At 42.7% G+C, this 144,179-nt stretch overlaps 8 protein-coding genes, 1 long non-coding RNA gene and 2 other non-coding genes across 11 annotated transcripts; 5 read left to right on the forward strand and 6 right to left on the reverse strand.

Moving 5' to 3' along the window:
- Window positions 1-12,518: 12,518 nt before the first annotated feature.
- Window positions 12,519-13,070, reverse strand: LOC136357430 (protein MAIN-LIKE 1-like). Its single transcript, XM_066312685.1, has one exon. The coding sequence runs from the start codon at window positions 13,068-13,070 to the stop codon at window positions 12,519-12,521; it is 552 nt and encodes a 183-aa protein (XP_066168782.1).
- Window positions 13,071-14,565: 1,495 nt separating this feature from the next.
- LOC107281619 (uncharacterized) lies at window positions 14,566-15,304 on the reverse strand. The gene is made up of 3 exons (XR_010742728.1): window positions 15,169-15,304; window positions 14,968-15,060; window positions 14,566-14,879 (listed from the first exon to the last, which is right to left on the reverse strand). It is a non-coding gene; the product is annotated as an uncharacterized protein (transcript).
- A 5,903-nt stretch (window positions 15,305-21,207) lies between these two features.
- LOC136357431 (uncharacterized) lies at window positions 21,208-24,438 on the reverse strand. Its single transcript, XM_066312686.1, has 5 exons — window positions 24,318-24,438; window positions 23,738-24,189; window positions 23,144-23,347; window positions 22,031-22,931; window positions 21,208-21,833 (listed from the first exon to the last, which is right to left on the reverse strand). Exons 1-5 carry the CDS (start codon window positions 24,436-24,438, stop codon window positions 21,208-21,210), a joined length of 2,304 nt encoding a protein of 767 aa, XP_066168783.1.
- A 12,694-nt stretch (window positions 24,439-37,132) lies between these two features.
- On the reverse strand, window positions 37,133-37,504 carry LOC107281620 (uncharacterized mitochondrial protein AtMg00810-like). The gene has a single exon (XM_015790497.1). It carries the CDS (start codon window positions 37,502-37,504, stop codon window positions 37,133-37,135), a length of 372 nt encoding a protein of 123 aa, XP_015645983.1.
- An 8,232-nt stretch (window positions 37,505-45,736) lies between these two features.
- On the reverse strand, window positions 45,737-48,618 carry LOC136357169 (uncharacterized). Its single transcript, XR_010742334.1, has 3 exons — window positions 48,012-48,618; window positions 47,615-47,694; window positions 45,737-46,490 (listed from the first exon to the last, which is right to left on the reverse strand). It is a non-coding gene; the product is annotated as an uncharacterized lncRNA (long non-coding RNA).
- A 13,971-nt stretch (window positions 48,619-62,589) lies between these two features.
- On the forward strand, window positions 62,590-64,278 carry LOC4343208 (uncharacterized). The gene is made up of 3 exons (XM_015790748.3): window positions 62,590-62,658; window positions 62,768-62,927; window positions 63,269-64,278. The coding sequence occupies exons 2-3, from the start codon at window positions 62,807-62,809 to the stop codon at window positions 63,892-63,894; spliced, it is 747 nt and encodes a 248-aa protein (XP_015646234.3). The 5' UTR covers window positions 62,590-62,658; window positions 62,768-62,806; the 3' UTR covers window positions 63,895-64,278.
- A 6,899-nt stretch (window positions 64,279-71,177) lies between these two features.
- Window positions 71,178-93,638, forward strand: LOC4343210 (uncharacterized). The gene is made up of 20 exons (XM_015789427.3): window positions 71,178-71,543; window positions 86,172-86,401; window positions 86,506-86,611; window positions 87,003-87,104; window positions 87,531-87,590; window positions 87,799-87,877; window positions 88,004-88,154; window positions 88,688-88,811; window positions 89,022-89,410; window positions 89,605-89,707; window positions 89,863-89,958; window positions 90,108-90,166; window positions 90,287-90,410; window positions 90,551-90,613; window positions 90,715-90,774; window positions 90,902-91,063; window positions 91,391-91,464; window positions 91,555-91,785; window positions 93,007-93,087; window positions 93,266-93,638. Exons 1-20 carry the CDS (start codon window positions 71,349-71,351, stop codon window positions 93,447-93,449), a joined length of 2,673 nt encoding a protein of 890 aa, XP_015644913.1. The 5' UTR covers window positions 71,178-71,348; the 3' UTR covers window positions 93,450-93,638.
- Window positions 93,639-99,401: 5,763 nt separating this feature from the next.
- On the forward strand, window positions 99,402-103,053 carry LOC107278692 (uncharacterized). The gene is made up of 3 exons (XR_010742581.1): window positions 99,402-100,013; window positions 100,469-100,574; window positions 102,211-103,053. It is a non-coding gene; the product is annotated as an uncharacterized protein (transcript).
- A 1,156-nt stretch (window positions 103,054-104,209) lies between these two features.
- Window positions 104,210-105,838, forward strand: LOC136351101 (protein app1-like). The gene is made up of 3 exons (XM_066312735.1): window positions 104,210-105,030; window positions 105,390-105,452; window positions 105,578-105,838. The coding sequence occupies exons 1-3, from the start codon at window positions 104,220-104,222 to the stop codon at window positions 105,589-105,591; spliced, it is 888 nt and encodes a 295-aa protein (XP_066168832.1). The 5' UTR covers window positions 104,210-104,219; the 3' UTR covers window positions 105,592-105,838.
- A 3,462-nt stretch (window positions 105,839-109,300) lies between these two features.
- Window positions 109,301-117,832, forward strand: LOC4343212 (uncharacterized protein At4g14100). Its single transcript, XM_015790050.3, has 2 exons — window positions 109,301-109,892; window positions 117,477-117,832. The coding sequence occupies exons 1-2, from the start codon at window positions 109,376-109,378 to the stop codon at window positions 117,716-117,718; spliced, it is 759 nt and encodes a 252-aa protein (XP_015645536.1). The 5' UTR covers window positions 109,301-109,375; the 3' UTR covers window positions 117,719-117,832.
- A 17,392-nt stretch (window positions 117,833-135,224) lies between these two features.
- On the reverse strand, window positions 135,225-138,924 carry LOC4343213 (expansin-like A3). Its single transcript, NM_001422154.1, has 5 exons — window positions 138,618-138,924; window positions 138,373-138,494; window positions 137,365-137,543; window positions 136,228-136,360; window positions 135,225-136,094 (listed from the first exon to the last, which is right to left on the reverse strand). Exons 1-5 carry the CDS (start codon window positions 138,763-138,765, stop codon window positions 135,846-135,848), a joined length of 831 nt encoding a protein of 276 aa, NP_001409083.1. The 5' UTR covers window positions 138,766-138,924; the 3' UTR covers window positions 135,225-135,845.
- Window positions 138,925-144,179: the final 5,255 nt, after the last annotated feature.

Genomic DNA, 144,179 nt, shown 5'->3' on the forward strand with positions numbered 1-144,179 from the left:
TCCTCCGCGAAATAATTAACCCCAAAGGAATGTTTAGGCTTAAACTAAAATGATGAACAATGTTGAACTTCTATGTTTAGGCAATGATAAACACTTATTATGCAACTGTGATGATGTAACTGTGATGCTTATATTTATGTATATATTTCATATGTTTATGTTAAGACTTGCTAAATAAATATTTGATCCAATTAACTCGGTTTTGCAGGTGAAATATGATAAATATTTGAATGGATGTGAAATATGTGAATGGATGTGAAATATGAGATGGCTGTGAATGTGTGGTTGTGTGAAATATGTTGATGTCTGTGTATGTGAATGCATATGTATGAATGGGTGATGCTGGGGAGCTGGGGATATTGGATATCTGTGTTTGTTTCTGTCATTTTTGCAGCGGGCATGGCTAGCAAAGGCCTGAGGCTAGCCAAAAAACAAAATTTATTTTTTTGTGGATTATAGTCATATGCGACGGGCCATAACTAAATGCCCGATTGAGATGAGGTCATCTGTGACGGGCTCTAGCTTAGGCCCGATTGAGGTCACTAGTCATCTGTGATGGGCTCTAGTTTAGGCCCGATTGAGGTCAGCAGTCATCTGTGACGGGCTCTAGTTTAGGCCCGATTGAGGTCATCAGTCATCTATGACGGGCTATAGTTTAGGTCCGATTGAGATGAGTATCATCTGTGACGGGCTCTAGTTTAGGCCCGATAAAGGTTAGTAGTCATCTGTGACGGGCGCTAGTTGTGGCCCGATAGAGATAGGTCATCTGTGACGGGCTATAGTTTGACTGGTCGTCTGGGTCAAAGCTAACGGTGACGGGCTTTACTTAGGGCCCGATTGAGATATATTCATTCGTGACGGCCGTTTGCCCGATTGAGATAACTCTTCACATCAGTGACTTCTAGCCTGTGACAGACGCTGTGCCCGATTGAGATGGGGCTTACCGCCCGATTGAGATGAGGGTATCCGTTCTAGTGGCAGCAGCTTCTCCCAGAATCAGAAATTCTCCCCCCAAGCAGTTCAGCTTTTGATCCAGATTCTGGGAAGCTGTAGTTGTAAGATCCAGAAAATGAACTAGAAGCCAAAAGCTGAAAAACCTAGCTTTTCCAAATTCTCAAAAACTGGCTACTAACCAGCTGCTTTTTAGAATCTTGAACTCCCCAAACAGGCCCAGATGATTCCCTCGGCCAAATCCAATCTGGCCTGATCACCTACCTACTTTTCCTCGTTTTCTTCCTTCTTTCTTCTTTCTCAAGTGGAGCAGAGCAGATGCATTATGCATGCATATGCTGCTGATACTGCTGCTATACACTCTCTTACAGGAGGAACGGAAGATATCATCAGGTTAGAAATACTATTAGTGTTGACATTAGTTTGATATGTGTATGCATACGTCCAAGTTTGACATGTGATGCCTATATACCAGATCGCCGTCCATTGTACCTAAACCAATTCCAATAAAAACAATTGCCACGGCGGTCTTGTAGCTTAGCCATTGCCCTCTGATATGCACAGATGTCACCATGAGAAAAATGTAGCAGTTCTTAGATAAATTATGTGGAATCTTAGCTTCAGTCATACTTGGCAGATGCACTCCTACCTTAAATACACTAGAATTTGCAAATAGAGCACCAACAGGCATCAAAGATGCCAATGAAAGTTCATTCAATTCAAGTACGAACAAATAATATATTATAAACACTAAAACTTCTTTACAAGTTGCACAGAATACTTAAACGCGAGAAACGGTCAGCGAACCGATTCAACTCAGCGAGCACGGGGAATGGCAAGGAGGTATACATACGTGTTGGAAACGAGCTTAGATGGTGGCGGCGTCGCCAGGCTTGCAGACGGGGGCCAAGAGCCGGCTTTGCAGCGGCGTCTTCTTCGGCGAGGTCGACCTTGGTGGCAAGGCTGCGCCGGGGAGAAAGGTGTCAGGATCAGTGAGTAGAAATGGAAAACTCTGAAGAATATATAATTCCGGATGTTTAAGAAAGTTCAGAGAGTTTCAGGTGTTTCAGAATGTTCAGAGTTTCAGAGGACAACTCCGGTGAACCCCCGTGGTTAAATAGAAAAAATGATGAATGTACTCTCATCATCATACTTCTCTCATCATTTCCTGTACTCAATGGTTCGTGACCAGTGCGGTATGTCAACCACATCACTGGCTTTTGAATCAATGGTTCAGTATGTCAGTACAGCTTTCGAATCAATGGTTCAGTTTGGCTTATGCCTTATGGAGTTATGGTAATCAATGGTTCAGTATGTCAGTACGGCTTTCGAATCAATGGTTCAGTTTGGCTTATGCCTTAGAGCAGTCCCAACCCTCCACCTAGTATAGTGTCTATGGTATTAACTACATTGTTATGTAGGACTTTTAACTTATGTGGCACTATATTAATTAAGAGAGAGAGTGAAGAGAGGAAGAAACTGGGTCTCATGTAAAATACAGCTTCACCACGAGAACCTATGCACTAGACACTATCAAGTTTTGCTTTGGGAGAGAATAATGTCTTCATAATAGATGAAGAATAAATATGATTGGTAGAGAAGAGAGATAATGTATTTATTAATGGCCCACTTTAAGAAACCATGGGTTGTAGAGTGTAGTTTTTATTGTAATGTCTTATTGACATGACACCATAGACACTATTTATGGACATTATGGGTTGGGACTGCCTTTAGGCCATTCTCAACCCAATAACTAGGATGGTGTTCATAGCATTAAATAAGTTGCCACCTAGGATAAAAAAATGATGTGCAAATGAATAAATGAGGAAAGAGAAGAAAACCATGTCTTGCATGAGACATGGTGTCTACACAACATCCAAGACATCATGTGAGATAAGTAGCATTAAAGACATGGTGTCTACACAATATCCAAGACATCATGTGAGATAAGTAGCATTAAATTTAAGTATAGAATAGTGGTGTTTGCATTGGAAGAGTAGTGTTTAGTATTAGTTCTTGATGATGTGGAGTATATGGAAACTATGTCTAGTGTTTTGGGTTGGGAAGATATAATCTTTCTTTTCTTTTGAACATTTATCCCTAAACATAGAACTTGTTTTATTTGAATCCAATAGTTAATTGAGTATGATGCTCCTTTGAGGCGGGACAGTGATAATAACTGCATCGATCACAAGGCTCCGATGCGTTTAATTTGTGCATGTTCAGATTAATGGTTCTCTGTTCTGATATGCGTACCGTAAAAAGTTAAGTTTATAACATTCGAGTGTAATTACAGATAAACATAAAATGTGAGTGTAATTAATCAGATAGTAGTAGCAATACCGATAGTTAGCATTGAGGCAACCTTAGTGCTTACATAGATAGATAGCATGCAATAGATAGATTACTCCTAGGTTGTAACAACTAACAACTGACAAACGGCACGAATATCACGATACTTATAACTGTCCCAACTAGATTAAGAACTATGCAAGATATAACTATTCGATTAATGATAATTAAGTCCTCCGACCCATCGATCCCCAATAACGATGTCGACCGATCATTGATCGAGCATGTCGTCGGACGGTGGCGGCGGCGGCGGCGCGCTGTAGCTGTCGATGACATCGAACATGTCGTCCACCATCTGCAGGGCCGACCGGACGTCGGCGGCGCTGACGCGGGGCAGGTGGTCGTCGTCGTCGTCCATCACGACGTAGGCCTCGCCGGTCGCCTTGTACTGCGCGAGCATGTCGGTGAGCTCGGCGTGCACTTTCCTGAGCGCCTCGCCGCCGGCGGCGAGGCTGTCCTGCTTCTCGCCGGCGGGCATGACGTCGAGGCGGGGACCGACAAAGACGGGGTTCGGCGGATGCGCCACCAGGTAGTCCAGCACCGCCTGCGCACTAGTATAAATCCTTCTATCTGTGACGGGCTCTAATATGCTTAGAAATAGCGGGCCGTTACAAGGAAGTCATCTTAATCGGGCCGAAAAATACCCGATTGAGATATGGTCGCACAGACATGTTAGATGGGTATAAAACTTAAGCCCGTCATGGAGGACACCTATCAGTGATAGGCCACAACTTTAGGCCCGATTGAGATAACATTACATATCTCAAACGGGCCTAAAACATCTGTGACGGGCCACAACTTTAAGCCCGTTTGAGATAACATTCCATATCTCAAACGGGCCTCAAGTTGTGGCCCGTCACAAATGACCATCATCTGTGACGTGCTCCAACTTGAGGCCCGTTTGAGATAACAACTAGGCCCGTCACAGATGACTCATCAGTGACGGGCTATATACTTAATCTCTATCGGGCATTAACTAAAGCCCGTCACCGATGACTATTTTTCCATTTTTCATATGAAATGTTTATATTTGTAAGTTGACTATAGCAAAATAATTTTACGGGTAGTAAATGATTTCAAATGGAAAAAATGTCAACAACAAAGTTGTATAACTTATCAATATTTACAACTTTTAGTTTGGTCATTTTTCAATATAACATTTTTTTTTGAACAATTTGAATTTGAATTTAAAAATATGACAACTTCAAACAACATTTTCAAATACTAAATGATTTCAATTGAAAAAGTCATCAACAACAAAATTGAATAACTCATCAAGATCTAAAACTTTTATTTTTGTTATTTCTTCATCCGACAAAATATTAGTAATATTATTCACAAATTTTACATATATGTGTTATAGTTTATAAAACCAGATAAGAGATATTTCAATTTTGTGAACAATGTTACTATCACTTTGTCGTATGAAGAAATGACCAAAATAAAAGTTTTAGATCTTGATGAGTTATTCAACTTTGTTGTTGATAACTTTTTCAGTTGATATCATTTAGTATTTGAAAATATTGTTTGAAATTGTCATATTTTTAAATTCAAATTCAAACAGTTCAAAAAATGTTATATAGAAAAATGACCAAAATAAAAGTTATAGATTTTGATGAGTTATACAACTTTGTTGTTGATGACTTTTTCAGTTGAAGTCGTTCACTGATCTAAAAATCTATTTGAACTTTTCAAACTTTGAATTTCAAATTTCAAATTGTTTAAATAGAGTCAGATGGAGAAATGACCAAAATAAAAATTTTGCACCTCGATGAGTTCTACAACTTTGGTTTTGGTGACTTTTCCATTTGAAATCATTTAGTTATCCCAATTTGACATCCTGGCCTAGTGCATAATAGGATTAATAGAATACTCATACCAACATGTTATAATTACTTTTCCGGAAGCCAATCTCTAAAGAACTTTGACGTTAAGTGTGCTTGGTCTGCAGCAATTTCGGGATGGGTGACCGACCGGAAAGTTTGAACTTCTCGCGTGGGTGCACAGATAAGGGTCATCTGTGACGGGCGCTAGTTGTGGCCCAATTGAGATAGGTCATCTGTGACAGGCTATAGTTTGACTGGTCGTCTGGGTCAAAACTATCGGTGACGGGCTTTACTTAGGGCCCGATTGAGATAGAATCATCCGTGACGGCCGTTTGCCCGATTGAGATAACTCTTCACATCAGTGACTTCTAGCCTGTGACGGACGCCATACCCTATTGAGATGGGGCTTACCGCCCGACTGAGATGAGGGTATCCGTTCTAGTGGCGGGACCTTGTACTTGAGCGTCTTCTTCTTCTTCTTCGCATTGTCCTCCTCGTGGATCGTCGTCGCCGGCGCCGGCGTGTCGCTCATGGTCTTAGTTTCTTCGTCTCTTCGCTGTCGCTCGATCGCTCGATCTGATGAACTGGAAGACGTACGGCAATGGCGTACGTCGTCGGTACGGTGGACACAACAACCGGAGCTAGGGATGCAAATAAATACCCCATGGAAACAGAAACCTAGCCCGACTCCTATTCTATTAGAGCAAGTTTAATAGTATAGCCAACTACTAACTCCAAATCATCTATAGCTAATGTAATAACCATCCAAATTATCTATAGCCAATGTAATAACCAATTCATACAATGGTTGCTTATTATACTATTAATACTTTATACCTGATCCTACCTGCCATACACACAACGCCTTAGAGTCCGTGCTGCAGCTAGCTACAGATCTATAGCCTGCTGCTCTTCTCTCTTCATTTATCTCTTTAAAATATATTTATAGCTGGTTTATACTATGCTATTGTACATGGCCCAATCTTTCTCTATTCCGACTCAGCTTCCCCTTCCTAATAACACACGTACGCGTGCGTGCACCCCGCCGCTGTAAAATATATAATTCTCTGCAACGGTGCCGCGCACCACGCCACCTGTGCAACACCGTGTAGATAGTCGACGCGTGTCTGATCTCCTGCTGCAGCCAAGCTTTTTTTTTTTTTAGCCAAGCCGATGTCTCCCTCGAGCCTTAGCTTGTTGGAACATGCACCAAGCCGCAGCTACCGACTACAAATTGTAAATCTGCTGCTCCGTTTACGACACCGCTCACTAGAACATGCTAATGACCTTGGCTAATTAATGTCTTTCACTAATTCATCTAGCGGCATTTGGTCTGAATAATTTCATTTTTTTAATAGGTCTCTTTTGATGCTACAATTAGTGATAACTAGGAAGATAGCTCGCGCATTCGTGCGGACATGTAAAGTAGATTACGCTTGAGTAAGATGTAAGGTGGAATATTAATCGGATGATACCTGCTACGTTTGAAATTAAAGTACTATTTCTTTATAAATTTTCTTCATCGACATTGCTTAGATAATTTTTTTACAAGATATTTGTAAGGTTCGAACTATATAATATTTAATTCATTACTATAAGCAATTATCAATGATCTTCGTTATTTTCTTTGAGTCAATAAATACATAGTAGACATATATTGTACGCCTCGTTTCCCTATTATATATGTTATTTATGGTGTTCTTTTAAAAACAATACCTAGTCAATGTGAGTTCTAAATTTAAAGCTGATAGTAGCATATATATAACTTTTTTAACCAACTAAGTACTTCTATGTCATGCCGCCTTAGTATGTCTTATATATTCAATAATATATGAGAAACTCATAATACCACGATATAGGATAGACAGAAGGCCATTAATATCTAAGAACTTAAACATGATGGCAATGGAACATACAATTGTAGTTCCAAATCTTTTTTTACAAATTTATTAGATTCTAATTCAATCCCTATTGACATTATGGATCAGGAATTGTTGGTTTAATTATTTAATATAGCAACAATTAGATTAGAAATTTGATGTATATCTTAAAAATATGGTCTTTTCAGTATTATTCATAGTCTGGTTTGATAGCTAAAAAGTAGGAAGGGAGAGGAATGGAGAGCGGAGAGCGTGAACCAAGATTGAAGGGGACCGGCAGTATTGTGTGCATGTGCTGGGGAAGACGAGGTTTGGAGACTTTATTTTTCTTATTTTTTATAAATAATTTAAGTAAACCGATGATCATTTGTTTTTTTCTTATAATTTGTAAGGGCTTTTTTTTTAATTTTGATGACAGTTAAAATCAGATATGAATGTCCCCTTTAATGGGTGAAGCCGACCATATCCGTCGAGGTATCCACTGACTTTAAACATAGGTCCTAAGTCGACATAGTCATGCCCCGCAATGCCAGCATGAAGCATAATTTCAATGTCTAGTTCTCTATCAGCACCCTCATAGATAATAGCATCAGTAAGTAAGTTAAGCACTATTGTCAATAGTGGCCTCAGCTGGGGCGGCTTCAACTCAACCGTATGCATGACCCTTGCTATACTTGTGGTAGTATAGCATGCTTGGTGCCCTTTAAGAACAAAAAAGAGGGAATGTATGTGATGAAAATATTTTTCCAATGATTTTTAAAAGTTTTGTGTAGACAAAATTGTTTATGGTATTAATCAGTAATGCTTATTTTTTTACTGTGTAGATACAATACTATCTTTCGAAATGAGCGAGGTTGATAAAAAAATATATCTATACAGACATATGACCGTGACAATCTTGGAGTACCATATCATTCTTTATATTTTGACTAAGATATATTGTTTAGCGTCTGGTTTATTTTCATTCATGTATTGTTCATAGGTACATGTGACATCCTTACTAAGAATATATTTCCCAAAATTATTTAAAGTAACTAAGTTGTTGGAGTACACTTATAGTCACTTCAGTGGGGTGTATGACATACACTATCAATTATGTTTGATATATTAGAATTTATAAACTACAAAAAATTTATGATGAATAGTTTAATGCACATGATTGTTCATTTGTTACCAAACCAATTTCGCAAAGAAAAACCATATATGACCATAATTCTCGTGATGGATTAAGGGGTCGTATTATAGCAAGATCACTGCCTGGAAATTCCAATCAAATAGTTCTAATTTTTTTTAGAAAAAGAGAATCTTAATCTCATAAAAATTAAAATTAAATCAAATCTAATAGTAAACCACAATATTGTTTCACGTTTTCTTCATGTAGATTTGAATTAGTGTTATATATTTGTTAAGCGAATTTGACACCAAGTGAAATTATTTTAAAAATGATCATGACATTAATTATTATATGTTAGCTAAATTATTTGAAAAATAATTATAACATTACATATTATATGTCGGCACCATGTGTCATAATGAATTTAGCAGTTCCATATAACTATTATAAGTGATTAGTATTTTATTTAATTAAAAAATACAAAGGATTATAAGTTAGATATATATTTGAAAAATAATTTTAAAGATGAGCATTTAAAGACAGCTGATTTGGTACTTTATATTAATCTAGTTTAACCATGCATATTTGTAGAGTAATAAATTTTATTTTATAATATGGGAAATCCTATTTTAAAGACTATATTATTCTTACAGCGTACATATGTTTTTTTTTGCTTTTTATCTTGCTACGTAAGGATGTCTGTTTGGTTTTTTTAGAGAACATGTACGTTATTTTCTATGGTAAATAATTTCGATGAAGGTGAGACTTTTTTAAATAGATCTAATCTAATTGTCTAAAATAGCGGGTCACCAATTTAAGTGAAAATCGACAGTTAGATTTGAAAGTGCCACGTGGCGGTTTAGAAGCGTTTGTAGGAGTGTCATGTGACGGCTTAGGATAAAAAATATTATCAAAAGTTAATAGTGTAAAAATTGGAGGTAATATAAATATATTTTGGCGGTATATCAAGGAAAAAAAATTAAAAAGGGGTGAATGGGGAGGAAAAAGAGGAATCAAGTATGTACATACGTGCGAGATACACGTACACGTTAGGGAGGGATTAATTCTGTTTTTAATCAAATCTAATCTAATGGTCTAAAATAATGGACCCACAAATTTAAATGAAAATCAAGCGTTAGATGATTCTAATATATTAGAACGCCATGTGGCGGTTTAAGAGCATTTGTAGGAATCCCATGTGACGGCTTGAGAGTATTTGCAGAAAGTTTAATGGACTTTTAGTATATAATAGATAGATAGATATATACTCCTATTAGTCTTACTTGGACTTATCAAGATAACTCAGCTGCTCGGGAATTATATTTTGATGAAATTGCAAAGAACATTTAAGGAGTAATCATGTTTTGATAATTGTTTATTAACATTACACTGTAATTTGCCATTCCATTATTTTGGTGATTTATAATCAAATATACAGGTGTTGAGCTAGCTTTAGTCACATCAGAAATTCAGAAACACCATCTCCCGAGCAGTCAAAATACTAGTATTATCGATAGACCCTTTTGCCCCTTTTTTTTTTGACAAATTGGCCCTTTTGAAAAACTTATTTCGAAACTAGTCCCTACCAAAAACTATATCCAGAAATAGGCCGTCGGCTCAGGGCCAGCTATCCTGGCGCTGACCTTGTGCCAGCATGGCGCCCGAGCCGATCTCCTTTCCGACGTGGCAGGGACCTCAGCGCCAACAACACTGGCACTAACATGTTAAACATTCGCGCCAATGAACTTGGCGCTGATATTTGGCCCTTGCGTCTCCCCTGCGCTGGGCTGGGTCCTCAGCGCAAATGTGTTAGGCGCGGAGCCTCTGGACTTCAGCGCCAGTAGAGCTGGCGCTGAGATTCGACCTAGCCGCGACAGTCGAGTCCATCCCTCCAGCACAGCCACTGGAGTAGCTCAGCGCCAGCAAATATAGCGTTGAGCATCGATAGGTCAGCGCCATTTTCACTGGCGCTGAGTTTTGACAAGCCATCCTAAGAGGCCGACAACCAGCTCTCTTCCCAGAGAAACAAATTAGCAGTTTGCAGAATACATTCACAGACACTCCAGGCATTATTTACCATTCATCAATCAATTACATCCATAATCCATTCATCCACTAAACACACAAACACATAATCCATCCATCAATCAAGTCCTTCCATAATCCATCAATCCATCTAGCAAACACAGAAACACATAACCCATCCATCCATCCATCCATCCATCCATCCATCAAGTCGATATACACAAAACAGGAGTCGATTGGATTGCCATACAAGCCTGGAATATTTGGAGCTATTCACCCGGCTGTTGTATGTTACAATACTAGTCAACTGAGGATCCTCAAGTTATTTATTAACTAATTTAGTACTGTCTGTGATTTTCTTGTTCCAAAATACTGTTGTTAACTTATCACTTTGGCTTGCATCAGTACCTAGTTTACAGCATTCTTTCTGTGGTTTGGTTTAAGTGGATTTGCAGCAGCCAGACAGATAAATGAGAAAAAAAAGATGACCAGAAGGTCTCCACTATGTACAGACCACCATAGTGATTTGGTTCTGCCCAAAGAACCAGCTAGGCATAAAAGAAGATGTGAAACTGCACTTGTCCAGCTACACTCCTACACTTGTACATCAAGCCCATCCACCCGTCAAGACACATAAAACCGACTTACCTCTTCCTACCTCTAGTACGAGGACGAGGCACATCGGGAGTGAACCTCCAGTCCTGTGAAGGTGCCCGCCTGCGCCATGGTCGAGATGGCCCCGCCTGCGATGGCCCCGCCTGCGATGGCCCCGCCTGCGATGGCCCCGCCTGCGATGGCCCCGCCTGCGATGGCCCCGCCTGCGATGGCCCCGCTGGGAGGAACCGAGCTCAACTGCCTCTTCTTCCCCTGCCTCCTCGTCTTCCTCCGCCTCCTCACCGTCCACCTCTTGGTCTTCCTCCGCCTCCTCGCCGTCCACCTCTTGGTCTTCCTCTGGCTCCGCGTGTTCCTCCGCGTGTTGGTGGCCCTGAAGTTGATCGACGGCATCGTTGGACCTACATCCCAGCCGCGCTGCCAACTTCCGACATCGCTGTCTCAGTCCCTGCAACCAAAAGTTTTGAGTTAGCGCTGAGGTAATTGAAGGAGTTTTGAGTAAACACCTGCGTAGTTTCAGTGATTATTGAAGGAGTACCCGTAGTGCATTGCGTAGGGTGCTGCTCTCTCCTTCCGACCCAGGAGCCGTGCCAAGCGCTACTCCCGTGTCATTGACGGCCCTCAAGAGCTCTTGTGCCTGTAGGTTAGAAATGCAATAAGTCACAATGTTAAATAAAGCGGGAGAGTGCATATAACGTAACAGTGGTAGTACTCACCACTCTATCACGAACAGGTCCCATCTCGACCGTGGTACCTTCACGGGTCCGAGTGTCATACTCGTTCTGCTCCTTCACATCTTCGGGGTCATCCGCTATGTCAGCTAGCGTCCAAGCCAGACGTAGGACGAGACGATAGTTCCTGTGGAGCCACGCCACGTACGCATCGAACTCCGCCCCGTTGTGCTGACCTTGGTCCGGTACTCCGTTCTCATTGAATTTCTCCCATTGCGTAATATGATCTTGATGGTAGTAAGCCCAATCAGTTACCTTCTTGTTCTTCCGACGGTCGACCCTGCACATATGCAAAATATGCAAGTCAAGAATTTGAGGATGGCATTAAATCGAATTGGTTTGTTAACTCAAAGTACTTACTTGTGGAGGTCGATACTAGTGGAGAAACGGTGCGGGATTGTTTGAAGCCTCCCAAACTGCCGCATCGCGCAGTTGCACAGCTGGAACTCCACTGCATAGAAGTAAATCAGTGGGCACCGCAGGGTTTGCAACGCATCCTCTATGTGGCACATGGGGTTGATGTCTAGCTCGACCACTTCCTGTGCCTCATATGGTGTCCACACCACCTGCACCAACACAAGAAACATTTAGTTAAATTTTATATTATAGAGTAAGTCACCATTTTCATCTAGGATAAAAGGGTTTAGTACTCACATGTTCTGGCTGAAGGTAGTCCATCTCGTTTGTGTAGTGGTAGTAGGCCAAATTCCTACGGCCTACTACTGGAGATGGGACCGTTTCCTATAGGAATGCTACTGTGGGGCGTCGGTCCGGATCCTGATGGGACCATGCTGGATGGCTCCTCCATGTAGGGCGACCAACAGGAAGCCTCATCCACATCCAAACCTGCAACACACACGTTAGCATGCAATTTTTTTTTGCACGGAAGGAAAATGTTACGAACCTGTAGCAACCAAACACAGCCTGCTAGGTTGGCGTCTCCGCTTGTTCTTCGGCAAGCATCACACAGCTACCTGTAGAGCCAGGCTAGGGCAGCAGACCCCCAGCTGAACGTACCCACCTCGTCCTAGTCCGCCAGTAACGGCAACCACATCCAAGAAGCCATGTCTCCACCAGAGTCAGGGAACAGAATACTGCCAAATATGTATAACACATACGCCCTGCAGTATCGCTGCACCGTGTCCTCGTCCGCGTCGGTGAGACACTGGGAGAAGTTGGCACACAACCAACTCAGAGGCACACCGGAGGTCTTCGTCAGCCGCTGACCATCAGCTGCCACTGGAGGCTCCACACCGAGGTACTCCTCCACCCGCTGCCTCCAGTTCCCTGAGGCCGTGTCACCTGTGACTGCCTGACCTCGTATAGGAAGACCCTGGATCATGGCGACGTCCTCCAGTGTGACCGTCAACTCCCCGAAGGGTAGGTGAAAGGTGTGAGTCTCTGGGCGCCATATGTCGACAAGGGCCGTCAGAGCCGCAGCGTTGTACAGAGGCATCGGGCGTTGCGCCATGGTGACGAACACGAACAGCTTCGCCCGCCGTAGGTACGGAATGTACCAGACGTCGAACGGGATGTGTGATGTGTGACCTCTTACTCGAAGGGTCTTCAGCAGCTGCATCAAAAGACACAAATAATATGGTAGTGTTAGCAAGAACATAGGATATACATAAATTGTGGAAAGAATGAAATACTTTTTGGGGCTAACCTCTCCGCTGGCTATCTTGGGAGCCCGGTGCTTCTCCTCTTAGAAATCCTCCAACCCTGGAAAGTGCGCCATAGGTTTTTTGCTGGAACACAGGTGTTTTGCTGGAACACAGCAAGATGAAAATAGTTCAGTACACTACAATGGTTTTGAGAGGATAGGCATGGCTCAAGTATGTGCTACAACATAAGAGTAGTAGATAAATTATTCTTGTGCTACTCTGCAATGTGGGTACCAAACTCAAACAAGAATTGCATAATTCATGCTCTACATGTATTTATTTCCCTGTTGTAACCTAATAACATTCTTTGCCGAGTATATTGCAGAAGTTAGAACAATCCAGTCGCCTAGAAAAGGTGAGGAAAAAATACATTGCTGAACTTACGTCTATTTCAAATCTTAGAGCAAGAGAAAATATACATGGCAGGCACATGTGAAGCTTTATCCATAAATAAATACCAAATTGTACCAACTAAAATACTAAACATGCACATTGTTCATAAAACTAAAATTCCATACTCCTATAAATTGCCTAGCCATCACCCCACATCAACCCCATTCAAACCATAGCCATCACCACACATCCAAATATAGTTTCTAAAATTTACAAACCAACAACAACCAAATGGAGCAATATTAATATGTCACTTCCACACTACATCCCCACCCACATTATCCAACTAACAATTCATCACGAGCAAACTATTCTCAAACCACGATTTGAACCAAATCAATGCAAAATACACAATATAATGTCGGGAAAATTAGGGTTTTTGGAGAAGTTTACCTTTCCAAACGATTTTCAACTCACACTACTACGAAAACCATCTTTCGTGGCGGCCATTTTGGGTTTCTGCTGGCGGAAATCGCAGTCGCCAAAAAGCAAAGGCCAGTGAAAATGTCGATTTTCGCTAGCGGTTATTTACCGCCAGCCAAAATGCATCTTCGCTGGCGGTTGAGAAAGGAACACCCGCCAGCAAAGAGATGTCTTCTCTGGCGGTAGCCTTAGGACGGCCGCCAGCGAAGACATGTCTTTGCTGGCGGCGGACATAACGCAGCCGCCAGCAAAGAAGTATCTCCACTTGCGTTAGCCTTAGGTCGGCCGCCAACGAAGATAATTCTTTGCTGGCGGCTCACAATATTTTAGGCCACGTGGCACGCTAGGAAAAATGAAGTAAGGCTTCTGTGGATGGACACGTGGCCCGACAGCGAAGATATGGACCGTCCTAGTTCTGACACATGGCCCGCCAGTGAAGATGCAATTTTTTTAAAAAAATTAAAACATTATTATATATACTATTTTTTCTTTTCTTCGTGCGCGTCTTTCAGAGTCAGACGTGGTTGATATAACTAATCGAGCTATCGATAGAGTATGTTCTCTTTCGCGTATTTTAGAGCCACGCATTGAGTATATATGAAACAGAATAATATACATATATATAAATATTCGGAAGCACCTATATATATGTACATTGACAAATTAAATTCGACCAACGACATAACATTTACAAGTATTTTGAATGAATTACAAAACCCTAGCTATATTATACGCCTGGTCCAGTTAGACAGGGATTCGTTCTCCGGCAGGGCTAAGACTCCTTCCTTGTTGAAAAACTGCCCAAGCTGATGTGCGCACTCACGGTGGATGAAGTAGCACATGTCCGCCTGAATGTTCTGAATGGATGTATCATTGAGCTCTCTTTCAGACTTGAGGAATTTTGGAAGCTGCAACCAGATCATGACAGAATTAAGGAAATTAACTATTCACAATAATACAAGTTAGCGACTAATTTAACAAGTGTGTATTACTTACCTCGTCGTAATTCGCACAATATTTCCCATTAACCCTTAGGAACTCACAACAGTAATATCCGCATAGTACTGTTCCCACCAGTTGCTTGTGACACTTTCAACATCAAAATAATTATAAGGTATAATAGGTTATTACATGGAAACACACAAGCATTTATGAAAATTAAGTAGTACTATTTGGCATCCATATATATGTACTTACCGGCCACTTATTGCGGATGGATATGCGTTCTCTTGAGTTTTGCATAGTCCGCCTCGCTGGTAATACCTTTTAAATGCATTGTTTTGCGGATATAACTAATTTACATTCATCAGAGGTTAAAACACGTCATGCTAATATCTTACTTACAGATCGATAATTCTTAGAAATTCCTGATAGGTGTTGCTATCTTTGTCGAGAGAATCCAAGGCGATAACTTCATTGTACTTTGGATAGAGAAGAAAGACTATCCAATGGTCGCTGCAAACGAAATTGTTAGTCGAGCCATGATTATATGTATATACTCTTAGTGCATATATATTACAACTTACTCAAAGGAATATGGGGCATAAACACACTCCTTGTCCTGCGTAGATTCAAGCGCAATAGCTACGTACGTAGTGACATCGAGCACCTTTTCATGATGCCTTTGTGCTATGTAAGCTTTCCTTTCTTCGGGAGTCATAGACTTGATGTGTTCCGGTAGCTTCTTCTCGTCTAGCGTGTATGTGTGGTTCGGCTTACTTATCCTGCACGGGTTTAGGTAGGCGACAGGCTTTTTCATCGCTTCAGCTTCCAGGTAATTCCTCCTGCCAACAATGGATGACCAAATGAGCTACGCATACAGGTGTAGTGATCTATTAACACGTTCAAGTGTAGCAGTAACAGACACCAGATGGCAATCAAATTGGTGTAGAGGGAATGCATATCGGAGAAATGGACTTGGAGTAGACAAGGACCGCTCCAGAAGATGTTCTCCCCCACAGCAACTGTGAATGAATCGATGCCTTTCATGGTGCTTACCCTAATGTACCAATCGTGCCACCTTCTTAGTTGCCAGTCGTAAATGAATGGTTTGCCATTCTCAAACTCGTGTGGCACGTCTGGGGAATTGATATAGTTGAGATAGTCATCGAAGGTCTGTTTGAACCCTTTAATTTTCTTGGACGCACTTTTTGCTTTGTGCTTGTGCGTCCTTACCATCACTGGCACATCGGCACCCTTAGATTCCTCTAGCTGCGATTGCTCTGGTTGCGATTGCTCTGGTTGATCGGGCATTGGCTGATCAAGCACCGCTTCAATTTCACCCGCCGCTAGCTTTGTAGGCTTTGCTTGTACAGGCTCTGATGGTTGTGCGGAAGACATTTCCCGTATTGCTAGCTGTGATTGTTGCTTTGCAAGCACCGATTGTTCTTCTGCATCCTTTTCTGTCCGAGGTGATGCAACAGGAGGCTCTGGTCCTGGAGGTGATGCAACAGGTGGCTCTGGTCCTGGAGATGATGCAACTGGTGGCTCTGGTCTAGGGGGTGAAGCAATAGGACTATCCCTCGGACTGGCTACGACTGGTGGACGCGACGGTGACACCGGTATCCTTGGTGGACGATCAGTTCCATCCGTTGACCCTAGTTCAATATCATTCTTGTGCCATAGTATGAATTGGTCGACGACATTTCCAAGGTACACAATCTGCTCAGTAGTTGGAAAGTCGAGCTCGTGCATCTGTCCAGACCTCTACCTTGGCGTAGTCATCCGGAATGTCTTGGCAATGAAACCTGTGGCCTGGTATGAACCTCCCAGTTGCAACGAGTATTTTCTTTCCCGCCCTGCCGACCGGAATCAAGAGCTTGCACGGAGTATCCTCCGTTACATCATCAAAAGGATAGCTCGGCTCAGGCTCTAAAACAGCAGCACCGTGCATCATTTTCTGACTCCAGTATATATTGCATTCATCATGAGCTGCTGCCCTAGCCTGAGAGTCAATCTCTTCCTTGTAGCGATCACGCTTCTTGTAGGTATGAGCATCCTGTTTGAATCCATCCTTCCAGTTAGTCTTTGAGGAAACTCCCCATACACGGCCAGATTGCTCTGATTTTCCCAAGGCATAGGTCAGCTCGTCCCGGTCTCTATCTGGCACGAACGTCCCGGCCTGTTGCTGCGTGACAATGTTCTTCATATTGACAGCTACCTCCTGGAGCTTCTGATGAAGGCCGGTGTTCTTGCACGCACCCAGTTCCTGCTTCGTGGGTTGTAATTTTTCATAGGAACCGGTTTCCCAGCCTTCTCCATCTCTTCATCTTGTTTTGCCCATTTCTTCACCGCTTGCCGGTAACCGGTCGATCCCAAATGATGTGGATATTCATTCCTTCTTGCTAGCTCAGCCATCTTCTGGCAACGAACTCATCCCACTGGGCCCGTGTTATCCTTCCGTAGTCCTTAAATGGCGTGAGTCCCTTCTAGACATATTTCTTATTCAGGTCCGTTTTCCAGTTTCGCCACAGCTTCCCCATTGTTTTCAATGCATAATCCTTGGCTTTATCGTCGTCTGTCCCCTCTGGATATTCAAACTTGCTTTGCAGCGACGTCCAACAGCTGCTCTTTCGACTCTCTGGAACTTTCTTCCAATCCTTCCATGTGATCTCCACGATATCCCTGACCACCGCCCCACATTGGTTGCTATACTTTGAACATGAGTCTTCCGGTGACAGGGGTTCCCCTGTCTCACTCAACCGCGTCAGCACGCTTACTTCCTTCAACAACATGTTCTTCCCTCGCTCGCCCCTCCTTTTCTTGGGTTTGCTTAAAGCTGTTGTGCGCACGACAGTTGTAGCTTCAGCTTCAGGTTCAGTTGCGGCTTGGGCTTTCCTTTTGGAGCGACGTGGAGCATTCAACTATTGTTTGCAATTAACGTGACTTTAATTAAAATCCATAGAACGCAGTTAATATGATTGGAACTAAACATATATTATAATTATAGGGACAATTTGAACCATGCCACACAAATTTTGCAAAATTTGTGATATGCCACCCTGACCCACATGTCATTGACTCATGTGGGTCCTACATGTCATTGAGATACGGGTGTCATATCTCAAATTTTGCAAATATAGGGTGGCATGGTTCCAACAAACCCATTATTATATGCTACGTACCACCTGTTCGGGGGGAACGTAGTCGGAGTCAACTTCATTGTTGCTACCGCCCTTTCTCTTCTTTCCAAGAGAAGGATGGGGGTCACTCGGCGAGTGATACGATCCACTGCCTGGTTCACTTGAGCTAGACAACGAAGATTCCTCCACGACTACTTGCGTGCAAATATCTTCCTCCATGACTAGCTGAGTTTCCTTGCCCTTGTCACCCGTGGGTTGCTCTTGGGTGGGTTTGTCTATTGATATCGCTTGAAGGTGAATTTATGTTAGTTGCGAAATGGAATCATTTTCTTATTGTAAATCCGAAAAGAAGGCAAAATTTATATACTAATTTTGTACTACAACTATAAATATTGTTATCGCCAGCAAACTCCTTGATCGCTTAAAGCAATCAATGAGATTGGTAACGACATCAATATTACAATCCACCAACACTGACCATTTCAAACTACCTAATTAAGTTCCTTAATTATCAAAGAATGATAGAATACAAAATGCATGGAGAATTATAGTGTCTAGGTCGGTTCTATCCATGGACTACACTGACCAATCCACCATAATTTCCCATGCATTTTGTATTCTGTGATGGTTTGATAACCTAGGAACTACATTAAATCTGCGGCCAATCTATCAATTCTTCCATTTGAACTAAATTTCAAACCCTAAACCTAATTAAGTTCCTTAATTATCAAAGAATGACAGAATACAAAATGCATGGAGAATTTTGGTGTCTAGGTCGGTTCCATCCATGGATTACACTGACCAATCCACCAAAATTCCCCATGCATTTTGTATTCTGTGATGGTTTGATAACCTCGGAACTACATTAAATCTGCGGCCAAACTATCAATTCATCCATTTCAGCTAAATTTCAAACCCTAAACCTAATTAAGTTCTTTAATTATCAAAGAATGACATAATACAAAGTGCATGGAGAATTTTGGTGTCTAGGTTGGTTCCGTCCATGGACTACACTGACCAATCCACCAAAATTCCCCATGCACTTTGTATTCTGTGATGGTTTGATAACCTAGGAATTACATTAAATCTGCGGCCAATCTATCAATTCATCCATTTGAACTAAATTTCAAACCCTAAACCATATATATAGCCATACATCATGTCATTGCAAAACCATATATATAGCCATACATCATTGGATTTCAGAATTTAAATCACACTTGCAACAATCTGAATTTATATGGAAAAAGAGCACGATTATATATATGCAGTTTCAGTGCATCAGTCAAACAAAACAGCTAATAAAATCTATCCAAATTCATCCATCCATCAACCAAATCATATTGCACAATCTGAACTTATATGACAAAAAATAGCAACAATCATCAAGTTTCAAACTAGCTACAATCTGAAATTACAAGACAAAAAGTAGCAAAATTTCATATGCAGTGTCAGTTCATAATTCCATCCAAAATTCCTAAGTCCCAACTACATCTCACATATATATCATTTCATCAATCTATATCAATTACAGATTACGAAATGGGGTGAAACCATCTATACATTCATGTTTTTAAATCACATTTGCAACTATTGCAGTGCCATCTGCCACATTGCAAACCCCCCAACCAATTTGCATTCACCCAAATTGTGACAACTAAATCATATTCAGGTCAGCATACCTATACAAAGTGCAGCAGCAGAACAAATTCATCTCAGATTCATCAATCCCATCCCATCACATCCACAGATTCATCACAGATTCACATCACACATTCATCACAGATTCACTGCACAAAATTCATCTCAAAATTCATCTCAGAATCTCACATTCAACACAGCAGAGGAGGGGGTGTGTTTACCTGGAGGCTTGCGGCGACGGCGACGACGAGATTGAGGTGGTGCGGTGGGCCGGACGATGACGACGATGACGACCTGGCGTCTCGGCCTCTTAGCTTGTGGGCTTCTCGGCGTGGCGGTGCGGCAGCCCGGCGTCTCGGCGCGGCCGCCGAGAGGAGGAGGATGCGGCGGCGGCGACGACGAGACGAGTCCAGGCGCGGCGGCGGCGGCGTCCTGGCGGTGATGCGGCCGAGAAGGTCCCAGCACGACGACGAGTCCCGGCGACGGCAACGACGATGCCCCGCGGCTGAGGAGGAGAAGATGGGGTTAATCAGAGAGAAGACAGAAGAGGGGAGGCAAAGGGCGTGGGCTCACCATGGTGAAAGGAGCCGGCGACGAAAGAGTCCCTGCGCGGCGGCGGCGTCCTGGCGGTGGCGGGGGGGGGATGACGAGGACCCGGCGGCGGCGACTCCCGATGTGTAGGCGGCTGGCCGAGGTGGAGGCGGCGTGGACGACGAGGACCCGGCGGTGGCAGAGAGAATGACGGTGGGAGCTGGATCTGGCGGCGGCGGCAGCGAAGAGGAGGAGGAGGAGGCAGCGGCGGAGAGGAGGAGTAGGAGGCACGAATGGAGGAGCTGTGTCCGAATGGCACGAATGGAGGAGGAGGCGGCGGCGGTGGCGGGCGCTAGGGTTATCGCTGGCGGCGGTGCTCAAAATTTTGGCAGCTTGGCGACACAAAATTTAGGGTTCGCGCGCCTCCGGGACTTAGGAAATTTTCAACCGCGCGTGCTAGCTACTTATAGGCGAAGACATTTTCGCTGGCGGAGGAACGCGCCGACCGCTAGCGAAAACATTTTCCTCCGCTGACCGCTAGCGAAAAGGGTTTTCACTGGCGGCAAGCTTATGTGGGCCGCTAGCGAAAACAGTTTTTGCTGGCGGTAGCTTATCTGGGCCTCTAGCGAAAACAGTTTTCGCAAGCAGTGGGCAAAGCCGGCCGCCAGCGAAAACCCTTTGTTCCCGCATGTCATTCTCAACTGAAAAAATAATTTTATTTATTTCTACACATATATGATTAATTTATCAAAAAAATAAAATATGATTTTATTTCTTATCACTTTTTTTAATATTTGCGCCTGATATTTTTTTTAATGCATGCATACAAATAAATTTATACCAAACTATTTCTTGATCCAAGAATTATCATGTCACCATATTCCATATACAAAAATTCATCATCCATCATTGTCACGCATTATAATACATTAAAATTCATCAATACGTCCAACATGTGATATACATATATAATGAATTAGCATCAAACACTTTTCCCTACACCTTCATTTCTCATGTATGGCTTCGTCGATTCACCAATTGATTCTTCGACGCGTAATATCTTGTTTCGAAAATATGTGAATAGTGTCATGTTCTCATATTGATTGTATGCCTCGACATCTTCGACATCATCAACTCCCAAAATCCTTTGTTTTCCCGAAATAACTATGTCTTTCTTCAAATGAGATGGGTTTGTCACATAAAAAACTTGAGCGACCCGATCGGCAAGCACCCATGGGTCATCCTTGTGGCCTACGTTGTCAAAGTCGACAATTGTCAGCCCAAAGTTGTCCACAGACACGCCGGCTGGGTGTTTCACCCATTGGCACCGAAACAGTGGAATCTGCATATTTGGCCTGTAGTCTAGTTCGCAGATTTCTTCTATGAATCCATAGTATGTGCTCTTTTGCCCAGTTCTGTCGATTGCTTCTACTCGAACGCCACTGTATTGGCATGCACTCCTTTTGTCTTTCGCTTTTGTGTAAAACATGTATCCATTCAGATCATATGCTTGCCACAAGGTATACACACTTGATGGCCCATCCGCCAGCATTTTAATTGTTCTTTCTTCCATGGTATGGCCATCTGGTAGATCGAGGTTCTTGAACCCTTCAGTAAAGTGATGCTTGTGTTTCTTCATGATCCATGCATTAGATCGCCCCACATTTGTTGCTTGTAATTCATGCAGGTGTACGGCTCCACTATTGTGAGTTGCTGTAGCCCAGTGAAATGAGTATCTTTCACTTTTTTGTAGTCATTATCGTGGATTCTTTTCTTCCCTTTTGTTCCTTTCCCAGATAATCTACCTTCATGTCGGGGTACCGGTAAACCAATTGCTTTCCCATCTTTTAGGTAATCAATGCAACACTCAATGACCTCCTCGGTTGTGTATCCCTCTATCATGGATCCCTCTGGGTGGGCGCGGTTCCGTACGTAGCCTTTTAGAATGGACATGTATCGTTCGAAAGGCCACATCTGATGCAGGTACAGGGGCCCAAGTGCAATTATCTGAGGCACGATATGAACTATGAGGTGTTGCATCATATCGAAAAATGATGGAGGGAAACACATCTCAAGCTCGCACACTGTTTGTATAGTGAAAGCCCGAAGAGGACCTAACTCTTCAGGATCAATTACTTTCTGAGATATGTAATTGAAGAAATAACACAGCTTTGTGATGACCAGCTTTACGTGAACTGGTTCGACTGCTCTAATTGCAATGGTGAGGAATACTGTGAGCATTACATGACAGTCATGGGAATTGTAGCCTGAAAGCGACAGATCCTTCATCGACACTAGTCGCTTAATGTTTGAGAAGAAGCCAGTAGGCACTCTCACCCCATGTAGGGATTTGCACAATGCCATTTTCTCCTCTCTTGTCAAGGTGTAGCAAGCAGGCAGAAGGTACACTTTTCCATTATTACCTTCATCCACAGGATGAAGCTCTTTCCTTATTTGCATATCCACGAGGTCCTTACATGATTTCGGCCCATCCTTGGTCTTAGTTGGTATGTCCAGTATAGTCCCAATGGTGCTATCGAAGACATTTTTCTCTAGGTGCATGACATCGATAGAATGGCGTATGTCTAAATCTTTCCAGTACGGAAGGTACTTAAAGAAAATGGAGTGCTTCTTGAATGGCACGCTAAGGCTTGCTGGCACTTCGGCATCATTTCTCTTCCGCTTATTTGTTTCCTTCTTTTTTACCTTCCCAAAAACAACCTTCAGGTTTTGGTCATTCTGAACACTTTATCACCCTTCCATGGTTCCGGTGAATCACCTTCCTCAACAGTACCGTCGAAATATTCTGCTTGGGAGCGGTACGAGTGATTCTTTCTTAAGAAACGCCGGTGCCACATGTACACTAGCTTCTTCGATCCCTTAAGATACCTGTACATGGTACAATCCACACAAATAACGCAACCCTTCTTTTCCTTGATCTGTGCCAATAGGGAAAACAGTGTGGGCAAGTCGTTGACGGTGACAAAGATAATTGCATGTAGCGTGAAGTACTCCCGCAGGAATTCGTCCCAAACTCGGATCCCGTGTTCCCACAAATCGCGCATATCCTCCAGCAAAGGCTCCAGAAACACATCCATGTCATTGCCAAGTTGTCGTGGTCCCTGTACAAGGATGGTCAACAAGATATACTTCCTTTTCTGACACGGCCACGTTGGGAGGTTGTACATGGTTAGGAGTACTGGCCATGTCCTGTGTGAGTTGCTCAAGTCACCGAATGGATTCATTCCATCGGTGCTCAATGCAAACCTTACGTTTCTTGGGTCCTCTGCAAACTTATGATACTTTCTGTCAAATTCATTCCACTGTCTTGCATCTGCAGGATGTCGAATCATCCCATCCTTTTTTCGCTTTTCATGATGCTAGCGCATCAATTCGACATCCCTCGGGTTTGAGAACAAACACTTCAAACGATCTTTCACCGGAAGGTACCACATGACAAGCTAGGGAATCTTCTTTTTGTTACTGTCTTTGCATGGATCGAACTCTTCTACATCGTCAAGGGCAACATCCAGACCCTCGGACTGGCTACGGCTTGTATTGTATCGACTACTCTTGCATGTTGGGCATCTGCCCAAATCCTCGTACTCTTTACGGAATAGTATATAGTGGTTAACACACGCGTGTATTTTTTGCACACCTAGTGACAAAGGGCATATAAGCTTCTTCGCTTCATAGGTGCTTGTTGGGAGGGAGTTGGGTTGCGGAATAAGTTTCTTCAACAGAACTAACAAGTCGTTAAAACTACTGTCAGACCAACCATTTCTGGCCTTCAATCTCATAAGCTCAAGCACCGTCCGCAACAATGTGAAATCCTTCTCACAGCCCTTTGCCTCATCGTACAAAAGATCATTCGCTGCCTTTTTCAATGCATCAAAGTTATCCAACCCATGAGCGGACCCAGCAACAACCTCAGGTTCAGCATGATGCAACATCTCTTCCAAATCTGCAAAATTACCATCATCTACGCTGACAAGTTTGTGTAGCGTTCAACAAATCCATGCGTCACCAAGTGTTGCTCGATTACAGATGGATTGTTCCAACTTTTCTGATTTTTGCAGTGCACGCATGGACATCTAATATCTTTGGTCTTCTTAGATGCAGCATTCTTCTTAGCAGCTTTCATGAATATATCGACTCCTTCAATGTATGACGCACAATATCTCTCTTTATTCATCCATGCCCTGTCCGCCATCTATGCATTAATTAATTAATTGCGGAAAATATAATACAACTTTAGTTAGTTTAAATATTTTGAACAAGATAATTAAAGCTAGCCAAAAATCTACATATATAAAACATACATCCCTCGGACGAATTACCAAACTACCCTTCTTTCTCTTCTTCTCTTCCTAGCTAGCTCATTCTTTTGCAGTTAACTAATATATAAATCTGCTAAAAATAAACCTATCGAAAACTAGATATATATATATATATATATATATGGAACATCGATCATGCACAATATTTCTTGCAAAGTTTGCCATTTTGAGCTCCAAATAACAAATAAAAAATGTTTTTCTTCCTCCATGTCAAGTATTTTTTGCGATGAAAAATATCAACATACAACCAATAAAAATGAAAAAAAAAGTTGACAAAAAGAGTAGGACAAAGTATAACTAACCTCTGGTACAATAAATCTTTGAAAAGATTCGAGATCAAAACCTTCCCCCCTATGTATGTGTTCTTAAGAGAGAGAAAATCGTGCTCCTAATGGTGCTCGAGGTTACTGTAGCTGGTTCATATAGTTCAGCGCATTTTCCCTGGCGGTCGTCATATGTCGGTTCGTTTGAACCGCCATTGAAAATGATTTGAGGTGGCGGAGGGTTATGGACGCCGCCAGTGAAGATGTAGGTATCTTCGCTGGCGGTCCACGTCACCACACCGCCAGCGAAGATATGGTATCTTCGCTGGCGTTAAGTTAAGAGGGCCGCCAGCGAAGACACCTACATCTTCGCTGGCGGGCCGCATCCCTTTACCGCCAGCGAAGATACAATACCTTCACTGGCGTGAGCTTAAGAGAGCCACCAGAGAAGATATCCTATCTTCGTTGGCGGCCTTCTTAAGTAGACCGCTAGCAAAGATGTGTTTCCGCTGGCGGCCCTTGACCCCCCACCCCCACGATTTTTTGCGCTGGCGGTTTTTCCACGTGGCCGCCATGAAAAGTATTTTCCAAACGCCATGAAAAATCGATTTTCTAGTAGTGTCAATCCCCACGAAACCCCCTTTGATTTGAGGTGTATTTGAGGAGATTGGGTGAGGGGGGAGAGAGAACCCGGAACCCTAGCGTGGGTGGCGAACAGAGAAAGAGAAGAGAGGCTGGGATGGGGCGGCCCAGGCTAGCCACTAAGTACCCAAGGTCAGCACCAATCGCTTTGGCGCTAAGGTCGGGCATCTCAGCGCTGAAGCAGTTGGCGCTGAGGTCCCTGCCACGTCGGCACGAGGAGGCGCTCGGCTGCCACGCTGGCACGACGTCCGCGCCAGGCCCTTTGGCGTTGGTATGTATAACCTCAACGCCAATGGCCTTGGCACTAAGCCAACGGCGTATTTTTGATTTAAGTTTTTGACAGGGGCTAGTTTCGAAATAAGTTTTTTATAAAGGGTCAATTTGTAAAAAAACGTCCCTTTTGCAATGTATCTGTTTGTGCGAAGTGGTGGATCTTAATTCTCAGGGCAGAGCAATGATGGGCTGCAGCAGCCGCACGACAGGAAGAGGATGGATGTATGTACTGGCAGCAGCTCCCAAAATCCCAATCGACTTTCAAGAACACATCGGCTCGGCTCCAAAGGAAAGGCGTGGTGTGGCACACCGTTGTAGAGAATTTTTTTCCCAGCCAGCTCGTCGACTTGCGCAACGTGCGTGACTAGATCCTGCTCGCCGCGGTACGTTCCAACTCTAGTCGAACCCCGGGCCCAACCTTTCTACGTTCCAACTCGACTCGACTTCGATCTCTAGGAGACTACGGGGATTATATTATATATATGGTGGCGCTCTCGCCGGCCGCCGCTGCGATCGTACGATCTCTAAACTGAACATCGAGAGGCGCGTGATGATGAGCGACGACGTCCTCACGCCGGCGATCGATGACGAGGTGGCTGCGGCGCTGAAGGTGATCGATGGCTACGACGTCGACCCCGCGCTGAAGACTGTTTGCAAGCTGGCGTTGGAGGTGATGGCCGGTGTCGAGCCCGTGGCGGAGACTCTCCGCAAGGCAGAGGCGATCCTTCGCATGAAGAAGATGAAGCCTCCTCCGGCGAAGGAGAAGGTGAGTCAGGCCTACATTGACTCCCTGCTCTCGCGCCCGCCGCCGGTGCCCTACCCGGCCTCCCGGAAGGACATCTCCGACGACCTCCCTAACGACTACACAACGCTACAGCCTAGTGTCCCAGGCCGCCGACGCCATCAACAAGATCCGCGCCGAGGACGCAAGGATAATAGAGGAGTACAAGCGTACGGGTGAAGCCTACTACTATTAGCTTAGCTTATGATTATTTATATTTATTTAGGTTAACACAGAAGACGATGAGGACTAGTTCTACTAGTAGATCTTAGATAGCTTGGTTTATTATCCTACTAGATTTTGTGAAGCGTATTGGCACATTACTGCTGCGTATTGACGATGCGCCTCATCCGACTTGAGTTGGGCCTGGGATTGTTGAAATTATAAGCACATAATGATTTAATTTATTCCATAAATAAATCATGACATTGCAGATGTAAACTAGATTGAACACATCATTAGATCTACACATGTAAACTAGGCAGTAAAACATGAACAGATCAAATATGCGTAACATGTCGAACACGTACCTTAGCGTCGGTCATATACATATACACCTCGACCAGACGATCGCCAAGCACGCTAAGAATGCATCCCACAAAGAGAGTAGTGGCCACATCGAATTCTTTCTGCTGATCAGCATTAAGAACGCCCATAGGCTTGCCAGAACTCACCCAGAAGCATTTCATAGCTGTCAGCCACATAGTGACCCTGATCAGCCATCTCTTGAAGTGCACACCGGTAAATTTATCCGGCCTCAGTGCATCGGCAAAACCAGCCATAGTAAAATCACAGCGCCTATAATAAGGTTTTTGGATTGTTGAAATTATAAGCACATAATGATTTAATTTATTCCATAAATAAATCATGACATTGCAGATGTAAACTAGATTGAGCGCATCATTAGATCTACACATGTAAACCAGGCAGTAAAACATGAACAGATCAAATATGCGCAACATGTTGAACATGTACCGAGGTGGCGGAAAGACCGGTTGCTCGGCAAGAACTACTCGCAGTTGCGAGCGTCGACGAAGGCGCGAAGCACGCGAGCGGAGAGGAAGGCGAGCAGTCGCGTGAAGCGCTTCCCAAAAACCTCATTGCCGCCTTCTCCCGGCGCACGACGTCGAAGGCAGAGGTTCTAGAGACCTGCTCTCCTGATCGCCGGTGCAGGCCGGCGAGTGGGATGGAGTTGTCTACGAGTGACGGCGCAGCACAGAGTAGGAGGCAAACCCTAGATTGATTTCGCGTGTGTTGCGTGATGGCGGCGGCTCGGTTTATATAGAGATAGGTCGCTTGATCAGGGCGCCCGCACGATCTCCACTCCGCGTAACCGAACCAGATAATTCGCGTAATTCACGCGTAACTTATCCGGACTCCACGCCGTTTTCACGCACCAGATTTTTCGGAATGTTTTCAAAACAAAACAAATCCGAATTTCCCGCAGCAAAACAAAACTGCAAAAGGAGGCTGCATCTGCGCAAGGGTGAGGAGCCAATTTTGCGGACCATTCGACGCGTACGTCGTGCACGCGCGCCGCCTGCCCTGCCCTGCCCTGCCCTGCCAGGCGAGGCGAGGCGACCGAGCGTGCGCGTGTGTTCCCCCTCTTCTCTCCACCACACATGCTTCAAGTGGCTAGGAGGGCATCCTCCCTTTTAAGGAGGTCCCCATCTCCTAGAATAAGTAAGGTGGTACTAAACTCCACATGCATGTCATCCCATGAGGTGGGCTTTTGTGATTTTCCAAAGAATTAATCTTCAAATGGGCCTTAGCCCAACTAATAATTCCAACAATCCCCCACCAAATCTCAAAATCCCACTGAGATTTGCCTTTTTCAATGTACTGTTTATATACCAGCGGTTCGATGGAGACCGATTAAGGTTGAACATCCATCTAGAACTCCAAGCTACACTTACTCACAACTTGAACAATGGACTACGCCTTGAATTGCAAGTTGCAAGTCTTGTGCAAGCAAGTTTCACTTAGAGTCTTATCTAATACTAGACCGTCTGTAGACTACCCTTCAGGTGGAGCGTATAAGTCATACTCCTAGGTCTTTAGTAAGCTTCCTAGAAGATTCACCCAAAATCTCCATAGACTGCGACCAACAGTCAAAGCTTACAAAGGTGAGTTCTTTCAAGAATGCTCTGCAGGACAGCATCTTCGCTAATTAAAGCCAACAGAACTCATTAAGGCATAGCCAACCTGCCTTGCAGCTCACGAGAGTATATGCATCTTCACTTAGAGAGGGTATATATTGGTACTCTCCTCTAGTTTACTAATGGTTTGTTCTTCCCAGGTTCTAATTCACGGGATCTCCGATCACATACACTAGGTTACCACCATAGTATAACTCACATGGGTCTCAAACCCATCTCCTTCGCTGCATTGTCTATCACATTTCGTGATAGTCCCTTTGTGAAGGGATCTGCCAGGTTTCCAGCTGTTTGGATGTAATCCAACGTTATAACTCCGGAGTTTCTCAATTTCCTGACAGACTTCAATTGTCTTTTCACATGTCTAGACGATTTCATATTATCCTTAGAACTATTCACTTTGACAATTACCGTTTGATTGTCACAGTTCATAAGGATAGCCGGCACCGGTTTTTCAACAATAGGCAGATCCATTAATAGATAACGCAGCCATTCTGCCTTAACAGTAGCAGTATCTAGTGCCGTCAGCTCTGCTTCCATGGTTGACCTCATCAAAATGGTCTGTTTGCAAGACCTCCACGAAACAGCACCACCACCCAGTGTGAAGACATATCCACTAGTGGCTTTGATCTCATCCACATCAGAGATCCAGTTAGAATCACTATATCCCTCCAGTACCGTAGGATACCCAGAATAGTGAAGCCCCAATTCCATAGTACCTTTCAGATAGCGCATTACTCGCTCAAGCACACGCCAGTGATCATCTCCCGGATTAGAGGTAAACCAGCTCAACTTGCTCAGAGCAAAGGAGATATCAGGCCTAGTTGCACTAGCCAGGTACATCAGCGAGCCAATGATTTGGGAGTATTCCAATTGATTCCTAACAATTCTCTTGTTCTTGCGAAGCAACAAACTAGGATCATAAGGTATTGGAGAAGGCTTACTATCAATGTAGCCAAAGCGATTCAAGATCTTCTTCACATAATGGGACTGCAAGAGTGTAATCCCATTCTCACCTCTAATTAGCTTAATGTTTAAGATAACGTCAGCTACTCGCAAATCTTTCATATCAAAATTTTGAGACAAAAATGATTTAACCTCATTTATTACCTCAAGGTTTGTCCCAAATATCAGTATGTCATCAACATACAAGCACAGAATAACTCTCTCACCCCCACCATGGCGATAGTACACACATTTATCTGCCTCATTGACTGCAAAGCCTGCAGATGTCAATGTTTTGTCAAATTTCTCATGACATTGCTTAGGAGCTTGTTTTAGACCATACAAAGACTTCAATAATTTGCACACTTTGCCTTCTTGACCTTCAACTACAAACCCATCAGGTTGATCCATATAGATCTCCTCATCCAGCTCTCCATTAAGAAAAGCTGTCTTAACGTCCATTTGATGAACGAGAAGACCATGTGAGGCTGCTAGGGAAAGTAGCACACGAATTGTGGTCAATCTAGCAACAGGTGAGTAAGTGTCAAAGAAATCTTCGTCTTCTTTCTGAGTATAGCCCTTAGCAACAAGCCGAGCCTTGTACTTTTCAATAGTACCATCAGGCCTGAGCTTCTTCTTGAACACCCACTTGCACCCCACAGGTTTACACCCATAGGGTCGCTCTGTCACCTCCCAAGTCCCGTTAGCGATAATGGAATCCATTTCACTATGGACAACCTCCTTCCAGTAGTCTGCATCAGGAGATGCGTATGCTTCTGAAATTGACTTAGGAGTGTCATCCACGAGGTACACAGTGAAATCAGCACCAAAAGACTTAGCCATCCTTTGTCTTTTGCTCCTTCGAGGAGCTTCACTGTCATCCTCCTCAGTGACATGTTCATGTGTATGTTCAGTTTGTTCTGATGGTATGATTGAACTGGGAATTATTTCAGAGGGTTGGCTAGAACTACTATGTATATCCTTCATTGGGAAAAAGCTCTCAAAGAAGGTAGCATCACGAGACTCCATAATTGTACCAACATGCATGTCAGGTACCTCAGATTTAACTATTAACAATCTATAGGCAATGCTGTGGTGAGCATATCCCAGAAAAACACAGTCCACAGTCTTAGGTCCAAGTTTGCGCTTCTTCGTTATTGGTACGTAGAGGAGTTCTAGAGGTGCCAAGTTTCTCTCCTCAGCAGCCTTGTGAGGCTTGCGAGGTTGCTTTGATTACACACAACTATGGCACTTAGAACCTTTGACAATGGAAAACTTAGGAATTAAACACATGCTGAAAAGCCGAGACATCAAGCCAAAATTAATGTGACATAAACGTGAGTGTCATACATTAGCCTCATCATCCACACTGCCGCAAATATAGTTCACAGACTTATTGCAGAAATCAGAAAGAGAAAAGCGGAACAGGCCTTCGCACTCATAACCTTTACCAATAAAATATCCATGTTTAGACACGACTACTTTATTAGACTCAAAAACCAACTTAAATCTGTCTCTAGTCAGACGGGAGCCACTAACAAGATTCATGTCGATAGAAGGGACATGCTGCACGTTCTTCAGCTGCACGATCTTTCTCGAAGTAAACTTCAGATCTACCGTGCCAACACCATGAACAGAAGCATGTGATCCATTCCCCATTAGGACGGTGGAACCCCGTGCGACCTGATAGGAAGAAAACAATGAGATGTCAGCACAAACATGTACATTGGCCCCAGTATCAACCCACCAATTAGTAGACTGATTAACTGAAAAAACAGTAGATAAATTACCATACCCGCTTCCATCTCCAGTGTTGCCAATGGTCACATTAGCAGACTTAGAAGTCTGCCCTGCAGGTGCCTTCATCCCCTTGCATTGTTAACACTTTCTAGCCAGATGACCAGGTTGCCCACACACAAAGCATGTCCTCTCATCCTGGTTAGGATTGTTGTTGTTCTTCTTCTGCTTCTTGATGTTGGTGGTCTGTTGAGCTTTGTATTTTCCCTTGCTCTTGTTCTGGGCCTTGTGCACAACATTGGCACTAGACTGCCCACCATCGCCCTTAGACGCGTCATCTTTTTCCCGACCTTTCTCCTCAACATCAAGAGACGCTATCAACCCCTTAACAGAGTATTCCTATCTCTTGTGTTTGAGTGCAGTACCGAAACCTCTCCAAGATGGAGGTAGTTTCGCAATAATGCACCCGGCCACAAATTTGTCGGGTAAGACACACTTAAGGAGTTCGAGTTCCTTAGCCATGGTTTGTATCTCATGAGCCTGTTCGACTACAGAACAGTTGTCAGCCATCTTGTAGTCATGAAACTGCTCCATGATATACAGATCATTGCTAGCATTAGTAGCACCGAATTTAGTATTCAGTACATCCCACAACTCCTTAGCGTCGGTCATATGCATAAACACCTCGACCAGACGATCGCCAAGCACGCTAAGAATGCATCCCACAAAGAGAGTAGTGGCCTCATCGAATTCTTTCTGCTGATCAGCATTAAGAACGCCCATAGGCTTGCCAGTACTCACCCAGAAGCATTTCATAGCTGTCAGCCACATAGTGACCCTGATCTGCCATCTCTTGAAGTGCACACCGGTGAATTTATCCGGCCTCAGTGCATCGGCAAAACCAGCCATAGTAAAATCACAGCGCCTATAATAAGGTTTTTGGATTGTTGAAATTATAAGCACATAATGATTTAATTTATTCCATAAATAAATCATGACATTGCAGATATAAACTAGATTGAACGCATCATTAGATCTACACATGTAAACTAGGCAGTAAAACATGAACAAATCAAATATGCGCAACATATCGAACACATACCGAGGTGGCGGAAAGACCGGTTGCTCGGCAGGAAGGCGAGCCGTCGCGGACGAAGAGGGAGCAGTCGCTCAAAGCGCTTCCCAAAAACCTTATTGCCGCCTTCTTCCGGTGCAGGACGTCAAAGGCAGAGGTTGCGGAGACCTGCTCTCCCGATCGCCGGCAAGCGGGATGGAGTAGTCTACGAGCGACGGCGCAGCACAAAGCAGGAGGCAAACCCTAGATTGATTTCGCGTGTGTTGCGTGAAGGCGGCGGCTCGGTTTATATAGAGATAGGTCGCTTGATCAGGGCGCCCGCACGATCTCCACTCCGCGTAACCGAACCGGATAAGTCGCGCGTAACTTATCCGGACTCCACGCCGTTTTCATGCACCGGATTTTTCGGAATGTTTTCAAAACAACGGAACCGTGGACTCCACGCCGCCAATTTTGCGGACCGTACGCGCGCCGCCTGCCCTGCCAGGCGAGGCGAGAACACGCGTGTGTTCCCCCTCTTCTCTCCACCACACATGCTTCAAGTGGCTAGGAGGGCATCCTCCCTTTTAAGGAGGTCCCCTCTACTAGAATAAGTAAAGTGGTACTAAACTCCACATACATGCCATTTTATGAGGTGGGCTTTTGTGATTTTCCAAAGAATTAATATTCGAATGGGCCTTAGCCCATCTATTAATTTCAACATACGTACGTGGATTAGATTAGGTTTACAGTGACGGAATACGAGTGCAAATCGTTGCAGTTATAGTATGATACAGGTTATCATATGGAGCAACAATATGTTTCCTAGATTTCAGCAGGGGGGGTTGCAGCTGCTGACAAGGATTTGATAGCCGCCGATGGGCTGAAAGGAGAGCTCGGTCCGGTGGAGGAGGTACGGTGGGCGTCGAGGCGGTGCTGGGGACACTCACCACCCGACGAGAAGAAAGAGTATTCGCGACGAGGAAGACAACATGGAAGCTAGCTGTCTGATCGATATCCGACGGCTGAGATTGTCGACCGAAAATATTGAAAATAAATAAAATATAAAAGGAATCCTTCGTGGCGCGTGACCGCCGGGTTCGCTGCATTGGGCGCGTTCAGTGCCGCGGCAGCTCGCGAATGGTGCGGCGTGCGGGCGTGAACCAATTTTGCCTTCTTCTTTTCCAGGCTATGTTTCATCCTTCTTTTTTTTTTGTCATTATTTGTTCAACTTAACTTCTTGGGATGAGTCTACGGGTCGGACGTCCGATGCTTTAGAGGAAAAATCAGACGCTCACGTCAGCATGATGTTAGCGTCCGATTTACGTGCAAAACTATTTCAAACTGATTTTTCTCTTAAATTACTTATCCAAATCATGATCCGATTGCACTATTAAATTCGTTGCAATTAAATCTTCAAAACAAGACAACACATGGATATATTCCAATGAAAAAAATTAGCTTATTATTGAATTATTTTTAAATGTTGCATGATGTTCCACCAGGTATATCGGAATTGTTTCACTAAGTAGATCGAAAATATTTCACTCGTTTAAATCGGCTGTTGTTTCACCTTATATAAAAACAATATTTCAGCAAATAGCTAAAGATTGTTTCAGTTCACTGCAACATTTAATCCATACATAGTAAAACATTATAAGTACACTAGGTGAAACATTTTTCGGTGGAACAAAAAATGAAACGAATTCTCTTAATAGGGGGTTTCCAAAATATGTGGGTTTTTTTGTTGCAATGGAATATTTCAGTTCACTGCACCATTAGATCTATACATAGTGAAACATTGTAAATACAATGGGTGAAACATTTTTTGTGGAACAAAAAATAAAACGAATTCCCTTAATAAGGGGTTTCTAAAATATGTGGGTTTTTTTGCAATGGCAGGTGGGAGCAGAGAACGTGGTGAGGCATGAAAAATATTAATTAAGATTGTCACCAGCATGAAAAATATTTTGACAGATGGCCGAAACATGTTTCTACATGCGCCGCCCCCTAATATTTTGACGAGGACTTGTTCTACTAGTATATACTCGTATGTCTGTCTTGGGTTTTATCTAAGTACGTTCTAGGTATGGGGTATGGTTGGTTATGCTATTTCAAAGAATCAATATGTCGATGTCTTATGTATATACTTCCTAGTAGGAGTAGTAGTTATCAAAGCTGACGTCATACGAGCTGTTAAGGAATTTTTCTCCTCAGGGGAGATGCCGGAGGGTGTTAATGATACTGCTATTGTGCTTATTCCGAAAACCCAACAGCCGTTAGAGTTGAAAGAGTTTCGTCCTATAAGTCTGTGCAATGTGTTGTAAAAGATTGTTCAAAATGCCTAGTAAACAGACTCAGACCAATTCTGGATGTTCTTATTTCACCAAATCAGAGTGCTTTTGTTCCGGGGAGGTTGATTACAGATAATGCCCTCCTCGCTTTCGAGTACTTTCACTTTATTCAAAAGAACAAGAATCCGGGCAAGGCTGCTTGTGCTTACAAGCTTGACCTCTCGAAAGCATATGATCGGGTGGATTGGAGGTTCTTGGAGCAGGGTATGTACAAACTGGGTTTCGCTCATCGTTGGGTTAAGTGGATCATGTCTTGTGTAACCACGGTGAGATATGCAATTACATTTAATGGAACGCTGCTGAGTACATTTGCTCCAACTAGAGGATTTCGTCAAGGGGACCCTCTCTCCCCCTTTCTCTTTCTCTTCGTGGCTGATGGCCTATCCTGTTTGATGGACGAGAAAGTGCGAGAAGAATCCCTTTCACCGGTTCATATCTGCCGTAGAGCCCCTGGGATTTCGCACCTTATTTCGCACCTCCATGCTGTTCAGTACTGCCACCCCGGTAGAGGTTCAGAACTCTATCAGCAATACTCTGCAGTTAGTTAATGCATCGCTTGAAGACAAGTATCTTGGTTTCCCTACTCCCGATGGGAGGATGTGCAAGGGTAAATTTCTAAGTTTACAAGAAAGAATCTGGAAACGAATAATGCTTTGGGGCGAGAATTTTCTTTCGTCTGGAGGGAAGGAGATGATGTTTAAATCTGTGATTCAGGCCATTCCGGTATATGTAATGGGTGTGTTCAAGTTGCCAGACTCGGTGTGTGATGATCTCAATTGGCTGTCAAGGAATTTTTGGTGGGGTGCAGAGAAAGGCAAAAGGAAAACGAACTGGAAGGCATGGGATTGCCTGACGAAGCCGAAACAAAGAGGTGGGTTAGGTTTCAGAGATTTCAAAGTGTTCAATCAAGCGCTGCTTGCTAGGCAAGCGTGGCGCTTGATAGATAACCCTGGGAGTCTGTGTGCAAGAGTTCTCAAGGCAAAAAATTATCCTAACGGCTCCCTGGTTGACACATGCTTCAGTGGCTGTGCATCTCCGGGTTGGCGTTCAATAGAATATGGACTAGAACTCCTGAAGAAAGGTATCATTTGGCGAGTCGGCAATGGACGTTCAATCCGTATATGGCGTAATCCCTGAATTCCGATGGGCCATTCACGTCGGGTAATTTCGAGGAAGGGCAGCTGCAGATTGAAATGGGTTTCGGATTTAATTACACCAGAAGGCTCCTGGGATTCAGATCGTATTAGCCAAGTTTTCTTGCCCATTGATGCTGATCTCATTTTGGGTATTCGCTTGTCAGCTAGGCAGGAAGAGGATTTCCTTGCGTGGCATCCTGACAGACTCGGTCGGATTTCTGTCCGCAGTGCATATCATCTTGCAATATCCCTGGCAGAATCGGATAGTAGCTCCAGTTCCTCGGGAGTAATTCTCAGCAAAACGTGGGACTGTCTATGGAAGTGTAAAGTTCCGCAAAAAGTTAAAATCCATGCTTGGAAGGCAGCCTCCAATTGCCTCCCTACGATGGAGAATAAAAAGAAAAGGAATCTAGAGGCCTCTGAGGTTTGCAGACTGTGGCATAGAGAAGGAAGATACTATCCATGCGCTATATCGCTGTCCTCAAGCTAGACAACTCTGGTCACTGATGCGAGATGTCATTTATTTGGACCCTGCTGTTGTCGGACGATGTACATGACCGAACTGGGTGCTAGACTTGCTTATGCATCTGCCGGAGGACAATCGTATGTTCTTCCTGATGACTCTCTGGCGGGTCTGGTTTGTCCGGAATGAAATCATCCATGAGAAAGAACTGTAGAGAGAGAATAGGAGGGAACACCACACTCCCCAATGAGGGGGGGTGACCATGTATTATAGCCTTTCCAATATACAGGATCCTCAATTAGAAGAGTATACAAGGAAACTAAGGATACAAAAGAATCCTATACATATATGGCTATACATTCCTAATACCCGCCCGCAGTCGCAACGGGAGGATCACGAACGCAAAGACTGGACCTGAAATCAGTGAACAACTGCACAGGCAGCCCCTTGGTCATGATATCGGTGAACTGATGGGATGACGGTACATGGAGCACACGGACCTGTCCGAGAGCCACCTTCTCCCGAACGAAGTGAATGTCGATCTCGATGTGCTTCGTGCGACGGTGATGCACCGGATTGGCCGTCATGTAGACGGCGCTGACGTTGTCACAGTAAACAACGGTCGCAGAGGCGATGGGGGCATGAAGCTCCTGGAGAAGTTGGCGAAGCCAGCAGCATTCGGCGACGGCGTGGGCAACAGCGCGGTACTCAGCCTCCGCACTAGACCGGGAGACAGTCGTCTGACGCTTGGAAGACCAAGAGATCAGATTGTCGCCGAGGAAGAGCAGTAGCCGGAGGTGGAGCGTCGGGAGTCAGGACAGCCGGCCCAGTCAGCATCAGAGTAAGCCGTCAGAGACTTGACAGGCCCGGTGCCGATGTGGAGTCCGGCGGAGAGAGAGCCTTTGACGTAGCGCAGAATGCGCTTGACCAAGGCAAGGTGGGGCTCCCGTGGATCATGCATGAAGAGGCAGACTTGCTGGACAGCATAGGCGAGCTCCGGCCGAGTGAGAGTGAGGTACTGTAGAGCTCCTGCAAGGCTCCTGTACTCGGTCGGATCCTTGACGGGAGTGCCGTCGGAGGCGGAGAGCTTGGCCCGAGTGTCAACTGGGGTGGCGGTGGGGTGGCATTCAGACATGCCGGCTCGCTGAAGAAGATCAACGGCGTACTATCGCTAGGACAGGAAGAGGCCGTTGGAGGAGCGCCAGATGGAGATGCCGAGGAAGAAGTGCAAATCGCCGAGGTCCGTCATGGCAAACTCGGAGTGCAGCCGAGTGGTGATGAGGCGAAGTAGATCCGTGGAGGAGGCAGTGAGGATGATGTCGTCGACGTAGAGCAGGAGGTAGGCGATGCGGTCTCGATCCTTGTAGACAAAGAGGGACGTGTCGGAGGTCGAGGCGACAAATCCGAGCTGACGGATGTAGGTGGCGAACCGCTGGTACCATGCGCGAGGGGCCTGCTTTAAGCCATAGAGAGAATGCTGAAGAAGACAAACGGCGTCGGGCGCGGCCGGGTCGACAAAGCCGGAGGGCTGCTGGCAGTACACCGTCTCGTCCAACTTGCCATGAAGGAAGGCGTTCTTGACATCGAGCTGGTGGATGGGCCATGATCGTGAGGTCGCGATGCTGAGGACGACTCGGATCGTGGACGGCTTGACGACGGGGCTGAAGGTCTCGTCGTAGTCGATGCCGTGTTGTTGGGAGTAGCCGCGAACCACCCAACGAGCCTTGTACCGAGCGAGAGAGCCGTCGGAGTGAAACTTGTGCTTGAAGATCCACTTGCCCGTGACGATGTTAGCACCCGGGGGGCAGGGCACCAGGCGCCAAGTGCCGTTGTCGATCAAGGCCTTGTACTCATCCGCCATGGCAGCACGCCAATTGGGATCGGCGAGCGCGTTGCGGTAGTTGGTCGGAACCGGGGAGATAGCGGAGTGGGAAGCCGCTAGGATGAGGCGGTCGACAGGCCTAAGAGAGCCGGTCTGGGACTGCGTGACCATGCGGCTTGGCGGGGGCGGCACGACTGGGGAGGTGCCGGTGCAGCGTCGAGGCGCGGTGGTGGCGTGGCCTATCGTCGCCGGTAGACGTGCGGGAAGGGCTCGACCAGCCGTGCCGTAGTCGGAAGAAGAGGCCCGGCAGCCGTCCGGGTCGTGGGCACTGGGCCCCCAGGGGCCGGCCGAGCCAACCCAGCAGCCGGGACCACCGCCGTGTAGGGAAGAAGCGGCTGCTCAACCTCAGCCGAGGGAGCAGCCACCAAAGACGACCGCACCAGGTCATCCGTGGCGCGGGGCAGGGAGGGCCACGGTTGCTCGACACCCGTGACGGGTGGAGCGACCACGGTGGGAGTAGTCACTTCCTGTAGCAGAAAATCAAGCGAAGAGACATCTACTGGGTGACGAGCAAACGGAAAACAAGTCTCATCGAAGACGACATGGCGAGAAATGATGATGCGGCGAGTGGAGAGGTCGAAGCAGCGGTAACCTTTGTGTGAGGTGGGATAGCCTAAGAAAACGCACGCAGCAGAGCGAGGGGCGAGTTTGTGGCTGGCGGTGGCACTAAGGTTAGGGTAGCAAAGGCATCCAAACACACGCAATAGGGAGTAGTCCAGGATTTTATTGTGGAGGAGCTGGAATGGGATGGAGTTCTGTACGGATGAGGAAGGACGTCGGTTTAGGAGATATGTGGCTGTGGCTAAACCTTCGGCCCAATAGGCAGGAGGCATGGAGGCTTGCAGGAGAAGGGTGCGGACTGAGTTGTTAATGGTGCGAAGCACATGCTCGGCTTTGCCATTTTGCGGGGATGTGTATGGGCAGGAAAGGTGGAGCAGGCAGCCGCGGCTAGCAAGGAAGGAGGTGGTGCTGCGGTTGACGAACTCAGCGCCATTGTCAGCCTGTATGCATTTCAAATGGCGACCAAACTGGGTGTGTATATATGCAACAAAATCCACAATGTGCTGGTGAACATCAGACTTATGACGAAGAGGGAATGTCCAACAAAAATGACTGAAGTCATCGAGAATAACCAAATAAAATTTGTAGCCAGAGGTACTCAAAACAGGAGATGTCCATACATCGCAATGAACTAATTCAAAAGGAGAGGAAGTACTGGAGCTTGATCTAGTAAAGGGAAGACGGGTATGTTTGCCTAATTGACATGCATGACAAAGGGAACTATCTGGCTTTGACGAGGGTATGGCGGAGAGGCGCTGTAGGGCGAGGATGGCTGCAGATCCGGGATGGCCAAGGCGGCGATGCCAAATGGTGGTGGAGGTGGCGTGGAAGCAGTGGGCGGCGATAGGTGGTGCGGCTGCTGGTAGGGTGTAGAGATCACCGTGACTATTGCAGCGAAGAATCACGCGCCGGGTCCGGAGGTCCTTGACAGAAAAACCAAACTCATCAAATTCAATAGAACAATGGTTGTCACGAGTGAATTGGTGAACGGAAAGAAGATTGTGAACCAAGGAAGGAGCAACAAGGATGTGTTTGAGATCAAATTTGGTGGTGCCTATAGGTAGAAAGGAAGAGCCACGACATATAACCGGAATAGTGTGACCATTGCCGACAGTAATATAGGTGTGAGAATTGGGTAAGCGGGTAACGAGTATACCATCGGTGGATGACATGTGCGAGGTCGCGCCGGTGTCGAGGACCCAAGAATTGGGGCTGTGGACCGTCATCTGGTTGAGGGCAGCCACCAGTCCAGCCTGATCCCAGGCCGGTTGCGCTGCAGAGGTGGCCGGCGACGAGTACGGGCTGGCAAAGGCGGTGTGGGCTTGAGGAAAAGGCCCGAGGATGCCGGGGGCGCTCCACTACTGCTGCTGCTGCTGCTGGCCGGCCCATGGGGAGACACAGACCCATGGTCCAGTTGGGGGGCGCGGGACAGCAAAGGAGAAGGTGCTGCTGCCGCCGCCTTGACGACTTCCACCGCCGCTGCCACTGTTATTGCCGCTGTTGTTACCGCCGCCATTGCGGTTGTAGTTGCGGCCGCCATTCTTCTTCTTGTTTCCACCCTTGCCGCCACCACCAGTGGAGGAGCAGGAGCCCGAGGGGCAAGAGGTAGCAGCGCTGCTTGCCGCGACGAGGGCGGTCTCCGTCTGAACTTTGGCGTCGTTGGCCAGACGGAGTTCCTTGAGAACAAGGGTGTTCCGCGCAGAGGCGAAAGACGGGAGGACAGGAGCACTTGCGATGTTGTCCGCCATACTGGTGAAGTTGGAGTTGACACCGCGCAGAAGGTTGAGAACCAGCTGCGACTCCGTGACGGGGTGCCCGACGTCGCGAAGGGCATCGACTGCCGTCTTCATGCGCTGGCAGTAGGCAGTGATGGAGAGATCGCCTTGGATCATGGAGTGGAACTCATGATGAAGAAATATTGCACGTGGTTCCTTGTTCGCTTGAAAGAGGTCGGCGATGGCGAGCCAGAGGGCGCAAGCCGTCTGATCCGGTTCCATGGCGAGGTCGAGGACGTCGTCGGCGACCGAGCCGAACAGCCAGCTGCGGATGCAGAAGTCGGCTTGCTACCATGAGGCGTCAGGGGCTGCAGGAGGTGCGGAGTCGAGGTGGTCGAGGAGGCCGAACTTGCCGCACATCGAGCGAAAGAAGGTCTTCCACTTGTTGAAGTTGGGGTTGCGAAGCTCAAGGGAGATCAGGACATGAGTCTTGACGGAGATGGTCGCGTACGGGTTGACGAAGACGGTCGCGACGGAGTTGGTGGAGGCCGATGCCGTGGAGTTGTCGGTCACAGCAGAGGTGGCAGAAGACGTCGACATGGCGACGAGGAAGACGGCGACCAGCAGGGGACGTCGCCGGCGCAAGGCGCAACACAGAGGGGAGATCAGAGGTGCGGAAGGAAGGAGGAGAACCTGAAATCTGATACCATGTAGAGAGAGAATAGGAGGGAACACCACACTCCCCAATGAGGGGGGGTGACCATGTATTATAGCCTTTCCAATATACAGGATCCTCAATTAGAGGAGTATACAAGGAAACTAAGGATACAAAAGAATCCTATACATATATGGCTATACATTCCTAATAAGAACCTCCTCCAGCTACCGTTTCAAAGAGGTTTTTGCTGAGTTATGTCCAATCGCTGCTTGATTTATCGCAACATCCAGTTGGAAGCCTGTTAAAAGGGAAGCATGTAGCGCCGTTCCCCCCGCAATCTACTGGCATGGTTAAACCTGTCAAAGTGCAGGAATCTGCTCCCTGGACCAAACCGCTGCTGGGTTGGATGAAATTAAACATTGATGGCTCCTTGGATGCGTCTCTGAATCAAGGTGGCATCGGTGTAATCCTGAGGAACAGTACTGGTTCAGTCATTTTCTCGGCGTGTGGCTTCATTGATCGATGTAACTGTGCCCTGGAGGCAGAGCTCCTTGCGCTTAAGGAAGGAATCATTCTGGCGCTTCAATGGACATTGTTGCCGATCTGCATCGAGACAGATTGTCTAGAAGCTATGAACCTTGTTCAGTCTGCAAGCAGCGTGAGATCGGAGTTAGCACACCTGTTTCGGGATATAGGTGTGCTGATCTCAGGGAATAGGGAAGTGCAAATTAAGAAAGTGTTGCGTTGCCAAAATACCGTTAGTCACTTTCTAGCTAATAGGGGTCCGAGTGTGGCTTGCTCTGAATTCTGGCGGGACAATAGTTGTAACCTCATTGCACATCTTGTGTGTGAGGATCTTTCAGTTGCTTAATGAATTTCCCTTTCCCCCGCAAAAAAAATATATATATGACATAAAAATTAATGGGCTATATTTATGTCTGCTTTTTGCATTACTATTTCATTCATTCCTTAATGCTTGTTTGCTTTTTGCACTGGTTGCAATTCGAGCCGTGACAATACCCACCGCCTGTACTTCAGAACGGAGACTCCTGATACTCATCATTGCAAATTCAGTAACCTCTTTCAGCATTGCGTTGATTGTGAATGGTAAAAACCAGGAAATTTACCGGCGTTTATTTGAGACACGCAGTGACCAAAATGCAAAAGTACTGAGATTTTTTTTTGGGGAAAAGTACTGATCAGATTGGTATGGTCTTGACACTAGTACAAATCATCTCATGTGTGACGGCCCATCACATGTCTGGGCAACGTGGACTGTCAAAACAAAGTCATCTCAATCGGGCCTAAATTAATACCGTTGTAGATGTACTCGTCGGGGTGCATATACCTATAGCCCGTTACCGATGACACTCATCAGTGACGGGCGCACAGTTAGGCCCGATTGATTATCTCAATCGGACCCAACTACTAGGCCCGTCAGCGATGAGTGTCATCGGTGACGGGCACAAAAAAAAGGCCTGATTGAGATGGCCTTTAGGCCCGTCACCAATGACTCTTATCGGTGTCGGACTTCTATTTATGCCCGTTAGAGATTAGTGTGCGCCCGTTAGAGATGTCATTTTTTTTGGCCCGATTGAGATATATTTTGCATAGTATATATACTCCAGCAGTCTGTTGTCTGTAATTATCCCACTGTTCACTATTTTGGTGGGAGGTTAAAGGGGGCGAATTTTTGTAATTTTTTTCCAAACAAGAACAGGGAAATTATAAAAGTATGTAACAGGGTACTAATCATTTCCTATTAATTTAGTAGTACTTATGTTATTAGATGTTAAGTAATATTTTGTTCATTTTTCAGCAATGGATCGAAGTTGGATGTATACGACTGCCTTGAGGCGTCAGTATAAGGAGTATAGAGATGGTGTATTAAGTTTTATGAATGCCGCAGAGGAGGATAGAAGAAGAAGAAACGACAAGTACATGTGTTATGCATGTAGGGATTGCAAGAATGAGACTTTGTGGGAAGACAAAGGGAAAGTACACGCTCACTTGATACGCCGGGGATTCATAGAGAGTTACACATCTTGGGTGAAGCATGGAGAGTAAGATCCGGGTACTGATGGTGCAGCTGCATACGGAAGTGGTGCAGACAATCATGAATAAGTAGATGAAGAAGAGCATGACATGTTTGTCCCATCTCCATTGGGTGGTGAAATGGTTGATGTGGACCCTGATTTGCTGCAAGACATGTTACGTGACGTTGATAACCCAGCTATGAACGAGAGAGATTCCATGAAGTTCACCAGGTTGGTCAGTGACTCGGAGACTCCTCTATACGCCGGATGCAAGCCAAAACACACCAAATTGTCAGCAACATTAGACCTAATGAAGTTGAAGGATGGACAGACAAGAGTTTTACAGAACTTTTGGAAATACTAAAGGACATGCTTCCTGAGGAGAACACATTGCCTGAGACGACATAAGAAGCAAAACAGGTCCTGTGTCTCCTAGGGTTAGAGGTCCGGAGAATTCACGCATGTCCAAACGACTGCATATTATACCACAAGCAATACACGGACTTAGATGCTTGTCCTGTCTACAAGGCTTCTCGATACAAGCGAAAGAAGAGCGCGGGGGAGGGAAAGAAGTCAAAGCGGAGTGGTCCGGCGAAGGTTGTGTGGTATCTACCAATCGTTGATCGTTTCAAGAGAATATTTGCCAACCCCAACGAAGCAGAGTTAGTACGCTGGCATGCCACAGAGAGAAGGAATGACGGTTTGCTAAGACACCTTGTGGATTCGATTCAATGGAGGAATATCGATCAAAAGCACAAAGAGTTTGCGGCCGACCCCAGAAACATGAGGATATATTTGTGTACGGATGGCATGAATCCTTTCGGGGACATGAGCAATTCTCACAGCACTTGGCCAGTTCTTATTGCGAACTATAACCTCCCGCCATGGTTGTGCTTCAAAAGGAAATATATTATGTTGTGCTTGTTAATCCAAGGTCCGAGACAACCCGCCAATGATATCGATGTGTTCTTGGAGCCTGTTATCGATGACCTTGAGATTCTGTGGAAAGAGGGTGTGGAAACTTGGGATGCATATGGTCAGGAGAACTTCACGCTACAAGTTCTATTGTTCTGCACCATTAATGATTATCCCGCACTGGGTAATCTTTCTGTACAAACCGTGAAAGGAAAGAAGGCATGCTCTGACTATATGGAATATACACGTAGTAGGTGGCTGAAGAAATCAAGAAAGATGGTTTACATGAGTCATAGGAGATGGCTCCCCCTATGGCACGCCTTTAGAAGAAAGAAGAAAATTTTCAATGGTAAGAAAGAACTTGGGTCTGCCCCTGAGGATTTGTCCGGAGATCAAGTACACAACATGGTGAAGGACATTACTAATGAGTTTGGGAAGAAAAGAAAACGTAGCAAGGAGGATAAGAAGAGGATGTGGAAGAAAAGAAATACATATTTTGGCAGCTACCTTACTAGAAAGATCTTGAGGTCCGTCATTGCATTGATTTGATACACATAGAGAAGAATGTGTGTGATAGCTTGCTGGGGCTATTGCTGAATATGTCTGGCAAGATAAAGGCTTAACTCCAGTGCAGGTCCAAAATTCACCTTCGGGTATGCTAGCGTGCCAGTTGATTTGATCCTGCAATCAATAAGAAACAAAGACAAAGAAACCGCAGTTAAATCCATAAACGATAGCCGATCGGCAAGATGCCGATGACATATCATTTATCTTTGAGCCGATGTCATATATGCATCGATCGGCAATCATTAATAAGTAAGAAAGAACTAAATCTACTCGATCGGCTGTAGATATTAACAATATATAATCCCTGTATCGATATATACTTAAATCAAGTGATTAGGTTAGATCAGTCGCCATGCCGAGACAGTATAAATCACTTAGATCGAAATATATATTAATAACGAGATTATATATGTTCATAGCATAGCCGATCAGATAGATCTAGCATGTATCGGCTAATACTCTGATACTACTCTATATTGAGATATCACAGCAAGTAAAATATACCAAACGAATTCAAATGCAACAAGATCTTAATATAAAGGGCGGATTTAACATGTCAATAAAGCATATAAGAAAAAGATAGTTAAATCAAGTAAGATCGACTTAAACCCCGATACTACCCTAATCGGCAACCAAGAAGCAGGCTAGAGATTGAGATTCTAATTATGACTCATAAGATCAAACTCAACTGATGCAGCTATAAATATAAAAAGGACAATATCTAGACAATCAAGCCATTGGAAGTTTCATAGAGTGGTGGATATCATATATAATCTAAGCCAACATTGATATTTAACCTAATCGGCTGCCTTCTACCGACAGATGTTGGCCGATTGTAGGTTAGATGGCGATATTGCCAAAGATTATATAAGATATATGATAACTCGATGAATTACATAAACAAGATTAGAGTATCATAAAGATGGAAGCACTAATCCCGAGAACGCAAGCCGCCATAACAAGTTTTACCTCTTGTTGAAGATCGAAACCGATGCAGCTCAACCCGAATGCAAGAACTCATCGAAACAAAACGAAAGTAAAAGGGTAGCGATGCGCCGAGATTGTATTGAACGTGTGTTAGTTTTATCACATGGGGCTCGGGGTCTATTTATACCCGAGAATTACAAAATATGTCCATATCAGATACGACTCTTATCTCTAACAAACTCTAAAATATCATAAGTCTTTGCGGCAGACTTTTGCCCAAACATATCTCTAAGGAAATTACATAAAATATCCTAATTAATAGATACAATTGCCTTCTCAGGTCTATCCATGCGTGGCAATCATCATGAAGCACATCAACCTAAACCGACAATATATGTTGTGTCATATTGCCGGATTCGGCTCAATCGGCTAACCTCGTCCGACTCGAACTCTGCCGATCTTAGTCGTAGCCGATTCGGACTTCAGCCGATCCTCACTCTGTTTCTGGGACGATTTCCATCTCGGTTTCTTCTTCATCTCCGATCCTTGGATTACCAAATTTGGTCGTTAACAACGCCTCCATCCACATGACCGGTGCACGGGACGCTGTCACGCCCGGAAATTCACTAGTAATTTCCGAACTAATTTGTGCATAAAATCCTCGTCCAGGAATCAGCCGAGGTACACAAACTGACAATTTAATATACAAATCCATCTTAATAATGACGTTACATACTTACAAAAGAAAAGAAAACAGCAGCGGAATTAACGGTCTAGCGACGGCTTCAGCTCCACTCCCACAGGCAGCTCAACTTGGGTATAAGCCAAACGTCTTCTCCTTCTGGATCCTTTATCTTCAACTGAGGTTTGATGATTATTGCAAGAATGAGCATATGACATACTCAACAAGCCACACAGCAAATATGCAAGTGCACAAGGATACCAAAGGATGGCATAATATAGGCTCATTTGCGAAAGCAGCATTTAGCAAATAGTTAAGAGTAGTAAAACAGTAGAGTAATTAATTAAAAATTTTAATCAACACTGAACAGCACACCCATGCTGCACAGGCCCAACCATCCTGAACAACCATACCCGGCTGTACAGATCTAAATCCAAACCAGGAGCTAAGCAAATTATTACCAGGTATAACATCCATAATTATTGTGAGAGGTGTGAGACTAATCACGAAAAACATTGCTCAACCCGCCCATAACCGCGGGCACGGCTATTCGAATAGTTTTACTCTGGCCAGAGGTGTACCACTGTACCCACAAGACACAACCCCACATCATGTCACCATGTGCCTCAATACCACCACGGTATCTCGGAAAGGAGTTGTGACAATACCCCTTGCACAACATAACCCATTACAGCGCACCTTTCCTGGATCATAATCACCCCCTTATAAACAAGGCATGGACTCCCCAGTGACCCCCGTGGACTTCTCGCCACTTCTCAGTCTGGCGCACTATAATGAATCACGCTACACAAAAGATAAAGCCGTTGCCCACGCTGGCTTGTGGTTGGCACGATAAATGTTTCACAACAGTAGCTCGCGAACCGGTCCTTAATTGCCATGAGCACGACTCTCAAAACCATGTGCTCACAACCCACCATTATCAAGTTTTAGTTGGCAAGTAATTAATTAACCAATCACGATTAACCATCGTGAACTATCATTAAGCCATCCTTAAATAATAGTGAGTCATAAGTTATCCCAATAGTGTGCTAATGTTTCTAAGCATGGCTAAGCAATCATAACTAATATCTAGCTGAACCAATATATAAAGCCCAACTAGTCAAGTTATAATAACCTAAGGTATCAAGGAATAAAGTAATCGATGCAAATTGGCCATAACAAAGGAATAAGTTCACACCACCCGGTGACATTCGAAAATAAATGCACAGTTGAAATAAATAGAGAATTTAAATATAGGATCAACATGCTCAAAGGATTGTGTTTAGGATCTGTGTGACTTGCCTTGCAATAATCGGTCTTCAATTAATCTTCTGAACACTCCTGACGCACTCACGAACCTTCGCAACGACGGAAACGACAAGCTAACACGCAAAACGAAGAAAAAGACTAATAAAAACCAAATAAACAGTACATATAAAGTAAACAAACATGTAGATCATGATTTTAGATGAATTTAGCAACTTGAACCACTCAAAACCGAGTTACGATGATTTAGTTATGAATTTCCGAAGATTTAATCTATTAGAAAAACAGGAAAAAGAAAAACGATGATGACATCATGATGACCTCATCAATGGCCGGACCAAGATGGCGACCTCGCCGGAGATTGGATGGTCGGCTGCGACTTTGGAGGACATGTACACGTAGAGGACGACGAGACGAACCCAACGGTACTCACCCTCGAACCAAACGACGAACGACGACGGCCGGCGACGAGGTCTAGCGGCGGCACGGCTTCGGTCGACGGCGGCGACGGGGCTCCGGTGACCGGCGACAGCGGGGAGAGAGCGGCCGGGCTTCTCCACCCTCCCGCGCACCTTACGGCGGTGACGGCGACCGGCGGCGACGACGGAGGCGACGGCACGACGCGGATGGAGCTCGGCCGGCGACGACGGCGGGGTGGAGCACGTGGCGGCGGCGCTACGAGGCACGGGAGACCACGGGAGAGGGGGCAAACGAAAGAGGAGGACTAGGGGGTCCTATTTATAGCCTTGGATTGAAGAGATCGGACTCCTCCCGCAAGAAATCGATCCGGGAAATCAAAAACTCGGTTTTGGAGATAAACTCGAAAACGAGTTTGATTCGGATAAGATACTCAACGATTTGCTCCGATTTTTGGGGGTAAAGATAGAGGAGGATAAGAGGAATATTTCCCCTCAACTAATTTTAGAAAAACACAAGGGGAAAGGTCAGATTTGGAGGAGAAAAAACCGAGCCAAATCGGTCTCAGTTCGGCTGCTTGAGGTAGAAGATAAACAGTGTCGAGGGAGGCAAATTAGACTTTTTGTCTTGGGCTGGCTGAAAACAAAGCACAGAAAGAAAGAGAAGGGGGGGAGCTCGGCTGGGCTGACTTGGGCTGCACGGCCGTGCACACAAAAGAGGGAGATGGGCTGGAAAGGGCCCAAGACTAGGAAGAGGATTTTTATTACTTTTCCAATTAAATTAATCAATGAAATGATCTTTGAATTGTTAAAAATACTTCCAATGCTCAAATAATTTCAAGAAAAATCCTGAAAATACTTGGACACTCAAAGTACTTAACAAAATTACAATTAGACCATTTAATGATTAATTTAATATGTGGGTAATTACTGAAATGCTCTTTGTAAGATTAAAATTAGGAATTGAGCTCCGAAAAATCCGAGAAAATTCCAGAGAGTATAATTAACCATGGAGAATTTAATAAAAATTAAATCCATCCATGCTTTATATTTAGGAAATTTTATTTCCCACATTTAACTTCACTTGTAAATTAATGAACATTTAATATAAATTCTATTATTAATTTATTAAATAATTTATAAATCCTGAAACGAAAATCAGGATGTGACAGACGCCTTCTCCAAGCTCGACACCTCCGTGCACAGCACGGTCAATTTCAGCGGCTCCTCGCGCGTGCGCAATGAAGGGCACGACACACTGCTCTTCGCTTGCACCTTACCAGTGTCTACTACATCCCCAAACTTCACAGCAACATGGTGAGCTCGATAGGAAAAGTATTTTCTACACCTTAGGTGCCATGGCACCTAGGTGTATGCATGTAGTTCAAACAGTTATATGAAAAATTCATAAAATTTGATAAGATATATTATGATAATATTGGGTCAAAAAAAATATATACTATGATAATATAAGACACTATACAAACATGCAAGTCTAAATTAGATGTACACATGAAGAAACAAAAATGACAAATTTTATTTGCGCTCTACGGATACTATTCACTTCAAATTTTGTCTTGCATGTTTGTGTATAGACTTATATTATCACAATCGATGTTACTAAATTTTTCAAATTTTTTTCTATAACCATTTGAGTCATTGTCTGAACTGCATGGCATCTAGGTGTAGAAAATCATTGTCCGAACTCGATAAGGTATGTTGCAAGATGGTGATCAAGGATGCGGTCCTCAGTCCTCACCCTGCGCAACCCTCAGTGACGCTTGATGTGCCGAGTGCGCCGGGGAGCGGGGCGCCTATATGTGCTCTACGTCATGCCCACGCAGCCAGTGTCTCTCATGGCTAAGAGATCCTAAGATGCCTGGATTTGGCATGCCAGGTTCGAGCACCTCAACTTCGACTCCCTCCGTGCGAATGATGGAGTCGCGTGACAACTGACGGCGCCATATTGTCCCCAACAAAACAGCATCATCGAGCACCAGAACCAAACGGCTGTGGCCTTGGCAAGGTGTATGATAAAAGCCAAAAGCATGCCATGGGAGTTTTGGGGCAAGGTGGTGATGGCGGCCGTGTTCATCCTCAACCGATCGCTAACAAAAAGTGTTCGTGACAAGACACCCTACGAGGCATGGCACGGTTGAACACATGTTGTGCACTACTTCAAGACCTTTGGCTGCGTCGCCTATGTGCACGCACGGAATGCCTCACTAATTTTAGTGAAAATCAAAGGCGAGATATTTTTTTTCAGAATTTCTAAGATTTTGTTTAAGTTATTATAGCGTTACATGACTGTGTAGTTTATAGGAAGTTTGATGGACTTTTAATATATAATAGATTCACTGGTGGAGAAACCATCTTTTCGTCGGTCGGCTGAATTCCACAATAGTCCCGGATGCAATAAAAACCGGGGCTAAAGATGATATTTAGTCCCGGTTAAAAAGGGTAACGGGCATATTTGATCTTTAGTCCCGGTTGGTATTTGGTAACACCAACCGGGACTAAAGTCCCACCCCTGTATATATGTCTTCTTCCTCCTCCAGCTGCCCGAGCAAACTTCAAAATTTCTTCAAAAAAGAGGGGAGGTCATGCCAAAATTTCTAGTGAATTTCTTTTGGTGATTACATACAAATCGGAGGTGCCTAAAAGGTTTGCAACTTCATCCTCCAATGTTTTTGTTTGTCATATTGCATTTGCAGCTATGTTTTGCACACTTTTTTGTCTCCAAAATTTAGTTGTAAGTTGATGAGGGAGAAAATTTGTGTGGGGAAGAAAGAATATATAGAAATTTAGTTGATTTGCTAAAGAAGGTTTTATAAAATAGTTGAGAAGGAAAACTACAGTGAAAGTTAATCTTGAATACTAGAAAACAAACTAAAATGAAAATTAAAAGAAGTAAAACACATTAAAATTAGTTTAAAACTTTAGAAGTAGTAAATAAGAATTATTTGGTGTAATATTTTATGATTTTTGTATGAATAAAGATATGTCATTATTGTATGACTGTTGAAACAGTTTATAATTATCTTATAATTATTGTATGACTGTCATTATTGTAAGAATAATTATTTTTGTACGATTTTTTTTTACTCATGTAGATGGATCGGCAATGGATGTACGCTGACCGGCGGTCCAAAGAGTTTATTGACGGCGTGCACTATTTTTTGAGAGTGGCCGAAGCTAACAGGCAAAGGGGTTTTATTTGTTGTCCATGCAATAAGTGTAAGAATCAGAAGGAGTATTCTGCATCCAGGACTATTCATTTCCACTTGTTTGAGTCGGGGTTCATGCCAAGCTATAATTGTTGGACATCCCACGGAGAGCAAGGTGTTGAAATGGAAGAAGATGAAGTGGAAGACGACAATATTCCGGACTTTGCTCAGTACGTTGGATTTGAAGGAAATCAAACGGGCGAGGAGGAAAGGGATGCTGATGGTAACGACGTTGCAGATGATCTTGGTCAGATGTTGCAGGACACCAAGGAGGACTGCGAAAGTGAAAAGGGAGCCCATAAATTGGACAAGATGTTAGAGGACCACAGAACTTCGTTGTACCCAGGTTGCGAGCAGGGGCACAAAAAGTTGGATACCACTCTGGAGTTCTTGCAATGGAAGGCAAAAAATGGGGTTAGTGACAAGGCATTTGGCGATTTATTGAAACTCGTCAAGAACATTCTTCCGGAGGGAAACAAATTGCCCGAGACAACGTACGAGGCTAAGAAGATAGTCTGCCTGCTAGGACTGGAAGTTCAAAAGATTCACGCATGTCCGAATGATTGTATCCTATATCGCGGTGAGGAGTATGAGAACCTAGAAGCATGCCCTGTTTGCAAAGCACTACGATACAAGATTAGACGAGACGATCCAGGAGAAGTTGACGGGCAGCTAACAAAGAAGAGAATTCCTGCTAAGGTGATGTGGTATTTCCCTATAATACCACGGATAAGGCATTTGTTCAGGAACAAGGGGAATGCTAGAATGATGCGATGGCACGCTGAAGAGCGTCAATAGGACGGGATGCTGAGACACCCCGCCGATGGTTCGCAGTGGCGAAACATAGACAGAAAATTTAAAGAATTTGGAAAGGACGCACGAAACATACGGTTTGGTTTGAGTACATAATGATGCCGATTATTATTCAAGGCCCCAAGCAACCTGGTAACGACATCAATGTGTACCTAAGACCACTGGTCGAAGATATTAAGCTGTTGTGGAAGAAGGAAGGTGTCCCCGTGTGGGACGAGGACAAATAGGAGGAGTTTAACATACAAGCGCTGCTGTTCATAACCATCAACGATTGGCCTGCACTTAGCAACCTATCTGGACAGTCCAACAAGGGGTACAAGGCTTGCACTCACTGTATGGATGAAACAGAAAGTACGTATCTTAAGCACTGTAGGAAGGTTGTATACATGGGTCATCGTCGATTCCTTGCAGCAAACCACCCGGTATGGAAGAAAGGCATGCACTTCGAACATAAGGCTGACCACCGTACGAAGCCTAAACATCGCAACGGGAAAATAGTGTTTGCTATGGTTAAAGATCTTAAAGTAGTGTTCGAAAAGGGGCCTGGAAGCCAGCCTATAGAGAGCGAAGATGGTCACGCGGCGATGTGGAAAAAGAACTCTATATTTTGGGAGTTACCCTATTGGGAATTCTTAGACGTACGCCACGCAATCGACGTGATGCACCTCACTAAGAACCTTTGCGTTAACCTTCTTGGCTTCCTAGGTGTATACGGAAAGTCAAAAGATACACTGGAAGCACGTAATGATCTGAAGCATATGGAACAACGCGGCGACCTTCACCCGGAACCAAAGGAGAAAGGAAGCCATTACTTGAGTCCAGCCAGCTACACTCTTAGCAAGGCAGGGAAGGAAAGTATGTTTGAATGCTTGGAGAGTATAAAAGTACCGTCTGGATACTCCACGAATATCAAGCGAATAATAAGCACGAAGGAGAAGAAGTTCACAAACCTAAAGTCTCATGACTATTACGTGTTGATGACACAACTGCTACCAGTTGTAATAAGGGGTATCCTTCCAGACAATGTCCGGGCAACATTGTGAAACAGATCAGTATTCTCGGGCCTGTGTACCTACACAACATGTTTCCTTTCGAGAGGTACATGGGCGTTCTGAAGAAGTATGTTCGTGACCGTGCTCGTCCAGAGGCAAGCATCGCCAAGGGTTATGGAACAGAGGAGGTCATCGAATTTTACATAGAATTTATCGAAGATCTTCGCCCAATCGGGATACCTGAATCACGCCATGAAGGGAGACTATGGGGAAAGGGAACTCTCGGAAGGAAAGCAATAATGACGGTAGACAACAATTTATTCCGTAAAGCCCATTTCACGGTTCTGCAACAATCTTCATTGGTAGCTCCTTACATCGAGGAGCACTTGGCTCTAGTTCGCGCCAGGAACATCGGTAAGTCCGATGCATGGATTACACGGCATCACATTGATACTTTCCCCGCGTGGATACGACAACATCTCATGGGTAACGAGTCGAACAACCAACAATTTGCCTTCCTGGCGAGGGGACCGTCTGGGTCGATCGCGACATTCCAGGGATATGAGATCAATGGGTACACATTCTACACGAGAGTCCAAGACATGAAGAGCACGAACCAAAACAGCGATGTTCATGTCGATGCCATGGGACACGATGGAACAACTGGCACGTATTACGGTGCCATCGAGGACATATGGGAACTTGACTATGGTCCTCTCAAGGTCCCTCTGTTCCGATGCCAATGGGTTAGGTTGACTGGTAGAGGCGTAATGATTGATGACAGTGAGATGACAACGGTTGACCTTAACAAGGTTGGATACTCGGATGAACCTTTTGTCCTTACCAATGATGTAACGCAAGTCTTTTTCGTGAAGGACATGTCTAGCAAAGGAAAGAAGGGCAAAGGGCCTGACGAGCCTTAGCGTCACGTGGTTCTCCCAGGCAAAAGAAAAATCGTCAGAGTTGAGGACAAGACTGACGAGGATTACGATCAGTTGGATGGGCAACCCCCTTTCACGGTGACGATTGACCCTAACATCCTCCTATCAAATGAAGACACCCCTTACTCACGTAGCGATCACAAGGAGGGAACAATAGTGAGAAGAAAGTGCGTGCGGTCAACCGTCACCGCTGATGTATTGCCGTAATTATTGTGTACACGATGTAAACTATTTTGGATGTATTGATTATCCATATAAATCAATTGATGTATGGCATATGTTAATTACACACGATTATTAGAGGTTTTAACAAGTTTAAATCATGTATATGCTAGTTATATGCGATACTTACAATTTTTAAAAGTTTTAAATCACGCAGGAGGCAATTTCATATGTTAATTAGAGTTTTTAACATTTAATTTACTATCATTCATATGCTAATTATAATTGACTAGAGAATTTGTAAAAGTTTCAAATCATGCATGTGGCATTTACATATGTTAATTAGAGTTTTTCACAATTTAATTTACTATCATTCATATGCTAATTATATATGACTATTCGAATTTTTAAAATTTTTAAATCATGCATGTGGCATTTACATATGTTAATTAGAGTTTTTAACAATTAATTTAATATAATTCCTATGCTAAGTATATATGATGATTACAATTTTTATTAATTTTAAATCATGTCGTATGTATATACATATGTTAATTAGAGTTTTTACCAATTTAATAATATCATTCATATGCTAAGTATATATGATTATTAGAATTTTTATTAATTTTAAATCATATATTTGCTTTTTACGTTTTATCCACTTAATTTATTACAGACAACAATAATTTAATTGTCATTAATCTTTTTACTTTAAATAATTGTAATGCATTATCTTCTATTTTAGAAACACATATGTAATGGAAAATAATATTCAGTGCGCTTATCAGTAGTCCCGGTTCTTAACCCTAACCGGGTTTAAAAAGAATTTGGAAATAGCGGGAAAAGATCTTTAGTCCCGGTTGATGAGAACAACCGGGAGTAAAGATATCTTTACTCCCGGTTGTTCTCAGATATCTTTACTCCCGGTTGTTCTCATCAACCGGGACTAAAGATCTAGGGCTATATATATTCCCGATGCGCGCCCTCGTCTTCTCCACCAACACTTAGAAGTTTTTGCCCAATCGATCTCTCTCGGCTTCTCCTACGCCGCCACTGCCTAGGGCATCCCCGCGCCGACGCCTTCGCCGTATCTCGCCGTCGTCTCGCGCTCGTCGTCGTCACCGCCGCCTCCGCCTCCTCCGCCGCCGCCGCATCTCTGGGGTGAGAGCCGCCACCGCCTCCCTCTCGATCTCTCTCTCCGATCTCGATCTCTCTCTCCCTCTCGGTTGCCGTCGGCCGCCGAGTTTCAGACGCCGACGCCGACCTCGTCACGACACGACGCCGCGCCACGACGACGCCGCGCCACGAGACGCCACGACGCCACAGCGGCACTGCACCGGCGCCGCACCGCCACGCCGCCGCCGCGCCACGCGCCACCGACGGCCGGCGCGCCACGCCGCCGCCGCGCAACGCCGCCACCGGGCGTAGCGCCCCGATGGCACCGCGCCGCGCGCCGCACGCCGCCGCCGCGCCACGCCGATGCCGCGCCGCCCCGCCGCCGCTCCGATGCCGCCACACCGAGAACGTGAACGAGCGAACGAACGTGAACGAGAACAAGGTGAATGAACATGAACGAGAACGAGCGAACGAACGTGAACGAGCCAACGAACGTGAATGAGAACGAGCGAATGAACGTGAACGAGAACAAGGTGAATGAACGTGAACGAGAACGTTGTCGGACGAACGTGAACGAGCCAACGAACGTGAACGTGAAATGCAATTATAGGCAGGTTAATGAACGTGAACGAACAAACGTAGGTGAATGAAACGTGACCTTAACGAGAACGCGAACGTGAACGATATCGTGAACGAAACGTGAACGTCAAATGCAATATATGTTACTTCGCGTTTATCCTAATACATCTTTTTGTATCTTGCAGAAAAGACGTTGTCGGAGTCGTCCCTCAAGCCGGAGTGGTAGAGCTAGCCCTCGAAGGAATTCGCCCAAGCAAGTGACATAATTATATATATATATGATTGTTATATTTGTAATGCAATTAAGATTATTAGATTTGTAATTAGACTTAATTAGCATATAAGATTGTGTAGTGTTCTAATATACGACAATTACACTTAGAATACATGACTATTTGAGTTTTAGTATAAGATTATTGGAGTTTTAATATAAGATTATTATATTTGTAATTAGACTTAGTATATAATTATTGACTAGCTAGGGTCCTATAATATACGTCACCTAGACTTAGCATATATCACTATTTGAGTTTTAGTATAAGATTATTAGATTTGTAATTAGACTTAGCATGTAAGATTGTGTAGGGTTCTAATATACGACAGTTACACTTAGCATACATGACAATTTTAGTCTTAGCATATAAGATTATTGGAGTTTTAATATAAGATTATTATATTTGTGATTAGACTTAGTATATAATTATTGACTAGCTAGGGTCCTATAATATACGTCACCTAGACTTAGCATATATCACTATTTGAGTTTTAGTATAAGATTATTAGATTTGTAATTAGACTTAGCATGTAAGATTGTGTAGGGTTCTAATATACGACAGTTACACTTAGCATACATGACTATTTTAGTCTTAGCATATAAGATTATGTGAGTTTTAATATAAGATTATTATATTTGTAATTAAACTTAGTATATAATTATTGACTAGCTAGGGTCCTATAATATACGTCACCTAGTCTTAGCATATATCATTACTATTTGAGTTTTAGTATAAGATTATTAGATTTGTAATTAGACTTAGCTTCTAAGATTGTATAGGGTTCTAATATACGACAGTTACACTTAGCATATAAGATTATTTGAGTTTTAATATAAGATTGTTAAAACATAAATGTCTCATGATTTAGCAGATGTTTCCTGTATGAATAGATGGCTGATCGCGATGAGGAACAGATATTGTACGATACAATCGCGGAGGGAAGCAGCCAGTACTGGAACGAAGAAGAGGGGAACGAGGATCCAAACCAGTATATGAACGAGGAAGGGAACGTGGAGAGGGATGCGGAGGGGAACCAGGAGGGGCACGTGGAAAGGGATGTGGAGGGGAACCAGGAGGAGGAGGCTAGTGGAAGTCAACCCTCCGTTGGACAGAAGAGGGCACGCGGGCAACGAGGTGCCGCGAAGAAGCTTGAGGGTCGGCACATCATAACGGAAGTGGAAGAAAATGGACGACCTAGTGCCCCGGCAGAAGCCGCCAAGAACTATGTACGTCACAGCGGTTGGGCTGTGCGGGATAACGTGCCTGTCAGTACGGTGTACTGGCGAAGAACAAGGGCACGCGGAGATCATGAGAGCTTTGTCCCAGATTCGGAGAAAGAGATGTTGTGGACCACAATGCTCGAGACATTCACCCTTCCCGCGGGTACAGAGGACAAAGTGAAAAGGTGGACTCTGAAAAAAATGGCAGAACAGTTTCAGAGCTTCAAGGGAGATCTGTACCAGAAATATATCCTGAAGGGGCAGACACCGAACTTCGACACATTCCCAAAGCTAAGGGATCACTGGGACGAGTTCGTTGCATATAATACAGGTGAACAAGGGCAAGCGATGATGGAAAGAAACAAAGAAAATGCCGCCAAGAAGAAGTACCATCACCACTTGGGGTCAGGCGGCTATAGCGTCGCGATGCCGAAGTGGGAGGAGATGGAGGCTAGCTTGCTTGAGAGGGGTATCAAACCGGCCACCGCTAATTGGCCGGAACGATTGAAGTTCTGGTACTATGGTCACGGTGGAACGCTCAACCCAGCTGATGGCTCACTGGTCTTCGGTGATCAGATACGAGAGGCTGCGCGTCGACTAACAGACGCAGTGGAAGCCTCTTCTCAGGGCACGTTCCGACCGGACAGAGAGAGGGACGAGCTGTCACTCGCCCTGCAGACTCCAGAGCATCCAGGACGAACACGAGGGAAAGGGGTGATTCCTTGGAAGATTGGGTTCAAGGAGGACATCCACACGTACAGGAGTCGGATGAGGCGCAAGAGAGATACCGAGGCGAAGATTGCAGATCTAGAGTTCAGGGTATCGAGCTACGAGCTCAGCATGCAAGAGGAGGTGGCAAGGAAGGCTGATGAACGCATGGCCGCACATCGGTCCCATGATCCCCAGCCGACCATTCCTCCTGCAATGGTGAGCCCGTCAGGAAACCGTAGCAGCTGCGTCTCAACGGGGCAGGTAGGATCACAGAGCATGGACACCATGCAAACCCAGGACGAATCCACCTGCCCCGTTGATGACATCACTCAGCGGACACCATGTGAGCTGCATATTCCTTTCAAGAACTTATCAATAAAGGTAAGCTCATAGTTTATATATTTTAGATTTGCCCATTCCGCTAGTTGCTGCTTATATATGTTGATTACTAATAAATAACCTCTCACCACATGAAGGTGGCGTCGAGCATGGCCATCCCAACAGACCCTTCAGGTACTTACCACTGCAGGCCGATTCCAGCAGGATACTCCAAGGTCGAAGTTGAGTTGGTCGAAGGTGCGTACGAGGACCTTGAGCTGGATTACCCTAGAGGAGACAGTGAGACGCATCTACGAGACACAAGCCATGCCATTATTCTATGGCGCAGGCGCTACATCATCCTCCCTAGGCGACAAGCGGCGTCTCGTGCACCATCTCCTTCGGCTCCGCCATCTCCTCCTCAGGATCCTGCACCGTCTCCTCCTTATGCTCCAGCACCGTCTCCACCTCAGGCTCCTGCACCGACTCCTCCTCAGGCTCCTACACCGACTCCTCCGCAAGCTCCTCTTCCGGCACCTTCAAAGTCAAGGGCCCCCCAAGCTCCACCGCCTGCCCACACAAGGGCAACGAAGAAGGCGAAAGTTGACGCCGCCAAGAACAAGGACTCGGGGTATGATTGCACGCAAGAGGAGCTTGACGCTTACGTAGCATCAGAAGTCAAGAGACAATTCAAGCCTCGAAGTCCAGAAAAGAAGATTCCTATAGACCCGAGTGTCATGAACTTCTTCAGGGGTATGTCTGCACCTGCCAAGGAGGCCATTAAGCTATCGGACTATGAGCGAATGCTGAAGAAAGCATCTTCTGGAAAGTCCAAACCAGTCCCTCAGCTTGGAGAGCAACCAAACCAGGAGATCGAGCCGTTGGTGACCGGTAAAGAAATGATGATAGAAGAATTTATTACTGACACCGGTCTAACTACGGATCAATTGCTAGGAGTCGCACCAATCGAAAAGGCGGAAGTGAAATACATGTACGAACTCGGTAAACCGCTTGTCAAGCCTGAGCTGCTGCAGTCCCTACCCACACAAATGTACAAGTTCCATCAGCTGTACATGGAGATGAGCGCCACCGGTAGAGAGATGATCGGAGCGAGGATCAGGGACACGAACTTCTTGCAAGGAGATGACATTCTCTGGATCAATTTTAAGGGAATCTACGAACTATACCAGCTGGATGCCCTCGATGTCTCTATTATGAGTTGCTGGATTTTGTAAGTATATCGTTCAGTTAGATTTCTTACTACGTCTCCTTTAATTAATTAGGTCCTTGTATATAAGTAGACTATAGAAAATAATATACTCCCTTTTATCGTTGTAGAATGGAGATTCAAAGGGCCCGACGGTGGGGGGTTTTCGATACTGGATTCATCGACCCTCGGAAAGTAAACGTTGCAATGCTCGACCAATATCCGCAAGCCACAGAGGACAATCTCGTCCATCTCCTGAAGGCGCAGCATTACAAGACGTTCATACTGTTGCCGTACAACACAGAGTTAGTTTAATTTTACTGTCTTCCTATACCAAATTTCATTCCCGTACGAACTTGCTAAGTGTTTCATATGTAATGCATCTCACGCACATTGCAGATTCCACTGGGTGCTTTTACTCTTCGACCTGTCGACCTGCACCGTCAACGTATATGACTCAATGGATAAAAAAGAGTCTACGTTTGACAAGGTTTTCGAACTTATAGACAGGTACCGTCATAAGTTCCTCTGTTAATTAAGAAAATCTTGTTATGTTAATTGCTACTACGAATCATAGCTTTAAACTCCATGTAGGGCTTGGTATCGGTTCCGTCATTTGGTCCGCGGCAAATGGAGAGAAAGACTTAGGCGGAAGTTCAAATTTCCTGTGAGTACACATGCTCTACATTTATATTTCTCCGATTCAAATACATACAAGTGTATATTAATTAGATCTCTCGTTGTTTGTTATTTATTTGTAGTGCGCAAAGCAAAAGCAGGGAACTAACTTGTACGGCTATTACGTGTGCGAGTATTGCCACTGCCTTGCAGACCAAATCATCACCACAAGAGAGCTCGATGTACGTACAAATAAATTCAAAATTTCATTACATATCGATTTCTTGTTTAATTACTAATCAATTTCATACATTCATATAGTTTATTCGCATGAGGGATAACCTGACCACACACAAGGAATTTATCGCGGCGGTTCAAGAACAACTTATGGGATTCATCAACGAACAAATCCTTGATCCCAAGGGTGAATTCTACTACGACGGAAACACAATTCATAGGTCCTTAGCTTCTGAGCTAGCGACTACTACTACGTCGAAATCGTAGCTAGCTAGGACATATAATGGATTGTAATTAATACATGACTACATATGTTTCTATATGCATGTGTACACATTTTCTATAATGTAAATATATTTTGGTCATATATATATATATATACATATGCATTTGCATAACATATATATGTATAAATACATATATATTATGCATGTACATATGTATTGAAACATATATAAATATAATATATATATATATATATATATATATATATATATATATATATATATATATATATATATATATATATATATATATATATATATATATATATGCATATATATGTACTGAAACATATATATATATATATATATATATATATATATATATATATATATATATATATATATATATATATATATATATATATATATATATATATATATATATATATATGCATGGTTTATATATATATATAAACCATGCAGCAACAGGGCCATGAAAAAAAAAAGGTCAGCTCGATCTTTAGTCCCGGTTGGTGTTACCACCCGGGACAAAAGATCGATCTTTAGTTCTGAATTGGTAGTGCCGGTTTGGAAACCGGGACTAAAGGGGGTTACGAACCGGGACTACAAAGGGTTTCTCCACCAGTGATTATGGTTTTTTAGCATTTGAAAACCATTATTAATCTGGATAAGTTTATTTTATCGAAAGTGAAGGATGATTAGTGTCAATTTTAAAGTTTATGTTTGAATTTTAGACTTCGACTAAAGTTTAGTTATGTGTTATAAGTGGATTTTTTACTATTCATTTTGCCACATCTAAAATTCATTTTTTCCATGGTCCTATTCGCCGCAGTACATGCAACAAGGTGACATATATTCATCAATTACATTTTACCATACACTTTGATAGAATATGAAAAAAAATATAGTTATGCTTGGTTTGATGCCAAATTTCACCATTCCAATGATTTGACAACTTTAATAGTATATACTAGCCATTTGGATTGATGCCAATTTTACTAAAATCAATAGAGTTGATACTACTCTTTTATATATAAAAAAAAGTTTTGGCACTACTTTGGTACTGCTTCAAATCAAATATGCCTTATATCTTAATTGGACTTGACTTCGGGCCAGAAGTACAATGTGATGCGAATCGCCCGATGGTGTTTCATCACTAGTCAAAAAATGTCTCAGTGTCTCACCAAAATATTGTTTAACATATTTTATCACTCACTGAATAAGATATTCTGTTTCAATTAGATGTAGCATTTTAAAAAAGAGACCAATACGTAAAACGTATTAAAAAAAACTACCTACGGCGAGCACCAATAAACGTGGACGAGACGAGAGGTGGACCTATAGCAGTAAGCGCAACGAGAATGGGTCGTCAGGATTTTCACTCTTGATGGGTTCAAATTTTGTTTTTTTTACGATTAATATTTGGAGACAACTACACCGAGAATACTAGCTAAATAATGCTAAAGAGAAATATCATTCTTAAAAAAAAATACTATTACACTCAATATTTATTTAATATGGAGTAAATATAGCATACTAGTAATGACTAATACATCCTTCCCTATTGACTTCCGGTAAAATAGGCAAGCACTACTCCCTCCCTTTATTATCGACTCATTAAACATTTCCATCCATGATTGACGCCCTTCCTAAAACCAAGTTGGCTTCAAAACAGGCCACACCGCAATCCATTCATACCCATACCCTATCAACTTCCCACCCACATCCACCGAAGGCACAGCATCCAACCATATGCCGCCACGTGTCCGGGCCCCGCAAGTCAGCCAGCATCCAACGGTCGACGGGTCGAGTCGGGGTCGGACCGATCCAAACCCTCGACTGGGGCCCACATGTCAGCGACCACAAATCCGCGATCCGACCGTTGGAGCGTGTGCCTCTTCTCCTTAAAACCTCGCACCATCCCGACGAGGAGAGAGAAACCCTCCCCCGCCGACCAAAATCATCCTCGTCGCCGCCGCCGCCGCCACCGCCGCCGGAAGCAGGTTGACGAGGGGACTCTCCTCCCTCCTGTGCTACTACGTCTCGTCTCGTCGTGTTCTTGTTCTCGATCTGAGGTTTTTTGTTTTTATTTTTTTATTTTTGCTTTTTCAGTTCGTCTCCCCCGTTGGTGTTCGACCGGTGGTTAGATCCATGGACCGCCGCCCGCCGCTCGCCGTCTCCCCGCGCAGGCTCCGTCCGCGCCCGCACCGCGCTGCCGCCGCCGGCGCCGCCCCGCGCCCGCCCGTGGCTTGCTCCGTCCAGACCCCGCCAGGTACGTGGTGGTCTGGTCATCCCTCTCCCGGTTTCTGGATTTTTCTTTTTTCCCCTTGATTCGGCTGGGATGGATTTTGTTGGTCTCGTCCACGAGTTTGGTTGAGATGAGCAGATCCGCGGTTTGTTCTTGATTTCCTCTGATTTCACCATTCCCCTTTTCCCTTCCTAAAATCGGTTTGTTTCCTTGTACGAATCCCCACCCGAGTTCTTGATGCCAAACATCTGATTATTTCGCTTCGATTGGTTCCTCTGTGATTTCCGATTTGATGATTCCTGAATCCTAATCGCCGCCATTCGTTTCTGTTCTTGATGTGTTCTCTCCACCTGTGCTTTGTGCAGGATCGATCAAGAAAGCAACTACCCCGATGCGCTCCTCCTTCTGCGCGCTCCCGACGTCCCGCCTTGAGCCGACGCCGCGGGCGAAGCTGGACTTCGCCGCGGCGCCCTCGCCGGCGAGAGCGGCGGTGGCGGCGGGGAAGGAGAACCGCCACGTCGACGACGAGGTGTCCCTGGACCTCACCGCCATGGCCATGCCCACGCCCATGCCCACCTGGACGGCATCTCCGCTGCCGCCGCCGACCAGCCCGCTGTTCGAGAGGGGCAGGCTCTACGACCTCTACTCCGCGCGGCGCAACGAGCGGCTCAAGCGCAAGCACGGCTTCCCCGCCGGCGAGGAGGAAGCGGAGGCGATGGCCGCCGACCCCTGCGTCGCCGTCGAGCTCTCCAAGCGCCGCGGCGCCAAGAAGATGACCGGTGCCGAGTCCGTGAGGCGGTCCATGCCGGCGGCGGCGGACTTCTCCGCCGCCGGCCGTGCCGCCACATCTACTCTGGGTCTCAGGTCCTCCCTGCGCAGCAGCAAGGAGATGAAGAAAACCTCCGCCGCGTCCTCCTCCTTCGCCGGCGCCAAGTCGCCGGCGGCCAAGGAGAGGAGAGCCAGCACTCGCTCGTCGGCTCGGAGGTTCTGATCTCATCTGATGGAATTGATAGAAACAAAAAAAACAGTTTGATCTGGTTTGATAGGTGGAATGTTGATATTCTGAAACTATCTGCTTCAATGTCAGTATGAAAAATGGCTAGGTATTGGTAATATTGATACTGTTGGTACTGAGTTTGGAGGTTGGTTTTGGGGGAGGGAATATGGCTTCATATCTTGGATTCTTGATATAGAATTGCTGAATAAGTTGGACCATATTTGTAGCAATTTTTTGTTGCTTTGGGGTGTGCACATCCATTTTGTGATGCTATTTTTTTGAGGATTGTGATCATATTCATCCTGAGTGCTGATGAAACCGCAGTGCTTGATGTTTTCATTTTCCAGGCTAGTGGTGAGATATGATTGGTTTGTCCAACTAGTTGTTAGCTTTACAGTTGTTGCCTTCCTGTTTCAGAGCTTGATTCAAATTTGAGTTTGATCCAAATTTGCAGTCGATTTGGTGGGCAGGCTTATGTTGGATTCTTGGTATCGAATTTTGCTGAATATGTTGGATCATCCTTTACTGAAATCTGTATAACCATTGTTTTTCATTGCCTCCGATGTGCTATGATTTGTGAGCTTACTTGTGAATTGCAGTGCTTGCTCTTGTCATGTTCCAGGGCAGTGGTAACTGGGATATGTTTGATTGCTCCAATTTGTTAGTGTAGCTTTACATATGCGCATTCCATTTTCAGAGTAGTACACAGTTTACACAAAGGATCGTCACAACTACTGTAAACTGTTTACATACACTTTAGCTGCCTGACAAGTGACAATAAAATTTTCTCCTTTGAGGCCTTAAATCAAAAATTCTGACACAACAAATACAGCTAAATAGCATATTTAATTATGATTGGCATGACTACTTTTTATTTGTAGTCATTTTTTTACCCTCTACAGTATTTTTTTTTGAGATATTTATTAATTTGATTTTTTTTCTAAGTCAAATTGCCTACCATTTTTTTAGTTCATGAAAGTATTCGTTATTTCGATTTATGTTTTTTTAGTTCTAGCATACCCGAAAAACTACAGATAGCACGTTTGAATTTTACATTGCAATTTTTGAAACTTATAGTGGGTTCATATAAGATTTATTGTGCTATTTTGGGTTCATGGTACGTAGATTTTTCATTTGTGTGACAATTTCCTACTGTAATTGGAAAATGCTGCACGTACTTAATCCCTCCATTTCTAAATATTTGACGCCGTTGACTTTTTTAAATATGTTTGACTGTTCGTCTTCTTCAAAAAATTTAAGAAATTATTAATTCTTTCCTTATCATTTGATTCATTGTTAAATATACTTTTATGTATATATATAGTTTTACATATTTCACAAAAGTTTTTTAATAAGATGAACGGTCAAATATGTGCTAAAAAGTCAACGGTGTCAAATATTTAGAAACAGAGGGAGTATATTGCTCTTACTAAATTTTTACTAACATCGATGTGTCATGTTATGGGTACAATTAGATTTTCTATTACTTAAAACGAAACGGTTAACAATATTGTTTTGTAATAAGAGTACGGTAAAAAAGACAGTCGTATAGCAGTACGTGCTCACTGAAATTAGGCTCTTTTGTCACATGGATTGTAGCCCAGTGACCAACACAGGGGTTAAAACATTACACGTAGATATAAACCACCACAAAATGTATCGACAGATGCTTGGAATCTTAGATAGACCAAAAGGAAAAAGTAATCGTGATGGCGTATTTTGGTGACATTTAGATGCGTGTGATGTTTACCTTACGACGGGTGGAAAATTTAGGTATTCAGACTGACTTCTCAAAGCTATCGACTATGAGAAAATTGGGGCCATATAACCTCTTCCATATCCCGGTCAATCCACGTTACAGTGACCATCCAAACATGTCCTAAATGATATCATGGCCAGTCCATCAAAGTCCTAATCTGCTAAGTGTAAGTTGTACGGAAAATACTAAATTTGGGATTGTAACATCTCAATGCAGAAGTTGGACATTACATATTAATACTTTGGCTCACATGCATGGTTGGCTATCACGTTGCGGTCGCTTCATCCTGGTCAAGAAACTCACTTTACGCTAAATGATGAAAATAAGTCATACAATTATTTTAGATACTTTATTGATTATATATAGCATATTGCTGGTGGGTGGTAACATAATTTTTTTAAGAAAAAAAAACATTGTCAGTTATATATTTTCATTTTAAAGCTCCATTTTGCCGTCACCTCCTGCAAATCTAGTAGAGAAACCTAGTAGGTTAGATTAGATATAGGTAGAGATTACAGATAGAGAAGAGATACACCAATTTCATTGTTTAAAACGAATAACTGTTTACGCTTTACACAGAAAATATCTTGTACAAGAGATAAACCCAGATTATATTAGAGGCTAAACAGAATATCGAATAAACATAAACTAAAAAAAATCCTCAATGATCAAATTGCATCGCAAAAGGACTGGATGAATTTTCAGAAAAATGAATTTCAGTGATATGGCTAGCGTCTGTCATCAGATCCGTGATGGAATGAGCTCTTTTCAGCAATCAGGAGTTAATCTATGCGTTCTATAAAGTTAAAGCCCACTAAGTCTAAAGCTCAACATGCAACTATGACACATCATCACTCACTAACAATAATTACATATTTAATCTCATGCAAGGATACAACATGTTCTATAATTTATTTAATTCTACAAATCAAAATACAAGCATATTCAATCATCACCCCTCATATCATTTGCACAATATTTTAACAAATCTATATATTACTTTTATAATATTTAACATATACTTATAATTTTGTTCACACTAAATCACGTGTATCATTTGACTGATAAACCCTGATGTTTCCTTTTTTTTACTCTTAGCTTGATTGTCAAAAAAAATATACTGAGAATTGCTTAGTAATTCCCGCAGCAAAGCGCGGGAAATATCATCTAGTTAAACACATGAAGCAGGCTAATAAAAATAGCACCGCTCGATTGGATGATTGGAATTTAGAGGGATCTTCTCATATGATTAGACTCCGACTAGCCTTCCTGACTGGTGTGTGCTGCGTGCAAACTACTCCCTCTGTTTTCACAATATAAGTCATTTTAGTATTTCCCACATTCATATTGATGTTAATGAATCTAAATAGATATATATATGTCTAGATTCATTAACATAAATATGAATGTGGGAAATATTAGAATAACTTACATTGTGAAACGGAGGAAGTACCTGTGAGGCGTGAGGTGGAAGTGCGGAACGTGAGTGGGAATGGTATGCGGAGGTGGAAGCGGAGGCGAACACACGCAGGAAGCAACTATGCGAAGGGTTGAAGGGAACGACGTGCCAGAAGCACGGGCATGTGAAATGGGAATTGGAGTAGGAGTTGTATATTATGAAATAAATATGGAAAAAAATATGCTTCATTTTTTGAAATGGTTGGAGAATAACACTTCAAATGGCTAAGAAAGTGTAGACTCCGACGAGTCGTAGGGTGTTCGCTCAGAGACTTTCTAAGGGGCTTAGAATGTATGAGAACCATTAATTGGTCACCAGTAATCTAACGATCTAAGATGTAAGATACATATGAAAAGGTATTGAAAATGTGGGTCAGGTATTAATTTAAGTGGTTTTGTGAAAGGCTAGATTAGTAACTTTTCTTCTAAAGCCAATTCAAAAGAATAAGAGAAAATCATTACGTTTTTGTTTTCCGGTGGTTTCAAGACAAAAAGAAAAATCATTACGTCTCTCATTCACTTGTTTTTACCAACAGCCACACTGATATGGCGAAAGGGATGATGCATTCTTCATCTTCAGTAATCTGAGTGATTGATGTGAAGATTCCTATTTACATCCACGAGAACACGACTTCCCAATCTAACAGAATTTGATTCCCAGAACTGAGTAATCAGCACCACCCAATCACTACCTAGTATTTAATAATTGAAGATTTTGTAGATGAATATAATTCTCGTATTTATACATCCCTACACCGATACATGAGAGGAAAATATAGAGCTAATTATATATCAGTAATACAAATGAACAAACAGATGGAAAACATGGTGAACGTATACTCCCTTCGTAAAAAAAAAAGGTTGTAGCAATGTTGATGCCAAAACATAACATGATGCATGTGTGAAATTAAGACGCAGGAGAGTTACCATGACAAACAATTACTAAACTACCCATGATGTCATGATTAAGTTATTTTCTAAGTCTAATTTATCATTCAAAATATTGAACGGTGGATACTTGTTGACCTGAGGCTGAGAGGTACAAACTCCGTCCCATAAAAATTCAACTTCTGGAGATGAATCTGGACAAGCATGTGTCCAAGTATATTCTCATAAGTTGTCTTTTTTTTTAGAACGGAGGGAGTACCTGGGTACCTTCCAAGCACAGTAAAAGATCTTGTTGGGAGAATAAACCAAAGTACTTATGTTAATTTTTTCCTAATTTAAATCGAATGGTGGTTAATCGCTGGAAGACTTTGAATTAAATTTGTCAGTACATCAGTTTCAAAAAAAAAGTTCCTACTTTTCAAACACCACTATTTTCTTCGGTTACATAATTCTTGATATTTTGAATAAGGTTGAGATCAAACTTTTATAACTTTAACCATCAATAACTTTAAAACTATTTAGTTGGTATTAGAACAACATAAATAGATTTATCTTACAAAATTTTACAATAAAAATTAAAAAAATTAATTAATTGTATATTTTATAATGAAAAACATAGTAAAAGATATATTTCGGAGGCGAACAAACGCGGGAAGCGACTGTGTGAAGGGTTGAAGGGAATGACGTGCCAGAAGCACAGGCATGTGAAATCGGAATTGGAGTACGAGTTGGTATATTATGAAATAAATATGGGAAAAATTTGTGCTTTATTTTCATGAAATGGATAGAGAATAACACTTTAATCGGCTAAGAAAGTGTAGACTCCGACGAATCATAGGGTGTTACTTTCTAGAGTAAATTTCACAAAACTACAGTTATTTTGACCAAATTATCACAAAACTACATATTTAAAGCGTTGTATTACAAAACTACATATTTAACATTAAACTTATCATAAAACTACAGATTTATGGTTAAGTACCACAAAAATACATGTTTAATATTAAAGTTATAGCAAAACTATAACTTTTGGAGTTTAAATCCCCAGCACCATTGTTATGTTCGAGCTATAAACATTATTGCTTTATGACTAAATTGGTTCTAAACATATAGTTTTGTGACATTTCATCTTAAATATATAGTTTTGTGACAAATTTGGTGTTAAATGTGTAGTTTTGTGATACACCGAGCTACATATGTAGTTTTGTGATAATTTGATCATAGCATATGTAGTTTTGTGAAATTTACTCTACTTTCTAAGGTGCTTGGGATGTATGAGAACCATTGATCATCGGTAATCTAACGATCTAAGATGAAAGGTACAAATGAAAAGGTATTGAAAATGTGGGCCAGGTATTAACTTAAGTGGTTTCGTGGAAGGCTAGATTCAGTAGCGGATGTATGTATAAGCTGTGGGACCAGCTAACCCCACGGCTTTTTATAAAACACACCTATAGACCTTGATTTTAATGTGTAAATTTAAAAAATTTAGAGAAATGATGACTCAACTTAAATACAAAGCGGTAGTAATTGATCCTATATGGTTAAATTTTTAGCTCCGCCACTGGCTGGATTAGTAATTTTTACGTCTCTCATTTACTTGCTTTTACCAACAGCCACACTGAGATGGCGAAGGAATGCTGCATTATATTCATCTTCACTAATCTGAGTAATTGATATGAAGATTCCTATTTACATCCACGAGAACACGACTTCCCAATCTAACATAAATTGATTTCCAGAACTGAGTAACGAGCATCACCCAATCACTAGTTGTCAATAATTGAAGATTTTACAGATGAATATAATTCTCGTATTTATACATCACTACACCGATACATGCATGATTAGAGGAAAATATAGAGCTAATTATATAGAAGTAATACAAATGAACAAACAGATGGAACAGGGTGAACGTATAGGTGGTAGCAACGCTGACGCCAGGATATGCTGCATGTGTGAGAAATTAAGACGCAGGTAGAATTACCATGACAAACAGTTACTTCATCTGTTTTATATTATAAGACTTTCCAGTATTACCCACATTTATATATATATTAATAAATCTATATATATATATATATATATATATATATATATATATATATATATATATATATATATATATATATATATATATATATATATATATATATATATATATATATATATATATATATATATATATATATATATATATATATATATATATATATATATATATATATTTAGATTCATTAACATCTATATTAATATAGACAATGCTAGAAAATCTTATAACATGAAACGGAGGGTGTATTAAACTACCCATGATGCCATGATTAAGTTAATTATTTTCTAGTTTCTAAATTTATCATTCAAAATTGAAGGGTGGATACTTGTTGGCTTGAGAGGTACCTGGGGTGTCTTCCAAGCACCGTAAAAGATCTCATTGGGAGAATAAACCAAAGCATTCATGTTAATTTTCTCCTAACTCAAATCGAATGTGGTTAACAGCCAGAAGACTTTGAATTAAATTTTGTCGGTACATCAGTTTCAAAAAAAAAATCCTACTTTTCAAACACCGCTACTTTTGTTTGGTTACATAATTCTTGATATTTTAAATAAGATTGAGATCAAACTTTTATAACTTTTAACCATCAATAACTTTAAAACTATTTAGTTTAATAGTATTAAAACAACATAAATAGATTTATCTTACAAAATACTCGCTCCGCTTTTAGGTTATAAGATATTTTGATTTTGGTCAAAGTCAATTTGCTTTAAGTTTTATTAAGTTTATAAGTAATATTTACATTACTAAATTAGTTTTATTAAATTAATAATTAAATATATTTTTATAATAAATTTATCTTGGATCGAAAATATTACTATTTTTTCTATAAATTTGGTCAAACTTAAAAAAGTTTGACTACAACTAAATTCAAAACATCTTATAATTTAAAACAGAGAGAGTATTATAATAAAAATTAAAAAATATTAATTAATTGTATATTTTATAATGAAAAATATAGTAAAATATATATTTCGGAGACCGTATCATTCTAGAAAACTAATTATAGAGTATATATAAAGCTGTACACGAGACAGTAATTCCGATGAACAGTAGTATAGTAAAAAAGGGTGAAGAATTGGACGGTCCGGATGGCCACTCCTGCGCTTATAGCCTTATCCATCCCCGTTTCGTCCTCGACACCCCGCCCGCCCGCTCGCGCCTCCTCCCTCCCCGCACCACCGCTCCCGCCCGTCTCACCGGCGACGCAGCCGCAGCCGCCGCCGCCGCGCCACTTCGCCGGTGCCATCGCGCGGTGGTTCGCCGCCGTGCTCAACGCGCGCGACGACGATGACGAGGGTGGCAGTGGTGGGCGCCGGGGTGAGCGGGCTGGCTGCCGCGCACGAGGCGGCGAGGGGCGGCGGCGGCGTGCGCGTGACGCTGTACGAGAGGGAGGACAGCCTCGGCGGGCACGCCAGGACGGTGGCCGTCGACGGCGACGCCGGCCCCGTCGACCTCGACCTCGGATTCATGGTCTTCAACAGGGTACGTACTATACGTATACTACACATGTTCTAGCAAAAATATATATATACATGCAGCATTCCCCAGTATTTGTTTGCCCATGTTCATAATCATTTCCTTCCTAATCACCTACTGATTTCTTGCGTCAATCTACATGCCAATCTTGTTCGAACAATCATCTACTGCCATTTCATTCCCTAACGTACATACATTTTTCCTAGTTAGACCATTTTGAAACAAACGTATGAATTCCCACATTTTTACTGTGTAACTGTGTCAAACGACAGTTTTGAACCTTTCCTGTGTTCTCAAATTCTACAGGAAGATCCAAATGAACATGACATTCAAATCCTTTTTCCTATTTCCTTTTTTTTGACAATCCTGCATTCAAAAAGGCCCTTAATCTTCTCCATTTTGCCTCATTGATCATGCCATATATTTGGATATCACTAGCTAAGAAGCTGATCAATCAAAAGGAAAATAGGAATATCAATTAAGTTAGAAAGGAATCAAGGCGCAAGAAATCAGTGGGATTTATTGCTGCAGATATTTGGATGGTAATCTGACGAGGTTTTGAATTGTCGGCGGGTGAGGGGTGTTAAGGGGGCTACGTGGAGGCAGCGATCGCCTTACGGTGCACGCGGCCAAAACCATGGCGACGACCCGAGTTAGACAGGCAAGACAGTGATAGATTATTAACCAAACTGGCCTCTCTTTAGCATATCTCACCTACTAGTTACTACACTTGTCAAATTGGCGACTAGCAAGCCAGTAGTAGCTGAAAAATAAGCACGAGACACGTCGATCGATACATGCCTGCCTCAAGATTGTACTACTCTTACACCCGTAGCTGATTCGCCGGATTTTGTTTACGACCAAAGCCATTAATCACGTGTTTCTCGTTAACAGTACAAATACTGTACTAGTAGTAGCTTACTAAATCAAAACATTAAACATGATTTTCATAAACTCCACATCATCAAGAAACTAATACTAGACACTACTCTTTCAATGCAAACACTACTATTCCATACTTAAATTTAATGTTCCTTATCTCACATGATGTTTTGGATGTTGTGTAGGAATCATCTTATGCAAGACATGGTTTCCTTCTCTTTCCTCATTTATTCACTTGCCATATCATTTTTTATCCTAGGTGGTAGCTTATTTAATGCTATGACACAATTCTAGTCATTGGGTTGGGACTACCCTTAGGCCATTCCCAACCCATAGTGTTCATAAGCAGTGTCTATGGTGTCATGTCAATAAGACATCACAATAGAAACTACACTTCACAACCCATAATTTTTTAAAGTGGACCATTAATAAATACATCATCTCTCTTCTCTACCAATCATATTTATTCTTCATCTATTATGAAGATACTATTCTCTCCCAATGCAAAACTTGATAATGTCTAGTGCATAAGTGGTTTTTGTGTTGAAGCTGTGTCTTGCATGAGACCCAGTTTCTTCCTCTCTTCACTCTCTCTCTTAATTAATATAGTGGCAAATAAGCTAAAAGTCCTACATGGCAATGTAGTTAATGCCATAGACACTATCCTAGATGGAGGGTTGGGACTGCCCTAATACGTCCTGTCAAAAAAAATACCTGGCCCAATTAATCCTGAGATGAATCTGGACTCCCAACAAATTTCCTCTCTAGGATTGAGGTTTATTTTGAAGGTACAGATAGAGTACTAACTAAACAGTGTCAGTGTGGTAAGCTAGGGAGCTCTAATACTGTAGCTCCAAGTTAATTTGTGCTGTGTCCTCCGCGATTCTGTACTTTTTTTTTTCGGGCCTGTTCACTTTGATGAAAAAAAAACCTTACCAAAATTTAGCATTGCCAAAAATTTGGCATAGAGCAACTATGCCAAAATTTTGGCAACTTATCAAAATTTTAGCAGGATTTCTTATATAGTTATCAAAATTTGGTAGCAAACTAAATGTAGCCACTTTTTTTGACAATTTTACTAAAATTTGGTAAGGTTGAAAATGGCATCAAAGTGAACAGGCCCTTCGAGGTACAGCCAAAGCATGTGATGTGCTGCTGAGCCCATGACAACATGTGATCTGAATGCGCCATGGCCCATGGGCCACCGGCTGGGCCATCGGCACACTGTATTGTCCTTTTTTCTTTTTCCATCAGCTCGATCGCACCGCGACATTGCTGATAATAATGGAATAAAATGTTCTCTTTATTTTACTATCTGTGCAAAAAAAAGCATTAAATCTTGGTTTGCTTAGTGCAGCATGTTATATTTTAGGGACAAAATGGTTTTCTCATATCACGCAATTGCTAGAAAGAAATGGAAATAAAAAAAATGCTTATGTAACGTTACATTATAGACTGCACGTTCGTCAACTACAATTGCACTTCCTCCGTTTGTAAATATTTGACGTCGTTGATTTTTTTTAAACATATTTGACCGATCGTCTTATTAAAAAAATAAATAATTATTAATTCTTTTCCTACCATTTGATTCATTGTTAAATATACTTTTATGTATACATATAATTTTACATATTTCATAAAAGTTTTTGAATAAGACGAATGGTCAAATATGTTTAAAAAAAGTCAATGACGTCAAATATTTAGGGACGGATTGAGTATACAGTACTACTACTAAAAGAACTCAACATTTTAGCACTCTTTATAGTTATTAAATAATTTTATTTTATTTTATTGCTCAATTTTTTTCTTAAAAAATCAATATAACTATTAAATTCATTTCTGTGCTTGTCTGGGCTTCAAGTGGGGCCTCCTAATACAGACGGATGTGAAAAACCGATTTTCACATATAGACGTGTTTTATCTGTTGGGCATGAATCCCAATTATTACAAACGGATCTTTTAAGGCCGGCTTTTTTAAAAATAAAATTGTCGAAACATGAATTCGGCAATAATAAAAGGGGTAGCGCACGAGACCTAAAAGTGGATGGATGCGGAGACAAAGGATTTAGACAGGTTCAGGCCCTCTCAATGAGAGGTAATACCCTACTCCTGTTTGGGGATTTGAATCCACCGGGTGTAGTATAGATCTGACGATCATATTGTCTCATGCCCCTAGAGGGCCTCCTGCCCACCTTATATAGGGTGGGGGGCAGGATTACAAGATAGAAACCTTAACCAATACGGTATTGGTTTCCTAAATCTACTTTACAATAGGACTTTAGGTTGTTCCGTAATATATAAGGAAACGTAATACCCAAGTCATGATCTGTTACATATTCCATACATATAAGTTATCCCCTATAACTAGTCGGATAACCATGCCGTGTGGGTATGGGGTACCCATAATCTCCACAATAGCCCCTGAGACCTTCACAGTCGAAAAGAAAATCTTCTCTCGAACCAGATTACTCCAAGGCCGAGTACTTCAATCATCTTTGTCATGATCTCCCGAGTACTTTTACCAAATCTGAAGACTGTGGAGGGCTGAAAAATAAAGTCAGGTGCATCGACTAGATGCACCTAATAGGTGTAGCCCTCGACTATGCGGTTAAGTGAACAAACCAAGCATATAGTCAAGGAATAAATAATCCAACCAACCGAGTGGCTTCGATAATTATAGTTAACCAAGCAACTTGATATTAATATGTAGCATATGCGGTGTAAACCCCTGAATAACATGATCCGAGTGATATACCGACTGCTTTGTAAAATATGATGAGTGATATAGCAAAATAGCTATAAAGAAGCTTGTATATTGTGAATAAAGAAATTTCCAAAGTATTGGGCATACGCCATGCGCACACTGCTTTAACAGATGTGCTTAAGTCCCTAGAAGACACATGGTTTCACCACACCTGGAAATATACGGCATATGTGGTGTAAAATCCGAGTAAATAAACTCATAAAGGATTTACCAACCGCCTAGAAAATGACCACAATATATAATCAGCCTAAGCCATAATATTGGCCAATAAAAATGCACACTTACGTGGCGAAAAGCAACGATATTGTATCCAATCAATTGCTTAAAAACCCAAACAGCACCATGACTATATTAAAAAGTCAGCGGGGCAGCTATATAAAGCTTTACTGTTTGACACCTTTTAAGATGCATTGTACCAACTCCTAAAAAGTTGAGTAACTGCGGTATAAAAGGATTTTAAGGTATTGGGCACTTGATCACGCGCACTTTGGCCTAAGCAAAAAGTGCCTAAGTCCCTAAAAGAACGTGACAGGCCACACCTGAAAATATGGGCTGCAGACATATTAGGCCTAGGCCAAAACATATGCCCTCGACACCCTTTAAAGGATGACGCATGTAACATGCTCCCGAGTAATAAATCTTCCGGGTAATATAGACCAAGCGTAGCTCATATGAATAGCTTCTGATCTGAGTGATTATCCCTTATGGGATACTCCAAAATAGATATAAAAATTGAATCCCGACTGGCGCAAGTATTCGGTTGATAACCCTTACGGAGAATAATAAATAGTCCAGTCTTTGAGCATAGAAAATAGACCCATGATCATGAATTCATGTTGCATGTAACCGGAACAAGTCCAAATTGAAGGTATGATACTTGTGTTTGAACTAGTAAGCCCCTGAGCATATAGCTTGTCCTTCTGTCGTAGTCACAATTGTCCATTGATGGTAGCTGACGCAGTTGGCATAGAGACAAGACGACCAATATAGAGATAATATTGCCCACCAGAGGTGGCAAAAATATTGGTGGTAGTGAAGATAATGATACCAATCAAAAGTGATGAAGTTGCACAGCCGTGGAAGCGAAGAAACCAGTCGGCAGTAGTCAGGTCAGCCATTAATGAAGATGAAAGCGCCCAGCGATAAAGTTGTGTAGCCATGGCAGCGAAATAATCAGTCGGTGACAGACGAGGCAAATCAAAGGCGATGACGAAATCCACCAATCATGAAGATGAAGAAACATTATGGGTACAATCCACCAATCATGAAGATGAAGAAAATAGTCGGCGACGACAAACGCAACTGTTGTCCAACTCGTCTAAACCGAAATATTTGAAGTTGTTGAAGTAGAATGTCTGCTCCGAAGCAAAGATGAAGATAATGACTCCTGGAGTTGACTCGTTGGCTGATTAATTGATTTCTTCAGCTTGACATAAAATTTGTCAAATTTTGAGCCTTGTATTTGTGTAGCCCCCGACTCTTTGATTAGTTGGGAAACAACTGAACATAGAGTCGAGAACTGTAGCTTCTTGTCGTTGAATAGTTATTGCTTGATTGAAGATATGTGTTGAAGATGTCCAAGTAGAAATCATGAATGTTGGAGAGCCACTTGTTGTAGTAAAATAACACAGCATCGCATGCCGAGATGTCGAGATTCACAAAGACGTCATGGTTGGTGAAGTAGCAAAACTTGTGAAGTAGCAGCAATAGAGTTTGCTGGTACCGAAGATAATAAAGATGAAGTCGCTCCACCATGATGACAAAGTTGCGTTGCCGTGATGAAGTGAACACGAGTCGGCGGCAACAGAAGCAAACCGGTAGTGAAGACGCGCAGTTGTGAAGATAAAAGCACCAGTCGGCGGCGGCATAACCAGTCGGCGACGGAAGACGATGATTTCCATCAGTAGTGGTAGCTGTATAAACAAGACGTAGAGGCGAGGGCACTAGTCAGCAGTAGACGAGACGACCGGCGATGAAGAAGATAAAGCCAATCAACACTGGCGGAATCATGCAGCCATGGAAGTGAATAAACTAGTCGGCAGCAGATGTAGACAGCTTGCGTTGAAGATGATAACGCCTATTAGCGGTGACGGCGACGTGGCCAGCCGTGAAGAAGATAGCATCAGTTGGCGTCATAACAGGCTAGCCGTGCAGGCGGTGACACCAGTCAACACCAGTCGGCGGCGGACGAGGCGGCCGGTCGGTGAAGACGTAGACGCCCAACAACGGCGGCATAATAGGCCAACCGTGCAGGCGGAAACACCAGTCGGCGGCGGACGAGGCGGCCGGTCGGTGAAGACATAGACGCCCAACAACGGCGGCATAATAAGCCAGCCGTGCAGGCGGAAACACCAGTCAGCGGCGGACGAGGCGGCCGGTCGGTGAAGACGTAGACGCCCAACAACGGCGGTCATAATAGGCCAGCCGTGCAGGCGGAAACACCAGTCGACGGCGGACGAGGCGGCCGGTCGGTGAAGACGTAGACGCCCAACAACGGTGGTGTGACCAAACAACCGTATAGGCGAAGACACCAGTCGGCGGCGATGACGGCAAGCCGGTGGTGATGTTCTGACTGATCCATTCCTGGAGCGTAAGAGATAAGCTTAAAGCCATGAATCCCTTTTGTGCATATCTGGATCTGGATCCTGCAGAACAAACATATAGGATGAGTAATATCTGATATAAATATAATACTCGAGAAAAAATCAAGTATTTAAAAATATTTATAAATATGTATTTCTCCTCTTATCAATTATGATTTCCCCGAGCAGATGACTCATTACGTTTAAACACTCTGCCCGACTAATCATAGCCACCAAGCACTGGGAGTCGGCCTAAGCACTTCCCAAACATGCATATGAGTGTCATGAGTTCGTCATTAATGGAACAAAGTTTCACGGATCGGAGTTTACTACTCGGGTACTTTTGCAATTATTAAGAGCAGAAAATAAATTATCTTATCTCTATGCTTTTGATTTATTCCGAATAATACTTAGCACCTTGCGTTATTCGGTCCATCCAACGAGCCCCCGGATGCTAGGAATCGGCCCAAAGGCAACCATCCATTGGCAAACCGAACGGAAAGCATAGGAAGATAGAACTCCATAACTCGATAGGTACTTTTGTACTCAGATTATGTCGCAAGCAATCAAGATAAATATTATGAAAAATATGATATAACATCTGTAGCCCCCGACTCACTACTCAATGGAAGACCAATTGGTGTAGTGAGGCAGAGGAAAAGGAAAAATATCATATAAAGAATAAAATAAATGATGACTTAGCTTTGTAATATTCCCCTTGGTGATGACAGAAGTGGCCAATGTGGGAACAAAGTCGTCCATCAATAACAATGAAGACACCAGTCGGCGGCGACGAAGGCGGTCGACGGTGAAAGCGAAGATGCCCACTAACGGCGGCATAATAGGCCAGCCGTGTAAGCGGAAACACCAGTCGACGGCAACGAAGGTGAGCCAACGGTGAAGATGTAGACATCCAACAACGGCAGACGAGGCGGCCGGTCGGTGAAGTCGTAGACGCCCAACAGCGGCGGCATAATAGGCCAGCCGTGTAGGCGGAGGCACCACTTGGCGGCGACGGGGGCAAGCCGGCGGTGAAGTCGTAGACGCCTAACAGCGGCGGCATAATAGGCCAGCCGTGTAGGCGAGGCACCACTCGTTGGCGACAGAGGCGAGCCGGCGGTGAAGTCGTAGACGCCCAACAGCGGCGGCATAATAGGCCAGCCGTGTAGGCGGAGGCACCACTCGGCGGCGACGGAGGCGGGCCAGCGGTGAAGTCGTAGACGCCCAACAGCGGCGGCATAATAGGCCAGCCGTGTAGGCGGAAGCACCAATCGGCGGCGACGGAGGCAGGCCGGCGGTGAAGTCGTAGACGCCCAACAGCAGCGGCATAATAGGCCAACCGTGTAGGCGGAGGTACCACTCGGCGGCGACGGAGGCAGGCCGGCGGTGAAGTCGTAGACGCCTAACAGCGGCGGCATAATAGGCCAGCCGTGTAGGCGAGGCACCACTCGTTGGCGACAGAGGCGGGCCGGCGGTGAAGTCGTAGACGCCTAACAGCGGCGGCATAATAGGCCAGCCGTGTAGGCGGAGGCACCACTCGGCGGCGACGGAGGCAGGCCGGCGGTGAAGTCGTAGACGCCCAACAGCGGCGGCATAATAGGCCAGCCGTGTAGGCGGAGGCACCACTCGGCGGCGACGGAGGCAGGCCGGCGGTGAAGTCGTTGTTGTTATCAGCAATGGCGCTGGCGAAGACAAGCCGGCAAAGTGGACTCGCGGCCGATCGACCGGAAAGCTGAGACGCCTCGAGTCCATGACCAGCATCAATCGCCTCAATAGTGCCGCGTAATTATATGCGAACAACAACAAAAAATAGCAAGAGATTAATCTGAGATTAAAAATCAATATGATAAATAATGATAAAAATCAGATTGAGTTTCCCCCTGACTGATTTGGATCAAGTCAGAGAAGAGGAGCTTGAAGAAGTGGTCGACGGAAAGGAAGTGAAAACTCCCAAAGCGAAAACGAAGTCGGCGACTCATGAAATTGATTCCATCGCGCTCGTTGATAGGAAACTCGACGCAACCCCTACCTGGCGCGCCAACTGTCGAAACATGAATTCGGCAATAATAAAAGGGGGTAGCGCACGAGACCTAAAAGTGGATGGATGCGGAGACAAAGGATTTAGACAGGTTCAGGCCCTCTCAATGAGAGGTAATACCCTACTCCTGTTTGGGGATTTGAATCCACCGGGTGTAGTATAGATCTGACGATCATATTGTCTCATGCCCCTAGAGGGCCTCCTGCCCACCTTATATAGGGTGGGGGGCAGGATTACAAGATAGAAACCTTAACCAATACGGTATTGGTTTCCTAAATCTACTTTACAATAGGACTTTAGGTTGTTCCGTAATATATAAGGAAACGTAATACCCAAGTCATGATCTGTTACATATTCCATACATATAAGTTATCCCCTATAACTAGTCGGATAACCATGCCGTGTGGGTATGGGGTACCCATAATCTCCACAATAGCCCCTGAGACCTTCACAGTCGAAAAGAAAATCTTCTCTCGAACCAGATTACTCCAAGGCCGAGTACTTCAATCATCTTTGTCATGATCTCCCGAGTACTTTTACCAAATCTGAAGACTGTGGAGGGCTGAAAAATAAAGTCAGGTGCATCGACTAGATGCACCTAATAGGTGTAGCCCTCGACTATGCGGTTAAGTGAACAAACCAAGCATATAGTCAAGGAATAAATAATCCAACCAACCGAGTGGCTTCGATAATTATAGTTAACCAAGCGACTTGATATTAATATGTAGCATATGCGGTGTAAACCCCTGAATAACATGATCCGAGTGATATACCGACTGCTTTGTAAAATATGATGAGTGATATAGCAAAATAGCTATAAAGAAGCTTGTATATTGTGAATAAAGAAATTTCCAAAGTATTGGGCATACGCCATGCGCACACTGCTTTAACAGATGTGCTTAAGTCCCTAGAAGACACATGGTTTCACCACACCTGGAAATATACGGCATATGTGGTGTAAAATCCGAGTAAATAAACTCATAAAGGATTTACCAACCGCCTAGAAAATGACCACAATATATAATCAGCCTAAGCCATAATATTGGCCAATAAAAATGCACACTTACGTGGCGAAAAGCAACGATATTGTATCCAATCAATTGCTTAAAAACCCAAACAGCACCATGACTATATTAAAAAGTCAGCGGGGCAGCTATATAAAGCTTTACTGTTTGACACCTTTTAAGATGCATTGTACCAACTCCTAAAAAGTTGAGTAACTGCGGTATAAAAGGATTTTAAGGTATTGGGCACTTGATCACGCGCACTTTGGCCTAAGCAAAAAGTGCCTAAGTCCCTAAAAGAACGTGACAGGCCACACCTGAAAATATGGGCTGCAGACATATTAGGCCTAGGCCAAAACATATGCCCTCGACACCCTTTAAAGGATGACGCATGTAACATGCTCCCGAGTAATAAATCTTCCGGGTAATATAGACCAAGCGTAGCTCATATGAATAGCTTCTGATCTGAGTGATTATCCCTTATGGGATACTCCAAAATAGATATAAAAATTGAATCCCGACTGGCGCAAGTATTCGGTTGATAACCCTTACGGAGAATAATAAATAGTCCAGTCTTTGAGCATAGAAAATAGACCCATGATCATGAATTCATGTTGCATGTAACCGGAACAAGTCCAAATTGAAGGTATGATACTTGTGTTTGAACTAGTAAGCCCCTGAGCATATAGCTTGTCCTTCTGTCGTAGTCACAATTGTCCATTGATGGTAGCTGACGCAGTTGGCATAGAGACAAGACGACCAATATAGAGATAATATTGCCCACCAGAGGTGGCAAAAATATTGGTGGTAGTGAAGATAATGATACCAATCAAAAGTGATGAAGTTGCACAGCCGTGGAAGCGAAGAAACCAGTCGGCAGTAGTCAGGTCAGCCATTAATGAAGATGAAAGCGCCCAGCGATAAAGTTGTGTAGCCATGGCAGCGAAATAATCAGTCGGTGACAGACGAGGCAAATCAAAGGCGATGACGAAATCCACCAATCATGAAGATGAAGAAACATTATGGGTACAATCCACCAATCATGAAGATGAAGAAAATAGTCGGCGACGACAAACGCAACTGTTGTCCAACTCGTCTAAACCGAAATATTTGAAGTTGTTGAAGTAGAATGTCTGCTCCGAAGCAAAGATGAAGATAATGACTCCTGGAGTTGACTCGTTGGCTGATTAATTGATTTCTTCAGCTTGACATAAAATTTGTCAAATTTTGAGCCTTGTATTTGTGTAGCCCCCGACTCTTTGATTAGTTGGGAAACAACTGAACATAGAGTCGAGAACTGTAGCTTCTTGTCGTTGAATAGTTATTGCTTGATTGAAGATATGTGTTGAAGATGTCCAAGTAGAAATCATGAATGTTGGAGAGCCACTTGTTGTAGTAAAATAACACAGCATCGCATGCCGAGATGTCGAGATTCACAAAGACGTCATGGTTGGTGAAGTAGCAAAACTTGTGAAGTAGCAGCAATAGAGTTTGCTGGTACCGAAGATAATAAAGATGAAGTCGCTCCACCATGATGACAAAGTTGCGTTGCCGTGATGAAGTGAACACGAGTCGGCGGCAACAGAAGCAAACCGGTAGTGAAGACGCGCAGTTGTGAAGATAAAAGCACCAGTCGGCGGCGGCATAACCAGTCGGCGACGGAAGACGATGATTTCCATCAGTAGTGGTAGCTGTATAAACAAGACGTAGAGGCGAGGGCACTAGTCAGCAGTAGACGAGACGACCGGCGATGAAGAAGATAAAGCCAATCAACACTGGCGGAATCATGCAGCCATGGAAGTGAATAAACTAGTCGGCAGCAGATGTAGACAGCTTGCGTTGAAGATGATAACGCCTATTAGCGGTGACGGCGACGTGGCCAGCCGTGAAGAAGATAGCATCAGTTGGCGTCATAACAGGCTAGCCGTGCAGGCGGTGACACCAGTCAACACCAGTCGGCGGCGGACGAGGCGGCCGGTCGGTGAAGACGTAGACGCCCAACAACGGCGGCATAATAGGCCAACCGTGCAGGCGGAAACACCAGTCGGCGGCGGACGAGGCGGCCGGTCGGTGAAGACATAGACGCCCAACAACGGCGGCATAATAAGCCAGCCGTGCAGGCGGAAACACCAGTCAGCGGCGGACGAGGCGGCCGGTCGGTGAAGACGTAGACGCCCAACAACGGCGGTCATAATAGGCCAGCCGTGCAGGCGGAAACACCAGTCGACGGCGGACGAGGCGGCCGGTCGGTGAAGACGTAGACGCCCAACAACGGTGGTGTGACCAAACAACCGTATAGGCGAAGACACCAGTCGGCGGCGATGACGGCAAGCCGGTGGTGATGTTCTGACTGATCCATTCCTGGAGCGTAAGAGATAAGCTTAAAGCCATGAATCCCTTTTGTGCATATCTGGATCTGGATCCTGCAGAACAAACATATAGGATGAGTAATATCTGATATAAATATAATACTCGAGAAAAAATCAAGTATTTAAAAATATTTATAAATATGTATTTCTCCTCTTATCAATTATGATTTCCCCGAGCAGATGACTCATTACGTTTAAACACTCTGCCCGACTAATCATAGCCACCAAGCACTGGGAGTCGGCCTAAGCACTTCCCAAACATGCATATGAGTGTCATGAGTTCGTCATTAATGGAACAAAGTTTCACGGATCGGAGTTTACTACTCGGGTACTTTTGCAATTATTAAGAGCAGAAAATAAATTATCTTATCTCTATGCTTTTGATTTATTCCGAATAATACTTAGCACCTTGCGTTATTCGGTCCATCCAACGAGCCCCCGGATGCTAGGAATCGGCCCAAAGGCAACCATCCATTGGCAAACCGAACGGAAAGCATAGGAAGATAGAACTCCATAACTCGATAGGTACTTTTGTACTCAGATTATGTCGCAAGCAATCAAGATAAATATTATGAAAAATATGATATAACATCTGTAGCCCCCGACTCACTACTCAATGGAAGACCAATTGGTGTAGTGAGGCAGAGGAAAAGGAAAAATATCATATAAAGAATAAAATAAATGATGACTTAGCTTTGTAATATTCCCCTTGGTGATGGCAGAAGTGGCCAATGTGGGAACAAAGTCGTCCATCAATAACAATGAAGACACCAGTCGGCGGCGACGAAGGCGGTCGACGGTGAAAGCGAAGATGCCCACTAACGGCGGCATAATAGGCCAGCCGTGTAAGCGGAAACACCAGTCGACGGCAACGAAGGTGAGCCAACGGTGAAGATGTAGACATCCAACAACGGCAGACGAGGCGGCCGGTCGGTGAAGTCGTAGACGCCCAACAGCGGCGGCATAATAGGCCAGCCGTGTAGGCGGAGGCACCACTTGGCGGCGACGGGGGCAAGCCGGCGGTGAAGTCGTAGACGCCTAACAGCGGCGGCATAATAGGCCAGCCGTGTAGAAGAGGCACCACTCGTTGGCGACAGAGGCGAGCCGGCGGTGAAGTCGTAGACGCCCAACAGCGGCGGCATAATAGGCCAGCCGTGTAGGCGGAGGCACCACTCGGCGGCGACGGAGGCGGGCCAGCGGTGAAGTCGTAGACGCCCAACAGCGGCGGCATAATAGGCCAGCCGTGTAGGCGGAAGCACCAATCGGCGGCGACGGAGGCAGGCCGGCGGTGAAGTCGTAGACGCCCAACAGCAGCGGCATAATAGGCCAACCGTGTAGGCGGAGGTACCACTCGGCGGCGACGGAGGCAGGCCGGCGGTGAAGTCGTAGACGCCTAACAGCGGCGGCATAATAGGCCAGCCGTGTAGGCGAGGCACCACTCGTTGGCGACAGAGGCGGGCCGGCGGTGAAGTCGTAGACGCCTAACAGCGGCGGCATAATAGGCCAGCCGTGTAGGCGGAGGCACCACTCGGCGGCGACGGAGGCAGGCCGGCGGTGAAGTCGTAGACGCCCAACAGCGGCGGCATAATAGGCCAGCCGTGTAGGCGGAGGCACCACTCGGCGGCGACGGAGGCAGGCCGGCGGTGAAGTCGTTGTTGTTATCAGCAATGGCGCTGGCGAAGACAAGCCGGCAAAGTGGACTCGCGGCCGATCGACCGGAAAGCTGAGACGCCTCGAGTCCATGACCAGCATCAATCGCCTCAATAGTGCCGCGTAATTATATGCGAACAACAACAAAAAATAGCAAGAGATTAATCTGAGATTAAAAATCAATATGATAAATAATGATAAAAATCAGATTGAGTTTCCCCCTGACTGATTTGGATCAAGTCAGAGAAGAGGAGCTTGAAGAAGTGGTCGACGGAAAGGAAGTGAAAACTCCCAAAGCGAAAACGAAGTCGGCGACTCATGAAATTGATTCCATCGCGCTCGTTGATAGGAAACTCGACGCAACCCCTACCTGGCGCGCCAACTGTCGAAACATGAATTCGGCAATAATAAAAGGGGGTAGCGCACGAGACCTAAAAGTGGATGGATGCGGAGACAAAGGATTTAGACAGGTTCAGGCCCTCTCAATGAGAGGTAATACCCTACTCCTGTTTGGGGATTTGAATCCACCGGGTGTAGTATAGATCTGACGATCATATTGTCTCATGCCCCTAGAGGGCCTCCTGCCCACCTTATATAGGGTGGGGGGCAGGATTACAAGATAGAAACCTTAACCAATACGGTATTGGTTTCCTAAATCTACTTTACAATAGGACTTTAGGTTGTTCCGTAATATATAAGGAAACGTAATACCCAAGTCATGATCTGTTACATATTCCATACATATAAGTTATCCCCTATAACTAGTCGGATAACCATGCCGTGTGGGTATGGGGTACCCATAATCTCCACAATAGCCCCTGAGACCTTCACAGTCGAAAAGAAAATCTTCTCTCGAACCAGATTACTCCAAGGCCGAGTACTTCAATCATCTTTGTCATGATCTCCCGAGTACTTTTACCAAATCTGAAGACTGTGGAGGGCTGAAAAATAAAGTCAGGTGCATCGACTAGATGCACCTAATAGGTGTAGCCCTCGACTATGCGGTTAATTGAACAAACCAAGCATATAGTCAAGGAATAAATAATCCAACGTGTTTTATCTGTTGGGCATGAATCCCAATTATTACAAACGGATCTTTTAAGGCCGGCTTTTTTAAAAATAAAATTATCCATGATACCTACAAAATTGTTTTTTTTGTTTTTCAGTAGCAATGAATTGTGGGCCCCTACTAGCATTCCTCCACAGGTAACCCACACGTGGCACGGATCTAAAAATTGTGAATTGAAATATAAACTCAAAATTGGAAGCAACACAGTACACTATATATAGATGAAGGGAAATTAAACGATTGATGGGTCCCACCCCGGTACGGGATATGATGCAGGTGACGTACCCGAACATGATGGAGTGGTTCGAGGAGCTGGGCGTGGAGATGGAGCTTTCGGACATGTCCTTCTCGGTGAGCGCCCAGCTGCAGGATGGCGACGAGCAGACGATGGAGTGGGGCAGCCGCAACGGCCTCGCGGGCCTCCTCGCCCAGAAGACCAACGCCGTGAGCCCCGCGTTCTGGCGCATGATCCGCGAGATCCTCAAGTTCAAGGACGACGTCCTCACGTACGTATTGCGCATATTATTGTTTCTTCAGGTCGTCGATCATGTTCAGAATGTACTATATGTACCGCGTACATGAATGTATATGTATGTACTGTACTGCACAGGTACCTGGAGGAGCACGACAAGAACCCTGATCTGGACAGGAACGAGACGCTGGGGCACTTCGTCCAGTCGCACGGTTACTCTCGCCTCTTCCAGCAGGCCTACCTTGTATGATCCCATCACGCATTCATATCGCGGCTTTGATGATGGTCCTTTTTTTTTTATTTTCATGCACGTATATATCTTCAGTTTGTTGATTGGTTGATCCAGCAGGGAGATGGATTTTCATCTCTCCACGAAACATCCTCTCATTTCTCGCATATCATTGGTTTTTTTTTTAAAAAAATATTAATATGATATATAACCTCACAATCACAAACATACAAAATCAATTTCAACATGTATAATTTGAAAAAAAATATTAAACTGAAACTTGTTAACGTTCATGGTTATTTTTTTACAACTTATACGACGTTGAATTTGGACTTTATTTACATATTTGTTATTTGTTTTACAACTATTTTAGTTAGATTTGAAAACAATTTCTGCTTATATGTAGGTCCCGATCTGTGCGTGCATATGGTCGTGCCCATCACAGGGGGTTCTAGGCTTCTCTGCTTTCTTCGTCCTCTCCTTCTGCCGCAATCACCATCTCTTGCAGGTAGCTGCAGTGCAGCGCAGCCAACAGTGTTATATCCTGCTGCTGTCTTGCAACATACTTCCTCCGTTCCAAAAAAAAAAGTCAAACCCTGAGTTTTGACTGTCCGTCTTATATGAAATATTTTTATAATTCGTATTTTTATTGTTGTTAGATGATAAAACATGATTAATATTTTATGCGTGACTTGTCTTTTTATTTTTTTTATAATTTTTTTAAATAAGACGGACGGTCAAACGTTGGACACAGAAACCAGAGTTTGTCTTTTTTTGGGACAGAGGGAGTATATATACTCCTATGCATAACTATTCGTGCTTGCTTAATTTAATTCTCCTTCTGCAAAGTACAGTAATTGTCATGGCTCTAAAATGATTGGTTCCGTTAATTTCTGTGTACTTACGACAAAAACGTGTGGATCTGCACGTGCAGCTGTTCGGTCGTCCACAGTGGCTCACGGTGAAGGGCCGCTCCCATACCTACGTAAACAGGGTATGCATGAACTCACCATTAACTGTAACTATATATATATATATGTAGCTACTTATTAATTACTCACTACGTTCTAAAATACAAGAACCTATAATCGAATGGAACATTTTTTAATACTACGAATTTGGACTAGAAAATATTCCATCCACTTCTAGGTTTTTTATATTATGGGACTGATATGATGATGCTTAATTGTTGGATGATGTAGGTAAGGGAGGAGCTTGAGAGCCTGGGCTGTCAGATTAAGACCGGCTGTGAAGTCCAGTCTGTTTCAGCTCTTGAGGGAGGTACGTGTACATAAGCCTATAACTAGCTGGATGCATATATATATGCACAAATGCAAATCATAAATTAATCATAGGTAAGTATCACTATTATTGTTTATTAGTACCTGTTATTATACATATATGCAGGAGGGTATAGGGTCGTTGAGGCAGGGGGTACAGAGGAGGCGTATGACAGCATCATATTCGCCGTGCACGCGCCTGACGCTCTCAACATCCTGGGAGACGAGGCCACCCACGACGAGCGCAGAATCCTCGGCGCCTTTCAGTACGTCTACAGGTAAAATTATCAGCTGATTGATCGCAACACAGCATTGCATTCTAGTACTACTGAAGTACATTCTGTTAATTTGTTGTCAAGAACAGTGAAGTCTAACACGAATTTTGTCTTTGACCCGTGGTCGGCAGGCTACGTATTAGTTGCCACGTCTCTCTAATTTCACGTCAAAATATTTCAAATCCTAAAAACATTCTCATGCTTTTATAAAACTCAATGCAAATTTGTAAGATATAAATCATGCCTAAAATATTTTAAATGATAAAACACCTTACAACAAAATAAGTTATAATTACGTAAATATTTTAGATAAGATAAATGATCAAACATAAATAAAAATTTAATGGTGACATCTATTAAAAAGGAAGGTAAAAATTCGTACCGACTAAATCAGATAAAATCTCAACCCACTAATTAAAGTACTAAACACCATGATGGATCTAGGCATATATCTAAGTAAGATCATATCGATATCTTTTGAAAACAACAAGTGAAAGGGGAATCAAATTTTTACATGCAAAATGCTTGTTGCACAGTGACATCTACCTCCACTGCGACAAGAGCTTGATGCCACGGAATCCGTCGGCGTGGAGCTCCTGGAACTTCCTGGGGACCACCACCACCGGCGTCTGCGTCACCTACTGGCTCAACCTTCTCCAGGTAAAACCCACGTCAAATGTCGACAAAATTCAACCGTAATTTCAACGTTTTCCTAACTTTTTCTTCAAACTTTCAATTTTTTCATCGCATCGAAACTTTCCTACATACATAAACTTTTAACTTTTCCGTCACATTATTCCAATTTCAATCAAACTTTCAATTTTGACGTGAAGTAAACCCACCCCAAATTCCATTGAAATATGAAACCAGAACATCGAGCAGTCGGCGGGGAGAGGGAGGCGTCCGTTCCTGGTGACGCTGAACCCACCCCGCGTCCCGGACCACGTCCTGCTCGCCTGGAAAACCAGCCACCCGGTGCCGTCGGTGGCGGCGGCGGCGGCGGCGGGGGAGCTCCGCCGCGTCCAGGGATGCCGGGGCCTCTGGTTCTGCGGCGCCTACCAGGGCTACGGCTTCCACGAGGACGGCCTCAAGGCCGGCATGGCCGCCGCGAGGGGGTTACTGCTCGCGGCGAACGGCGGCGCCGGCGAGCGGCGGCTGCTGGCGAATCCGAGGCAGATGGTGCCGTCGTGGACAGAGGCCGGGGCGCGGCTCCTAGTCACCAGGTTCCTCGCCGGCTACGTCTCCGTCGGTAACCTGACGTATGTCGACCGTATGCGTATACGTATACGTGTATTCCTCTTCTGTATTTTTCCATTTGATTGAGCAAATTGATTAGTGGTAATTACTTCCAATAGAAATAGATATGCTAATCTCTGTCTCACTGGTTTAGGATGATATTTTACTTAAATTAACATGAAACGGCAATGGGGAAATTTTGTGTGTATATATGCAGATTGCTGGAGGAAGGAGGCACCATGTTCAGTTTTGGTGAGGCAGGGAAGAAATGTCAGGCCAAATGTGTCATGCGAGTCCATGACCCCCTCTTCTACTGGAAGGTTTATATTTTCTTTATTAATTAACTAATTAATTAATTATTAACTCGTCTGTTATTAGTTACAAGTACAACGCCATGCATATCTCACTCGCATATTGTGTTATTACTCTATATAATTCATCTGGTGAATCAATTAATCGGTCATTTTGGTTGCAGGTGGCGACGGAAGCAGACCTTGGTCTGGCAGATGCCTACATCAACGGCTACTGCTCTTTCGTCGACAAGAAACAGGGCCTTCTCAACCTTCTATTGGTAATTAAATCAACCATAATCATTCCACTCATTGCATACTTAACTCCACCTTAAATTATATACGCAGCTGCAACATCCTTCTGCATTTTATCTGTTTCTGAGCATGCAATCTGAACTGAAGTGGTCGATGTTCATTTTTTTGGCTGCAGATTCTGATTGCTAACAGAGACGCCAACAAGCAGAGCAGCACCAGCACCAGCAGAATAAGGTTAACCAATTGTACAATACTGATCGAAATCCTCCGGTTGTAATTAATCAAATTAAAGAAACACATGGGAGTGAATCGAATGACACAATACAGTTAACCACCTGATGCTGAATTATCCAGAGGCTGGTGGACACCGATGCTTCTGACGGCCGGGGTCGCGTCTGCCAAATACTTCCTGCGCCACGTGTCCAGGAAGAACACTGTCACACAGACTCGCCAGAACATCTCCCAGCACTACGACCTGGTCAGTCACTACATCTTACTGTCAACTGGCTAACTAATCACTGCATCTTACTGTCAACTGGCTAATTAATCACACGTATTTAATCAATTAGCATCGATTTGTTAATAATTAGCGCTGCGTCTGGATTTGTGTGAGTGCAGAGCAACGATTTCTTCTCCCTTTTCCTGGATCCATCGATGACATACTCTTGTGCCGTCTTCAAGGTTGCTTAAATTAATAAGCTTTAGATAATGCGTTAATAATCAATTGTTTTAAAACTGCTAGTTGATTAAATTATTAAATTGTGAGCTTGATCAATTGACAGGACGAGGACGAGAGTTTAGAAGCAGCCCAGCAGCGCAAAGTTAGCCTGCTAATCCACAAGGTACACACGCATGCAAATATATGCAGCATTCTGCTGCATTCACATCATTAAGCTACTAGTAGTTCAATTAGTTTAATTTCTTGCAGTTACTACTTAATTAACTGACGAACATGATGTGATTATGAAGGCTAGGGTGGAGCGAGATCACCATGTTCTCGAGATTGGTAGTGGCTGGGGCAGCCTAGCGATACAGGTGGTCAAGCAGACTGGTTGCAAATACACTGGGGTCACACTGTCTGAGGAGCAGCTTAAATATTGCCAGAGAAAAGTGAAGGAAGCTGGTCTAGAGGTAATCTTATACTCCTATGTCTTATTTTCATAAAGTTATTTGCCATGTAAGTATTTCTTTTATGAAAAATATTCTGATGGCATAGTTTTCAGATATAGTCCATTTACAAGTGCAGTTAATTAGTTCTTTCTGTAGGGTGAAAGTATAGTTAGTTGAAAGAATATATTATTGTCAAACTTTAAAATGTAGACAACACAATTATAAGACATCAGATAAAAAAAAGAAATAAGGTAGTAGTATATGTATACCTCTTCCAATAATTTTCTTGTTTAATTTTGGTTACTTGATTAATAATCTTGGTCTCCATCCGTTTATTTTCTCTGCCAGGACCACATGACTTTCCTGCTGTGCGACTACCGTCAAATACCAACAGTTCGAAAATATGACAGGATCATATCTTGGTAATTAAGTCCAAACAGAAACGCGTACTATCAGTACCACTTTGATCTCTGGAATGTTGACAAAAACAAATAAATTATAATTTCCTGCAGTGAAATGATCGAAGGGGTAGGCCATGAATACATGGACGATTTCTTCGGCTGCTGCGAGTCTCTCCTGGCACAGGATGGCCTGTTCGTCCTCCAGTTCATCTCCATCCCTGAAGAACGGTACGAAGAATACAGGAGGAGTTCAGACTTCATCAAGGAATACATATTTCCTGGGGGTTGCCTTCCATCCTTGTCTCGGATAACATCCGCCATGTCCACCTCGTCGAGGCTATGGTAAAATTAATTCTCTCGCTTCGAATTTTATAAGAACATGTTTTGATTCAATATAGCTCTGAAATGTGCTACATTTTTGCCTTTAATTTCTCTTGGATTGTGTTGCCAATGACTAGAAATATCAGTATAGTATAAAATTGTACGCTTTTATATATACTAGAAAAAATGCCCATGCGTTGCAACGGGTGAAGTCTATTTTAATCTTATTATTGTTATATGGTTTAGTTAAGATGAAATTCACTGTGGGAGTTCGCTTGGATATATATATTTTTAGAAAATCATGAGCTGCAGTTAGGAGTCTGATCGTCTTAAGTTAGCATGCGAGTTTTTTAAAACAGATTTCTTATATGATTCCTTCCGTATTACCAAAAGTGAACGATCGTAAAAACCGACTCAAATACATATATGTATTTCCAAAAGCAAATGAACTTAAAAACCGACTCATACACGGATGACGTACCAAAATACCGGCAAAAGCATTTTCAATTTTTATAATAGTAGAGATAGAGATAGAGAAGAGAAATAGATTAAAACCAAAACATAAAATTAAAACCAATTCAAACACGGATGAAGAACCGCGGAAACATCTTCAATTTTTATAACCGACTCAAACACGGATGACGGACCGCGGAAACATCTTCAGATTTTATAATAGTAGAGAAATGCCCGTGCGTTGCAACGGGTGAAGTCTACTTTAATCTTATTATTGCTATATGGTTTAGTTAAGATGAAATTCACTGTAGGAGTTCGCTTGGATATATATATTTTTAGAAAATCATGAGCTGTAGTTAGGAGTCCGATCGTCTCAAGTTAGCATGTGAGTTTTTTTAAACATATTTCTTATATGATTTCTTCTGTGTTACCAAAAGTGAACGATCTTAAAAACCGACTCAAATACGGATATGTATTTTCAAAAGCAATCAAACTTAAAAACCGACTCATACACGGATGACGTACCAAAATACCGGCAAAAACATCTTCAATTTTTATAATAGTAGAGATGAATATATCAATATTGCTTTTTTCTAGTATAAACATATGCATACAGTTTGACTGATAATTAGTCAATGTGTACAGAGTTTAATAAAGTTCATTGGAAGGAACAATTTTTTACCGCTAGCAAAACTGTCGCCAAACAAATAATGCTTTTACTTATGAGAATTTAATCTATATAACACTTTTTTCTTGCGAAAGAAAATTTAAAAAAATGCATATATGCAGCATCGAGCACTTGGAGAATATTGGGTACCACTACTACCCCACGCTGATACGCTGGCGGGACAACTTCATGGCTAACAGAGAGTGAGTTTTCCTTTTCTTTTTCTTTTTCAAATATACAGTAGTATTGTGAATTCAGAAAACTTGCATGCACAAAACATGACAAGTACTATATATACCCTACTGTATTTTCTACATGTATGATTGAAAATCTTAATGCTGTCACATGATCCTAATTGATCCCCAATTGAACTGCACACAGAGAGATAAAGTCCCTGGGATTCGATGACAAGTTCATCCGCATATGGGAGTACTATTTCATATACTGCGCAGCTGGGTTCAAGTCACGTACACTTGGAAACTACCAGATTGTGTTGTCTCGGCCTGGCAACGACAAGCTGCTGCCCTTTGCCGACAACCCTTACGCCACCTTCCCGGCAGCCTAGCCATGAAACCGGCCAACTTGAAAATATATATGTTTTGTCTAGCTAAAGCTTCCATTGATTGTGTGCGAATGTGCAAACAGCATGAAACGATTCATTTGATTGATATATGCATTTGAATAACACTCCATTTGATTGATATATATATTTGTATAATATTCCATTTTCAATAGAAAAAACTATAGAGGTAAACTCCATTATAGCACTTCTACTGTGGCGATTTTGATCCAAGCTATCCACGTGCTTAATGCTGTTGCCCCTCTCTGCCTCTCTGCGGACGGTAGAGGTTACTGTAAAACAGATCCACTCTAAAATTGCTTTTTTTTTAAGGATAATTTTGAAAGCCTTGAGAAGATACCGGGAGATACTACATTTGTAAAATTTGGTACCAAGTATCTTGAGATATCAAAATTTTTAAGTGTTAAATCTTGGAATCTCTAGATATTTTCTCAAGCATCATAGAATTTCTCTTTTTGAAACAAGACGTACAAAACATGGCGACGATTCCTAATGATATAGCACGTCTACTGTTGGAGGTTAGTCAGAAAACAGAAAAAAAAAGGTCACACCACGATCAGAACCCACTATTGAAAAGCCATACCGCACGTACATTTGCATCTAATTGTCTAGTTTTTTACATGTCTATTTTTCTTGCTGCACTCTCACCACTATTTGCCGTGCTCGGTTGACATAACGTACGTTGATCTCGGCAGCAGAAATCTATAAAACCTTAATGCAAATGGACTTTTTTACATACAGTACTTGGCAAAGTATCGAGATATATTTTTTAAGATAATAAAAATAGTTTACATGTCTATCCGGCCTTTTCTACTGGGAACACAATCAATAAGTATCTTACTGGACAATTTCCTGTACGTTCGGAATATTGTGAGAAACTTGAGTGCAAACAGGAAGCACACTCTTTTCTTCAAACTTGACATTGCTTGTGCTTTCGATTTGGTCTCGTGGGAATACTTGTTAGAAGTAATGCAAAAGATGGGCTTTGGCCATCGGTGGAGAAATTGGATATGTTTGCTATTTGCTTCAGCGACTTCTAAAGTTGCCTTAAATGGCGATCATGGGGAAAGCATCACATATCACCGAGGCTTGAGGCAAGGGGACCCCCTGACACCCTATCTCTTCATTATGGCAATTGATTCCTTGCAGAAACTTCTAAGTCGAGCAACAGAGAGTGGTCAGTTAACCACCATTGGGAGTTGCCATGCCAGATTCAAGACCTCCTTGTATGCGGATGACGCGGCGGTTTTTCTCAATCCATGTCAAAATGAAGTGGATGTTCTCATTGGCATTCTTAGAGGTTTTGGCAAGGCAACAGGACTACATGTCAACTTGGATAAGAGCTTGGTGGCTCCCATACGATGCCAGGGAATTGACCTTGATGATGTTTTATGCAATTTCTCTGGATCAAAAGCCAGTTTCCCACTAACTGATCTCGGGTTACCACTCACTCCTAGCCGCCTACGCAAGGTACATCTCCAGCCGGTGCACGATAAGATCAAAGGCCGCCTATCAAGTTGGAAGGCATTGTTGTTGTACACAGGAGGGCGCCGGGTTATGGTTAACTCGGTGCTAAGCTCCATCCCTACGTATGTCCTCACGGTGTTGAAGCCGCCGAAACAATTTTTTCAAGAAATCGACAAAGCAAGAAGATGTTTCCTTTGGGCTGGTAATGAGGAAATGCACGGGGGCAAATGCAAAATAAATTGGCCCAAGGTTTGTTCCCCTGTCTATTATGGCGGTCTTGGAGTTCCCAACCTGGAAAAATTTGCTAGAGCCTTGCGACTGAGATGGCTTTGGTATGAATGGAAGGCGCCAAATAAACCTTGGATAGGAACTGAAACACCATGTGATGAGCTCGTTAAGGAATTGTTTGCAGCATCGACTAAAGTCACCATTGGGGATGGGTGAAAGGCGCACTATTGGGAATCCAACTGGATTGGCGGACATAGGCTTAAGAGTCTAGCGCCGAACCTATACAGGCATTCCAAGAGGAAAAACCGCACAGTACAGGATGCCCTACAACATGGAAGGTGGATAAATGACATCCGTCACAACCTCACCATCACCCTTCTTTCTGAATACATAAAGATCTGGGAGGTCTTAGCACTCGAATGCCCGCAATTGACAGAAGGAGTGGAGGATTCGATCACCTGGAGATGGATGGCAAATGGGGAATACAACGCAAAATCTGCTTATCTTTTCCAATTTGAGGGAATAACAACCTCGCCGTTAGCAACGCTGACTTGGGAGGTATGGGCCCCGGTGAAATGCAAGATCTTCAGTTGGCTTGCAATTCAAAATCGGGTATGGACAGCAGATAGGTTGCAAATCAGGGGGGTGGCTAAACAACTACTTTTGACAGTTATGTTTTTGAAACCTTGAAACCATCAACCACCTGCTATTCGAATGCCCAGTCTCGAAGCAAGTTTGGTTTGGCGTGCTCCATTGGCTATGACAAGGGCACATCATCCAGAGGTGGGGCACTAGCACGGATTTGCTGGATTGGTGGACACAAGGAACAAGCGATCCAGAAGCAACAAAACATAAAGGGCTCAAATCAGTCTTACTGCTAGTAGATTGGGAAATCTGGAGAGAAAGAAATGCGAGAATCTTTAGGGGCAAGGAGGCGACAACCCATCAAATAATCAACCAAGTTCAGGACGAGTTGGGCTGTTGGAGCTTGACCGGCGCAAAGCATGTTGCGAGATTGTTGCCATGAGGCGCAAGGTGGTCTGACGTGCAAGCTTGTTTGCACTCAGTAATGTATAATTTTTCATTTTTTTCTTCAGCTTTTGATGTGTACTTAATCTCCTTCTATTAATATAACGCCAAGCAACCTGTTTGGCCGTTCGAAAAAAATAAATAACTTACTAGAAAAATAAAAAGAAAAAGAAAAAGAAAAAGAAAAGGTAATAGAACAAACACCAAACTCTCTCCAATAAAATATTAAATGATACTTCCTCTATCCCAAAATATAAGGCATAACCTTTTATATAAATATATATTATGCTTGGGTAACGCCCTTGGCGCGGGATTGGAGGGTTTTGCTCAATCCCATGAGCAAAGTTTTTGGCTTCGCTCGCAACCTTCCCCTCATCGGAAGCGCCTGCAAGTCTCCTTCGCTTCTCGTATTTCATACTTCGTTTGTCATGCTCACGTCTCACCACTTCCTCTTTGCTCGGTGTAGTTTTGCCGTTGGAGCGGGCTAAGGCGGAGGCGAAAAAGCTCATTGCGGACCTCATCCTGAAGGAGTATGGAGTCATGATCGCTCGCCGGATTGACGAGCGAGCGAATCAGATTTTTGAGAGCGAACTCCCTCCGCGCGAAAACCCCATGAAGGAGATTGCTATGGGTGATGATGTCGGCCATTCGCGGAAGCGAAAACGCGCAGTCACCAAAGGCGCCGCTTTCTCCCAGGTGTAGACGCATAGGGCACTGAAAGCCACCGCCACTGTTCCGGATAAGGACTCCGAGGTGGAGGATGACAACGAGGACTACACGGTCGAGCCTGAGGAATGAGATTGGCGATGGTGGTGGTGAAGACGTTCAAGATATTGATACCACCGCCGGGCCACCGCAGTGGCGGTTTTTTGCCAGGGTATACTCCCTTGCTTGGGACTTTGCCCTCCCTCAAGGATGGGGTCAGCTTCGCCACGCAAACCTCAGTTCGTTTCTCAGTGGCCCGCAACAGGGACTATGTTTTTGATCCATAGTCTACATACATATAGGAGTAGGGTATTACACTTCTCAGCGGCCCAAACAAGTCTAAAACATCTTAGCTCTCTTGTTTTCATTCGTGCGATATATCGCCTCGTCACCGTGCACCCGCTTCCTAGCCGAATCTTCAAGGAGGGGGGGGGGGGGAAGGGGAGGGGTCCCTCACTTCCCCGTTGTAGGAGTGCTCCAACACATCAAGAGCTATATTTTTCAGACAAATATTTTCTTAATCCGAGTTTGTATAAAAATATTACATTCATATCCAAAACTATCACTAATTCATAAATAGAACTGTCAATAATAACCCCGACCAAAATTTAAAAATTTTGCCACTGAAGGTTTTATTAGTGACGGTTCTTGCCCTATCAGAGAACACATGGCTGAGCAAGTGGGAGACCACATCGTGTCGGATTTTGTCTAACCGACACTTGATGGGGAGGGGGCTTTCACATTTAAGAAACTAGGTGAAACCCCGCGTATTGCTACGAGAGTTTAGTATGATAACAATAAGTAAAAATAATATGTAAGATAGCTAGACAACATAATATTACATAAGTTAACATGGTTTATGATAATTTAAATTTAAATAGTATATAGAATGATGATTTAAATGTAAAAGTAAGGTGATATGACTTTATGAAAGAAGAAAAGTATTGAGATAGTTTAGACTGTAGATTAATCATCTAAAGGCTAAAAGTAATTGAGGTGATATGTTTTAATTAGAGAAGAAAAGGAGAGAGATAATTTAGACCATAGGTTAATCATTTAAGCACTAAAATATTGATGTGATATGGCTTAATGGGAGAAGAGAGAAATAACATTAACTAAGGCTCTATTCGTAAGTCATAATTCCCAACTCCCTCCATCTTGTTTTCCGCTCGTATGTTTCCCAAACTACTAAACGGTGTGTTTTTTAAACAGTTTCTATTAAAAAGTTACTTAAAAATCATATTGATCCATTTTTGAAAAAAATTAGCTAATATTTAATTAATCACATGCTGGACCGCTCCGTTTTCTGTGCACAGGAGATGGGTTCACAGCCTAATCCAGTGAACACAGCCTAGTGAGGATGAACTATATAGATACATAGCATATTATAAAATAATGAAGATATATATTGAATATTATGTGAATTATGTGGGATGATGATTTAACATGCTTGCATTTAAAAGCTCTCTAAATTTAATAAATTATAAAATTATAGGTAATATAGCATGTTTACATGATGTTTGAATTTAATGATTGTTAGTGGATGATGATGTGGCATCTTGTTAGTGCATGATGATTTGGCATATTTATGTCTTAGGAGTCAGTGGGTTATAACTTTATATATAGTATAAGATAGGATTTATTGATTAAAAGGAGGTCCAACTTAAGAGAGAGAAAGATAGGTTTAAAACATTTGGTACATAAAAAGAATCTAAATTGAAATTCACTATGTTGTTATTGATATAACACACTCCTTAAAAAAATTATCACAAGATTTCGGACAGTTATACTCTATGCTTAAACATGAGTTAATAATTAGACATTTTTAATGGATTAAAACCCAGAACTTGGATTCACACAGCCCATTAGGGTATCCTCAATGTTTGTGGTGTAATTTAATTTTAAGGTGGACCCTATGAATAGTGAGCCATTGTTATAGCCATACCCACAATGCTATGGTTAGAATTTAGCCACAAGATGGCCCACATAGAATGGAAAAATAATTGTTTCATCTTTTGTTCATGAAGTGAATGAGAGAGAAAATATATTTTCTTTTTGCTTGTGGTAAAACTTAAGCATAAGGTGCACCTTAAGCTAATGCTACTTTCCACAATGTATATGGCTCACTTTACAAGTACAATTATTACCTTAAAATCATATTTTTCATACATTATGGTTGCCCTTAGGAAACCTATAAAGGTTGGCACCCTGGGCGGCTTCCGGGGCGTACCACGTCGGATTACTGTAGCGACAGAAATATGGTGTTTGATTTTTTTCGTCCGTGTGATTACTGCTCCTCTTCCACATGGACCAATTGGGTCGCTCGTGTGTAGGCCCCAGGCGTCAGCTACACCTTAGGTAGTTTCGTGAGAAATTTCCTTGGCCTCCAATCAAATCACGGCTGGGAGGTTCAACTTCCCAATGAATTGATATCTGTAGGCCCCACCGATCAGCTAACGTGGGAAACTTCCTGCTACTACTCCGGCTTGGAGAACGAGAGGACGAAGTGTGTACGCAAACGCACGACTCGACTTCCGCGCCACCATTATCAAGTCTCGTCGGCTCCTCTTCCCCTACCTCTGTCCTCCGCCCCTCCCATCTAAGCCTGGACGCCGACGCCGGCGGAGGCTCTGGAGCACGCGCAGATGGAGACGAGCAGGTCGCGAGGAGGTGGGGCTGCCGCGACTGCCGGCGCGATTGAGGAAATCGGCCAGCAACAGGCGCCCCCGCCGCCGCCGCCAGGCAGGCCTCATCCGCTACCGCATGCCCTCCTCACCTAACCTCTTCGTTCCGGCGAGCGGTTGATTTATGTAGAGCAAGCGGCTGGCAAATGAGGAGGTTGGGTGGTGGAGCTCTGGGACCCAGCGCCGTAGGCGGGGGATGTGGTGCGCCGGCTCGACCTACAGGCTAAGGACATGATTGCCGCAGCTCAAGATCCAACGACTCAAGGACGTCATCTTCGCGCAGAGCAAGCTGCTAGCGAGCACCAAGACCTTCGCTTCACTCATTGCTGCCAAGTCCATCCCAAGCTGCTCCACTGCCTCGCAAGCGACAAGTACTATCCGTTTCCTTCATCTGCTCCAGCCGCCAGCACCATCAATCCCTTTCTAACTTCCACAGGTATCATCTCCCCTTCCTCCAATCCTACATATTTTTAGGTTATTTTTAACTGGATTTGTTTTTCTCTAAAGTTCAAGCAAGTGGCTATGCATCCTGTACCTAGTTTTTAAGGTCTGCAAAAGAGCACGCTTCAGATACAGTTGGGGATATATAGCTGTTCTTTGTCATCAGTTGCAGATATTTGTTTCTGCTTTGGAATTTCTTGGCTGATTGCTGTGAAGGACAACCTAATCTGCTATGTTACGCATAGTTTTTTTTATTACATTACAATAATTTACATGCAAGAAAATATAACCAACCAAACGGTACAAAAGAGGATGTGTTATCTGTACTCTACATGACAAAACTAACGATTTGCATTTTTAGCGTCTTGCTCTCTCTCCTACTCCCTCTCTCTTTGCTTCATAGATAGTATATGCACTAATAAATGATCGGAACTGTATATTTTTTTACAGAACATCAGAATGGGAATATAGGATGCATTCCTTGATGAAAGACAGGTAGAGGTGTCCAACCATTACGAATTTCTAAATCGAAGAAGAATTCAGCATGGAAAGATAGGTACCAATGGCCTGACTTGCCTCTCCAGCACCACTCATCTATTTACTTCTCATATCATTTTGATTACAAAATCATCCTTGCATAATTCTTGCAGTTCCTTAATTTGCTAATTGTTGTGCATAGATATCTACCTGCAATAGTTCTTCTGGTGCAGATTAGTGGCAATATATTCTTAAATGGAAATAGTCCACCTTATCCTTTCTTTTCTGCCTCCTCTGCTAACCCCTGCTCTTTGACACAACCAATTTACGATCAGAGTATGCGCTGGCATATATGTACCTAGAATAGTGCTTTGTTATATTATTAGTAACCCATTTAGTAAAAAAAATTTCTCTAATTTGAGCCTCACTTTTAGTCTAATCCTTGGGCGCTAAACAATTGATGCTTTCTCTTTTTTTTTTCAATTCAAGTAGGATGATTAATGTCGCCAAAGCGATGGCTGTTATCTGGGCTTGCCTATGATCTTGGTGTTTTTCCCTTCCATTTTATGTAGTAGGTGCTCAGATATTATATGTAGGTATATTGTTTATTCTTGGCATCCCCATCTTCTTCGAGGTATCTAGATGGATATCATACCAATAGTTGTCAAAGAGTCATCTTTCAGGGAGAGATGGTTTGGTGCACCTATGTTTAGGTTTCTACATGTTGCATTTATGACAGAATGTCAATATAACTTTTCAAGCTAAGAATAATTCTATGTTATTTATTTTATGCCCTACATTTACTTAATTAAGATAAACTTAATTAAGAACCAATTCATCCAATTAAGGTTTGGATTGTGGATGCAATCATCTTGATACTCATGCAACCAATGCATGTGAGTTGATTTATTTCACCTGTTTGTATGAATCAGTTTCTTTTATCGCACAGGATTTAATTGTCCATGCTTTCTTAATTTGGCACAAGCATTGACACATGATAACTTGGTTTGCCTGATTTTTATGATTGGCAACACTCTAATTGGAAACCAATTCAATATACACTAGCTTTCATGCAGGTAACTAGCTATTAATGCATGTGTTCTACAATTTGGTCTTGGGTTCTAAATTGTGAGAATTATTAAGAACTACTCAGTTATCTCTTCAGGACCAGTAACACCTCTAGACTCACTAGAAATAGATATATTATCTCTTCACGGCACTACTGTGTTCTTTTCTAATTGAGCATCTAAATAGAAGAAATTATGCCTATGTACCTTTTCTATATAATCAGTGAAATAGGTTTTGATAGCAAAAATATGCTTGCAGTGCTACATAAATAGCGATATAGCAGATATGGTGCATTTCAAATGGCAAATTACGTACCATTTTAATAGTGCTTTTAGTTTATCCGTTTGAAAAGCTCTTGGATATCTGATTCAGTCACCTGATAAGCTTGCCACCTTGCATTCGCTGTTGATGAATTGGTTCTTTTCATGTGTGCTTTCTCTCATCAGTCACAATTCTTGGTGTAGTTTCCAGGAACTTTTCAGAAAAAGCAGTGATATCCAATGTGTTTTATAACACGCTACGATGTACATGCATCTTCCATTTTGTGTTTTGTGATTCTTAGGACTGTCCTGAGGTAGATCATTGAACCGACTAGATTCTTTTATATTTTTGAAATGCACTTACCTGGCAATTTGTGTTTACTGCAGGGTATTTTACTCTCTTTCTCTTCCATGATTTCCTATGGAGAGGGGTATGGTGAAATAATGAGGTATGTCTGCTTCACCTTGTCTTTGCTGGTATTGCCCATTTTTCTGATTCCTGGTTAACATCAAGGCTCTTCTCATCAAGCAAAATGATTCCCTAACCCTGTTCAGTTTCCACAAGCAAAATTGTTTATAGTGTTTTCAGGAATAGAAGAAACTAGCAAAATGATTCCCTAACCCTTTCCAGTTTCTATAAGCAAAATTGTTTGCAGTGCCTTTAAGATGCGAAGAAACAGTTTTGAGGATGTTGCTACATCAATAGCACAATCATCACCTACCGATGCCTCACATGAAGTCATCGTGGCTCACAAATTTACATCTCATCAATGAGGGTTAGGATCAGGACTGTCAACTACTCCAAGTGATCTGTACATTAGATGGTCAGCTTTTTTTTTTTTACTTCTCAGCAGAGCAGGTGATAGATTCAATAACTATTGGAGATATTTAGAGCAGGTACAATAGCGGGCTATAAGCCAGCTGCAAATATATTTTAAGGAGATAAATGAGGAGAGAGAAGGGCAGCGGACTACAGATTTGTAGCCAGCTGTAGCACGGACTCCAAGACACAGTGTGTGTATGACAGGTGGGACCAAGTATTAATAGTGTAGTATGTAACTATTGTATGAATGAGCTATTAGATTGGTTATAGATAAATTGGAGCTAGTAGTTAGCTATACTATTGAACTTTCTCTTAGAAACAACGTGTAGTTGAACTGGCAGAATATTTGTGGCTTTGTAGCATCTGACTTTTCTGTTAATGAATTATTTCAATAGTTTTTTATTGAATATTATCTGCCCTTATGGGAAAAGATTTGTATTCTCTGGCCATTTATGCCCCTATACAATGAGCATTATTATTGGATAAGCCGGGAGACACTCTTCCAAAGTATAAGCTTCTATCCTTATTTAGCAAACTGATGAATAACAAACTGAGGTTTGAATATGAATGCTGAACGTTGATAGTGAACTGCCCATTGTTTTGTAGCTATCGTATGATATTTGTTGTTTTTATCATGCAAGATAGCTTACTGATTAGGATACTATTAATATGCACGAATGAGCTAATCTAAATTGTTCCTGTTTATATACGTCCGTGCTGGTAGACATATTTACAGTATGCTCCTCTGAGTCGTTTTCTTCAGATCTGTTGACCGTGTTCTTTGCCTTCACCTGATCCAGCTGCTTGCCTGGAGACCATGCCACACACTGTTCTTTTTGGTCAGTCCATCACGGATAACACGTACGGTACATCCCTCGCCACAATCAACTATCCCAAAAAAAAAAAGCTCCTTTCCCATCATAGCATCACCACTAATTTCCTGCTTCGTTGCTTCGCTGGCCCTTCAGGCGGCGCGCAAAGGCGCGCCCCAGGATCTAGTACATACAAAATCTAAGAGTGCTGAGAGCCTTACACCTTACCCAAAATTCACAACGCCATCCGTTGATAAAAAGAGTTTACTAAAAATCCAACTGCTTAATTATTACAAACATAATACCTGAAGACCTGGCTGACAACGTATGTATGTGAACACGACCAAATAAAGTCCTAGCAATGTAATGAAGAGCCATCGTTCTGCGATCAACCATGGAAAGGGACCCTCTAACTTAACTGCACATGTCAATGACTTAACTGTATGTGCAGTTAAGTTAGAGGGTCTGCTTCCATCAACCACATATAATGTAGCTTAACCCAGGCATATTTTTAGTTAATGGATTGAAGTCTCCAATCTCTGTCAAACTGAAAATTTTAGACATATCAGAGAGAAACAGTGCGCGTTAAGACTGAGATAACCGGATAATAATGCAGATATAAAGATGTATATACTTGCTAATTAATCCACACGTGAGAGATCGACGTATATACTTGAAAGGTAATTAAACAGACCTGTGTCATTACAACAAGTGTTTAAACTCTCTTATCTGCAAACCGTAACCACTATATAACCAGCTGTATGCCATGGACCAACGAACACCAACCCACGTGCAGATCGAAACGCAGCTTTCGCAAGCAGATGAAGATGGCGCCTTTCAAGACCATCCTCCTCGTCGTCTTCTTCGCGCTCTTCGCCGTCTCCTCGCTGCAGCCGTCGGCAGCCGTCAGGGACGCCCAGGTGTTCAAGCCAACCGTCGCAAATGCCGACGTGACCCAGCCATCAGCTTCGCTGGTTGGATTGCCAGGTCTGCCCCCATTGCAACCACTCCCGACGATCCAAATCCCAGGTCTCCCACCGTTGCCCCAACTTCCAACGATCCAAATCCCAAGCCTTCCACAACTGCCTCCACTTCCAACAATCCAAATCCCAGGGCTTCCGACATTGCCACAACTTCCGACAATCCCAGGGCTTCCACAACTGCCGACACTTCCGACGATCCAAATCCCGGAGCTACCACCATTGCCACCATTGCCGTCAGTCTCCATCACACCGGGATCACCAGGTGCACCAGCACGAATCCCCATTAGCTCCCAGAGCGCACTGGCTGCAGCGCCTATCGCACCACAGCAGCCAACGGAGTGCTTGTCGTCGTTGATGGCGCTGATGCCGTGCATGGAGTACGTCACCAAGGCCGATGTGCCGGCTCCCCCAAGCGTCTGCTGCGACGGATTCAAGTCGCTCGTGGAGAAGGCGCCCATCTGCCTCTGCCACGGCATCAACGGCAACATCAGCAAGCTCATGCCGGCGCCGATCGATCTCACGCGCATTATGTCTCTTCCGGCCACCTGCGGCGTTGCCCCGCCTGTTGAGGCTCTCACCAAGTGCTTCAGTAAGTCTTAGTTTCCTCTCTCTTTTCTAGCCAGTAGTTTAGCGAATTTTGCATATACTCCCTCTTTTTTTAAAACATGACGCCGTTGACTTTTTCTCATATGTTTGACCATTCGTCTTATTCAAAAAATTTATACAAATGTATAAGATATAAATCATACTTAAAGTACCATGAGTGATAAAACAACTCATAACAAAATAAATTATAATTATGTAAATTTTTTGAATAAGACGAATGGTCAAACATGTGAGAAAAAGTCAACGGCGTCCTCTATTTAAAAAACGGAGCTAGTATATCTTTTTAATTAGGTGTGTTCTACTTTTCCAACGTTTTTCTCAATGCTGTGTTAATTTTGACAGCGGGACCAGTGCCGCCGTTGATGCCTGCTTCTACTCCTGCTGCTGCTCCATCTCCATCTCCCGGTAAACATGAATTAACAATTCTTTATGGAAAAAATAAGACATGTTATAATGTTATATTCATCAATCCTGAATCTCCGACGAGTTCTGTATTCTGATTTGTGTTTTTATTTTTTTTTCTTCTGCAGAACCATCAACGTAATTGATAGCAACAAGCTAGATGGATGCTTATTAATTAGGTGCAATCAAGAAGAAGATTAGAATTTTGATCTTAGATATAATACCCCAGTACATATGAGTGCATATATGGCTGCATGCTGCCTAGCTAATTTTTTCTTAGTTTTTTGTAATTAGGTCTAATCTAGGGGATCAGTCTAATTAGTTTATATTAATGTCATTTGTACTCTGGTGCGAATATATATATATATTAAGTACCAAGTCGTTCAACATATTTTCCTCCTTGCACCGTATAATCGGTTCCGTTGTCAATATATACATATATTTATTACAAGCATGTTTCGTGTACATATACATATACTCAATAGTACTCCCCCTTATACTGAGATAATTTTACGTACATTTTAAATCAGATATGCTAGAATTGTATGTTACAGTAAGTTATTAAAATCTAATAAGATTATATATGCGATTATCAAAGTACTTTTCAACACAAATCAACATGTACTATTTTTTCGAACAAAGTATTTAAATATGATCAAAGTTTCAAAATATTGCCTAGCTGCTAGCGGAGAAAAAAAAGGAAAAATGAAGACTGCAGAAAAGAGAAACTTTGCAATTTTGCCAGAGTGCATAATATATGCAACACGGCAACAACACCAATTAATTGATCGAAACTTGTTTGAGCATTGTAATTCTCGTAGAGTCAAAATTCATCATCTGCTCACTAGTTCCTTGTTAATTATTAGCTAGGAATTTTGAAAGAGATTGATGTGAGTATTGGAACAGTTTGCATTTGACGGCGTTTAGTTACGTTGTTCTTTGAAAGAAATTGCCTTGATTATGCCATTATCTCTCTTTTCACTGATATCAGGAGAGGCACGTACGGGCCAGGGAGCTGCGTACGTGAGTGAAACGAATTTCTATTTAAAAGGATACGTTTCTAAATATATATATATTTATACAAGAATTGTCCACGGTTTCTACCATCTTACTTCCTCTCTACATGTCGTCACTCAAAGAAGTTGATCAAACATCTTTAATCCATATACAATCAATCAGAAATTGTAATCCCAGGAGCCGAATAACCAAGGAACAACCTAATTTTACCAAAATTCCTATAACTAATTCTTATACATCTGAAGGGACCTACCACTATATATAGCATGCTATGACATATGCATATTGTAGCTGACCGTCGTCAGATTACTCTCAAGTCCCCATTGCTAACTGCTAAGGATTATCAGGTCTGGTTTTCATTTTCAATTCGGCCCGCACGAATGCGCTGCATTTTTTTTTTGGGCTTCGATTGATAATCAGGTTTTTTATTTTACTAAAAAAAAACATGTGTGTTGCAACGGGTGATTCTATTTTAATAATAATATTATTATACGGTTTAGCTAATTCACTACGTGAATTCGCTTGGATAGTTTTTCTTACAAAATCATGAGCTGCAGTTAGGAGTCTGAACGTCTAATCAAGTTAGCATGCTATATTTTTTTAAAAGATAATTTTTATACAACTTCTTCTGTGTTTCTAAAAGCGAACAAAGTTAAAAACCAACTCAAACACAAATATGTATTACTAAAACCGAATGAACTTAAAAACCGACTCAAAGTATTTTCTACACCTAGGTGTCATGGCACCTAGATGTATGCATATAATTTAAACGGTTATATCAAAATTTTATAAAATTGATAAGATAGACTACGATAATATAAGACACTATACAAACATGCAAGTTTAAATTCGATCCACATATGAAAAAACAAAAATAACAAATTTTATCTGCGCTGTACGGGTACTATTCACTGTCTGATTTTATTACTTTTGTTTCTCTAGTTATAGATTAATTTTAGTCCTGCATGTTTATGTATAGACTTATATCATCACAATCGATGTTATTAAATTTTTCTATAACTATTTAAGTTGCATGCAAATGATGGGTGCCATGGCACCTAGGTGTAGAAAATCCTTGTCTGTTTTATTGCCTTTTCTCATGTTTATAGAGCAGGCCGAATTAGACTCGAGGTCAGTCACGTGGGCCTCACAGCCCAGTTTGTTTTTTTTCGAAAAACCTTTTAATTCATTTTGAATTTGTTTTTAATCTGTACCTACATAGTTTGAATGCATATAGTGTAAAACACCGATGTATAATTTTATTTACATGTTTATATACGTACGTATATTGTACACAATTTATAAAATTTCTAGGTATAAAGTTTGTACGTACGATGTTTCAATACGTATAAAATTTCTGTGTATAAAATATTCACTTATTTTTTAATAGATGACACTATTGATTTTTTAACATGCATTTGACCATTCGTCGTATTAAAAAATTATATAAATACCATTTTATTTTTTATATGTTTTATCATTAATGAAAATTTTATGTTTGACTTTTTATACTTTAGCATATTTGTACTAATTATGTAAATAAGGAAAAAGTACGAATTACCCCGCCCTAGAACTATCGTGGCCGACCGAATTACCCACCTAAACTCGAAAACCACACATCGTTCACCCTCAACTTTTAATACCGGACAAATTATCCCCCTCGACCCAATCCAGAGCAGTTTTGTTCTGCATGGCGTACACGTGGCAATCCAGTCATCATTTTATATATTAAAAAAATATGGGACCCACCTATCATACTCTTCTTTTCCTATTCCTCTCTCTCTTCTCTCTCCCCTCTTCCTTTCTCTCTCTATCATACGGGAGCAACCGGCGATGGGCGCGGAGGGTGACGGGTGTGGCGGGGGCGCGGCGTGCGGCGGGTGTGATGGGGCGCGGCGGCCGGCGGCCATGGCAGGGACGTGGGGGGCGGGCGGCCGAAAGGCCACTGCGGGCGGCGAGCATGATGGATCTCCCTTCCACTGGTGCCTCTTCTCCCGCCGCCCGCCACCGGATCTCCCTGCCACCGACGCCTCCTCTCCCGCCCGCCCCCCCGCCGGATCTCCTTGCCACCGACGCATCCCAGAAGCCGTCGCCGACACCGCTTCTCCTTCGTCGACGGGGTTCGCCTCCACCTTTGCCGGGCCATCGTTGTCGACTGTCCGCCGCTAGCGCCATCCACGCCGGTGCGCCGCACCCTCCTCTGGCTCCTTCTCCATCGCCGGCCTCCCTTGCCCGAGCCATCACCGCCCGCCGCCGGCACCATCCTCCGCATCCCCAGGTGGAGGGCAGGCTCGATCCCACTGGCTGCGCCCCCGCCACATCCACTGCCCACCATGCCCCCGCTGCGCCCGCCGCCAGCCACCAGGTCACGCTCCTGACGGGCGCCCGAGAGAGAGATTGAGAGGAAGAGGAGGGAAAGAGACAGGTGAGAGTATATGATAGGTGGGCCCCACCATTTTTTAAAAAGAAAAATGCTGACACGATTGCCACGTGTATGCTACTTAGGACAAAACTACTTTGGATTGGGTCGAGGCGGCTTATTCATCCGGTACAGATAGTTCAAGGTTTAAAATATCCGGTTTTATGGTTAGGGGAGTAATTCATATTGTCGTCATAGTTTAGGGGGTAATTCATATTTTTTTTCTTTAAATAAAACAAATGATAAAAAATATTATTTAAACTTTAATGGTGTTATCTATTAAGAAAAGGATATGCAGTATTGTATAGTTGCATAGGACCGAAACATGCAGCCGTTAAAGAAAAGTTTGATCGTAAAACTATCGTAAGCAAAACATCGTACATAAGTGAGTAAGTGACTGACCACCACCCAACACAAAAGGCGACACACGCAGATAAGATTTTTGTTGCCGCCACCAACCAAACCCAAGGCCCATTAAGCACGCACGGCCATGGCGCCCACCCGGTGGCCACCCCTCCTCCTCCTCCTCCTCTTCCTCCTTGCCGCCGCGACGGCGACGGCGACGGCGACGGGCAACGCGCTGCCGCCGGAGCCGAAGCCGGCGCGGTGGCCGGACGTCTTCCACGCGAGGCTGTTCACGAACCTGACCAACCACTCCGCCGCGTCGACGGGGCCACCGCTGCGTGTCGCCGACCTCTACTACGACTGGTCGCGGCGGCGCAACCTCAACCTGATCCGCTACCAGCTCGCCGCCGCCGACGACCCGCTCTACGACGTCGAGTGGGACAACGGCACCACCTTCTACTTCGACTCCCGCTCCTGCCGCACCGAGCGCTTCCCCGTCGGCGTGCTCCGCCCGGGCTGGCTCGCCGACGGCGGCGGCGTCGTCTACCTCGGCCGGTGGCGCACCGGCGGGATCGAGTGCGACGTGTGGGACAAGCTGGGGTTCGTCGTCTACTACCAGGAGGTCGCCACCGGGCGCCCCGTCCGCTGGAACTTCCTCGACAGTAAGATTTCGATGAATTTAACTTCATTTTTCATATATCGTATTTAGTGAGTGTTTGGTAAAATTTTCTCAATTTTGTATGCAAGGTAGGGAGTAGGAGTTGTATCTTGTGAGTAACAGGGTTCACTCTTTCGGAACATAGGACAAAATAATTGAAATTTTGAACAGATTTTTGTTGAATTTAAACAAAATTTTTCTAAATCCAAACAAAATTTAAAATTTTGGCTGGTGGGAATTCTTACAGTTATCTGTTGACGCAAAGTTCCTTTCCAAAACTGAATTCTGTAACTCATCCATTCATGATCGATCCATCCATCCATCCTTTCTACGTACCTGTCGTTCTCTAGACAAATACTTGATGAGATGTACAAATACCACCGTTGATTAATTAAGTGGCAAGTAAATAGTAATTTTATTATCTTTGATAATATATCGAGGACCATAAACCTTCTGAAATCATAAATTGAGCGATAGTATTAGACTACTAGCCAAAAATCTTTTATGAATTTTAATTGAACTCCGGTAATTAATCTTTTTTTAACTAGGAGAGTCAAGCTCCCCCCATTTTCATTAATAGAAATCAGAAACTACATGCTGTTCAGACCTTCAAACATTTTCAGCAACATCAGGAATGTTGGAAATATAGTCATTAATCGGTATATTTTAATCCAAGAAAATGAAACAATGATCATGGCATAAGCAGTGTAGGGTGATCTTAACATAACCAGTAGCATACTATGCGCATCATGAATGTCAGAAACAGGAACATACCAGTAACGCGATAACATGCTAGAGGCATCATGTAGAACAGGAACAAGAACATAGCGCACACAGTATAGCGCTAACAATGGGAACAGGAATAGCGCTAACAGCAGTAGCAGGAGGAGGAGAAGATTATACCCCGAGAATGGCCCTCCGCTGGATGGTGAGGCAGAATTGCCTCCGTTGTTGTAGTCGTTCACGGCACCTCCTCCTGGCGCACCAGCTCCGGATCCAGCTTCTGTCGGCGGCGGCGTACCACCAGCTCCTGTCGGCGGCGGCGTACCACCTCCGCCAGTAGCGGCGGCAGCAACTCCAGACATGGCGATGAGCAGAGCAGTCGTGCAGGAGGCACTCCCCAAAAACCTGATCACCCGCCTACCCGGTGCAGATCTCAGGCAAAGGTGTGGTTTCGGAGGCACTGCTTCTTCCAATCTCTCGTGCGCGCAAGAGATCAGAAGCGGGGAAGCGAGAGCAACTCAGGCGCGGAGAAGGAGAAACTAACACCGGGAAAGAAGCGAAGAAGACGGATCGGACTCGCGGCCTCCTTATCTATCAGGAGAAAGAACGTGGACGCGCTGTTGCGGAGGGAATCGTGGGAACGTGGGTTAGTGGCTGCAAAAGGATAGCGACGTGACGCACGCACGCCGCCAGCCAGCCAGCCAGCCACGCCCCGCCCACGCCCACGCCCACGCCCACGCCCACGCCCATGCCCCGGCCCGGCCCGGCGCGCGCGCGCGCGTGTGGCATTCCGACCCCCACCTCAACTGGTCAACAGGGAGCCTCTAATAACTCCCTATTTAGGTTGAGATATTTCTCGCTTAAATCCTGAGGTGGTATTATTATCCTTAACATTTATTATGGGCCTTTGAGATTTAATAGAATAAATTGGGCCTAGCCCAATTATTCTAACAATCCCCACCAAATTTCAAGGCTCATAAAAATGTTCTCAATGTTGTGCCTGTTTGATATACCAGGGTTTTGGTGGAGCCTGTTAAGTTGAACTTCCACCTAGGAAATGAGCTACATCAGACCACAACTGAACAATGGACTATGCCTTGAATTGTAAGTTTTGTGTGATCAGGTTTCACTCAGAACCTTGACTGGTACTGGGCTGCCGTTCGCATCCCCTCTGTTTGGAGCATATAAGTCAAACTCCAGGCCTTTCATGAGTATCTAGAGATTGCCCAAACCTCATAGACTGTGACTAGCAGTCGAACTCATATAGGTGTGTTCCTTCTGAGATGTTCTGTAGGTCAACATCTCTGCTTGGAAAAGCCACTCGGATCACATTAAGACATAAGCCATCCTACCATGCAGGAAAGAAGAGAAGCACATCATGAAAATGAGCCCTTTTCAAGGGTCTCTTCTCTCAGTCACACAATAGTTTGTTTCACCATCCAAATTCACGGGATCTCCGATCACAATGGACAGGTTTCCACTATTATGCAACCTTAGGTGGGTATCAAGCCCATTTCCCTCGATGCACTGTCTATCACATTACGTGGTAGCCCCTTGGTAAACTGATCTGCCAGATTTCTAGCCGTTTGGACATAGTCCAATGCTATCACTTCGGAGTTTTTCTGCTTTCTGACAGATTTCAGTCTTCTCTTGATGTGTCTAGATGACTTCATGTTGTCCTTTGAACTGTTCACTTTAATAATCACTGTTTGATTATCGCAGTTCATTAGGATAGCTGGCACTGGTTTTTCAACCACCGGCAAATCCATCAGGAGTTCACGAAGCCACTCGGCCTCAACTGTCGCAGTATCTAGTGCTGTAAGTTCTGCTTCCATTGTTGACCTCGTTAAGATGGTCTGCTTGCAAGACTTCCAGGAAACAGCGCCACCTCCAAGTGTGAACACATATCCACTTGTGGCTTTTATCTCATCAGCATCAGATATCCAGTTTGAGTCACTATACCCTTCTAGTACTTTTGGATACCCGGTATAGTGAATTCCATAGCTCATAGTGCCCTTTAGATAGCGCATTACTCTTTCCAGAGCCTGCCAATGATCATCTTCCGGATTTGAGACAAACCGGCTCAGCTTGCTTACAGCAAATGAGATGTCAGGCCTCGTTGCGCTAGCCAAGTACATCAATGAACCAATGATTTGAGAGTATCTCAGTTGATCCCTTGCTATTCTTCGGTTTTTCCTTAATAGCACGCTGGGATCATAAGGAGTAGGAGCTGGCTTGCAGTCACTATATCCAAAGCGACTCAAAACCTTGTCCACATAGTGGGATTGCACAAGTGTAATCCCACCCTCATCTCCTCTTTGAAGTTTGATGTTAAGAATAACATCAGCCTCTCCCAAATCCTTCATTTCAAAACTCTTGGAAAGATAGTCTTTGACCTCCTCAATCACATTAAGACTGGTCCCAAAGATCAGTATGTCATCGACATATAAGCACAAGATCACCCCTTCTCCCCCACCATAGCGATAGTATACACATTTGTCAGCTTCGTTCACAACAAAGCCTGCAGATGTAAGCGTGGTGTCAAACTTCTCATGCCATTGCTTAGGTGCTTGCTTGAGGCCATACAAGGATTTCAATAGTTTACACACCATTCCCTCCTGACCTTCTAGTACATACCCGTCTGGTTGATCCATATAGATCTCCTCCTCCAGCTCTCCGTTTAGGAAAGCTGTCTTAACGTCCATCTGATGGACGAGAAGACCATGAGAGGCTGCCAGAGCAAGTAGTACTCGAATCGTGGTCAAGCGAGCAACTGGTGAGTATGTGTCGAAGAAGTCCTCGCCTTCCTTTTGGGTATAACCCTTGGCCACAAGCCTTGCCTTGTACTTTTCGATTGTGCCATCAGGCCTAAGCTTTTTCTTGAAAACCCATTTGCATCCTACGGGCTTGCACCCATATGGACGCTCAACGAATTCCCAAGTACCATTAGACATAATCGAGTCCATTTCACTGCGTACTGCTTCCTTCCAGTAGTCAGCGTCAGGAGATGAATATGCCTCTTCTATGGTTCTTGGGGTGTCATCCACGAGGTATACAATGTAGTCATCTCCAAAGGATTTTGCAACCCTTTGTCTCTTACTCCTGCGAGTATCTACAATGTTGTCCTCCTCAGGATTTTCCTCAGGCGTTTGATCATTGTGTTCTATCGGTGCAAAGTGCTCATGGGGCATGACAGTTTCTTTACTAGAAGTGCTAGGTGTATATTTCATAGAAAATTCATTCTCAAAGAATGTAGCATCTCTGGTCTCAAGAATTGTACCAGCATGCATGTCAGAGTTTACTATTAAGAATCTATAACCCACACTGTGGATAGCATAACCAAGAAACACACAATCAACAGTTTTTGGTCCAAGTTTCCGCTTTTTGGCTATAGGTACATTTACCTTGGCCAAACAGCCCCATGTTCGTAGGTATGAGAGATTTAATTTCTTCCTTTCCCATTCCTCGAATGGTGTTACTTCCTTATGCTTCATTGGAATTTTATTCAGGACATGACACGCAGTCAAAACTGCCTCACCCCACCATTCCTTGGAAAGCCCCGCAGTGTCTAACATGGCATTCACCATCTCAGTTAGAGTACGGTTCTTTCTTTCGGCCACCCCATTTGATTGGGGTGAATAGGGAGGCGTCATCTCATGAATAATTCCAAACTCTTCGCAAAAGGATGCAAACTCATTGGAAAAATACTCCCCACCTCTATCAGACCTCAACCGTTTGATTTTCCTTTCAAGTTGGTTTTCTACCTCAGCTTTATAGATTTTAATGTAATGCAATGCCTCATCCTTTGTTTTCAATAGATACACATAGCAAAATCTAGTGCAATCATCTATCAGTGTTATGAAATATTTCTTTCCCCCTTTAGTCAACACGCCGTTCATTTCGCACAAATCGGAATGAACAAGTTCTAGAGGTGCCAAATTCCTCGCCTCAGATGCCTTGTGAGACTTGCGAGGTTGTTTCGATTGAACACAAGTGTGGCACTTGGAACCTTTGACCAAAGTGAATTTTGGAATTAAACTCATGTTAGCTAAGCGCGTCATGCAACCGAAATTCACATGACAGAGTCGCGAATGCCACACATTAGACTCATCATTCTCGCTAATATGGTTCACAGCATTATGATTATTACACATGTCATTCAAAGAAAAGCGGAACAAGCCTCCGCTGTCATAACCTTTTCCAACAAAAGTCCCATATTTAGATACGACACATTTATTGGACTCAAACACAAGTCTAAAACCTTCTCTACACAATAGAGAGCCGCTAACTAGATTCTTCTTTATTGAAGGGACATGCTGTACGTTTTTCAGCTGCACGGTCTTTCCCGAAGTAAACTTCAGATTGACCGTACCAACACCATGAATAGCCGCAAGCGAACCGTTTCCCATCAACAAGGAGGAACCTCTCCCGACCTGATAAGAAGAAAATAGAGAAATGTCAGCACATACATGAATATTAGCACCAGTATCCACCCACCAATCAGGTGAATGAAAAACAGAGAGAACTGTAGGTAATATTTTACCGTACCCCGATGTTCCTCCGCCCTCGCTAATGATCATGTTGGCAGACTTCCTGTCTTTGCGCTCAGGACAGTCCTTGGCCCAATGCCCAGACTTGCCACACACAAAGCAGTCTCCTTTTGTCTTTCCCTTGCCTTTCTTCTTAAAATTGGTTGCAGCCTTGGGTTTGACATCAGGCTTGACTTTCTTGTTGTTGTGGGATGCATGAGGGTTCTTCTTCTGTACCATATTGGCACTAGAACCTCCCTCAACCTTTTTGCCCCGCACGTCCTTTGCCCTCGCCTTCTCCTCAACACCCAAAGAGCCAATGAGATCAGGAACACTGAACTCTTGTCTCTTGTGCTTTAGAGAAGTGGCAAAGTCCGACCAAGAAGGTGGTAGTTTGGCAATAATGCCACCCGCCACAAACTTGTCTGGCAACTCACAGTTGTTGTTCTCAAGTTCCTTAGCCAGCATCTGAATCTCATGAGCTTGTTCTACTACAGAACGGTCATCGACCATCTTGTAGTCATAGAACTGCTCCATGACATACAGCTCACTGCCAGCGTCAGAAACTCCGAACTTAGCCTCAAGTGCATCCCACATGTCCTTCCCAGAAGGCATGTGCATGTACACGTCCACTATGTTGTCAGCGAGTACACTGATCAATGCTCCACGGAACAGGCAATCCGAAGCCTCGAACTTAGCCTCTTCCTCAGGAGAGAGAGGTGGTTCAGTTCGTTTGCCCCGTGAAACATAGAAGCACTGCATCGCTGTCAACCACAATAGTGCACGTGCTTTCCATCTCTTATAGTTTGAACTATCAAAAGCATGTGGTTTCAGTGCAGCAGCAAAGCCAACTACCGAAAATGACCTATCAGGTTTTTGGATTGTTGGAAATATAGTCATTAATCGGTATATTTTAATCCAAGAAAATGAAACAATGATCATGGCATAAGCAGTGTAGGGTGATCTTAACATAACCAGTAGCATACTATGCGCATCATGAATGTCAGAAACAGGAACATACCAGTAACGCGATAACATGCTAGAGGCATCATGTAGAACAGGAATAAGAACATAGCGCACACAGTATAGCGCTAACAATGGGAACAGGAATAGCGCTAACAGCAGTAGCAGGAGGAGGAGAAGATTATATCCCGAGAATGGCCCTCCGCTGGATGGTGAGGCAGAATTGCCTCCGTTGTTGTAGTCGTTCACGGCACCTCCTCCTGGCGCACCAGCTCCGGATCCAGCTCCTGTCGGCGGCGGCGTACCACCAGCTCCTGTCGGCGGCGGCGTACCACCTCCGCCAGTAGCGGCGGCAGCAACTCCAGACATGGCGATGAGCAGAGCAGTCGTGCAGGAGGCACTCCCCAAAAACCTGATCACCCGCCTAGGCACTCCCCAAAAACCTGATCACCCGCCTATCCGGTGCAGATCTCAGGCAAAGGTGTGGTTTCGGAGGCACTGCTTCTTCCAATCTCTCGTGCGCGCAAGAGATCAGAAGCGGGGAAGCGAGAGCAACTCAGGCGCGGAGAAGGAGAAACTAACACCGGGAAAGAAGCGAACAAGACGGATCGGACTCGCGGCCTCCTTATCTATCAGGAGAAAGAACGTGGACGCGCTGTTGCGGAGGGAATCGTGGGAACGTGGGTTAGTGGCTGCAAAAGGATAGCGACGTGACGCACGTCGCCAGCCAGCCTAGCCACGCCCACGCCCACGCCCCGGCGCGCGCGCGCGTGTGGCATTCCGACCCCCACCTCAACTGGTCAACAGGGAGCCTCTAATAACTCTCTATTTAGGTTGAGATATTTCTCGCTTAAATCCTGAGGTGGTATTATTATCCTTAACATTTATTATGGGCCTTTGAGATTTAATAGAATAAATTGGGCCTAGCCCAATTATTCTAAGACACTCTCCCTCTTCAGGTATTACCCTGTCTAGGAGATGGTATAAAAAAAACAGCCTTAACTTCTCTAAATTGTTACCCTTACAGGCAACATCCAACCGTAGGAGAACAAAACACATTATCTAGAGAACTCGACCTGACTAGAAGACCCACTACAGCCATCTATCACAAGGTATTAGCATTTAGCACTACGATGGTCCGGCGATGTTTTCAGCATCGCAGCCTCCTTGACCTGAAGCTCCATCCATTTTGAGCCCCATATATATATACTTCACTTCCCAGTTCCCACTCGCCTCAGCAGGTTCTTTATCTGGTAATCAATCTGGTCAGCAACAGATAGTTCTACCTGCACAATTCTCTGAAACACGCAATTAACTAATTAATAACTAATACAATGCATTGCTGCATTTGGGGTGGCTCACATCACATGCAGAGACAGGGATACAGCAATTCGTGATGAGCTTCGAGGTCGGCGTGACCCTGGAGGACGATTCCCAGTGGCAGGCGCCCGCACACTGCTTCCCTGCCGCCGCCGCAGACGAAGATGAAGAGGAAGAGGAAGATGAAGAACAGGATGAGATGATCAAGAGCAGCTATGATCACATTGAGGGTGTGGATGACGGGCTCGACGCCGCCAGGTTACTCAGGATGCTCGCAGGAGCTGCGGCGTTTTAGTTACCAAGTGGCTCGAATTTTTGTGCAAACATATACTGGTACAGGCTTACAGCACAGTACTGTATAAGAGAGTGTGGTTAATTCAGGAATTTTTCAAGAAGGGTTAATTGGATCCATGCCACCCCTTACTATTTCCGTTGTTCTCTCTCACGTCATCATCCTCCTCTCTCACGTTGGCACGGCGAGGGCAAGGCTTCATCCTCCGAGGATGTGGCGGCTGCCGGCGAGGACGGTCACGGGGAGCGGGCATGGCCGCCGCCAACGACGGCGCGGACGCAGCCGCTATTGCCGCCGAGGACGGTCTTGGAGGCGGGTGCGGGCGCTCCTTCCCCATCCGTCGCCGTGCTGCACTCCTCTGGTGGAAGAGCTCGTCGTCTCGCCGCTCCTTCCCCATCCGCCGCCGTGCTGCTCCCCTCCGGCGCCATGCTGCCCAACCACCGTTGAGTACACTGGCATTGACTCGATTTCATAAATAGTAGTGGCATTTTTTTTATTTGCCACATTTGTAATGACATGGATCCAATTAACCCTTCTAAGAAAGCATAAATTATTAGAGACTTGGATCGCTGCAAAAATATTTCACCTTCATTTAATTTGAACTAGGAAGGTAGCCCACCTATATACGCGGGCACCTTGTTTAATGTTGCTTTAATTTTTATTACGATTGTTTATGTTATGATGATATTGTTAAAATATTCTTTGACTCTACTTTAAACATGTTTTGGCTAATAAGTGGTTTGAACATTGGTTATGAGTTTCTTGTAATTATTCTTGCAACATATAAACTCTGTACTAAAATTACTTCAAACCATACAACCATAAATTTATGATAAAAAATTGTGTGATAATTATGGAGTTGGTTCATATGTGTGATTCTTTTTTTTTTGGGAATATTTAGCATATCAGTTTCCAAATTTTAGTAATAGTTTTTCTTGTATATTTATATGACTTTATGGATTTTATGGTATATTAATGAAATATATTTTCCATTACAAATCCAGCTAATATACTAATTTATTTAATTAAAGATAGACTTATGTTGCTTATACTTCCTTAGTCACATAAATCCGAGGAGTCAAATTTTGTCCCAAAACAATGTGAGATTTTATATGTAACCAGGACAAAGTCATTTTTTTTAAAAAACAAACTACCAAGATAATCTCCAAAGCACTATATTATTCTTTATATTTTCACAAATATCATGACAGATTAATAGTTAAACATAAATAGAATAAATAACGATGGTGATATGCGAGTTCACATATAACCGGGACAATGCGAATTTTGTTTGAATATAATAGACATTGTCATTTAGTATATCAAACTCTATGGTTTATTTCACAGTATAAATATTTCTTCTATGGTTCTTAAAATATATATGATAACATATGATTTATTTTAGCTACCCGCGCATCTGCGCAGGCTTTTTTCACACCTATGTAACATTTGTCCTCTCACCTCTCAAATACGAATCAAATAATCTTTAAAAAAATGATTTTTTGACAAATTAAAATTAAACCATATATACTTAGAAAACTAAATTATGTTGTTTTTATTTTTTACATATGTAGATTTAAATTAGCTTTGTATATTCGTTGTGATATCTGACACCCTAAACTAAAATATGATGTAAAATTATTTAAAGATATTGCATGTCATTTTCACATGTGCGATGTAGTTAGTACCATAGACATTAATAGTTTATTTAGTTAAACAAATATAATATCATAAATTAGATATATAATTTTAAAATAATAAAGGGTAGAACATTTAAAGAGTGTTAATTGGATATTTTAAATTTTTATTATAGATCTAGTTTATCTGCGTAAATTGTAGAGTAATATATTGTATCTTTTAAATTGTAGAAATTTTTAGATCGTTATCGTGTACGTACGTATTTTTTTAAAGGTACATGTAGTATCGCAAGTACGTGCTTATGTTTTTTATTATGGTGAACAGTAGTTAGTAACTTTCTTCAATCGTACATACGTACGGTTTTTTCTTTCTTGCGGGTGAACAGTAATATACTCCATTTGTCATGTATACAAATACAGGAGGAAGGTGTTACTTTTTTTAATAATAGATCTAATCTAATGGTCTGGAATATTGGACCCACCAATTTAAGTAAAAATCAACGGTAAAATTAGAGACTGCTATGTGGCGATATAAAAGCGTTTATAGGAGTACCACATGGCGATTCAAGAGCGTTTGTAGAAAGTTTAATAGACTTTTAGTATATAATAGATAGATAGATAGACGATAGATATATAGATAGAAAGATAGATAGATATGGGGATTGTTGAACAGGAGAGAATCAACAGTGAGGGGAATTTTTGTTGGGCTGGCCCAATTTGTACACCATCTACGTTAAGCCCAAAACACACAGTGACATTGCACAAATCGATAATTGGGCCAGAATTGTTCCAATAGGATTTAGGCTCACCCTGGAACCTGATCAATTAGCGGCTGGGACGTTGGTACCCGGTTTTCTGAAACCGCCTGCGGTTTTGAGCAGGCATGGAAAACCACCTTCGAACAGCAGCAGCGCGTACAGTCTGAAAACCAGGCTCTTGAGTTCACGGATTCATGGAACGATACGGACGTTCCAATCACGCCGCGGGTGTGCGCCACGCGCACATGCACGATGCACACACGTCGCTGTCCACGATGAACTAATCAACAATATGATGGGAGCATTTTGTAAGGCTCATTTGAAAAGCAGGTTTAAGAAAAAACGGAGAAATATGTTAAATATTTTATTTTGATAGATATGTAATTATAAAATACGGAGAAAAAAAAGGAAATGTTCGATTAGATTACATGAAAAACACATATAAAATTGGATGAGTCAGACTTAAAGAATTTTTTTTCTTAACGTTGGGTCTCATAGTAAAATTTCTTTAAAATTAACTATGAATAAACAACACGAAGCTGGGTCTCATGGATTGCAGCACTCTTTGGAAATTTGATATGGTTTAATAGTTTTTAATTCTTGTTTTAAAGGGCCGTATAGAAAAAAAATCTTAAATGATTGAAATCCTACTGAATTCTTATTTTTTTTCCCTTGATATAAAGGAGGCCTTATATAGTAATTCCGAACTAATTTGAAATTTTAAACTTTAATTTTGGGATTAGTGTTAGGGGATTTAATTTCTTTGTTACTTTTGTTGACCGGCTATCTTTTCATGATCACTAAGAAGACCTGTAAAAATCTAACAAAATATGTTCTAAAGTAAATCAAAATTCAAAATAGCCGTCAATTCTAATTCAAAGGTGTGCAAGCCAATTGCGGAGAAAGAATGGGCAACAGGATCCAGCCTCGTGTTGTTTCCCTTGTCTCTTGGCCGTTTTCTTCAACGAGACAATCCTACTAACTGATCTCCTTGATCCTGCATTCATATATGCTAAGCTAGCTCTAACTAGGTTTCAGACAGATATCATATCCAAAGCCATATCTAAATAAATAATTAGTGATGCCAACTTAGCTCCCAACCGGTTCTCAGTAATCTTAATTATAACTTGGCAACTATATCAAGCCAAACTGGCGATCAACTTCACCTAACCGGTCGCATTTGGTGAATCCAGCTATGGATATCACACATGGGCGTGATCTAATTAACAAGCTATATATACAACTGTGGCGACACAAGCAAAAGTTAGGGGAGAGGTAACAAGTGTTAATTTGGATGAAGTCACCAGATGTACTAAGCTTTTTTTTCTTGACCATCCCATGCTTGTGTCGTTTGACGTTGACTGCCCTGGCCGCCAGGGTGTAGATCGACTAGCTAGCTAGTATAAGCCAAACTAGAGTCAAGAACAGTGCGAGATCCATTTAACTTGGTGTGATTTCCTTTTCTTGTGGTAAAAATGAATACTAGCTAGTGGTGAAATTATGGGTACATAGCTCCACCAAACAGACCCTACACCCACAAATATATCATGTCGTCCGGATCAAGTCATCACTCCCGGATCATGTCGTCCACAAATATATTTGTATACTCCCGGATCAGGTCATCACTGATGGTGCCATCTATACCGCCATCTTTGTTGGCTTTGGTTCTCATCAGAGATTATACTCCCTCCGTTTCAAAATATTTGACACCGTTGACTTTTTAGCACATGTTTGACCGTTCGTCTTATTTAAAAAAATTTATAAAATATGTAAAACTATATGTGTACATTAAAACATATTTAACAAGGAATCAAATGATATTAAAAGAATAAATAATTACTTAAATTTTTTAAATAATTCAAATGGTCAAACACGTATTAAAAAGTCAACAGTGTCAAACATTTTAAAACGGAGGGAGTATTAGTGATCAGTCATGATTCCACCTCATCTCTTATATATGGGTGGAGGCCATTAGTGATGATCAAACACCTCTAACATGCCACATACAATTGTCCATCATAGGCGAGGCTGACCACCATGATTAGGTGGTGTTATCACTCGAGTGGCACTTTTCAGACCCATCACAGGTGATTTAACCTGGCACACGTCACAGGTATTCTCTTCATTGATGGGCTTTCATTAGCACTCGTCAGTGATGAGTTTTCTTTAGAAAAAAAATTTGTCTAGACTCCGATATTGTTAGCCATGCCCTATGTGAAATGGCACTTGTGTTCCCAGACCTAGTCTCTCCCTAATAACTCCTAGCCAATAGACAACACTTACTACAAAATTTCATACATACACATATATTCAAAAATCCCAACAAAATTACATATTCACAATGCACATATGTTCCTCATATGTTTTTTTTTTTACTTTTGAAGTCACGAACTTATCCAAAGTTATACACGTAAAGCCCATACATTTTTGAAGAAGAACAACGACCTATCATGTTAAAAACTGGAAAGAAGAATTGGATAACAATATATTGTCATCTTTGATGAGTAAGTTGTTAAATCCGTCGAAGATGACAATTAGTCACCCGTGACGAGCCAGCATGTGCACTCGGCAGAGATTAACTTTGTCGAGTACACATTTAGGACTGCCATAGATAACCCCTTACCTATGACGAGCCTTGGCCCACAACCTCATTTCTAACGGCCTTCAATTCAAACCATCATAGACGAGGCCATCTGTGACGATGCACTTTGGCTCGTCAAGGCTACGCTGATCTAGCATGGAGACATCTTAATTAATATATATGCTGAAAGTATTGTTAATAGTGGTCTCTTGTCACACCCGGAGTTTTCCCTTAGGTTTCAAATCACTAATAAATGGCTTCAAGAATTTTCTTTGGTTAACCAGGAGAAAACCCCAGTTAACAATACATTTAATAATCGAAATTGTCAGGGAGAATTTTTTTTCGAATTCTTTTTGCTCTGAAAATCACTAACCAGACTTAAAGAGTAAATATCAGAACACCGGAGGCAGTGTTGCTAAGTTTAAAAGTGTCAAGATCCCTCTAATAATGGTTTCTTCCTTTGCCCTTGGTCGTGAATTGTGCCCAATTCACTCCCCTCTCAGTCCGTGGTTTCGTTTTGCTTGGCGAACCGTATCTGTTTTCGTCCGCGGGACCGTTTCTGTTCCTTTCCTAAAACGGCACTGCATTGATTTTCCTTTTTCGGAAAGTCCTAGTCTCCCCATCTTTTCCTTTTTCCCCTCCCCCTCTCAAGCCGGCCGTGCACCCCCTCTCCCCCTCCCACGCGCGCCTCCTCTCCCTGTCCTGTCCGACTCCCTCCCTTCCTCCCAATCCTACTCCCTCTAGGACTCCACCTTTCCTAATCTAGTCCTTCCCTATTTAAGTGATCCCTCCCCTTGTTTTTTCTTTTCCAACCCAACAGCTTAGCCACCGCCCTAGCGCCGCCGCCGCTCTAGCGCCGCCGTCGCCATTGCTGTCGTTTCGTCATCGGTAATTCATTTTCCCTCTCCATTGATTTGGATGATGCCAATATCAATTGTCCCTCTGTCTAACCTAGCCCGAGCTTGCCGCCGGACCGCCGCCGCCGCCGTCGTCGCGTTCCCTCTCGGTTTTGCTCTCCGGTGAGAAACCCCCCTCCTGTTTTTAGGGTTAGTTTTTCCTCCGCTTTGTGTCGTAGCATCATTGTCGCGCCGTTGCCCTAGCCACCGCCGCCTAGCCAAGCAGTCGTGCTGAGCCGCCGCTGTGCCGCCACCGTGCCGAGCCGTGCTGTGCTGCCGCCGCCTTGCCCTAGCCGAGCCGCCGCTTTGCCGCCGCTGCCGCCTAGCCGAGCCGCCACTTGCCGCCGTTGTGCCGTGGCCATGCTTTGCTAGAACCTAGCCTTCGTTTTGCCCCGTTGCTCGGTAGTTGAGTCGTCTAGCCATAGGTGCAACCCTAGGTTCCTACCGGCCTATCGTTTGTCGTACCGGGGCTTTACCGTGAATTGTGACTAGCCCCCGGTTTAGCCGCAGCCGTTGTTGAGTCGTTCACTCGTTCGTTCGAACGAGGTGTTGCCCTGTGGTTCGTTCGTCCGTCCGTGTTGAGTCATTCTTTAGTTTAGAGCCGTTCGGAGCCGCCGGTTTCGGTTGATCATTTGGGTGATCCCGTGTCACGAAGAATTGACTCGTTGAGTCGGTATCTTGTGAGGCTCGCTTGCCAGTCAATCTATCCTTTGATCTTATTTTCCTTTTGGGCATTAATCCTTGTCAAATGAATAAGGTTTTTCTGTTATTAGCAATAACACATTGTAAAATTCATAACTAAATAATCTGAGCTCCGTTTTAACCCACTCAAATTGTAGTAAATTCGTTAAAATGTCAAGAATCCATTAAAATTGGTTTCTTTTGCTGTTTCAGTAGCTTTTTAGCTTGTATTTATTTTGTGCCTTGTTTGTCGTTTAGACTCTGGCAGTTCCAACGCTCCAGTTTATTTTGAAGTGGTCGCCGAGGTCCCGTAAGCTCAAGAGTAAGGCAAGTCATACGAATATCATTGATCATATTGAGCCTTTTTGCAAAACCCCTGTTTTTCTCTTAAAATTGTATTATTTTATAATGTCATGTGGGATGAAATTTACCCGTACTCAGCCTTTGTTTACCCTGATTCATTGATAGCCTGGGATAAAAATTTGACTAGATGATTGGTTTAGGAATGCTTAGCCATGCTTAGATGAGCTAGCTCACAATGGGATTCACTATAATATAGTCCTTAATTTTATGATGATGTTATGCCATCTTGGCATATGGTTATTTAATTAAAATATGCTTAATTGGTGGGTTGTGGGTACATGCATGATTTGATTGGTGGTCGTGCCCATGACAATTAAGGACCGGTTCTCGGGAATCCATGGAAGATATACTCGTACTAACCACAACCCAGATGGGCTCCAGGCTGAATCTTAAGTATAATCTTTTCTAGCTAGCACACCTATGGCAAGGGTAGGCGTGATGGAGTATGGATGGACCGGGAGGCAGTCTATGCTGCTTCTGGATTTACCTAGGCACGAGCGGGGACTGCCCATCGCCCTATAGGATGGGGGTGAAACCGGAGGTGGGTGTGCTGGTTAGGGGTGGTTATATGGAGGGTTTTGTCACGATTTCCCCCTTTGCAGTATCGTGGCAATACTTTGGGGCATGGTTTCATGTGCAGAATTGTGTCTTGTGGGTAAAGTTGTACACCTCTGATAAGAGTAAAACTATTCGAATAGCCGTGCCTGTGGTTATTGGGTGGTCAACCAGCTCACCGTGATTAGTCTCACCTTAATAATTTGTCTTAATGAACTGGTGTAGTGTTCAGGTGGTTTTGGGTTGGGCCTATCGCAACGTGGTTTAGCGTTGGACAGTGATGATGTTAATACTGCTTAATTATCTACTGTTTTACTGCTTTCAACTTATGATTTATAAATGCTGCTTTTTACTGTAAATATCATATGAGCCAATCCTTTGATTACTGTTGCATCATACCTTTCCCTTGGTATGACTTGTTGAATACGGTGGTTGTACTCAGTCTTGCTTTATTTTTCCCAATCCCCCAGAAGCAGATAATCTGTCAGATGGTGAGTTCTATGAAGATTAGGCTTGTGCCAGATGTCAAGGTTTGCCTGTGGAGTATGGAGGAAGCTTCGCTTGCTGAGAAGATTAAGTTTAGTTGGTCTTTAGTTTTTTCGCTGCTTTTCTGAGTTTATTTTATATTTTTGAATTGTCATCTGTGTACTCTTGTTGATGCCTGGACAGAGGTTTAATACACAGATAGCTGGTGATATCTTTAGGCGCGACATCTCTAGTGGTAGTAGAAACTAATATAAATCATCGATATTTTCTATCCAATTGGGAAGATCTATTTATATTGACATCTCGATTCATAGCACCAAAAAAATGGAAGGACATAATCATCTGTAAAAATGGGTGTTGCGCCTATTCATAGGTGAGCTGGGGCTTGATCGTCTCGTTCCTGATGATAGTTCCAAGACAAGGTTGTGGGGTGGTGTTCCTATCACCTCCGTACTTAGAGCCAGGCGTAGAACTTTGATGGTGGGTATTCAAAATTTACACTATGTGAAGAAGAAATAAATGTGAAAAATGGTCGACATTGGCTCTCACTCGCCCTCTGCCTCATCCTCTTTCGATGGCGACAACAACCCTCCTACCTCTGCCAGCAACCTCAAGAGGTGCTAGAATTGGCCGAGGGATAAAAGGGAGATGAAGGATGACCAATTGCAGAGGTGGGGAGATGGAGGAATGCAACATGACTGTGGGTGGCCGATGATGGGCATGACAAGGATGCAATCGCGGTGACGAGCTCGGCAAGCTAACTCCTGAGTTCTCTATAGGTTCACCTCCTTTTTTCACTCTAAGCCTTCTCCCTACCCTCACAGAATCTGGGAGGTTGTGGAGGATGGTCGATGGCATGGACCGGGCAGATCTAGCTAGTAGCCATTCATAGCAGTTCTTGGACTATTCGATGTTTGTTGAAATCTAGAGTTTTCTAGGATGATTAATTTGTTGTGAAGCTTTGATGTTTGTAGGATGATCTGTTGGCAAATCTTTGTATGAGAATGTTGGTGAACTTGAGATCTACTAGTATTTGTGAAACAGGAAAAAGAAGGGTTGGGGTACTAAGGGCATGTACAATGGTCTTTATTAGCGGTCTCTATTTATTGTCATACAAGCATATTTGGTGACGTGGAAGAGAAAGGAAGAAGGAAAGAGAAAGATGGTTGCTACGCATGACAATGGCATATAGTCGACTCTTAGCATTTATTAGGAAATTTTTCGTTGCATTGAGTCTAAGAAAGGAAAGATGACTAGTAAGAAAGTATTTTAGTACATTAATGGTTAGAGACCATATTATCTTAACTACTGTAACGTAATAGCCTCTGATTAACGTAGAGACCACATCTACCTTTATACTTGCCGTAAGGAGCAACTTAGCATTCATTATTAATTGTTGAGAACAAAACGGTGAGAAAACATGTATTGGACTTTCCTTTTTGTTGGATAATGTATTTATGGTAGGGGGGAGAGAGAGAGAGAGCATATTTTCTATTTTAAATAACTTATCAAAATTGAATGGCTAGGATTTGCCATGGCTCTCTTACCTCTAGACTAAAGGTACGTAAGATGAAGCACCATAAAAAACTGTAATGATTTTGGAGAAATTACACAAACAAGCCATTTTTTTTCGAAATTCTCCCTTGACATGTCATGAGATGAACATGTATACTAATATCAAGTGAAAAACGATGGATGCCAATTTACTCCTTTCAATTAAAAATCAAGTTATTTTGAAGGGTGAATAGCTAAGGTGGTCCTCCAAGTTTTATCTGAGGCTCAGTTTAGTCCCTGATGTTTCAATCTATTCATATTAGTCCTTCAAGTTTTTATTTTAGTTCAAACTTATTAATAACCAACAATTCTCTTGATAAATGACACTTATACCCCCTCATCATTCACATATATAAGAGAAAAATTGCATGCTTAAATTTTTTTTTATAGATAATACATAGTAAATTATATAAAACAAAAATAAATTATGTACTAGCAAGTGTATACGATAGCAATTGCTTAAGTTTCATGTGCACGTGTTGAAATAATGGAAAGTACATTTGTAATGTTATTTATTCATCTTGGTTTTACAGTTGTATACAAATTAAGGGCAGAAGGGACATTTTCTAATAGAAATATTGTCTAGAAATTGCCATAAGGCATATTAAGTGGGCACAAGGATAATTTCAAGCCAAAGCAAATATTTAAAGGAGCTATATGAACAAAATGAAACGTGAAGGACTAAATTGAGCCTTCGGTGAAACTTGAGGGACTAAATTAGCTCTCCACCCTATTTTGAGCGTAAATTAGGTTACATTTTTAAAACACTGAGCACGGTACAATTTTCATATATATATTACAAATTTAAGATTAATATTATTAAACTCTAATGACCATGCATGCCAACATCTCGAAAATGAAGGGCGTGTTTCTGTAGCTAGTGACCTGTCTGACTAATGCTTAATTATAGTATTAAAGACAAAATAAATCACTTTCCCGTTGGATGAAATTTCTGGCACGGGGGCTTTGATTTCTACAGTCGGACGTACGTCTGTTTCCGCATGCAGTGTCTTTTTGCCAGGACGTATACCCTCCTTTGGCGTGTCTGGACTGGAAAAAAGTTATTAGTCGAGCTAGTGAGATTAATTATTTGGTAGTACGTTTTTTTGCTTTTGTACTGATAGAGAGGCATGTTATTTGACGCCGTCGTCTTTTTGACCAGGCCAACACAAACAATAGTAGAGAGTGTGAGGTCAGTTATACCCATGACTACTACGTTTAATTAGCTTGCTAGCTACGACTCATTTCGGATTATTAATTTATTACGTCACGACTTAGATCTTTACTCACGACTGTCACAAATAGGTGTTACCCTATTAGAAAAACATGTATATTTTTTTCTTATATTTTTGGATGGCGTTCATTGGTAAGTACACTCTGGAAACTTGTATGTACAGAAAAAGTTACCAATACTGATTGTTACTATATTCGTTTCAAAAATATAAAAGACTATATAGTACTACTTATCCATTTTAACCAGCTTTGATTTATTTTTTAACTAAATTTATCCCACTCTCTACATACCTCTCATTCAAAAAGAGCATCTTCCATAGATACTAGATTTAGCGTTGGCGCCATGAAAATGGCACTGACAAGAGATCTCTTAAAACATCTATAGGATGACAAAGCTATTATAAAAGAGAAATAACTAATATGTTTAGGTGTGACATTTTACCTATTGTTTAGCTATACTTCGTTATTTGCTAAAGACAGCTAACTATCCCTCACTTAATTACATTAAAAAGAGAAGACATACATAATAGAAATTTGGTGGAGGAGTAACCTATCCCCTAATTAACCCACCCTAAGGTTTCCGGATAGTACGAAGTACTTCCTCAATTATATTCCAAAATATAAGCAATTGTAATATTTAAAACTTATACTTAAATACAAACACTTTTAGCACTATTCTGAATACTATTTGTTCCATTAATTACCCACCTAATTTTTTTTATCTTTTATCTCCCACCACCCTCCCACCCTAATCATTTATTCAACGGGTACTGATATTTTTTCCCCTTAATATTTATCTCTACTAAACAACTAAGAGATGCTAGTATTTCGAAATGGAGGGAGCAAGTGATACTTATGTTTTTCCCTTTTCTGCACAATAGAGTTGTTCGTATTGGTCCGTGATATTTCTTTATTTTTTTCAAATTATTCATGCATTTTAACTCTTTTCTTCACTACGGTCCTGGCTCGCACAATACAGAGCTCATCAACACGGTGAAAAGATATTTTACCCTTCTACCACCAAGAATGTCATCATTTGCTCATTGGCTTATCCGCTGCATCCAAAATTTAAATTTAAAACATAAATCTAGAGTTGGTTTCGGATTTTTTTTTCTTTATCATGGTATGTTTTCTAGCCTTAGCGTTTAAACCTATAATAATACATATATAAAACTTTTACAAATAAATTGTTTTTGGTTGTTGTGTTTATTTCGTATGGCTTATTAATTAGCCATAGCTTACATTCTTGTCTCACTACAACAAAAGTGATTTTTCTGTACGAGACCCCATAATTTTTGCAAACAGACCATAACTAGTGGCGTCTGCAAAAATCGAGGGTCATTTTCCCATACGGCTGCTTAAGTGGCCCGTATGGGAAAAACGGGCCTCTTAAGAGAGCTCATGTTGCATGCGGCTCACCTAAGCGCCCGCATAGAAAAATCAATTTTTTCATACAGGCCACTTAAGAAGACGTATTATCTAGGCCCCCGGTGCTAATTTTGGTAAATTAAATGACAAGCACTAATTGTGGACTAACCGTTGTCTTTGAGCTATACATTTTAAGTTAGGTCCACGTCATATGTGCGCATAGATGATTATCAATGGATTAAAATTGACGGCGCAAAGCAAAGGGAAAGAAGACGGTAAAACTAGCGCTTTAATTTAGAATTGATCGAGGTGTAGGGTGATCAAATTTGCTAGTTTATTTTTAGTTTCGCCGTACTATTAAGAGGGGTAATGACCTAGCAAATAGATGTTTTTAATTGCCACATTAGGTCATTGCATTTTCATTTGTGCTCTCTTTTTCTTTACACACACATTCACTTGCAAATTCACTGGGGTCGGCCTGACCAGGGGTGGTCAGACCGGCCACATAGTGGCGGTCTGACCGGCGTGCCCTGGCCGGTCAGACCGGCTACATAGTGGCGGTCTGACCGGCGGCACTTTCCCGGTCAGACAGGCCCCCTGGAGGCCGAGATGATGCTGCTCGGGATGGCCGATACAGAGCCGACGGAGCCATAGTCGGTCAGACCGAGCCGATGGCGGTCTGACCGAGCCGAGGCCGGTCTGACCGGCCACCCCATGTCGGTCTGACCGGCCAGGCCGATGGGGCCCTCTGACAGGGCTACAATGGCTAGTTTTCTAGCCGTTGCAGAGTAGCACGGTCTGACCGGCCACATACCTCCGGTCAGACCGGCAGAGCACAAAGTTGGGGGATTTCGCCCCCAACAGCTAGTTTTGGTAGGTGGGAGTATAAATACTCCCCCACCAACAGCAAGGGGGCTCTCTTGGCACCCAATTCAATTGCATACACCCCTTGCACCTCTCTCACACTCACTTGAGCTTTGTGTTCATCCATCTAGTGTGTTAGAGGGTTGTTTAGCCAAGAGTCAAGTGCATTTGCTTCCATTGTAGAGCTAGTGTGGCACTTGATCATCTCCACACCGGGTCATTGCTTGTTACTCTTGGAGGTTGCCGCCTCCTAGACGGCTTGTGGAGGAGTTGCCCGGTGACCTCTCCGAGAAGATTGTACGGAGGAGGCCCGCCACCGGTTTGTGAGTGGTTTGGAGTTCATCACCTTCGGAGTGAAGGAAGAACTACCCCGAGTGATCGAGGCTTGGGTAGTCCTCTCCGTGGGCCGGCTCCCGCCTTGCCCACCCCTTGACGAAGGGGGCGTGCGGTGGCTTCGTGGTTGAGAGGTGGAGTTGGGCTCGCCTCAACGGGGAGTAGGAAAGCGGCGAGTTTCCGAACCTCGGTGAAAAATCTCTTATCTCATTGTCTCATTTGATTGTCGCATTTACATTTGTGCAATTTACATTTCTAGAGATACACTTGAGATCATATCACCCTAGATTTGCAAAACATAACTTAGTTGTTTAGTTAGAGTTCACCCTCACCAAGCCTAGCAACTTAGGTTAGATTTGATTAGGTGTTATTTAGTTTTAAATCGCCTATTCACCCCCCCTCTAGTCGACATCTCGATCCTACACGTATGCGAAAATAAAATTTGAAAATTTTGAAACTAGTGTATCTCAATCATATGAACTCCAAATTGGATATTTTTTTCCTAAATGTTTCTAAAATCATGCTCTATCATGTTATTGTGTTCTTGCTGGTATTATTTTGGCTATTTTTCTTGTGACTTTGTTTTATCAATTAAAAATTTGAATTTCAAAACTTCAAATAATATTTTGAAGTAGTAAATGATTTCATCTAAAAAAAGTCATCAATAACAAAGTTGTATAACTCATCAAGATCTATAACTTCTATTTTGGTAATTTCTTCATCCGACAAAGTGATTTACAAGATTGTTCACAAAATGTACATCTCTTGTATAATAACTTCTATTTTGGTTATTTCTTTATCAGACAAAGTGATTTGCAAGATTGTTCACAAAATGTATATCTCTTGTATATCCATCCGACAAAGTGCTTTGCAAGATTGTTCACAAAATGTACACATCTCTTGTAGATTGTTCACAAAATGTACATCTCTTGTATACAAGAGATGTGTACATTTTGTGAACAATCTTGCAAATCACTTTGTCGGATGAAGAAATGACCAAAAATATAGAAGTTATAGATATTGATGAGTTATACAACTTTTTTATTGATGACTTTTTCAGTTGAAATCATTTAGTATTTGAAAATGTTGTTTGAAGTTGTCATAATTTGAAATTCATATTCAAAATGTTCAAACGAAGCCATATAAAAAAAAGACCAATACAAAAGTTGTAGATCTTGATAAGTTATACAACTTTGTTTTTGACAATTTTTTTTATTTCAAATCATTTACTACCCGAAAATTATTTGAATTTCTTATATTTTAAAATTCAAATTTTATATAGTTCAATCAAACTCGGATGGCAAAATGACCAAAAGAAAAATGGTAGATCTCAATGAGTTCTACAACTTTGCTTTTGACAACTTTTTCACATGAGTTCATTTAGCATCTTAAAATTCGACTCGAAGTTCATTTAATACCAAAATAATATTTTTAATAAAGTTTAAAAAATAATATTTTTAATAATTTTTTTTTGCATGGGTCCTCTTAAATAGCCGCATGCAAAAATCTATTTTCGCATGCGGACGGTTAGGTGGTCCGCATTCAAAAATGCCCGTATTTTTTTAAGTCTTCCTCTCTCTCTTTCCCTCCTCACCATTTCAAAATTTTTCAACCACCCATTTTTTTCTCTCTCTTTATCTCCTCTCTCTCCCTCTCTCTTTCTTTCCTCTCCTCTCCTCTCCTCTCCTCTCTCTTTCTCCTCTCCTCTCTTCTCGCCGATAGCGAGCATGGGCACCGGTGCAAGGCGATGGCGTCAGCGGGCGGCGGATCCGGCGGCGCCGTCCTCGGGAGGGCCGGATCCATCGCCCTAGGGAGAAGCTCGGCGCTCGACGGTGGACCTAGGGCGGCGGGCATGGCGATGGCCTACGGCGGCGGATCCGGCGGCGTCGTCCTCAGGAGGGCCGGATCCGCCGCCCTAGGGAGGAGCACGGCGCTCGGTGGCGGGCGCAGCAACGGACAGCGGCGGCGGATCTAGGGGCGGCGGATCCAGCGGCGCGTCCATGGGAGGGCCGGATCCACCGCCCTACGGTGGAGCTCGGTGCTCGGCGGAGGATCTGGGGACAGCGGTGGCAGCGGTGGTCCCGGGCGGCGGCGGCGGTGGCGGTCTCGGGCGGCGGCGACAATAGCGGTCTCGGGCGGTCTCGGCGGTCTCGGGCAGTGACGGCGGTGGTCTTGGGTGGCTGGTGACGGCGATGGCGACGACGGGAGCGAAAGCGGCAGCAGCGACGAGCTCGGGCAGGCGGTGGCGCTAGGTTTTTTTTTCGTGTTTTTTTTTTGGAATTTTATTTTTTTGGCGATTTTTTCTCTTTGCATGCGGTTGGCTTAAGCGTCCGGATTTTCACATGCGGGTGCCCTGGCCGTATGCAAAGATTTGCATTTTCACAGACGATTTAGCGCATGTGGTTGGGGCAACAGCCTGCGAAAATCGCTCCGGCGTGTGTTTCTATAGTAGTGTCTATAGTGCTTATAAATTCTTGTACCAGAAACAGGATTCACCAATCTGTATATAGAATTTATAGTATTTTTAGTAAGTACTATTCATTTCATATTGCATACACCCAACATCTCTTTTGTAATTTGTTGCAATATAAGAATAGATATTTAATTTTCCACACTGTGGATTGGGTGTGGTCGACGGCTGGACGTTTGCATGCATGCAGAGGTTGCAATCAACATCAGCTCCTCTGTTAAGGTGGATGCATGTCGGTTTCCATGGCAAAGACATTATCTTTTGGCCGTAAAAGGCCCGGAGACCACGCCTAGAACCGGACACCCTAATGCATATGGCTGTCATCATGCTGTTTCTTTTCCTCGTGAAAACAACCACCAACCCATGTTACACGCTCCACTGTTCAGAGTTCAGACCATGTCAAACTTGATCCTAAATAATTTTCATTGATGTTATGTTTGAGGAAAAACATAGCATGGGATTTTTATGTTAAATATGGGATCGGATTAAATATTTACTTACCCTAAATATCATGTTACTTACTTAGAAGGTGCCATTTTTATGTTTTCAAGGGTGTCATGTAAGCAACATGATATTTAATTGATGGTTAAAATTATTTATATAATGTATTATTTTGTTTTTTTATTTTATAAACAATACATGTAAGAGACAAGTTGTATTAGAAACAGTGTGGATATGATTAATTCCTTGTCCATCATCAAAAATATTAACATGACGCCCTATTAATTAATAAGAATGAAACTCCCATAAAGGGTGACCTTAGGATGCAGACATGCCGTCTAGATTATTATTTTTTAATCCCTCCATCCTAAAATATAAGGTGCAATTACCATTTACGCAAAGACTAAGAAAAAAATATTATCACCTCTATATTTGGATCATCCTAATACATACAATGTATACATTTAATGGTATTAGAGATCTAGATAGTGAATTATTTAAAAAAACGAATTTAGGGAATGAATAGGTGCTAGTTAATTACATGTATGTATGTGTGTCTTGTATTATGAAGCATCAAAACAAGTAGCCGCACCTTATATTTTGGAACGGAATGTGTATGCGTATAAGATGTATCCCCTTCATTTCATATTGGAAGTGCTTTATTTTGTTTTAAGTTGATATTTTTTTAGTTTGATCAAGTTTAAAGAAAAAAACATCAGTATTAAACACCAAATTATTTTCGTTAAATTCATCATTGAATATATTAGTAGTACACATATTCTCTATAAGATTTCTTAAACTTTTTAACAGAAGACAAATCTAGCTATAATGCTTATACAATATGAAACAGATTAAGTAGCATTTAGGATGCTAGTAGCTCCATGCCTACTGGAGCTGTTTCACTCACTGCTGTAATCGTGTTTCAGAGCCCCTTAACTATATGTTAGTCGCTTGTCTTTGAGGGAAGATTTCTCTCGTTCTCCGTGCGCATGCTTCCCGATATACTAAATGATATTGTTTTTGCAAAAATTTTCTATAGAAAAATTGCTTTAAAAATCATATTAATACAATTTTCAAATTTAAAGTAGTTAATACTCAATTAATCATGCGCTAATGGCTCATCTTATTTTGCGTATGTTCTCAATCTTCTCTTTTACTCTCCTCTCAAAGCCTTAAGCGATATATCGGTAGACAAGCCTAAGAGTTGGGGTTTCTTCTAGAGCCGGTATTATCTTCTTTTTTTTTTGAGTCCTCCCCCCTTTTTTGGATTAGTGTATCTCTCCTCTTGAAATAAATGGCAGAGCTGCCTTTATTTAAAAGGAAAAGAAGTTACATGTTGGTTCTACTTCAGGACTACTATTACATTACATATATGTGCCCTACAAAAAAGTAACCTACCTAGTACCTACAAACAACAGTCCCACACCAGCATGTGTTTAGCTCAATGAAGATGACAAAGGACCAAGGGATCCCAGTCTAACTTGATAGGTTAGGTGGGCATGTGAACTTTGAATAAGCAGGGACACAAACACACTCACATGCCAAGGACAAAACACTGGAACTATGTTCATTATTCTAGCAATTAGTATGGGGGTAGCTAGGTTACATTTGTTTACATTCCCCTGAGCCCACCACCACCACCACCATCTCATCAGATCCTGATGACACATCTCTCATATGCATATGCATGGTTCAGTGAACACATGCATATTGGAAGAAGAGACCAAATCAAAGGGCTAAACAGGGAGATCACAGCTATCCCCCATAAAAAACATTGTATCTCTTTGTTTTGACAGGGAAGGGGAGCCTCTGTTTTTTCCAACCCCAGCGCTGTCCCTTCACCCTATGAGGACTGTATCTACATGTACCTGGTCTTTGCAGTGCCAGATACGTCAGGTCTAGCACACCTTTCACTTCCAGTCCAGCGTGGCGCAGTCTAGGCAGCTTTCCCTCGCCACGTCGGCGATCCTCGCACCGGTGTCGTACACCTGGCCGGGCTGCCAGTTGGCGGGAAGAACCTCCCGGTCGGCCCAGACCCACTTCCCGTCGTAACCACCGGTCACCACAGCCCGGAACTGAAGCGGTCCGTTGGGGGCCCGGTCGATGCTCCAAACGGGTCCATAGACCCGGGTCATGAACCGCCAATCCGATGATCCCACCTGCATGGACCAAGTCCACAATATTGTTTATTAGACGCTTTCTGTTTCAGTTGTTTGTAATTAAGATGAAAAAAGAAATTCATTGAAAAAAATACATGTTATTATTTCTGTTTGATTCAAGTCTTCATTTTACCTGAGCAACATCCACCGCTAAGATATCAGTTTGGCCACCTTGGTAAAGGAACTTGATGACCAAATTGTTTGGCCTTTTGCTCTGCTCTTCTACTAATATGGACAGGTTCTTGTCCTTGTAGTCGCAGGGAATTCTGCAAGGAAACAAGGGAAAAGATATAAGAGGACTGCAGTGCTAACCATTAATTTGTATGTATCTCTAGGCTCGTTGAAAATAAAGTTGTGTCTTTGCCTTGTGAAGCATTTGGAAAAATCTCTTTCAGTCTCACTTTTACAACATTTCAGCCTAAATAAATAAATGTTAGCATTTGGACCAAGACCAAGTAATATCTAAATGGTTATCGTTGTAAACATCAGTAAACATGAATTTGTCGTGTTTGGAATCTGGTTATTCTTTTCTGATCCTGGATTTTCGTTTGTACGTTTTCCAAGCTCCTAAACAATACATTTTGTGCAAGTTTTATATATATAGTTTTGTTGGAATAATATTCTAAAGCTATTTTTAACTATGTAGTAGTTAATTTATTCCTTTATACACTCAAATACCTATCACAAATATCATATCATCAATCTTAGCTATCTCATACAGGGCCTTAGTACTTTCCAGTGATGAATATTTAAGTATAGAATTCGAGTTCAAGAGTAACATGGAGTAAGCTACATATTTCATTTAAATAAATATGTGACATCTGCATCTATCTAATTTAATATGAAATTCAAAAAAAATTAAATCGTTAGCTTTAAAATTCAATATGAAAATAAACTTCAAAAGAGAACACCTAAGAATTCAAAACCATATGAACCATTTTCCTATACCATGATTTATGAAATTCCAAAAAGATACTACCACTTTCCTTATATATTTGACGTTGGTTAATTTAATTTTAAGCTAACCAATGGAAAAAACGGAGTATATATTTACTCGTCTAAGGGACATCATCCCTCCAAGTAACTCCAAGTCTACCTAACGAAATGGCCTTCCACTGCCTTTTCTAATACATACAAATCTCCTCAATATTTGCCTGGATGTATCTGATTTAAAATATTGAATTACCAGATAATTAAGAACAGCAAATTTTCTCTAAGTAAACAATAATTAGGCTTGAAAATTAACATGCCAGACAGATATTACTCCTACCTTCTGTACTCTACTGACAGAGCATCAAGCTTCTTCAACTTGTGGGCCATCCCGGGCTTGGCCAGGCCCGCGAAAGCGGGCCCACCGAGCAGGAAGTCCGTACTGTTGCTCCTGTGAAAGTCGGTGAGCACGACGCGGACGCCTGCGTTACTGCACACCTCTGCATTTCTGCATCTCATCTTTTCTCGCAAAAAAAGAATAATAAAAAAACAGGGTGAATAACAAGTGTGAAAGGATCAAAGGACAAAAACACAACTGAAATAAATGCCATTTATATAGTAATAGTACGGTTTAGCCACTTTAAAAATCAAGAAATCTTAGGAAACAACCAAGTCTCTTTCAGAATTTTTTGTACAGAGGCTTCATTTGGTAAATGGAGCAAGTTAGAATTAAGCTCTTATTTGGCCTTCGAAGCCCGCTTGACACTGGTTTTTTTTTTTCCCGAAAAGCTACTGTATAGTATTTTCAATTTTACTATTTGATTCTTAAATCATTTTGAGGGGATTTTACTTCGCCACTTTCATTGTCTAGTATTATTTTTCATGATTGCAAAAAGGACTACCTGAATTATTCTACAAAACACATTTTATAATATTGTTTTTTTTTTTGGAAAAAGTTGTGCCAATCGGAATCTAAGTATCTTACTAAGTAGAAACAAAACAATCAAAAAAATAAATAATAGATGCTCTTACAATTAGTTGATTGTTTGCTTCTTCAAAACATCACCTCCTAAAAAGTAAAAAAAAAAACATGAAGGAACTACCAGTCCTACCACCAATTCCAGAAACTAACTAAAACTTCTTTTGTTTGCAAAGCGTCGGTCTCAAAAGAAAAACAAAAATCCCACAAGTTCTTGAACAACAACCAGCCCCATGTGAGGAACAAGCAAGCAAGAAGGGACATTTTGGTTAAATCAGAAAAGGACATGGCCAGAAATGGGAGCAAAAATTAAAAAAGAAAATGAAGACAAGACAGGAAACAAATTAGGCCTCTTTGTCCCTGTAGTACCTGAAAGCACCTTCCACATCCAAGCCCTCCCCTGTGCTGCCTTGGACCCCCGGCTGCAAGGAATCCCCCATTCAGCTCCATCTCCATGGCCATGGCCCCATACCCACATCCTCCTCCACCACCTGAGATCCATCCATCCATCCATCACACACCAAGATTCACACATCTTGTTAAGTTCTTGCAACATCCTCAACTAATCAATCGGATCAACCAGTTCTTGGTCAGGGAGTGAAGTGTGTGCTTACCAGGTGGGAGAGGGGAGAGCGAGGGCGAGTAGGCGGCCTTGCCGTTGCGCACGCACCTCTCGCACGCAGACGCGCGTGGCGTGGAGGAGGAGGAGGCCGCCAAGAGCAGCAGGAAAGAGGAGGAGAGGATGGAGAGGAGCACTGCCATGGTGGTGATGATGGTGATGAGCAGCAGTAGAGTGTGAGAGAAGCAGAGAGAGAGAGAGAGAGAGAGAGAGGAGGAAGACTTGCTTTCCCTAGCACATGGCTTCTGCTTAGGCCACTGTGTTAATTAAGTGCCAATATATAGCAAACGGAAGAGAGAGAGAGAGGGTTGAGAGTGCGTGTGCGTGTTTATAGCAAATGGGGTGAGCCCATTGCTATAGCCACAATTCGCTTCCTACACAAGCCGGTCGCGAGTTAGTCGCTGACATGTGGGGCCTCACCAACATTAGGCCAACATTAGTATATAATACGGCCGTAAGTAGTCGTTGATATGTGGACCTTACCGATATTAGTTATATTTGTTACTGTGGTTTGTGGTTTGTAATGATCTCGCGGAACTAGATCGGCACATGTGTTGAGAGTCTATCTTCTTGGGTGTGGGTGTGGGGTATATGTTGTTTTGTGCTCTTTATGCGCTTTTCTAATCGCTTTTTTGGGTGAGGCATTTGGACTGACGACAGTGGAAAAGCGTGGGGGCCAGGCAACATGCTTGAGAGGAACCAGTCAAATGGAATTATGGGGGGTTAAACCGACATCGACCCGGCTTGATACGCAATTTGAGACCTGCAAAATGTGTTTTGGTTTAAATCATTGGTGATATTTGAACAAGATTGGAGCAATGGTTTTAAGGGAGAGGGCATTTGTTCTCTTGGTCTATTGGTTGTGACTCAGATAGCAAGTCAAACTACAAGTGTTTGTATGTGTGCACTTGCAAGATTTTTAGTTAAGCAATGATGATTTTGCTATCTTAAAAGATAAGCCAACTGCCAACACCTCTTCTCCCCGGGCAAGTATATTATGTCAGCTCTTCCTTGTGTAATGTCCTCCCCGCTTCTCAGTTGCATGCCTTTGTCATCGGAACAATATCTTCTAACTTACTATCCCCTGACTTCAAGTGACTGATTCCATATCTAGTGGATTCACATGTTAGAAACACTCATCAAAGGGTAATACGTCAGAGAAGTTTCTTCTCTCGTCATCAATATTATACCATCACCATTGCTAGGAGTCCATCATCACCACCCAAGAGATGTGCCATTGACTACCACTGATTTTATCGCCAACTCATGTTCACTGTCATGGACTATGCTATATTTATTAGCTACCTATATTTATTCATTTAGTAAGTATGAAAACAAGTTGTTGGCCTTGTAATAACAAAACAATAAGTATTCCATGTGAAGGGTATTTGAATCCTGTTCTTTCAAAATAGTTTGGCTCGCAATGGATACGGGAGATGCACATGTCAAAACTTGTGTAATGATTAATTACAAGGTTTCGAATTTTGGGTTTAATCCTCCGATAGGATATTATTTTCGCTGACATACTTATTTTTCTAAAGGAGTGGCTATAATAGATTTTATGTGTCTAGTTCTTTTTTTTAAGCTGAATTAGGTAATGGTGAAAATTGAAGGATGGAAATAATAATCATGGCAGGACAGGATCCTATTGCATTCATTCTGTATACCACACATAGGATCCCATTTCTTCGGTCTTCCCTTCATAGAAGGCAAGCCTGCAGTAGATTTGTACGGCCTCTTCTACTTGATCTTCCAATATGCAATTTGGAAAGCGACACATTTATTTATTTATTGCGCGTAAGGAGAGAGCTACTGTAGCACATGAATGCAGGGGATGTAAATGTAATTTCCTGTATACCTGTAGGAGAAATTATTCACTCAAATAGTTATAAAAAAAATTAACAATATAGATTAATATAGGATAGATGACTCCACAAACATGCAAAATAAAATTTAACTTATACATGTTGCAACGTTAAAACAAATTTGACTGTGAATATAAATTAACTAGCTATGGTTTAATTTGCTTTTTTTAACTTGTAAAAGTTAAATTTTAACTAGCATAATTGTAGAGTGATATATCACATGTTAATATATATTCTTATTTTTTAAAAAAAATCATAAATATTTAATTGACATGCAAATAACAATAGGATATGTCCTTGAGAGTTTAAAATCCACTCATATATCTGTAGCATAATTTCTATACTGTATGTATGGTCCTCTATTAATTCGTTGCAGTGGGTTGTATACCTTGTTTTTTTAATCATTTATTATCAATGTTACTCCCTCCGTTTCAAGTTATAAGACGTTTTGACTTTAGTCAAAGTCAAATTACTTTAAGTTTGACCAAGTTTGTAGAAAAAGGTAGTAACATTTTCAACCCAAGACAAATTTATTATGAAAATATATTCAATTGTAATTTTGATGAAACTAATTTAGTATTATAAATATTACTATATTTGTCTATAAACTTAATCAAACTTGAAACAGTCTGACTTTGACTAAAGTCAAAACATCTTATAATTTGAAACGGGGATGGTGCGTTTTACTCATACAAAAGCTACTCTGATACTCTCCCGCCCTAAAAGTATTATCTTTTAGCTTTTAGAATTGTTTCAAAGAGTACTTTTCAGTTGGGTCCACTAGACCTCGTAATATCTTTTTTTTCCTTTTTTCTCATTTTAGCCATTTAATTATTAGTACCCTATTCTCCTTCTTGTTAATGTTCTCCTCCTACTTGTTTTCTCTTTCTATTGATATAGGGCATGGTAGTTTTTTTTTTACCCTTTGCATGATATAACTTTTCTATTTTTAAAATAACAGTCTTTTTACTGAGGGAGTATCTAATACAAATAATAAAGCCCTCTTAAAATATTTTTATGACACATAGTCAAACATTGTTTCGACGACATTTACTGTGAGTTGGTTGCATGTTCGAAAGTTGCATTTAAGTAATTGATCAATGTGGTAAGTTGGAAATACGGAGGTCAACGTTGCTCCCTTTTTTTCAAAGCAGTAAAGCGATATTTATTCCGACAGCATGTAAACAATGGTATACCGTGTTTTTTATTTCTTACTTTTCCTTTTGGATGAACAATAGGGAATGGACCCCTAGTAGAGTAATCACATATGCCAATTAGGCTTTGTTTAGTTTCCAATTTTTTTTCCCAAAAACGTCACATCGAATCTTTGAACACATGCATGAAGCATTAAATATAGATAGAATGAAAAACTAATTGCACAGTTTGCGTGAAAATCGCGAGAAGAATCTTTTGAGCCTAATTAGTCTATGATTAGCCATAAGTGCTACAATAACCTACATGTGCTAATGATGGATTAATTAGACTTAATCAATTCGTCTCGCGGTTTTCAGGTGAGTTATGAAATTAGTTTTTTCATTCGTGTTCGAAAACCTCTTCCAACATCCGGTCAAATGTCCGATGTGACACCCAGAAATTCTCTTTTCGTGAACTAAGGCCTTAGTGATTACAATATGCATCGGGGGACGAGTCAAAATATAAAACGGTTATACGAAAAACATAGATTTTTTAGAAAATACAAATAAATAAATGTATGTTAAGTGGACAGCTTTTTTCAATCATTTAAAAAAAAGTGAATTATGCCTAGGGATCAACACTGAAGGGTGAAAAAAAATGCACAGGGCCGTTGCAAACACTGAAGTTCCCGGCACAATTCCCCATTCTTAAATTACTCTGTACCTACAAACAAATATATTCAAATCTGATTCCTGATGTCAACACATAAATTGGTTTCTTAACTTATCTCGACACGAAAAGCATTAAAAGGGCATGATTTATATAATATTTCTGTATTGAGTTTGCCAAAAAGGAAGAAAAATAGAGCGAGACAGAACAGAGAAAGTAGCGACAGAGCGGGACACATGGAGCCTTTGTGCAACATATGGGCTTCCACTATCAAAGGCTCTTGAACTCTTTGAGTTTCACAAGCCACAAATGGAGGATGAACTGCTGCCGTTGCACAACAACACAAACTCCCTATTTTTTTTCTCTCTGTATAAATAAATTAAAAAGTGAAACACATGCAACACTTCTGTGTGACTTGAGCCTCTGCTCACCAGACAAACTGCCAAGGAAATGGCTAACATGCCTATGGACTTTCATGGCCGGTGCCATGCATAGTGACATCCAACAACCGGGCACAAAGCCTGAAAAAATGCTTCAGTACGCTCTAACTATTCTTTCTGAAAACTCGGGGGGTCCACCTGTCAACACTGTCGAAAAGGCACTGCTCTGAGATACCAAGATACAAATTGTAACTATTACTAGCATTTTATGCCCATTTAAAATGAAGGAATTGGTCTGGTTCTCATAGGAATCACACAAATTTCTGTATTTTAATTAAACATGTACTAGTAGTCTAGTACCCACTCTGTTATAAAATATAAGCATTTTGGATTGTTTAACGAATACTAGGGTTAAGGAAAAAAATTCTCCTTTTAGATGGACAATTTTGATTTTTGGATGGCTTAGATTCTCTTCCTAAGAATCTAATTAGTCCTCATAAAAATATTTACATTGTGGTACATATTTTATATTCTAGAAAAAATACTTATATTTTATAACAGGTGGAACACTAACTTTTCAAAACCAATCAAATACTATTCTATACACATAGAATTGGCGGTGATATAATCAACAACAGTGCCCCCACCAACCGTAGTACACTGGTTCATTGGACATGGAGAGTAGCTGCAGTGCAGTGCTTCCTGCATTGTTCATTCACACAAAAATACCGACAAAAACTGCACTTGATCAGCCATTGGCCATTGCTGGGATTGTTGGGTAGCTTAAGTTTTGGTTGGTGTGGCAGAGAGTCTAAACTCCTAACATGCTCCATCTTTTGTCCATTCTGAAGATTTCATTAATTAATTGATTAAGGAATCCGTTTGTGTGTGCGTGCTCCTTGGCTGCTCTCTGCTCTGAAACTGAACATGATCGACCGGTCAGACATGATTTAATTAGATATTGTGACAATCTGCTAGATTGAGGACTTTGGCTTAGCTTTGACAGGGACTGGTCCATCTCGATCGTAGCATTAGTTGGGGAGAAAAGAAAAGAAAGGAGAACATTGTCTGAAATTCTGCTGTCCCGATGACACTAACTTTTTTAGTCTGAATATTTTCAGGCCTTGGAGATATCGCTCGCTTTGTTGGAATAGAATTTGTCTGTTGCATTTTATTTGCAAGTGTCGTGCCTTTGATTCTGATGCGAGGACGTGTATAGTGTTTTGTTAATGATGGTGTGGTTAATTATCATTACAGTAGCTCTGTAAGATTGTATTTTATTCTTGGACTTTCTGCACAGACAACAGGCAAGAGGTTGTGTAGTTGTGTTGTTTCTGAACAATAAGAAAATCAATTGATCATCATCTCATTGAGTGTTGTATTGTACATTAGCAGATTCTGCAGAATCTGATGGCAAGAGATGTTCGGTAACTACCCATTGCCTACTCAACTGATGCCATGGGATAAAAAGGAAACAGCTTTACCATATTTTTACTAGATAGTTATGCT

This window comes from Oryza sativa, chromosome 7 (assembly GCF_034140825.1).
Source record: "Oryza sativa Japonica Group chromosome 7, ASM3414082v1".
Classification (NCBI taxonomy): Eukaryota; Viridiplantae; Streptophyta; class Magnoliopsida; order Poales; family Poaceae; genus Oryza; species Oryza sativa.

Bases quoted from the DNA above. Each gene is read 5' to 3' on its own strand.
- LOC136357430 (XM_066312685.1), bottom strand. From the start codon at position 13,070: ATGCAGCTGCTGAAGACCCTTCGAGTAAGAGGTCACACATCACACATC.
- LOC136357431 (XM_066312686.1), bottom strand. From the start codon at position 24,438: ATGGCGGACAGGGCATGGATGAATAAAGAGAGATATTGTGCGTCATAC. The intron at 24,190-24,317 runs GTCCATGCGTGC...GTAATTTTGCAG, and splicing joins GAAGACCAAAGATATTAGAT to ATTTGGAAGAGATGTTGCAT. The intron at 22,932-23,143 runs GTTATTTGTGTG...GTTTTTGGGAAG, and splicing joins TCAAGGAAAAGAAGGGTTGC to GTAAAAAAGAAGGAAACAAA.
- LOC107281620 (XM_015790497.1), bottom strand. From the start codon at position 37,504: ATGTCTGAATGCCACCCCACCGCCACCCCAGTTGACACTCGGGCCAAG.
- LOC4343208 (XM_015790748.3), top strand. From the start codon at position 62,807: ATGGACCGCCGCCCGCCGCTCGCCGTCTCCCCGCGCAGGCTCCGTCCG. The intron at 62,928-63,268 runs GTACGTGGTGGT...TGCTTTGTGCAG, and splicing joins CTCCGTCCAGACCCCGCCAG to GATCGATCAAGAAAGCAACT.
- LOC4343210 (XM_015789427.3), top strand. From the start codon at position 71,349: ATGACGAGGGTGGCAGTGGTGGGCGCCGGGGTGAGCGGGCTGGCTGCC. The intron at 88,155-88,687 runs GTAAAATTATCA...CTTGTTGCACAG, and splicing joins GCCTTTCAGTACGTCTACAG to TGACATCTACCTCCACTGCG. The intron at 91,465-91,554 runs GTAATTAAGTCC...AATTTCCTGCAG, and splicing joins TATGACAGGATCATATCTTG to TGAAATGATCGAAGGGGTAG.
- LOC136351101 (XM_066312735.1), top strand. From the start codon at position 104,220: ATGCCATGGACCAACGAACACCAACCCACGTGCAGATCGAAACGCAGC. The intron at 105,031-105,389 runs GTAAGTCTTAGT...TAATTTTGACAG, and splicing joins GGCTCTCACCAAGTGCTTCA to CGGGACCAGTGCCGCCGTTG.
- LOC4343212 (XM_015790050.3), top strand. From the start codon at position 109,376: ATGGCGCCCACCCGGTGGCCACCCCTCCTCCTCCTCCTCCTCTTCCTC. The intron at 109,893-117,476 runs GTAAGATTTCGA...CATCACATGCAG, and splicing joins CCGCTGGAACTTCCTCGACA to AGACAGGGATACAGCAATTC.
- LOC4343213 (NM_001422154.1), bottom strand. From the start codon at position 138,765: ATGGCAGTGCTCCTCTCCATCCTCTCCTCCTCTTTCCTGCTGCTCTTG. The intron at 137,544-138,372 runs GTACTACAGGGA...TTGCGAGAAAAG, and splicing joins GATGTGGAAGGTGCTTTCAG to ATGAGATGCAGAAATGCAGA. The intron at 136,095-136,227 runs GTAAAATGAAGA...TGGTCCATGCAG, and splicing joins TAGCGGTGGATGTTGCTCAG to GTGGGATCATCGGATTGGCG.